This window comes from Kogia breviceps, chromosome 13 (assembly GCF_026419965.1).
Source record: "Kogia breviceps isolate mKogBre1 chromosome 13, mKogBre1 haplotype 1, whole genome shotgun sequence".
NCBI lineage: Eukaryota > Metazoa > Chordata > Mammalia > Artiodactyla > Physeteridae > Kogia > Kogia breviceps.
This window is the reverse complement of record NC_081322.1, coordinates 77,382,731-77,526,909: the sequence shown is the minus strand read 5'-3', so window position 1 is coordinate 77,526,909 and position 144,179 is coordinate 77,382,731. Positions and strand designations below refer to the sequence as shown.

The following is a 144,179-nucleotide window of genomic DNA, read 5'->3' as shown; positions in this document are numbered from 1 at the left end:
TGAATAGATAATGCAAGCCTCTGCATCCTGACTCTTTCAGATGGTGAAAAAAAAAAAAAAAATTACACTCCTTAGAAAGCATCGTAAACTCACTGATGTGCAAGGTTTTGTCACAGGGTCCAGTGGGAATGATCCCGAGGAAGTCTACTGCGATGTTGTCCAGAAGGCAAGCTCACTGTCCTCACCATCACCTTCATCAAAAGCCACCTGTTAAGTACCTGCACCTAAAACGAGCACTTTATTACACCCTGTGCAGGGAGATTCACAGGGGGATTAAGGACAGAGACGCAGCCCTGATGGAAATGAATGGGCAGGACCACTTCTCAACCAGTACGGGTAAAACATGGCTATGAATATTTTACAAAACTGTGGACGGTCTATTCAGAGCTGGGTCACTCTCATCCTTGCCTATTAATCTTTACAGCCAATCTGCAGCCATAAACCAGAGCTGTTCTCTGTTTCTGGCAAACCGAAGCCTAACTACCAGGCCCTCAGCCGCAGCAGTTGTTCTGATCAACTGGACTAAATGAATACAGACAAATACTCAAAGAAGCTATAGGAAACCTCATAAAAATGTTTAGCAGACATGCAGTGCAAATATTTATATTGTACAGAAGTTCAGAGTGGGTGTTAGGGAGAAGGAAGAAGGTAGGTAGCTCTATATCCTAAACTGAATGAAAGATACAGAGTTAACTGAAGTGAAAGATAATTGTTTGACTTTGTTCTTGCTGCAAGTTTGAGATGCATGAGCTTTATCCTTTTCCTGATTGTCACTGCGATAAAACAAAACAAATATCTCCAAGGGTCTAAGAAAAATATCCTGGTAGGAAATATGAGCCTTATATTCATATTCAAAATGTTGCTTTTTTCCCCCTCCATGTTATCTCTGATAATTACATTATTTTTATTCCTAATTTCTTTAAAATCTAACACACTGTATAGTATTACACCTAACCTCTGGAATAGTACAGCCACGTGTGTTAAAGCCTAGTGAGCAGTCTTCGTAGTATATTCACAAAATTGGAGCAAACATTTGCTTTGGAGAAATAAGAAGGGGTTGTAAGGAGTAGAAATGGGGTCTGAAGCCTAGATCTCAAAAGTGCCCACCTAATTTCATTTCTTTTGTCTCTCGGTTCATGTTAAGATAAAACTCAAATACTTCTTCTACCTCATATTCATAAGTTCATTCTCAACATTAATATACACCATATACATGATATATGTGATATATACATCGCATTCAAAACCAGATGAGTTTCCCAGCAACCTCGTGTGTGGAGTTGCCCTGCAAGCCTATTAGATCTGGCCCAGAAAGCCAATAGAAATCTGGCACCTTTGAACAGGAATCGTTGCCGTGATCCGAGTCCTGATAAAGCCCAATCCTTACATTAAGATAAAAAAAAAAAATCATGTTGGCTTCTGTGGGCATGTCTGGGAGAGCAAACACTGGTTACCCTCTTGACACAGCACAAAACTTAGAACTCAATGCGCATTTCCTGAAACGTGTGGCATTCCTCTAACCGAAATGAAAGTATGCTGCCCTGTCTTTTGTGACTGCCACATCATTACTCAAGTAGCACTCTGCTTGTGGTGGGGAGGCATTTATGTGCATACCATCCCCTGTAAAAAGCGACCGGGAGTTTTTTACAGGGGAGCAAACTGAGGCAGCAAGACCCAAAAGAACTTACCTGAAATCACAGGGCACTTTAAAGACAGGGTGGCTGACTTTTGCATTGCTAGATGGCGTAGCTTTTCAGAAAACTTGACTGCCTTCAGGAAGCAAATAATGGCTTATTCAGATTGCTTAGTTCAAACTCACATAAGTTACGGCACCAAAGATTAAGAAAACAGGTAGCGTGTTCATGCTAGTCTGTGATCAGGCCAATTAATAACTTTTGAAATTCTGCCGCATTTCAATAATCCAGAACTTCCTAGCTAGAGCTGGATCAAATAAATAGGCGTTATCTGGGACAGGCAGAGAGCCTGTCAGTGCTGTACTAAGAAAAGGGTAGTCGGGTTGCCCTCTGACTCAGCTGAATATTATTCGAAAAGTGAATTTTCACTGTACCAAGTTTAGATTTAACATTTTAACGCCATAGTAATGCTTGCCAGTAACTTTGCAAAATATCCCTGGAGCGTTAAGAGAAAAATGAACATCTTTTCATAGGAGAGGGAAGCTCTAAAGTTACATCATGCTTGTAAATAGTAGCACATATAACAAAAAGAAAAAAATATATTGAGAGGAGAAATAGGAGTACCTACTTGAGGAGAAGAATGTCACTGAAAGACTGTCTTCTTATGCTATAGAAGGGGCAAGGGAAAGGAGCATTAACCTTTCAAGCCCGTTAAGGAGCTTCTGAGCATGGAGCCTTTATTTTCAGTTTTGGTGAAAGCTGTTCTCAGGCAGTAGACAGGAGGCTGTTATGACCATGAAATTAGGAAATGTGGGAACTCAAAAATAAAGAACTAGCACCACCATTTGACTAGGAGTGGAAACATCTCCTGTACAAGAGAGAGGAGGGGGTGGCCTTTCTTTCCCCACATGAGGCCTGTTTCTAACTATCTGTGCACTTGGGTCAAGGTAGACATCTCACAGGGGTGTAAATCATCTGTTAATCTGCCTGAAATATTTATTTAATGTAATCCAGCTGATTTTTCTCTTCACTTCTAGAGAAGCTTGAAGTCTAGACAGGCATGCTGAGTTGGAAAAATAATAATAATCAAGGATTCATTCAGCACATAAATGTTGTTAATCCCAGATTAGTTAAGGAGTCGGGACACCTGTTTGGTGAGCGTTTTCGTAACTTCCTCATTCAGCATTGACTCAATGACTCTGCATGTCTGGTCACTGATGAATTAGGTTCTTGACTTCAGTATCCTGCAGAGGTTAGCTTCTCTCTGACTCTGAAGCCATTCCTCTGCCACCTGATCTTCCCATAAACATCTGGCTTTTCCTCCAGCCATTTAAGAGTTTGTGGGATGTTTTGTTTTGTTTCATTTGCATGGGTAGTATGTATTCTAAAGGATTTTTGGGGGAACATATTAGATTTTTCTGCTCAAGTCTGAAGAAAGGCTGGTTTTCTGCAAGTGAGAATGGTGGAAGAGGGGGTGAAGAGGAGGAGGCTCTCTTGCTCCTGGGCTTTCTAGAATCTCCAAGTGCAGGTTGACATCTGTAGAGCAAGTCATGCATCTCAAAATCGGCTTAGGAGAGAAAATCAAAATTCTCACAATCAATGCTTTAAAACATTTAGAAATAAAGGCTCTTAATTGTCTTCCATCATCTCTATACTTGCAAGTTAGCCTCTAAAATAATTTGAACATGCAAATTTGTCTGAGATTAATTTCCACATAGAGCAGGACATATTTTAGGTAATGTGTAAAGTATTTCATTTCCACTTAAGAAACATAGAATTTCAACAAGATTCACTTACCAAAAAACCCATCATGTATACTATTGCACTGTGGCCGTTCTGTTAGCTTTTTATTATTTTTATTATGATTTGTGGCAAAAGGTAAATTATTTACTAAAATGTTTTGAACACTTAAAACATTTTGAAAGCAAAATATTTTTTTCTAAATTAATTAAATCCTTCAATTATTTGATTTGCCAGAATGGGCGAGGTACGCTTTTCAAATAGCATTTAGCTCCCTGTTAAAATCAGTTGTGCACATCAGTGCAGAGGAGAAAATTATTTAGAGCAACATTTCTCAAAATAGAACATCCGGTGAATTCTGAAGATTATGGATTATTTTCTACTCATTAGAAAATTTAATTGTATAATATACAATTCAGATAAAATAAAAATTAGATCAATCATCCTTCAAAGACTATTACTGACATTCATTTGTATTCCAATATGTGCTTTCTCAAGTGGGAGAGTAAAAATAACAGCAAAAGCCTTCTGAGCAGGCACCAGAGGTCAATACTATTCTAAGCACTTTCACAACAACTCAATGAGGTAAGTACCATTGCAAACCCATTTTACAGATGAGGAAACCATAGGATACCAAGGTTAAGTACCTACCCCAACATTTTATAGCTGGAGTCATGGTTCAAACTCAGGTGGTCTGACTCAATCACCAACGCTTTTAACACTCCACTGCAGAATCAAAACCAGCACACGGTGGGAACACAAATGTTTTACATGTATCATTGGAAGAAACAGTTGAGAAGTTATCAGTGAATGGGTAAGAACATGTTTCTACAGATTGATATAGAAAGGTTACTATGAATCATCTTAAAGTTTATCATGCTAATGAAAACACTAAAAATAAAAATGTCTGCTTGGACTGACATTGTTTTAAAATATTCTGTGCTTTCTTCTAGGAAAAAAAATTCTCCTTTCAGGAAAAGTTCCTAATTAAATTGTGGTCACTATTGTTAGATAGACTGAATAATGAAAAAACAAGTAGGAAGAAAAGAACAATGTAAGGGAAGCAGCGTGATACCGCGTAATTGAAACAAACACGGTGCAAGTTTAACCTCATAAGTATAATTCAAAGAGAAGTATCACACCTTTATGCCTAATTCCCTCGCATGCATTTTGTAAGTGAAAAATGAAGCCTTTTATTTCATCGAAGTCAGGTTATCCACTATATCTTTATTTTTTAAAAAATCAACATACACATTCCCTTACAGTGGCATGTTGTTTGTTAAGAAATACAGAACAAGGAAGCTCTAGATCTTTCCAGGTTCCAACTTTTTTTTTTTTTTTTTTTTAAATACTTCCTCTCATTCCAGAAGTGATCACTAACAGCCTGATCTTCCCAAGCAAAGTAAAGCAGAAAATTGATGCAATCTGTCTGGGTCATTCAAGCAAAATTCTGCTGTGATCTGGGTGATTCAGGTTAAAATAAAACTCAGGTTTTTGATTTGGAGTGGTTTTGTCTGATGCCCCAGGCAATAGCAGAGTTCGTGACTCAATTACTTAGTTAATTGCCCACATTCTTTGTTTGTTCTTATTAGCAAAGATGTTTGCTTTGGGCTCGGCTCAGAGTATGATTTCATCATACTCTGAAGGCAGTCCTGCACATTCAGTTTGCCTCATGAAGAGCAATCAGAGTTGAAACTCCGCTTGCCTTGACGTACCAGTCAGCAGCCAAGCACCCACTCACTCAGCTCTCTCAGGGCAACTGCCCTGCCCTCAGCTCCTGTGGCCGAGACAGCCAAGTCACACCCATATGACCCTCAGCCCTAACCCTCAGTTAGCTCTGCTCAGAGCTAACTGGATCAGAGATAAGCCTCTAACCCAGATAGGCAGGGACCAAGGACATGGCCTAATGTGAAAAGACGAACTTGACCAATCATATTCAGCTCTCAGGATGTATGGATTTTGGAAATCTAGTCTGAGATGGCGAGACACACAGGCAGGAAGGATGTCTTGGGGTGGACTGGAGGCCACAGTTCGCAAAGGCCCTTAGCAAATGAAGTTACTTGAGGACAGAGAAACCCAATGGCCAAGACGAACAAATATGGGGCTCTGGGCCCATGAGCACGTGGCAGGGTCCGTACAGCTGCGCTGGTCACTGGCTGGGTTGTGAATGTCACACAAATTCTTCCATAACCCTTATTACCAGGTATCCAAGGGAGTCTCTGTTCCTTGCCATAAAAAAACTGTAACTAAAACACTCATCCCGGATCACAGGTGCTAGTTTATGTAGCAGAAGGCACAATATCCAGCAGTCCTGTTTTCAATGTACAGGTCCAGGGTATTTGAAAACAGAGCCTTAATAGAAACAATACCTGATGACTCAAATTGAAACTCTCTAGTTGAAGCTTATAGGGATAAAGATAGTCTCGTTCTCAAAAAAGAAAAAAAAAAAAAAAGAAGGACCAACTTCCCTCAGGTAACAAAGATGTTAAGCAGATAACAAATTCAATTAAACCTTGCCCTTCATCTATAGAAAGGCCTTTAAAATTTCCCTTCATAAATCACATGCCTCTTCTTTATATAGAAAAAGATATATAGCAAGTCACAAACATCCCATGTGAAGAAATAATTACTGAAAAAAACTTCTGGTAGAAGAATAAATGGGCTTTTATACCGATAGGGGTGACAAAGGAAATAGCATCTGAAGAATACCATGGTTTCAGGTGGAAAGGCTAGGGGCTTCCCTGGTGGCGCAGTGGTTTAGAATCCGCCTGCCGATGCAGGGGGCATAGGATTGAGCCCTGGTCCGGGAAGATCCCACGTGCCGCAGAGCAACTAAGCCCGTGCGCCACAACTACTGAGCCTGCGCTCTAGGGCCCTCGAGCCGCAACTACTGAGCAACTACTGAGCCCACGAGCCACAACTACGGAAGCCCGCACGCCTAGAGCCCTAGAGCTCCGCAACAAGAGAAGCCACCGCAATGAGAAGCCTACGCAACTCAGAGAAAGCTTGTACAACCCCACTCGCCACAACTCAGAGAAAGCCCAGCAATGAAGACCCAACGCAGCCAAAAATAAATAAAATAAATAAAAATTTTTTAGTCTTTAAAAAAAAGTGGAAAAGCTAGTCCCTCTGCTGAGCAAAGAAAATCTCTCCGTGACCGTCCTTTTACTCCCACAAGACCCTGCCCCTCCACCTTCTCTCCAAACGCAGTCCCCGACCACCGCTCAACCCCACCCGTCTCAGCTGCCAGATACACAAACACACACATGCTTCTCCTTGGTGGGAAGCAGGGTCTCAACTAGGCTTCGGAGAAGGCTGGCCCTTCCAGGAGGTTATTTTCATGGACTACTATCAGAACTTCTAAGGGGAAAAGAGAACCCCACGAATGTCATCCAAGGCCAAGGAGCCAGTGCCAGAGGAAAACGGTTTTTAAATACAGCACAGATTTGCACCAAGTTTGTCAACTGTACTGCAAGAACAGGTTGCTATAAAAAGCAGAAGAAACATCTCGGTAAGACATTGAGAGCAAAGGGAAACCTTGAGTCCTAAACCACATGACAACTAGGAGTGAGCAGCTCTCCCCACTAGAGGATCCGGCACCTAAGCAGCAAGTGAACCCCGCCCTCATTGGCGCCTCTGATTGGCCCCAGCAGCTACCGCCTTGGCTGATATTGGTGGCTTCAGCAGGTCTGCAGTGATTCTCAACACCCGGGGTAGTTCAGCAGCAACTGCTTATTCATCTGGGGACACAGGAAGGAAGAATTTGATAGGACTTCAGCTTGTAAAAAAAAAAAGAGTTGATGGAGAACAGAGTGAGAACAATATTATTTTACTATTGCTTTCATCCTATTTTTTTTTTCCTGGGCTGGTTTATTCTAGGGAAATATGGATTACAAGAACTTCAGACTCTGTCCCCAGAACATCTTCAGCCTCCATCCCTTCTATTTCCTTCTTCATGTGACTACTCAAGCCTTCTTCAGCTCTGAGCTGGACTATTGCAATAGCATCCTAATAGCATCTGACTGCCTCCAGCCTCTCCCATTTCTGGTCCACTGAACACACCTTCACCAGATTACCTTCCTGACTAATCATCGTCATCATGTTACTACACGAGCAAATTAAGTGCAAACCACTCACCACCTCCCTGAGAATCCGGTCCTAGCCCACCTCTTCAGTCTCAAGCTCCGGTCAGGCGGCCTTGTTCCCTGCCCCCAGTATCCCACACTTATGTATCGACCTCTTCCCCGTCTGGGTTAGTTATGATCCTAGCACTTCAAAGTTCGTCTCAAAGAACACGTTCTCCAGGAAGCCCTCCCTGATTGCCCACCCACCTCTGAATCCCCACTGAGCATTGCTTGCACTTCTCACCTCCAGTAACAAGCACTTAAGAAGCACCTCCTCTATGCCAGGCAAAGATGGATAGACATGGCCTTGAGGAGTTTGTGTCTAGAAGGGATAGACCCTTCAACAGAGGAATTGGATGACAACCTAATAACTGATACATCAGAACTGAAATATAGTTTTACTGAACACTTGATAACACTCTTCAGGAAACGAAAATTCTGCCTGGTACTGAGTTACCTGTGCTTCTCCCACACCTCCCACCACCAACTGATTGCAGTCAATTGCAGGTTCCCTGGGAATGTGTCATACTCCACCTAGATCCATGGCAGTAATTCACACAGTGCCGGACACACAGACTTTTTTTTTTTCTTCATTAAAATGAATTTCAACTTGAATAGAAGAGACAGAAAGTCCTGTTCAACCCAATCCCTATCCCTCTGTCACCCGCAGTGGCCTAGGAGACCTACATTTACCTTGCTCTCCAAGTAGCAGAAACAATGCAGCTGGACCATTTACAGGGGCACTGAGCGGCCTCAACCCCCAAGCACATCCCTGCCTGGGTTTGGAAAGCTTCCTCTACAACATCAAAATCTACGCTGGAAACTATTTTCCCTCAAGGCCTAATACCTTTAAGGTCCTTGAAGTAAGGACATGAAGCAAAAAAATGAAACAGAAAACAAGAAGCAAAACTAGATAATTACATCAGAGACCAGGCATAACATATTTAAATTACACAGTTTGGGCATTAAGTAAAATAAGAGGATAATAGAAAATAAAAGGCAGTCATTTAGATCACTAGATCATCGTAAGTGTAAAATGTGCTTAAAAGGGATAATAATATGAATATAATTTTGTTGCCATCACTTGGGCAGTGAATGTGTTTAATCATTTTCCCCACAATCAAATTGTGGTGGGTTACTATATCTATATTTCTCTTTTATAAAATCATCTAGCCTTTTCCGGTTTGCTTACTCCACTTTCCAAAGCAAAGATCCACATGGATGGTTCCAGGGGATTTGGAATCCCCTGAAATCGTAGCCAACCTTTTGGCTACATAAACACATGTGCATTTTTCTGAGAAGGGAGTCTAGAAACTCCATGTGATTCTTTAAGAAGCCTAAACAAGATTAAGAACTACTAAAGCCATGGGCTTATCATTATAAACGCAATGTTTAGTATGCTGTGACGTATACTATTACGTTTCTTTGAAATTTTTAACATTGCCTGTATGATTACTTTTTCTTTTCAAAGCTAACACCTTTTACCAAATTAATAAAGTTTTCCAATTTGTACCTTTCTTCTAAAATAAATTGAGATAGTCATTTCTCATTTTTAAACATTTTACTTGTAAAACTCCAAAGAGATCTTGATTTTTAAAACCTTAGGTCCAGCCAGCAATTACCAAGTAGTAACACGAAGCAGCTCCTGGAGTTCAGAATGAACCCTAGAAGATCCAGGTTGAATACCAAGTTAGCAGGTAAACATTTTTCCTGTAGAGGTGGGACAGACAGTTGATATGCATATGAGGGTTTGTAACTGGTTTTTGTAATCTTTCCGTTTTCAGTGCCTTTTGTGATGTTTCTGCAATTAAGAGATGTGTGTAAGAAGCAGTAGATTTCCAGCTGTAGACAGCGCCAGCACCTCACAGGGAGCCTGTCTTCCAGAGTCACCACAGGGGGGTCTTTGTTTGTTGAGACATTTAAAAGGTGCTTTGCTGGAATCCACACTCCAAGGAGGAGCCGTGAAAGGAGAACTGGCCCCAGCCAAGCTGTGGGTCACCACTAAACCAACCAAAGCAGCTGGAGCCCGCAGACGCTCTCGAACAGAGGAAGCAGTCTGTCCCAAAGAGTTTGTGTCCTATTTATTCAGGCAAAGAAAGGGTATTCATTTCAACCAGCAAGGGAAATGTTAGGTTATGTAACCCTGGGATGAAGAGAATAAGGATTTTTTTTTTCTTTTTCCTGGAGAAAAGTATTGTGAAATAGTCCAGAAACAACCTCCAGTTTCCATGGTCACTCCTGCCCCCTGAAGCCTCTATATCACAAGATCAACAGTCAGAGCCGTGGGCTCTCTTAGGGTTAGGTTAGGGTTAGGAGAAGCCAGAGGAGAACTGGTGGGCCCAGGACCCTCTCCCATCAGAGCCTACCCGGGCCGTGGGAACCCTTGACCACGCACCTTCATCAGTCATTTCAGAACAACCACGGTCCAATCATCCTGAAGCATTTTCCCCACCTTCTCACACTCCAATGCAACCTTAGAAAGAATCCTTATTTATGGGTCTGCTGCACAGAGCCAGCCTGAAGGATCATTAAGAATTATTGAAAAGGGATGTTTAAGTAAGCCTGAGGTTGACCAATGTATCAAAACTCCAGGCTGGTGAGGGCCAGAGTTTGCTTTTTTTAAGGGAAAAATGAGAATGTGAGCCCAAGTGAGGTGTCAGCCAGGAAGTGGGTCCGGAGAGGAAGGGACAGAGAGAGTATGGGTGCTGTGAGTGAGGAGGACCCCAGCTGGCTGACGGAGCAGGGACAGGGAAGTGACCACAACCGACCCAAGCATTGGCAGAGCCCCAGGTGGGCAGGACAGGTGCAGAAGTCACACAATAGGCCATGGAGCCTCAGGTTGTCCAAGACGTGGGAAGTTCCACTTCTGGGGAGACTGGGGCATAAGGCCAAGACTCGGCCACAGAGCAAGGCAAACCCAGTCACTTGGGAAGGCTTTTAGAGATTAGGTAGGACACCCATTCATTTCTTTCCTTCATCTAATAATCACTTACTGAGCCCCTGTAACATGCCAGGTATTGTTCCAGGTATCGGGGACATAGGAAACAAAATAGACCAAAATCCCTGACTTCGTGGAGTTTATATTCTAGTGGAGGAAGAAGGGAGGTAAACAATAACTCATAAATAAAATAGAGAGAGAAGCTCAAGGGGCGACAAGTGCGAAGGTGAAGATTAAGCAGGGAATGGGGACAAGGAGCACAAAAGCAAGGTTGACCTTTAAGTATGGCAACCAGACAGGTGACCCTAGAGATGACACTGAGTGACCACCTGAAGACGGTGAGGGAGAAGCATCCTGGGTCTGCAACAGCCCAGAGTAGTAGCAAGCACAAAGTCAGGAGTGTCCCAGGCATATCTGGGCAGCAGGGTGGGGCCAGAGGGGCTGAACTGGTGCCCACAAGGGTAGACGACGGAGAAGAGGTGGGACAGGTAACAGGAGCTCCAACCTGTATAGGACCATCCAAAGGGAACTGACTTTTACTCTCAGTGTGATGGAAAACCACTGGAGGCCTCTGGGCAGAGGAGTGGCATGATATGACTCCAGTTTGAAAAGGCCCACAATACCTGATTAGTCCAGACCTATGCGTGGGGTGGGGGGAGACAGGAGGGGCAAGGACCGGGGAGGAGGCCACTGCCCCAGCCCAGGTGAGAAGCCAGGGTGCTTATACCAGAGCAGTGGTGGTCAGTGTGGCCAAGTAGTTACATTCTAGGTGAACTTGAAAGGTAGAGCCAGCATGCTTGCTGATACACATGACGTCCGAGGAGTGAGAGAAAGAAAGGAGGCCAGAATGCCCCCAAAGCTTTTGGGGTCCCTACTCCAGAACCCTAGTATGGAGTGGTCATTGACTCAGATAAAGAAGACCCCAGTAGGCCCAGGGTGGGAGGAAGAGAGGGTTCTAGAGTCCAGCTTTAGACATGTTAAGTTTGAGATGCCAATTTAGACACCCAGACGGATATAAGTTGACAATCGAGGTCAATAGAAAGGCCTTGAATGCAAATATAAATGGGGGGTGCAGGTCATCGGTGTACAGATGGTATTTAAAACTTTGAAGACGGTGACTCCTGGTTGGTGACAGTGGACCCCGGCATCTCTTCTCTTCTGCTCAGCCTCCCAGGGTCTCTGCCTCCCTACCCTCAGGTACCTATAATCTCCCTCTTATCTGGCTTCGCCTGGGTTTGCTTTGCCCACTCCTGGCTCTTCATCCCTTCATCTCCCCCTTCATCTCAAATGCGTTTATTTACTTCTTCTGAGTCCCGTTCTCTCAGAGTGCTTTGCCTTGGATGTAACAGACTATCAGATATCTATGAAATTAATGGGTCTCAATGTCTGGAAATTGCCTTTCAAGCTAATGTGAATTCTTTTCAATAGGGAACTTCTAGGCCACGTCAAAGGTCCCATTTGGGACACGTGGCATCCTTTGAATTGCATGGGGGAAGACAGCTGGCTCCGAGGATGAAGATGTTGCCCTGGAGATACAAAATAGACATTTCGTCCACTCTCAAAAACAATCTTTCCACAACTGGATCAGGACCTTTGAAAAATATATGTATTTCCACCACAGTTTAAATAAAGGCTATCAATACCGTTTCATACCATTTCACTCAGCATTTTCATAGCCTCTTAAGTGCTCCAGAAGTTCAACTGAAAAAAAGCTTATTATTTTGAAAGTCAGGAAGAGCCAGAAAGTGTGGGAGCTGTGCTACAGGAAGAGACCTATTGACAGCTAGAAAAAATGCACAAATGTGCACTGGCCACACAGGTGTCTAGCACTAGGCTGAGATCCCTTGCCTGGAGGGACTTCTAATGAGCATTTTTCCATTGGTTACTAGCAGTTCTCAACCTTGGCTGTCAACTAATGAGTCTTTACAAATGTCTATCCCTAAACCACACCCTCAGATGTTCTCATTTCTGGGAAGAGACCAGAACATCATTTTTTTAAAAATCTCCAGGTGAATCCAATGTGCAGCAAGAGTTGCAAACCCCTGGGTTGGATTAATCTTTCGACACTGTCTTCTATGAGTCTGTCCCATTCAAGGCCATTCCTGTACCTCGTATACATACAATCAAACCAGATCATGACATCGCCAGTTGTCATGTTTCTGTATATTACTGTTTCTGTATATTTACTTCCTGTTTCTTACATTACATTTGCTTTAACATATTTTTCATTATTTTTTTTTACAGGTTTGCCATGTTGAACAGTACCGCTTAAGAGAATGTGTGAACCTTCATTAGTGGAAAAGAATAACTCCCGGGCAACAGTTCCAACGCCTGAAAAAACAAAGCTAAAACAATACAATATTCCAAATTTATGTCAAGACTTCCTCCCTTTGCAAATTCTGCTGCAGAAATTACACTGTGTACGCTGTTCCCAAAGCGATTCCCTTATTGACAATGTGGGTAAAGAGGTAAACAAAAAGAGCCATGCTCATTTCAAGCCTCTGAGAAATACAGGCCAAAAGAAAAATAAAATCAATCAACCCTTGCCAAGTGGAAAAGAACAAACCAGCAGGGGCTGAAGTTCTATATTCAGCTTTTAAGAGTATTTCAAACAGTAAAGAACAAAATACTAGGTAATCCCTCCAAAGATTTACAAACAACATGACAGAACAATGCAAACCGAATGGATACCACAGGACGCAGGTTTACTCTCGAAGGAAAAGCTTGACACCCTGAACTTCATCAATGAAATGCTCCATGTGTCTGCACTCATTCACAGCAGCCTCTCAGAGAACCACTGGGCTGTCAGTAATATTCTCTATTCTTACCTTTAAAAACTTTTGGAAACACTGTCAGCAAGCACTTGAATTCCCATTTTACAGAAAGAGAGATAAAGGCAGGAAGATGTTAATTTCTCTGATCAACAAAGTAGCAGTTAAGCTGCCTCCGACACAGCTAAGAGTAAAAGGCACCATTGCTGACTGTTTTTCCGTGTCATCACGCACCAAAAAATTTCCAGCCATTTTCCCAAGAAAATCAGTGCCTATCATTTCATGTTCTAACTCAAATTTTCCTTTCTTTTTCAAGAATTCTTTCCTGTATTCTCCCCAGGTCTTTCTTTCTCCACACTCTGTCTGCATTTCCCAACTGCTTTTCCCAATGGTTCAAACTCTTATAATCAGCGCTAAGGGACTATCCGAAATCCTTCTGCTATAGGATTTTGGTGAATACACGTGTCTTGAGATAAGCAGCCATCTGCTAGGACGTGGTAATGTTCTTTACTGAATAGCGGTTTCTCTGGTGAGGCAGCGTCCATGAGTGGTAAGGAGGTAGATGGGGAGAGGGTGCAGATAAGGGACCTCCAGGAAGCCTTCCCACGAGGGCTGCTAAATGCAGTGTGCCAGGGTGCCACGTCAGGGGAGGGAATGGTGCCCATGTGTTGGCTCTGTTAATTAGCACCACTTGAAGACAATTATGACAAGACCGCACGGGGAGAGCGTGATGTTTCAAGTGGAGTAGACCATCAAGTAAACAGGAGAACTGAACTGTATTTCCTGGGTGGTTGTGAAAAATCTTCCAAAAGCTGAACAGAAGGATGCTGAGGGCTTTACTTCTCTGGAGTAACCAAAAGGAAAAGCATAAGCAAAGCCACGTCACCACACCCTGATCACTCCCAAATCGTCCCAAGTGCACTCGACTTACTTTAATGTTTGTTAATAAGGTACGAACCTTACAATTTCGGCTCCAGAGAGATACGTGGCTGGCGTCTCCCATATCTCAGTCCATTAAGAGCCACTGCCCTTGGAAGACCAAGCAGGACCAAGCAGGGACCTGTGCTGGGAAGGTGCTGGAAGTAATGATGGGGAGATAGGCTGGCTTTCCTCTGGCACCTCCCGGCTACCCACCCACACCCACCTTCTTGTTTCCCCTGCTCCCTTTGCTTTCACCACCCAGCTCTTGACTTACATCAGTTCTATTTCAACCCTCGCTTCCCTGAATTCTGACCTTTGTTGAGTTTCTAATTCTCTTGCTTTCCTCCCTTCCTCTCAGATACAGTCAAAACCTCGATTCTGTCTCCTAACCCTTTGCCACCTTCACCCGTGACCTAGGATCCTAGGACCTCAGCCTGCTCTCTGCCTCCCCGACCTGGTCCACAGCCGCATATGCAGATGGTAATCTGACAAACCGGCCCTTATCCCACGCAGCTTCACGTGATTCTGACACCAACTCGAATTTTGCTAATTTTGTTTCACCATAGCCTGACTTAATGTGTGGGTTCCAAGCAATTCTTAATATTTAATGGCCAGGTTATGCTAGTGAGTAAAGGAGTCACTTTAGGGGAAGTGTTTTGTTTTTTTTTTAAGGTAACTGCCGAATGGTGGTAGCGTGGTGAACATCCTAAAAAGTCCAGCCTAAAATGATGGCTTTTTAAAAATCACGAGGACACACTGTATAAATGCAGAGTTATTCCAAAAAGTGACCATTTATGTAACATTGGTTTTTTTTCCTTCCTTCTACTTCACATTTCCTATGACAGTAATAAAGGGGGTAGAAAGAAGAAGAAAGAGAAGGAGGAAGAGGAAAGACTTCTGGTTTGCAAAGCAGCTCAGAAACTTGTTAGAATAAGTTCCAGCATCTGAAGCCATGAGTTAACCACGCAGCCATTCACAGTCAAATAAACAGCAGGAGCATAAATGCGTGTTTACCTCCGCATCACCAGCACGTGGCTGGAATCAGGTACACAGTAGACTTCCAACAAGTATTTGTTGAACAGATCAATGAATTCACATGTAATTAACAGCACTTTGTAATCCATACATTCACTTGGTAATCTATACCTATGTATTTGTTAATTTATATAGCCTGGAAATGACAGCACTGCTCGTCATATGCACAGATACTCAATAGTTACATGCACTATACTCTCTCCTCTTATAGCCTTAGTTATTCCTACCTTCATACTCCATATTACTGGTCAAAAATGGACCTAGAATTAAAAGCTTTTGCACAGAAAAGGATACCATCGACAAAACAAAAAGACAACCTACTGAATGAGAGAAAATATTTGTAAATGATATGACCGATACAAGGGTAATATCCAACATATATAAACAGCTCATACAACACAACATTGGAAAAACAAACAACCCAATTAAAAATGGGCAGAAGACCTGAATAGACATTTTTCCAAAGAGGAAATGCAGATGGTCAACAGGCACATGAAAAGATGCTCAACATCATTAATCATCAGGGAAATGCAAATTAAAACCACTATGAGATATCACCTCACACCTGTCAGAATGGCTATCATCAAAAAGAACACAAATAACAGATGTTAGCAAGAATGTGGAAAAAAAGGGAACCCTCTTACATCATTGGTGGGAATGTAAATTGGTGCAGCCACTGTGCAAAACAGTATGGAGGTTTTTCAAAAAGCTAAAAATAGAACTACCATACGACCCATCTATTTCACTCCTGGGTGTAAATCTGGAAAAAAAACAAAAACACTAATTTGAAAATATACTTGCACCCCAGTGTTCAAAGCAGCATTATTTACAACTGCCAAGATACGGAAGGAAGCAACCTAAGTGTTCATCAACAGATGAATGGATAAAGAAGATGTGATATGTATACATACATATATATGTGTATGTGTATATATATATGTAAGCAACGGAATACTACTCAGCCTTAAAAAGAATGAAATTTTGCCCTTTGCAGCAACATGGATGGACTTGGAGGGCATTGTGCTAAGTGAAATAAGCCACACAGAGAAAGACAAATACTGTACAGTATCACTTGCATGTAAAAAATACAACAAACGAGTGAACATAACATGAAAGAAGCAGACTCACAGATACGGAGAACAAACTACTGGTTACCAGTAGAGAGAGGGAAGGGGGGAAGGGCAACACAGGGGTAGGGGAGTAAGAGGTACAAACTACTATGTATAAAATAAACTCAAGGATATATTGTACAACATGGGGAATATAGCCCATACTTTATAATAACTATAAATGGTGTATAACCTTTAAATTTGTGAATCGCTATATTATACACCTGTAATTTATATGATATTATACATCAACTATATACTTCAATTATAAAAACTGGGCCTAGAAGTAGGAAAAGTATTTATTTTTATAAATCACCAAAGCACTTCAAAGGCTGGCTCAGAAGACAGTGGTCTAAAAATACATCTCTACATTTTTCCTTCTTTAGAAAGCATAGGATTTCTGAATGGAAATCTAATGCAGTCTTACTAATATTGTCTTATAATATTGTCAGGTTCTTGCACGAATGTCTGGGGGGTATTTAGTGGGACTGGTAAGTCTGATGATCTCAGGTAGAACAGAACTGCAACTTGGGTCCAATAGAAAATTATGCACTATCTTTTGTAATAGAGAAAAACCATTTGGCCAGAATGAATGTCTAAATTAAGCACACTGAGGATAGGTAGGTTTTTAAAACAGCAGAAAGTAACATGGAATCGTTTAGTTTATTTTCATAGACTCAATGTTGAGACATACAGTCTTAGAAAGATAAACCCAAAGGCCCAGTACAACGTGATGGGAACAGAGTTGCCTATGGTACTTTGAAAAAGAGTAACTTTAATACCATGGCATTTTAATTATTTATGGAAAAACTGACCAAACAAGATAAAGAGAGATATTATGTAACATAAAAGATACACTTTTATAAAGGAAGTATAACAGTCAGTAGACTGAAGAGCCCAAACAACGTAACAGCTAAATATATAAAGCGAAAGCTCTTTAGAAGTGCAAGGACTTCATTAAAAGGCAATTATGGTGAAAGATGTCAATAGATCTCTATTAGAAGTAAATCAATATTACATTCAATTATCTACATTTGGTAGTGATATAGGGATCCTGAGATTCAACTACAGAATATTTTTCCATCAACCATTTATAAAATTTGGTTATGAATTTAGGCACAAAGCATATGCTAAAAATTTTTGCAGAGAAAGTATAGGTTTACAGAACAAATAATCTGATGATAATCCAATAAAACTGGGATAAAAAGATAAAATCTTTACTTAAAAATTAGGATATATATACTTAACTAACTTTAGAACTAAAGAAATCAAAGGAGATATTCAAACTATCTTGAAGGCAATGAAAAAGATGCTTCACACCAAAACTTATGGGTCACAAAAGAAACTGAGTTAAATGAAGTTTTTTTATATATCATATATATAATGATATATATTATATATAATTATAATATCTATATAATTGTTTCTTTATATCTGTAATTGTATGTTTACAATGTAAGTATCTGTATAATTATATCTATATTGTATAGACATCATTATAATTATACATTATATGTGATTTTATATAACTATATATAATATAAAATAATAAATATATCATGTAATATATTATATATCATTATATATGTATTATATATATTATATATAATATATTATTAATGTATAATGTATATACATTATATATGTATATATAATGTATATACATATATAATGTATAATATATACATACATATATACACATATATTATATATGTATATATGTATGTATATGTATGTATATATGTATGTATATGTATATTTATATATACTATATATATAATTTAATACTCATTTTAAGAAATCAGAAATGAGCAAAATAAGTCCAAAAAATTTAAGAGAAATCAGACCCTGAAGCTTAAGAAAGACCAAAAAATCAGAAAGAATAAGTAAATCTGAAAGCTGTTTCTTTGAAAAGACCAATAAAATAGATACATTTCTTATAAAACTGATATGGAAAAAAACAAGAGAGAGAAAGAATTAAAATATGTAAAACTGACAATGAGAAAACAGTAGTTTTTAAGATAATTACACAGGCAAACCCAAGACAGTATAGAAAACCTCCTGGCAAACCTTCCTAGAAAGATATAAATTACTAAAATTGACCCAAGAAATTGTGGGAAAGTTGAGTACGTCAATTATCACAGGGTGGGAAAGGTTTCAGAGAGCTGTCTTTGAAAATGGGTTCATGAGCTACTGGGATCACAGCTTAGTCCTATTTAACACATAAAGGAAACAGTAATTATGAGGAAACCATTCCCTAAATGGCCTGGTGGGTTCCCTACTCCTTATAGGCCAGAGGCATGGAGTTGGGGTCTGGTGGGACCAAAGCCGACAAACACTTCTCCGACGTTTGCACCTTTACTTTGTAGGGCCAAAGCAACAGTGAGACTTGAAGGAAAACCTGCCCTGAGCACCTCTTGGGAAATACAGCTAGCTGGTGGAGTGGTTAAGACAGTAGATGCTAGAGGCAGGCCTGAGGGTGGTTCCTGGCATTCCCACTGACTAGCTGTTCAACCACCCTAAGCCTCCATTTCCTCAGCTATAAAGTGAGACTAATAGTGGTGCCCACCTCAGGGGTTACTGTGTTGATGACATGAGCAGTAAACACATGAAAAGTTCTACCACCATGCCAAGCACATGTCACGCTCAGAGTGTTAATCTTGTTATTTCAATTAGGCCAGGAAAACTACAAAAAAAGATAAAAGAGAACAAAAAGCAAAAACAGAACAGCTGCCATCAAGAGCAAGAACTTCTAACTCCGAGTTACCTACCTTGTGCTGGGAATTCTCCAAGAACTTTCTCTCCATTCCCTGGGAGCATAGCTGTACCTCTCATTTCTCTATTCCACCTCCTCTTTGATTCCTTACCACATTCCTCTGAGATCCATTCTGAGCCCAATCCTACCTCACTTTCTACATAGTATTTTACTACATTTTTTTTTCTGTGAAAAAGGAAAAAGGAAAGTAATATGACCCATTTCCTCAACTCCTTCCTCTCCACTTCAATACATATCTTCTATGTATTGTATATCTTTCACCTAGACTTGCCGCCCATTTTTCTCACCTACTGAAACGTCTGTTCGTTCAACAGACACTTCATTGAGCTCCTACTGTGTGCCAGGAGCAAAGGGAACTGTGATGGCTAAGCAGAAGAGGTCTCTGCCCCAGTGAAGCTAGTACGCTAGTAATGAATAAACAAGAGAACATCAAGTGGTGAGAAATGCATTGGAGACGTGGAGACGTGGGTATGGGAATGGACACTGGCTGCTTTGGATTGGATGATCAGGGAAGGCCTTAATGATACGAAGGTTACAAAGGTGATACAAAGGAGCCAGCCATGTAAGGGTCTGAGCAAAGAGCACGGCAGGAAGATGGAACTGCTGGAACAAAGGCCCAGGCGAGAGCCATCTGGGCAGGGCTGAGAAGATGCAAGAGACATACAGCTGTCCCTCGGTATCTGTGAGGGACTGGGTCCAGGACCTCCGCGGATACCAAAATCGTCGGGTGCTCAAGTCCCTTATATAAAATGGTGAAGTATTTGCATATAACCTACACACATTTCCTTCCATATACTTTAAATCATCTCTGGATTACCTAATACAATATAAATAGTAGCCAGTGCAAGGCAAATTCAAGTTTTGCTCTTTGGAACTTTCTGGAAATTTTTTTTTTTTTTTTGCGGTATGCGGGCCTCTCACTGTTGTGGCCTCTCCCGTTGTGGAGCACGGGCTCCGGACGCGCAGGCTCAGCAGCCATGGCTCACGGGCCCAGGCGCTCCGCGGCACGTGGGATCCTCCCGGACCGGGGCACGAACCCGTGACCCCTGCATCGGCAGGCGGACTCTCAACCACTGCACCACCAGGGAAGCCCTGGAAATTTTTGAAAAATATTTTTGATATGCAGTGGGTAGAATCCGCAGATGCAGAACCCATGGATAAGGAGGGCTGACTGTAAAAGGCAGTAGGGAATACAGGAGGAATTATAGCTAGAGAGGCAGATAGGAGCCAGTTCACAGGGGCTTTTGTGGTCCAGATAAAGAGCCTAGATTTTATTCCAAGTGCAAAGCAAGGCCACTTTTCCTTCCTCAAAGACTAAGTTTCTCCCATGCACTTATTCCATAGCCTTTGGCCTGGGTCTAAGTTTACCTCCAACAAGCTCTCTTCAATATCTCCCATTTCTTCCCTCTTCCATGTGCCCTTCCCCTCAACTTGACACATGCTTCAAGATCTCCCATTAATTAAAAGAAATAAACTTCCCTTGATTCTGCTTCTCACTCCAACCAGTCCCGTTTATATTTGTTTTCACTACACTTTCTTTAAAACCTCCTAATGATGGCAAACACACATAATGCTTATTTATGCCAGGCTCTGTTCTGACAGCCTTATCCTTATTAACTCATTTAATCCTCACAACAACCTTATCAGGTGGTTATATGGTTAACAACCTTATCAGGTGGTTATGCGGTTATGCCCATTTCACAGATGAAGAAACTGAGGCCGGGGTCATTAATAACTTGCCCAAGATCATCCCACTGACAAGTGGCAATCCCGATTCCCAGGCAAACATTCTGGTGCCAGAGTCTCCCCTCTTAGTCTGGTTTGGCGCCCCGGGGCTTGCTCCTTGAATAGGACTTTTGTCTCCTCAGGTTCCTCGAGCAATTTTTTTAAGGCTGTTGTTGTCCCTTCTTCCCCCACCTTCTTAAATTTCTCTGTCGATTTCACAGTGTTGAATACCTTCTCCGTGGTGGGACTCACTCCCTGATGGTTCCTGTGCAGCTCACCTTTAACCCCCTTCTCCTTCCTCCCCGTGACACAAGCCCATTTCCAGAAACGAGCACCCGCACCCACATCTCAGCACAACAGCGTCCTCACTGGTGCCGATCCCTTTCGGCTTCCCAGCTCCTAAACAGCTTCCCCACCACTGCAGTGAATGAATATCTCTGAAGCCCAGTTGTCACCAACACCCTGCTCAGATATATGCTCTGGTTCCACGTTTCCTACAGAACTGAGAGGTCATGGCGCCAGGTCAAGAAGACGGCAGTGGGCCTGGCCAGGTCAGTGGAGACTAGATGGAGGGGACAAGTGGCCCAGGAGCTGTGGGCCCTTTTGTCATACTCATCTACTGGGAACCTGATTTCTGCTTCCACAGGAGGGGGGATCATGCAGTCTGCTTCATAGAAGTAGTTGAGCTTATCAACCAATAGATGCTCTTTAAAGGACAGTAATGACAAAAAGAAGCATCTGTCTCTCCCTCCAGACCAGCTGTGCAACTTCTTTTCCTCACTTCTAACAGCTGAAAAAGAGGGACAGTACTTGGGATCCCCTGGGAATGGGACTTTTTTCTTTCTAATATCTCCAAATCTAAGATTTAATTTTTTTCAAGGCTGTTTTTCTTCCCCACTACAGGTTTAAATCAATTTCAGAATGCCAGTTACTTATGGCGGACACATTGCAACAATTTTCTATGAAGAGCCCAAAGAAAGACACTGAAATTAGCTAATTTCTTCTCATTACTGTAGTTGTACTAGTGGAATTTCTTTTCAATAATTTCTTAGTTTTTCAATGCAATTGAAATTCTTTAGACCCTGATAAAATAAAATGTAATTTTTAAGTGTTACTAGAAAATATAGAAGGAAATAACTGTCCAAGAGATTTAGGGGAACTGAAATAAAATAACTTAAATGACTTGAGAACTAACATCGTATAAAATTCTTGTCTCTGTCTCTTTGTAGCAATCATTTGAGATAATATCTCTACATCCCTAAAACAGGATATGGATAAGAATTAAATCACTTCTTAATATGCCATTCTGTTTTTGGAAAATGTGATAAAACATTTTATGTTAGCAGTCTGAGGTGATTTGGAAATCATTTATTTTTGAAGTATCTGAAACCTTTTAAGTCTTGGCATAGGAAAAGGGAGGGTAGATCTATTTCTGAAAAGGAGAAGAAAAAGAAGGCTGTGAAGAATAGTGCTGGCCTAGTGCGATGACGGCGAGGCTACTCACCTCTCTCCCTGGGACCACCCAGCTGTCACCCCCTGCCCAGCACCCTCACCTTCAGTTAGGTCATCAAGGCACTGGTTCTATACCTGCCAAAATCAAAGTTCACCCTGAATAGAAAATAAATGGTCAACATTTACTCCCACTAAAGCTCCAAGTGGCCCGAGAGAGGAGTGGGGAGAGGAAAGAGCAGCCATGAGTAAACTTCTGTGCGCAAGACAGAGGAGGCCTTCCAGGCAGCAGTCAAAATCCTCTGTCCTGACCACGGAAGAGCTATGCTTGCTCTGGTCCCGTGGCATCCAGCTCTGGAGTCCTCTGCTTCCAAGTTCCAAGCTCACAATTCTCTACCCGCGTTGTCTCTTTAAAACAAAATCTCTCTGAGGCCAAATTTAATGATGAAATTAACAATGATTTATGTGTCATGACAGACACTTCTAAAAAACAAACCACTTTAAAACTCAGTTGCCTGTATGGCGCTTGGGTTCAAGTCCAGTTCCCTGTTACCCTGCTATTTCTCTGACCCAACCCACCTCATTTTCTTGTTTAATGGAGGAGGCTCCCAGCCAGGAAAATAAGAGCATGAAAGCGACCGCGCAGGACACAGCTGCGAGCAAAGAAGAATATTAATTCTGCTCCTTCTAAACTACACCCCTCCACAAAGAGAATTTCGGGTGCTCACAAAACTTGCTTTGATTTTTATCACTGCTATTTCTGTTCATAATAATAACAGTAATGCGACAAAAACATATTTTGAGGTCTACAAGTTTTGGGCAGTTCGATTTGGCATATTTTCTACCTATTCTACAATTGAAGGCAGTAATTTGGAAAATACTTATTACTTTGTAAACCCAAACTCATCATAATAATAAAATGATTATGAGTGTTATCTCTTTTTCTCCTGAGACCATTTTCAAGACAATTCTCCATCTTCCTTTCCTATTTCCTTCTCAGTTTAGAAGTGGAAGAGTTTTGCTGAGGAAAAGAAAGGGTCGAAGGCAGGAAAAAAAAAACAGACACATCAGATTTCTCTTAACTGACTCTCAGCAACAAGGCTGATTGGTCTCACAGATGAAAAAAAAGAGAAAATAAAACTTTACACGCGGGATAGGGAGATTTAGCTTGTTTTTCAAACCTTAAGAAAACGGTGCAGTTTGCGTTGGGAAAAGTAATTTACTATTTTTTTTGTCAGGCAGGTGCTGTGTGTATGAACTTGTTTGGGTGCTCAATCGTTGACCTTTATCAGATGGGCTAGAGAGCCGGCATTTTGGCAGGTCACGCCGTCAAAGAAATCTGTGCCTGGTATTTTTCTGCCAAAAGGAAAAGTACCTTCTCCTGTTATCTAAAGCATTATCCTTATCATAACCTGATACATTTTTAATAGTTATTTCTTTGGTAATCATTTTTTAATACGCTATAGGGTTTAATAGTAGATCACTTAGAAACTAAGTATCGGTGTTGCTTAAGTTCTCTGAATTAATTTACTTCAAAATATGGTAATGGCGTCCTTGTTTATTTGCTCTCACAGAAGGCTGACCTTCTCCCAGTAATCCATAAAAGCAGTGCTCACTTCCATCTGGTGGTAATGCGAGTTTTCAGCATGTCCTACAGTCTAAATATGGTTTTCTCCACGGGATCTGTATTTCCTCACTTCCTTCTTTGAAGCATGGTTGATTTACAATGCTGTGCTAATTTCTGCTGTATAGCAAAGTGATTCAGTTATTCATATATAGACATATTCTTTTTCATATTCTTTTCCATTATGGTTTATGGTTTATTTATATTTCCTCACTTCTAAGTCACCATTTCAAGCTTTTTCTTACTTCAAATTTCGGTTACCTTTATCCACGTACCAAGACGGTGATGTAACTGGCATGACATCAAAGGCAACCAGAGGGCAGTGGGGAAGCTGCTAAAACGCATCCAGGATCCTTCCGAGAAAGGACATCTTTGCGGAGCAGGGTCTGAGGCAGAGACAGCCAAAGCAACCACCACATAGAGAAGCCCACACCAAGCAACAGGGCTTCAGTGGACACCTACATGCTCCAAGCTCTCTTTGGAGTTAATTTCCTTCACTTTTAGGCTGCTGATTCTTTCACAGTCTTATTTCTTCACTATCTGGAAGAATAGGTGCTTTGTTTTAGACCACAGCCATAGAACACATACAATCAGAACTTCCCTTTGTATTGTTCTTGTGTGTCGGTCTCTAATTGTCCCCTGTCGTAAGGCTTTTTCTCCAACAAGATTGTCATCTCCTTGAAATCAGACAGTACTTTTTTGAGCCACCCTTAGCACCTCCCACAATCCTGGGGACACGGTGAAAGCTCTCACAGGAAATGAATGGAATTGAACAAAGAAGGAGAACAAACCTAATTCTCACATCAGTGATTGATAACCCAAAGAAACGGCACTAATGCTTCAATTACTATGGACAATTAATCTGAAAAAAAAAATTGAAACCGAAGGCACCAACCCTTTGGTGGGAACTAAGTCTGAGTCTATACTAGTCAATTCTTACTAAATGTATTGAGAGAAATGCTGACACTTAGACTACGGTCCAGAAATCTCAGTTGCAGCAGAAGAAAAGGTCTCGAAATAAAAGTGGTGAGTAGATAAATTTGAATGAGGTGTTGAAGTACCCAACCCACAGGAAGATCTACAGGCCCTTGATAATTAATTAACTAATTAATTTCTAAATCAACTCCTTCTTGTAGTGGAGACACAATCTCAGACACCATGTGTCCCAGGCGCTGTGTAAAACATGCCACATGTAATTGAATAATCACCAAAAAAGAAACTGAGGCTCAAAGAGGTGAGAAAAAGTCTCCAAGAGCATACAGCCAAATCCCACCTTACCAGCGGACTAGCCTACTCCATCTGTTTAACAATGAGAATCATGACCCTCCGGTAGTTTAAGAGACTTACCCAATGTTACATTGGGTTTAGGGCCAAACCATTCCTAGAACCAGGCCTCCTGAGTCACACTTGAGGCATGCTTTCCATTATAGAATAAACAATGACTTAATTTACTAGCTGTACAAAAGTTTAACAAGAATTTTCCAGAGAAGCATGGAACACTCCACATTTTTTTCTTATAAATAAAACTCTTCATTTTCCAAATAACATGCTAAAGACTTTTAAAACTATTCTTTGCAACTAATGTTGAACAGAAACTGAGAAGTGGTGGAGTTGGTACTCCTTTGCCTCTGGTTCCTGGAGGCTGAGGTTCCTTCACCGAAGAGGAAGCAGAATCTCCAAACCCTTCCTCGTGATCTATCTCCTCTGGTTGTTACCATTCTCTGACCTGTGGTCTTCTCTGCTTTTCATGTCGTGACCCATGGACTTGCTGACGCAGAAGTGGGGGATGAGGAGGTAGAGAAAACTGGCAGCAGGGGTCCCTGGAGATACGGCACAGAGGTCAGAGGTCGAGCTTAGCCCAAGACCCAGAGAGACCTGGGTGGGAAGCCTGCTTCTTTCATTTCCCAACTGTTGACTGAGGACAAATTATTTAACCTCTGTTTTCTCCCCTTTCACAATGTTGCTTATCCCAAGGTTGATATGAAGATGAAATGAAAATCAGTTCTCAGTAAGTATTAAACATGGTTATTATTTCCCAGAACTGGAAGTAAGTGTGTTTTGTTGCCCCTAAAAGAAATGCTGGCAGCTAAAGAAATGGGGAAGACATGGTGAAACTTTGGGTTCTGTGATGGATGGCAGGCAGAGCTAATAATCACCCTGAATATACCAGTGAGGCCATGTTGGGGGTTAAAATACTGAAGTAACTCCATACCAATTGTGTAAGAGCCACTAACTTGAGCCCCTGAAGTGACCTTTCGTGCCACCTGAACGGTCTTGGCTTCTCCCCCGGGAATGCTTCCTCCCATCTCATTTCATCCAGCTAAAGGGTTAGCACTTGGCAGCCTCGGAGATGGGTGGGAGGAGAAACCCAGGACTCTGCTGATATGCCTCTGGCTGGCATCCCTTCTGATTAATGGGTGCCCATAATTATTTTGGATATTTGCTTGCGTTTGAAAAAATATTGGGTGGCATTCAGTCTTAAGCACCAAAATGAAAGCCATGCCAAGGTAAGTGCGTTTGGAACCTTTGTGCTAATTAGGAAAAAGCACTTCTTCCACCCATTGGAAGTAACCCCTCACCAGGAGACACACCCTGGGGAGATGACTGGGCTTGAGCCTTCCCTTACGTTTCATCTGGACACCCTGCTGCAAGGCATGTATTATTACACAGCACCTCTCCACTTCCCACCCTGATCCCCAGAAGACATATTTCAAAACAGAAGCAACGGTACATTGCAAAATCTTCGTAAGGAAGTCCAACGAAGTGTGTTTTTCCCCCATGATATCTATTATATGGGTGCTTTGTTAAAAATATCAATTATCAAACTATTTCAGTTATTTTATTACTTTTTTTGCTCTCTCTGCCCCCTTTATTTTGCTTAGTACCTATTGCACTAGCTCTTAGAAACTAATCCCAGTATTGTTCAATTTTAGCTTCACTTAGAATCAACTGGACAGCTTTTAAACGAAATACTGATTCGGGGCCCAAACCCCAAATCGATTAAACCAGAATGTCTCGGAGTGGAGCCTGAGCATTAGTATATATTTTAAAGCTCCGCAGGGTTATTTAACGTACAGCCAAGAATTAAAAGCACTGTCTTACAGACCGTTAGAAATTCAGAAATGAGGCAGAGTATTAGGGCTTGCCTCTGTGTGTGTGTGTGTGTGTGTGTGTGTGTGTGTGTGTGTGTGTGTGTGGTGTGTGGGTGTGGGTGTGGGTGTGGTGTGTGTGTGTGTGTGTGTGTGTGTGTGAGAGAGAGAGAGAGAGATCCCTCTCAGTTGTACTAATAAATAATTACTGTGAGTGAAACGTACATACAAAAGAATCTATATAACACATATATATATTTAAATTACAATAGGAAAAAGAATGTCTAAAATACAGCCCACTCAACCAAAGAACTAGAACATTTCCAAAATATGCAAAGCCTACTTTTTTTGTTCTCTAATTCAGAGCCTTTTCTTTTCCCTGGCTAGGTAACCACTACCCAGAATTTTGCTTCTATATTTCCCTTCTTTTTCTTTATGTTTTTTTCCACAGATGTATATTTCTTAATGAAATATTGTTTGCTTCTGCCTATTTTCAAATTTCTATGACTGGATTCCTACTGGATACATTCTTATGAGACTTCCTACTTTTAGCTCAAATTTATGTTTTGATGAATTTTACATGCTTTTCATTTAATCATCACAACAACCCCATAAATGAGGTTTGGAAGATGAGGCAACGCTTGAAAGGGCAAATAGTTTAATCAGAGCCACATTCTAACAGTGGCTGAAGTATCTTCAGAACATAGATCTGTTCATCTCAAAGTTTAGCCACCGAGCTATACTGACCAACCATTGTACTGAACTGGCCACAAAATTATAAGGAATATGAGAAATAAAGTCACAGGATAACGAAGTTGAGAGTTTAAGAACAACACAAATTATGCTAATCCATCATCCTAAGGTATGCTCTGTTCACAGAAGTTGCCAGAGCAAGTCATAAAGTCCTTCGCAGAGTTTACTGGGAATTATACATTTTCCCCACAGAATAGATACATTCATTGCACCTACTAGGTGGATGTATAGAACTGATGTTCACCCTGATTTCTTTGAAAGTATTGAACTCCAAAGTGCTAAACTTATGACCATGCAAACACATCTATTATAAAATGGACATATTGCATATAGATAAATGCTAGTAATTCTCTTATTCTTTTTACCATTATAAATCAAGGTGCCTTTCCCACAAGTAATTATCAGTAACAATGTGTTATTTTCAGACAATTATACCTAACAGTTCCTTATGTTTCTATACCTGTTGCCACCTTAATTTGGCTTTAATGATCATCAGCCATAGTCTGCTATGAATTTTAGGGGTCAACATTGTGAGTTGATGTGTATATCACACACATTCGTTTTCTGTTCTTTCTTTTTTAACTTAGTTGAGATTCACACTATCACACTATAAACCTTTAGACTGTCATTTTGAATAGAAAGCTCTTGGTGTGGTTGGAGTGTTGGCAAGGAAGACATTTGCCTTCTTGACTTACTCCTATCAAGGGTTAGTCCCCAGACTTTGCTGACAAAAAGTGGAGCTTTTTTTCACAGGATGGCTCGCAGAGTCCTATAGAACAACCCGCCTACCAATTTATTCCTTAGTCATGAGAACTCAGTGGTAAAAAGGGTTGGGACACTTGCATCATTGGGCAAACCAAATGGGAAACCATTTTATGAATGGAAGTTTGCAGGATAAACAATGGAACCAGAAAAGGGGAGAGTTGCTGGCTGGTTCTATGTAGGAAAGACTAACCTCTGGGACTGAATGAGTCTGGGGTTCGTCACCCCCTCTGTTGGTCAATGCACTGCCATTGCCTTGGCAGTTCTCGATGCAGGCTCTTGGGGCTTCCCTTTAGTAAGCACTAGGTGGGCTGGTTTCAGGAAAACCTTTTCTAGTAGACTTATGCACATATGTACTATAGTGTTTAGATTTAGACCCAGGCTTGGCTGCTTTCCTAGCTCTGTGATCTTGGTTAGACATAAATTCTCTAAGCCTGGGTTTCCTTATCTGTAAAGCAAGAATGATGTTCCTTCCTTTTAGGATTATGTGAGGATTAAATGAGATTATAACTTGAATGCACTAAGAACAGAGTCCACCACATAGGAGGTGCTTAATATATGATATCTACTATTATTTTAAATAAAAATGTTAAAAGCACATATTAGTTATAAATATATATTTAATATTGGCATCTGAATTTTGCATGGAAGGGAAAATAATGCAAGGTTCTTGACTCACTGAAATGAACAGTCCTTAGAATAGTGCTTTGTGCATAATGGGAATCAACTACTTTTATTAGATAAGGAGTGTTAATAACCACAATTTTAATAAAATTAGCAAACAACAGCATTGATTGTGTTTATGTGTAAGTAAGGATTATGAAATACTTCTTAAATTCAGAGTTCAGAAACATAGATGGCTTATGGTTACCAAAGGGGAAAGGGGGGGGGGATAAATTAATAATTTGGGAGTAACATATACACACTACTATAAAATAGTGTATACTACTTTTAATATATACTGTATTTTATATATACTATATATAAAACAGGTAACCAACAAGGACCTACTGTATAGTACAGGGGACTATACTCAATATTTTGTAATAACCTGTATGGGAAAATTATCTGAAAAGACTAGATATGTATAACTGAATCACTTTGCTATACACCTAAAACTAACAAAACATTGTGAATCAACTAAACTTCAATTAAAAATTAATTAATTAATTTTTAAAAAAGAAATGTAGAAGGGAAAAAGGATTTCAGAATCAATAAGTACTTTTGTGGGTCATTTCATCTACATGAAAGGAAATATTTAGAGAAACCAAAAAGGTCAAACTAACCTGAAGCCCAATTTTATTGACAAAAGTTTAAGTTACCTTCAGCATATTTCATTACACTGTAATCAGAACCATCAACAAATATTTATCAAGTGCCTACCACACTCAAGGCACCACAGTGTGGGCTGCATTCATGGTTAACTGATATAAAAAATTACTAAGAATTGTACAATAAGGTACCTGTCTCGGATGATTAAAATCTAACTGTGGAGACAGAATGTAGCATAAAAATAAATCTGTAAAAAAACAGTGACAAAAAACTAGCCTACGAAATTTTCCAATGTTTTTTGGAATGTGCCTATATTACTCTAATATTGAAAAATATTTTAAAACATAAAGCTTATGATGAGTAAATAAGTCTCTAGTCATCACAAATTTTTGGTCAAAAACCTCACAAAAGAAAGATTTTAGAATGAATGGTATGAAAATGCCAATATTCAACAAATTTTTTAACATGCATAACCAGAAATTGTATATGGTTTAATTTCAGTAAGCCATTCTTTAAAGTCAGCCCTTATTTCTTCTGGGGCTTTTTCAGATCCGAAGTAAATATGTAGAGAAAAAATTACATCATGTTTAAACTCAGAGACTGAAGAACTAGCACAAAAAGTTGATCAGTGTTGAAGAAAATTTCACTCAATACATTTCATAAAGAAAAAATATTTAATGCATATGGTAGAGCCACTCCAGTAACCTGTGTCAATGCAGTGATATTAACTAACAATCAAATTTAAAAATAATTTTCCCCAGAAAAGGGCTTGTTTTGCTTAGAAGATTACGCAGTTTGCAAACATCCGTGGGCTAAATTGCTACCCAAAATATTTGACTTCACAGCAGATTGTAAGTAGTTTCAACGTAATATAATGGACAAACTTTTATTTTTAAAGGTTCATGTCTTCAGAAGTCGTGCAGTTTGACTAATGTCCCTTTTTCCATGGTGCAGTGGATCTCAAAATTTGAAATGCATCCATATGTTGCCATGTATTTTCAAAATAATTTTTAATTCCCACACAACATTTAAACTTATTTACAACCATAAATCTAAAATTTGAGTTTTTAAGAAGAAAGACATGTGATAACCTTACCTGAATACACAAAGAAACATTTAAAAAAACAAATAATTAAAATGTGTTCCCTGTAAGCAAGAGATAGACTAATTTAATGTAGTTGAAGAGTTGTTTCACTATCATTTGTTGATCTTCTAAAAACTCTTCTAATGTGAAAGATGGTCATCATAATTTAGGAGCTCTGGAAGTCTAGGAACTTTGTATCTGCAAGTCCTTGAAGACACGAAACATTGTGCCCACTTACAGCCCACATCTACATCTCGGCATCACTTCATAGGAAACAAATTCTTTCTCCCTTGAATGACTGTAACCCATTCTGAGAGGCCTTGGTCTGATTACATCTTTTCCTAGCATGTAGATAATAGATTATCTGAAATAAATTTAATCAAGGAGAAAAAAGTTAAAACGTAACCTTCTTTGAGAGCTAGAGAATATAACTCCTTATCAAATGAATCGGTTTCAGATTCTGAAGATATCTGAAACTACACATTCATTTAACTGACTGATCAGAAATTTAGACCTATCAAAATAAAATCTATTAATCAAATTTTTTTGGACAAAGCTAACAAACAGTTTGTTTAGGCATTGGTAGTATGTCTGGGAGAGTCACTTCTGCTCTCAGATAAATTTGTTTACTGAAAGAAAGCACAGAACAACTGTCTCAAAAGCCATCAATAATTTTTCCAAAAGATGACAAATATTCACAGTAAAGGGAAATCCTGACTGCCACTGGGATTCATGGTCAATACCTCACAAGTTACTGAAAAATTGGTGTATGAAGTAACCAGCTTACATTCTGAGACTTAGAGCTAAAAAAAAAAAAAAAAACAAAACTGTATTTAGAAAAGAGATCCTGCAAAATACTAATTATAATAAACAATGGGTTAATATTTGTAATACATAAAGAGCTCTTTAAAATTCTACTCAATACTCTGTAATGGCCTATATGGGAAAAGAATCTGAAAAAGAGTGGATATATGTATATGTATAACAGATTCACTTTGCTGTACACCTGAAACTAGCACAACGTTGTAAATCAACTATACTTCAATAAAAACTAAAAAAAAATTTTTAATCTATTTTCTTTATGGAACATGTGAACAGGAAAATTAGCCAAAGATTTACAAAAACCAAAACACTAAAGGCCAATAAACATACTTTTTTAAAGTTGAACCCCACTGGTAATCAAAGACTTACAAATTTTTAAAACTGCATGCTACCAGTTTTGAAATGATATTTATGGTGCTGATGATGTACAAAATAGGCCCCACGGGACAGTGCTGGGGGCAGTATAAATTGTTACAATCTTCCTAGACACCACTTTGACTTCAGTTCAAAATCTCAAAACAATCACGAGAAAGAAAAGTTTTCTTATTGTCACATCTACAGTTTTGAATTAAATAATTGAAAAAAATCCCACTCATAAAAGCAAAAAAAAAAAAAATCTTTTATATATATATAAAGGATATTAAAGGATTCATTATGTTATAGACTCAGAAACTTAATACTATAAATGTAATCTAATTTCCAAAATCAGTCCCTGCGCTGAGGCCTTCTGGAAGAATAAACACATGAGAATAGCCTAGATATATCTGAAAGAAGTAAGGAGAATAGTTAACCTGTGGGAGTTCCCTGGTGGTCCGGTGGTTAAGACACTGCGCTTCCAATGCAAGGGGCCTGGGTTTGATCCCTGGTCGGGGAACTAAGATCGCACATGCTCTGTGGTGCTGCCAAAAAAAAAGTATAAAAAAAAAAAAGTTAACCTGCAAGTTTTGTTAAGCATTATTATTGAACTAAGATTGATTCAGTAAGAAAGAGTTCATTAATACAACCAAATTACAAGTTTAAGAAGAGTACTGTTGCGTGGGGCTCTGTAGGGCAATGGATAGCACATTGGACTTCTGAAACAGTACTGTTGTGAGCTGAATTGTGTCCCTCCCCACAAAAAATTCATATCTACCCAGCACCTCAGAATGTGATTGTGTTTGGAGATAAGGTCTTTAAATAGGTAATTAAATTATAATAAAGTCATTAGGGTGGGCACTAATCCAAGATGACTGGTATCCTTATAAGAAGAAGAAATTTGGACACAGAGAAGACAATGCAAAGACACAGGGAGGCCAAGGAGGAAGGCCTCAGTAGAAACTAACCCGGCTGACACCTTGATCTTGGACTACTGGCTTCCAGAATTGTGAGAAAATAAATTTCTGTTGTTTAAACCACTCAGTCTGTGGCATTTGTTATAACAGCCCTACAGCAACCTGAAATACAACGACCAAATATATTTAATAATTTAGTATATGATGAAAATGGCATTTCAACTCAGTGGGAAAAGAACATAGGCAAAGCATTCTCTGACATAAATTGTAACAATGTTTTCTTAGGACAGTCTTCCAAGGCAGCAGAAATAAAAGCAAAAATAAACGAATGGGACCTAATCAATTCTGTGAGGAAAGGATCGATTCAATAAATTATTTTGGAATAATATTTTGGGAGAAAATGAATTATTTTGAGTTAATAATTTGTATCTATACTGTAAAGCATAAACCAAAAAACCTTGGTTGCTCTTAACTTTTAATGAAAACATTATTATAGTAATAGAAGAAAAATAAATATACCCTTGAGGGATGGGAGAGCTTTTCTAAGCAGAATCCATATAGGAAAATATTGATAAGTTTGGTCTATCATGCTACCTGTCTCATGTATCAAACTTCAATTCATGTATGGGTCTGTTTATGGGCCTACAAATGTATTAAATTCTACATAGCAAAAAATACAAAAAGCAAAACTAAATGTAAAACCACAAATGAAGGAAAATATTTACTATGTATATAGTGAGAAAGAGTTTTTTTTAATATAACTCTTTAATATAAAGAGTTTTTAATATAAAGAGTTCTGACTATTCAATGAGAAACAAATATCACAGTCAAAAAAATAGCCATGAATGGACAAAGGAAGAAATAAAAATGGCCAAAGGACATGAAAAAATATTCAACTTCACAGTAGTAACAAAAATACAAATTAATGAATGAGATATAACTTGTACTTATCAAATTAGCAAATACTTTTTAAAAATAATAGCAATGAGAATCTTTTCTTTTATATTTAGAACTTTTTTTAAAAAAATATTGTTCCCTACCCAAAGTTCAACATATAGTCACCAAATTTTCTGCAAAAAAATTAAGGTTTGGTTTTTGACATTTAAGTCCTTGAGACATCTGGAGTTGAATTTTTTATGTGTTATGACACAGGAATCCAATTTTCAGTTTTACCTTTTCCCATTATATTTAACCATTCTTACCCAGTAGAATAATCCCTCCTTGCCTCAATAATTTGGCATGCCATCTCTGTTATATGCCAAACTTCAGTTTATAGGCTCTCAAACATATTCTGTTGGTCAATTTGTTTATTTCTATGTCAAGATCACTCTGCCTTTTTTATGCTAGGTTCAGAATAAGTCCTAATGTCTAATAGAGCAAGACCCTCTCTTTATTTTTCTTCTTTAAAATGTTCTAGCTACTCTTAGCTCTCTACTTTTCCACAAAAATTTAATAATTAATTTATCAAGTATCACAAAAAACCTTGCTGGGACTTTTATTGGACTTTCATTGAAATTATAGATCACTTTGAGAACTGACATCCTCAAAATATTGTTTTCTCGTGGATGAATATAATATAAACCTACTTACTTAGTCTTTTTAATATCTCTTAATAAAGTTTTATGATGTTTTCTCCAAGAAGTCTTTTAGCATTTTATACTGTTCTCAAGTTCTTGATATTCTCTAATGTTAAAGAGTCTTTTTTTTCCTGTCATTTTTGCTAGAACATTGAAATGATATTGACTTTTATATATTAACTTTATATCCAACCATTTTGCTGCCTTCTCCTATGGTTCTGAATAATTTTTCTGAAGGTTCTTTAAGATTTTCTACATAAATAAGAATATAATTTGAAAATGATGGAATTATTTCTTCTTTCCAATCTTTATGCTTGAATCTATAGTTCTCATAATCTTTGCTTCATATATTTTGAGGCAATTTAATTAAGTGTATACATGTTTAGAATGTACTACATCTTCCTTGTGAGTTGAAACTTATGTACTGCCTGTCTCTATTACTAATAATGATATTTGTCTAAAAGTGAGTCTTGTCTGACGTTTATAGTTCCACCAGCTTTCCTTTGGTTAATATTTGTTCATTTTCTCTATCCTCTTATTTCTCTGGTTTTGTGTGTTTTTATGCTTCAGATATGGTCATATGAAAAACGTAAGTCTGGCATATTTATGATCTAATTTGATAGTTCCTTTGAATGGGCAAATTTAATCAATTGGTAGTTATTGTAATTAGTGATACATTTGTAAACCTTTCTATCATCTTATTTTATTCTTTCAATTTGATTCCGCTTTCTGTTTCTTTTTAGTCCTTTCTTATTTTTTTTCTTCCTGCAACAAGTTAAGAATTAAGCATAATCTCACGTCCCTTAATCTTTCCCCTACATCTTCATCAACTCCCTTAATGTTGAATTGATCTAGCATTTTAAGCCTGGATAATTATGAATAAACCTTCCCTTTTTTTATTCTTTGGTACTGATTATATCTTTAAGTCAACAAATTTTACCAAGATGTCTGATCATCATTACTTCACACATCTCTGTGGGTGTGAAGGTGAACAGTCTTGAGTACCAGAAATTACAATTACTTCCTGCCCCACCAAACACCTCCTTGTGTCTGCATTCATCCTCAGCTACCTACAGACAGGCAGCGTTAAGACGAGGTGGTCCTTAAATTACACCCACCCCCTCGTCTTTCCCTCAACTGCCTACTCTCCCAGACAGCTTCCTCACTGCCTGGACTTTACTTCTGAGGATACACACCCCAGCAGTCTGAGCGGCAGCTGTGGGTGCAGACCCTGAATACTCCAGGCAAAAGCAAGACTCTAAAAACACATCATCGGGGAGCGAGAAGATGGCGGAAGAGTAAGACGCGGGGATCTCCTTCCTCCCCACAGAGACATCAGAAATACATCTACACGTGGAACTGCTCCTACAGAACACCCACCGAACACTGGCAGAAGACCTCAGACCTCCCAAAAGGCAAGAAACTCCCCACGTACCTGGGTAGGGCAAAAGAAAAAAGAATAAACAGAGACAAAAGAATAGGGATGGGACCTGCACCAGTGGGAGGGAGCCGTGAAGGAGGAAAGGTTCCCACACACTAGAAGCCCCTTCGCGGGCGGAGACTGCGGGTGGCGGAGGGGGGAAGCTTCGGAGCCGCGGAGGAGAGCGCAGCAACAGGGTACGGAGGGCAAAGCAGAGAGATTCCCGCACGGAGGATCGGGGCCGATCAGCACTCACCAGCCCGAGAGGCTTGTCTGCTCAGCTGCCGGGGCGGGCGGGGCTGGGAGCTGAGCCTCGGGCTTCAGTCGGATCCCAGGGAAAGGTCTGGAGTGGGCAGAGTGAAGACAGCTTGAAGGGGTTAGTGCACCACGGCTGGCCGGGAGGGAGTCCAGTTGAAGTCTGGAGCTGCCGAAGAGGCAAGAGACCTTTTCTTCCCTCTTTGCCTCCTGGTGCGCGAGGAGAGGGGTTTAAGAGCGCTGCTTAAATGAGCTCCAGAAACGGGCGCGGAGCTACCGAAGAGACAAGAGACTTTTTCTTGCCTCTTCGCTTCCTCGGGCGCGAGGAGAGAGGATTAAGGGCACCGCGTAAAGGAGCTCCAGAAACGGGCGCGAGCTGCGGCTGTCGGCACGGACAGTAGAGACGGGTGTGGGACGCTAAGGTTGCTGCTGCCGCCACCAAGAGGCCTGTGTGTGAGCACAGGTCACTCTCCACACCGCCCCTCCCAGGAGCCTGTGCAGCCCGCCACTGCCGGGGTCCCGGGATCCAGGGACAGCTTCCCCGGGAAAACATACGGTGCGCCTCGGGCCGGTGCAGCGTCACGCCGGCCTCTGACGTCGCAGGCTCGCCCCGCCTCCGTGCCCCTCCCCCCCACACCCCACACCCCCACACCCCGGCCTGAGCCACAGCCCTCGAATCAGCTGCTCCTTTAACCCCGTCCTGTCTGAGCGAAGGGCAGACGCCCTCGGATGACCTACACTCAGAGGCGGGGCCAAGTCCAAAGCCGAACCCCAGGAGCTGTGCAAACAAAGAGGAGAGGGGGAGGTCTCTCCCAGCAGCCGCAAAAGCAGCGGTTTAAAGCTCCACAGTCAACTTGAAGTGCCCTGCACCTGTGGAAAACCTGAATAGACAGCGAAATATCCCAAGTTGAGGAGGTGGACTTTGGGAGCAAGATATACTATTATTTTCGCCTTTTTTCTTTTTCTGAGTGTGTATGTGTGTGCTGCTGTGTGAGATTTTGTCTGTATAGCTTTGTTTTCACCATTTGTCCTAGGGTTAGACCGATCTGTGTGGGGTTTTTTTGTTTTGTTTTTTTTCTTTAATAGAAATTTTTCTTCTTAATAATTATTTTTTATTTCAATAACTATATTTTATCATACTTTATTTTGTCTTCTCCCTTTCTTTCTTCCCTCCTTTCCTACTTCCCTCCTTCCTTCCTCCCTTCCTTCCTTTCTTCCTTCCTTCCTTCCTCCCTTCCTTTCTTCCTCCCTCCCTTCCTTTCTTCCTCCCTTCCCTCCCTTCCTCCTTCCTTCCTTTCTTTCCTTTCTATTTTTTTTCTCCCTTTTATTTTGAGCCATGTGGACTAAAGGCTCTTGGCACTCCAGTCAGGTGTCAAGGCTGTGTCCCTGAGGTGGGAGAACCAACCTCAGGACACTGGTCCACAAGAGACCTCCCAGCTCCACATAATATCAAATGGCGAAAATCTCCCAGAGATCTCCATCTCAACACCAAGACCCAGCTTCACTCAAGGACCAGCAACGAACAGTGCTGGACACCATATGCCCAACAAAGAGCAAGACAGGTCTACAGCCCCATCCATTAGCAGAGAGGCTGCCTAAAATCATAATAAGGCTACCAACGTCCCCATACACACCACCAGACGTGGACCTGCACACCAGAAAGACAAGATCCAGCCTCATCCACCAGAACAGAGGCACTAGTCCCCCCAACCAGGAAACCTGCTCAACCCACTGAACCAACCTCAGCCACTGGGGACAGCCACCAAAAACAGAGGGAACTACGAACCTGCAGTCTGCAAAAAGGAGACCCCAAACACAGTAAGATAAGCAAAATGAGAAGACAGAAAAACACACAGCAGATGAAGGAGCAAGAAAAAAACACACCAGACCTAACAAATGAAGAGGTAATAGCCAGTCTACCTGAAAGAGAATTCAGAATAATGATAGTAAAGATGATTCAAAATCTTGGAAATAAAATAGACAAATTGCAAGAAACAGTTAAAAAGGACCTAGAAGAAATAAAGAGGAAGCAAGTAACGATGAGCAACACAATAAATGAAATGAAAAATACTCTAGACGGGATCAGTAGCAGAATAACTGAGGCAGAAGGACGGATAAGTGACCTGGAAGATAAAATAGTGGAAATAACTACTGCAGAGTAGAAGAAAGAAAAAAGAATGAAAAGAACTGAGGACAGTCTCAGAGACCTCTGGGACAACATTAAACGCACCAACATTCGAATTATAGGGGTCCCAGAAGAAGAAGAGAAAAAGAAAGGGACTGAGAAAATATTTGAAGAGATTATAGTTGAAAACTTCCCTAATATAGGAAAGGAAACAGTCAATCAAGTCCAGGAAGCACAGAGAGGCAATCCCTATCAAATTACCACTGGCATTTTTTACAGAACTAGAACAAAAAATTTCACAATTTGTATGGAAACACAAAAGACCCCGAATAGCCAAAGCAATCTTGAGAACGAAAAATGGAGTTGGAGGAATCAGGCTCCCTGACTTCAGATTATACTACAAGGCTACAGTAATCAAGACAGTATGGTACTGGCACAAAAACAGAAATATAGATCAATGGAACAGGATAGAAAGCCCAGAGATAAACCCACACACATATGGCCACCTTATCTTTGATAAAAGAGGGAAGGATATACACTGGAGAAAAGACAGCCTCTTCAATAAGTGGTGCTGGGAAAACTGGACAGCTACATGTAAAAGAATGAAATTAGAACACTCCCTAACATCATACACAAAAATAAACTCAGAATGGATTAAATACCTAAATGTAAGGCCAGACACTATCAAACTCTTAGAGGAAAACATAGGCAGAACACTCTATGACATAAATCACAGCAAGATCCTTTTTGACCCATCTCCTAGAGAAATGGAAATAAAAACAAAAATAAACAAATGGGATCTAATGAAACTTAAAAGCTTTTGCACAGCAAAGGATACCATAAACAAGAACAAAAGACAACCCTCAGAATGGGAGAAAATATTTGCAAATGAAGCAACTGACACAGGATTAATATCCAAAATTTATAAGCAACTCATGCAGCTCAATAACAAAAAAACAAACAACCCAATCCAAAAATGGGCAGAAGAACTAAATAGCCATTTCTCCAAAGAAGATATACAGATTGCCAACAAACACATGAAAGAATGCTCAACATCATTAATCATTAGAGAAATGCAAATCAAAACTACAATGAGATATCATCTCACACTGGTCAGATTGGCCATCATCAAACACTCTAGAAACAATAAATGCTGGAGAGGGTGTGGAGAAAAGGGAACCCTCTTGCACTGCTGGTGGGAATGTAAGTTGATACAGCCACTATGGAGAACAGTATGGAGGTTCCTTAAAAAACTACAAATAGAATTACCATACGACCCAGCAATCCCACTACTGGGCATATACCCTGAGAAAACCATAATTCAAAAAGACTCATGTACCAAAACGTTTATTGCAGCTCTATTTACGATAGGCAGGACATGGAAGCAACCTAAGTGTCCATCAACATATGAGTGGATAGAGAAGATGTGGCACATATATACAATGGAATATTACTCAGCCATAAAAAGAAATGAAACTGAGTTATTTATAATGAGGTGGATAGACCTGGAGTCTGTCATACAGAGTGAAGTAAGTCAGAAGGAGAAAAACAAATACCGTATGCTAACACATATATATGGAATCTAAGAAAAGAAATGTCATGAGGAGATTAGTGGTAGGACGGGAATAAAACACAGACCTACTAGAGCATGGACTTGAGGACATGGGGAGAGGGAAGGGTAAGCTGTGATGAAGTGAGAGAGTGGCAGGGACATATACACACTACCAAATGTAAATTAGATAGCTAGTGGGAAACTGCAGCATAGCACAGGGAGTTCACCTCTGTGCTTTGTGACCACCTAGAGGGGTGGGATAGGGAGGGTGGGAGGGAGGGTGACGCAAGAGGGAAGAGATATGGGAACATAGGTATATGTATAACTGATTCACTTTGTTGTAAAGGAGAAACTAACACACTATTGTAAAACAGTTATACTCAAATAAAGATGTTAAAAATAAATAAATAAAAGGTTTTTGGCAAACTATGAAAAAAATAATAAAATAAAATAAAAAATAAAAACACATCATCTTCTATTTTATCATCCCACAGCCACACCTTGCTGCAGCCATCACCCCATCAAACACACACACACGTACACACACCTGTTCAAAACAATCCGCCGGTTTGTTCCTGAATCTTAATGTTTTCCTTCTATGATCTGTCCCGATGTGAATGAGAACCAGTGGTCACTGCTAGTGCAGCATCTTGTAAGAACTCAAATCGTAGAAAACTTTATGTACAGAAATGTGCATCACAGGATCTTTATAACACTGAAACAGTTCTTTTAATCCATAGTAAAGTTTTAAATAAATAAATTTGACATATCCATAAGATAGAATACAATATAGCCATTAAATTATGTTGTAGAAAAAACATCAAATCATGTGGGAAAATAGTTTTAATGGCTGATAAGTTTTTTAAAAATCAGTTTACAAAACTAGTTTGCAATATGATTTGAATTCTCTCTCTCTCTCTCTCTCTCTCTCTCTCTCTCTCTCTCTCTCTCTCTCTCTCTCTCTCTCTCTCTCTCTCTCTCTCTCTCTCTCTCTCTCTCTCTCTCTCTATATATATATATATATATATATATATATATATATATATACACACACACACACACAAACACATGTTCACAAATAGATATAGTAGAATGAATGTAAATAGTGGCAAAACCTGAAAAGGTCTGTAGTTCAGTTGATAGTATTTTACCAGTGTCAATTTCCTTATTTTAATAATGGTTATGTGAGATATTATCACTGGGGAAAGCTAGGTAAAGGTTATATGGGAACTCTCTGTATTGTTTTTGTAACTTCCTGTGAGTCTAAACTTATTTTAAAATAAAAGGTTTTGTAAAGTATACGTTGTAACAGAACTTTTTATGGGGGGAGGGGTCCTGCTTAGCAGCCATTCCTCCTTTCTGAGATCACTTGATTTCCCTTTGGAGAGTAAAGGTGTAAATATTACCCCACCGTGCACAGACAGTCTTGATGGAGTCCTAATCCAAGAGGCTTTCAAATTGCCAAGCCAAATGCACCCACAGAATCCATCACAGATGACTTCAACAAGAAAATTCCTGTCATAGCCAAGGCCTAGAGACACAATCCAAGCTGGTCAAATCAGACCCTCTCTCCAGGGACTTTTCTTCTTGACCAGAGTGATGCAGCAAAGGAAGATGGTCGGAGGCTCTTCATTCCCAAGTGCCCAAATAGCTCTTGTTGTCCTGGTCCTCCCATGGCTGTTACTCTATGATCTACGTGGCACCCATCCAACATAATCCCTTTTTGTTTGAGTTTACTGAAGCCAGTAAACAAAGAACTATAACTGAATAAATGGTGTCTTACTCATGCCCATTTTAAATAAACTTAAGTGAATTTGTCCTCCTGTGAACTCCCTTCAAATTAGGGACAATTGGTCAGATTCTCATTTCTTTGAATAATAGCTCTAATTAAAATTTTTCCCAACTCTGCCAAAATTTAATAGATTCTTCTCATTTCTGTCTCTGGGGTCTCCAGACTGATACTTTCACAGAACACTTTTGTCTACCAGTGCAGTTTTTTGGCCAGACAGTCTTAAGATCATTGGTTTCACCTCAGGAAAATTCTCTGTCAAAACTAGAACACTTGTGCTCACAATTCTCTGGAACATTATTTAGACAAAGGACATCAATAGATTGATCACATGTAAGGCTACAGACTTTGGAATCAAACTGAGCTGACTGGAAGTTTGTCTTCACTGTGTGCTGGTGTTCATAGCTTGTGCAACTTACCTGATCTCTTTGAACTTCTGTTTTCTCCTTCAAAAATGAAAGGTAATATCATTATCTTGTGGATTATTTAGAGTATTAAGTAAAGAGTTTCTGTAATGCCCCTGAAACTGTGTCAGGCACAAAACAGATAGTCACTAAACCTCTGGCTGTGCATCAAACAACTCAAGGAAGAAGAATTTTAAAAAGAGGAAGAAGAAGAAAAAGAAAAGGAGGAATGAAAAGGGGAGAAATGTGCCCCTTCCTCTCACATAAAGACAGAAGAATTAGAATGCTTTATGTTTTCGTATGACGTTATATACATCTTCTCTTTGTATCCTCACAGCAGACTCATGAAACAGACAAAGCAAGTATTCTTTTTCCTGCTGTAATGAGGAGAAACTAAGGTATTGTGCTGAGTTAGGGGCAGAGACAGGCCCAGAACTAAAGTTCTGACCCAGACTCTGTGATGTCCTCTGCCTGGTCCACATTTTTTAGAACATTTATAGATGACACCTACAACTGCCTAGTCCAGAAATATCTCCCTCCCATGCCAAAAATCAAAATAAGACTGTCACTGGTATTATAACCTGAACAATCTCTTAGGCTATGTGGGCAAAAGAAGAAGTTTTATACGTGCAGAAAAGTAACAGATATGAAAATTGTCCCCTAGTCAAGTCATAAAATCAGGACAGCAATCTGCAAAATAGTTCCGACTATGTTACCTAGTGTACTGCGGTGTTATTCAATAAGCACTTGATTGTGTGACAGCATCAGGCCGGGACAAAATCATATGTATATTTTATGATGTATCATTATGAGCTGCATCAGCTCTCAAATAAACACAGGCATTTGATGTGTGACAGTATCAGGCCAGGACAAAATCTGACTTCTTAGTTCTTCTCTGCTGGAGAAGAGATGGCCTTGCAAAAAATTCTCTCTCCATGTTCTGTGTTTTGTGATTTCAATAATATCCCATTTAGGGTAGAAAAAGCAAATAATTCTAGCAAATGTATCACCACAATAAAGTACAACAATGAACAGGAGACACTTACATTCTACCACAGAATAATAGCTGGCTCTCATCACAATTTCAGTAATACAATGAAGAGTCTGTAGTGAACTTATCAAAACGTTTAATCTATAAGTGGAGGTACAATTCAAGGTAGACTCATAAAATGTTTGGTTTGAAAAAGCATTAGAAATTATTACCTTAACTACCATCCCCTTTCTCCATTTTTAGATCATGAATCTGAAGATCAGAGAGGTTAAGTAACTTTCCAAGCTAACGAAGACACACCAAGTAAGATGGTAGAAAGATTTCAAGATCTGGAACCTGGAATATGACTTGTGTCTCTACATCATGCCATTTCTATCACCTTTCTTATGTCATTTAATAATCTACACATGAGCTATAATAATTTATATTTTGGAATTTTGGGGGGAAATAGTCCAATTGTTTTCTCATAGTAAAATGGTATAATGATAAAAAGTAACAAAAATAATACCTATATATTAGGTTGTAATGAGAGTTAACCGACATGCCCTTTGTATTAAAAAGCACTTTGTAAATTTCCATGCAAATGTCAGTTATTAGTAATAGGATGCTGAGTGGTAGAAATTTCTTACTGCTTTCTCAAATTGCTGGATTCCACTGAGAGTTTTTAAAAGGCCAAGATTGTCTTATTCATCATTGTATCCTCAAAATCTATCACAGTGCCTGGCATATAGAAGGCAGTCAACAAATGTGTATGTTTTTTAAAATAACTAGATAATTACATAGACAGTGTGATAAACGTTAGAATTTGTTGAAAAGGATACTAATACACTGTGAACAGGTTGGGAAGGGTGAAGGGGTAGAAACAATGGGATACCACTAAGGCACTATTTGGAGGAAAATTCAGAGCCCTTAAATGTATTCATTAGAAAACCAAAAAGACTAAAAATAAAAGAGATAAGATTTCAGCTCAAGAAATTGAAGAAAACAAAATAACATCTCCAAAAAAAAAAAAAAGTAAAATAAAGAAATAAAAATGCAGAAATCAATTAATTTGCAAATAAAACCAAATGAGAAATTTTAAATTGTTGGCCAATAATACTTACAGCTTTTCTTTGAGACAAACAAAAAAAAAAAACAGGTAAATAGGCATAATAGTATTAAGAAGTACTCTCTACAAGACTTGCTTTTTTCTAACCTCTCACTGCAATACCCTCCCCCAAATACTGTGCTCACACAAAGTGCCCCTCCCTCCACAACCCTGCAAAATTAGCATCAGAATAGCCCACTCCTTCAGCTGTCACCACTGTCTTTTTTTTTTTTTTTAACATATTTATTTGAGTATAACTGTTTTACAATAGTGTGTTAGTTTCTCCTTTACAACAAAGTGAATCAGTTATACATACACATATGTTCCCATATCTCTTCCCTCTTGCGTCTCCCTCCCTCACACCCTCCCTATCCCACCCCTCTAGGTGGTCACAAAGCACAGAGGTGATCTCCCTGTGCTATGCGGCTGCTTCCCACTAGCTATCTAATTTACATTTGGTAGTGTGTATATGTCCCTGCCACTCTCTCACATCATCACAGCTTACCCTTCCCCCTCCCCATATCCTCAAGTCCATGCTCTAGTAGGTCTGTGTTTTATTCCCGTCCTACCACTAATCTCTTCATGACTTTTTTTTTTTTTTTAGATTCCATATATGTGTGTTAGCATACGGTGTTTGTTTTTCTCCTTCTGACCACTGTCCCTTGATGCTCAGGGGAGACTAGCTCAACCAAGGTGGAAAGTTTTCTGACATCACAATATCTTGAAGGCTGTGAAAGGACAGTGCCCAGAAATAGAGGCAAAGAAGGCCAGTGGGAGGGTGGGGACCATTGAGGATTTCCTCATTGCTGAGACATCTCTGCTGAAGTTCTGAGGGTGAAGCAAAAGATATCACAGTGATCTCTGGTGTTGACATAGTAATGAACCATCCTTTGCTGAACTTCACCAGAAAAATTTCTCATAAAAAGTACATCAACCATTACATAAAATTAACCAAAGATAGATGCCAGGGGATGAAACAATGCAGAATAAAACCTTTACAAGCAGAGATGTGGAAAAAAGCAAGCACAAAAGCACGTGGGACTAATAATACTCACACTAACAATAGGTAGCACTTACCTGTACCAGACACGATTCTAAGTTCTTTACATGCATTAACTCTTTTAAATGTCACAGTATTGCATGGTAGGTACGATTAGGAACTCCATTTTACAAATAAGAAGCTGAGGCAGAACAGTTCATTTATTTTCTCTTGTTCACAATGCTCATAAATGGTGGAGGATTTGGATACATACCTTCTAGCTCCAGAATCTATGCTCTTAGCCACTATAAATAACTCCAGTAATTAAAAAACAAACAAACAAACATGAATCTAGATGGCAATAGGATACCTTGACTCAGTAAATGATTTTATTTATGGATGGTTTTAAACACTGAAAAATAATTTTATTTATGGACGGTTTTTAAAAAGAAAATATTAATGAATCTGGCTAGATTGATAAAGCATCATCATAACTAGCTATTGCTCTTCCTTATCCACAGAACATCAAGATTTAGACAAATAATTGATATCACCTTGAGTTCTATACATTTATTTGATTTCTATCTATTTGTACTAGAGGCTTTTATAAAAATTTCATGTAGTCTATCCAAAATAAAACATCAACTTTTAAAAAGTGGGATAAAAAAGGTGATAATATAGAAATTTTGAAAAGGGCAGACTACATAAAAATTAGTAGTAAGAAAATTGAAATCTACACAATGCGGCTGAACTTCTAAAAATAATATGATTTATCAATATTGATATAAGAGTAAATGAAATTAAACATACCAGTAGCCATAGAATAAATTAGAAAGTTAGTCAAAGTCTTCCTCCTAAGAAAAGCACTGGGTCCGAATAGTTTTACAGGCAAAATTTATAAATCTCTCAAGCAACAGATCTATATAAACAGGCATCTCCTAGACCAGGAGTCAGGAAACTGAGACCAGGAGTCAGGAAACTGCAAGGTTGGCCTGTCACCTGCTTTTGTAAATATAGTTTTATTGAAACACACACCCAGTCATTTGCATATAGGCTTTGGCTGCTTTACTGCTATAAAGGCAGAGTCAAGGAGGTGCAAGAGGCCTAAACTACTTACTCTGTGACCCTTTACAAAAAAACTCTTCCTAGAGGGAGGAAATCCAATGGCCAATAAATATATGTGTTAGCCATAAAAATGCACCACTCAGATCTGCTGTGGGGAGCATACCTGACAGACTTCCTGGCTGCTGAGTTCACACCGAGGCCACGATTCCCATGGGCTGCTTCAAGCCAGTGACTGAGCAAGAGGGCTGCTGGGTACAGGATTCCTGTGAGGCACGGGCACTGGACTCCTCTGACAGGTGACTTTGGTTCAAAGTCTCCACACCGGCCTGGGGGAAGCATTCTAAGAACTGCACTGTAGTCTGAGAGTCTGGTTCCCCAGCCCTCCTCTTTCCCTGCTCTCCTCCAACCTGCATGGCAGTTCGACAGCTTCTACCACATCCATTGTTCTCTCCCCTTTTTCCTTCACAGGCATTTTCCCTAATACACTTCCTGCACATCTAGTCTAGTCTTAGTGTCTGCTTCTCAGAGGACCTGAACTAGCATAACATGTAAAAATTGCTACCCTTATCTCTTCTTGCATTAGGAAAATGCAAAATAAAACAACCACACACCATTTTCACTCAGATTAGCAAACTTTCTAAATTTGACACTATCAGTTGTTGATGACTGAGGAGAAACTGATTTTCCCATAATCTACTGAAAGTGAATTGGTTCTGCCATGTAAGAAAGCCATTTGAAAAGTTAGTGCATACTTTAACCCAGCAATGCTGCATCTCCATAATCGTCCTAGAGGAGTACTTGAAATATATACAATAACACACGTATAAGGTGTTTCATTGCAAGACTGTTTATGATTGTGAAAAATTGGGAATATCCAACAGTATGATTAAATAAATTATGAAATATCTATGTTATGAAATACCACATAGGATATCATGAGAGGGAAGATAGATCTATATGTATTGAAAGATCTCTAGACATCCTGGTAAGTGATGAAAGCAAGATGTAGAGTAATATATACCATGTAATACCATTTATGTTTAAAACTCCCCCAAACCTCTCTCCCTCTCTCTCTTTACACACACACACACACACACACACACACACACACGTATATATATTTATAAACTAATTATCAGTTTATTGTATTTAGGTAGAGGAATGAAATTAGGAGTGGTGAAGGAAATTTTAGCTTTACCTGATTTTTTGTTAACATTCACATGGAGAATCTATTCATATATTATTTTCATGGGAAAAATCTATATTTTAAAAAATTCAAGTCATAGCAATTCTTTCTTTCTATGGACTGCTGGGCAATATCAGAGTCTCCCTGAACACTGCATGTAATGGCATGTATTCCTTAGAAACTCCTCCAAAGGGCAAGGTTGAAAAGAAATCACATTATCTGGAGGTTCTGTTTCTATTAATTCAACAGAAAGCACTGCATGGCTATCAGCGAAGAATCCATGAAAGACTCTACTTCCAGTAAACTTTCTAATAGATAAGAGACAACTCATTCATGATAGATGGATAGATTGATAGACAAGAAGAAATACAAACACGTATATTCAATAGCTATCTAGATGTATCAAAATATATACATCACACTATGGTTTGTCATTTGCAGTCAGTGTGACCCAGACTAAGCATCAAAGAGAAAAACCTGCTGTGTTTTCGGAGCAGGTTTTACAAAGGGAACTGACAGGTCACGAAGAGCTGTAAGAATCAAAGTGTCTTCCTTTGAACATGGTAACTACTTCTGTCCTCGAGACTCATAACTAGATAAAGCATTTTGTGGAGACCAAGCTTGGAACCAAAAAACCTCACCTAGGCCAAATGCCAGTTCTTTTTCCACTTAGCCTCACTTTCATAGGACCCATTTACTGAAGATGAGATAGTTTATTCATCTGCCCAGAGTTATGCATCTAATCCTAACATCTCTCCAGTGAAACCTTTTAACACTACATGAGCTGGACATCAATTCCTAAGAGCAGCCGGAGTGCATGTTTTGGCTTCCTCTTCGAAAAAACCAATACATCTAATCGTTCAGTTCTTGTCACCCTTAGCGCCCTTTTGCATATTAGACTGTGGAGTAAACCGTGGAATCATGTAAGCAACAATGTTTTCTTACTGCTTGGGGTTTTATGGCTGTTGATAGCAAACTAAGAGACCATTGGTTGTTATAAATCAATCTGAATCCCAGGATTGGGGACTTGGCGTTCTGTAGGAGCCTTGAGTAAGGTCTAAAAGGACTAGGGGGTTACCATCTAGCAGGCTGGCCATCTAGAAGTGAAGTTGGTCCAAAGTCTTGCCCCTTTACCCACTTCTGCCCTGTCTACAGTCAGAATGTGCCTGTAGGGATACGTAAATGTAAGTGTCCTTGGCCTAAGGCCAACAACGGTATAGAGAAAGAATGTCAACAGAAAGATGCTGTAGCCCAGGGCACCCCGTACCAAAGCAAGGCTCACTTCTACCTCCTAGAACCATAGGCTTAATCTACCTGTGCCTCTGCATTCCACGGGTTCGCCCGTCTCTGCCAGCAGGACTTGGCATCCCTCCCTTCGCTGCGCCAACACAATCTTGTTTGTGCATCGCGTTAGTTTCCTTAACGTAACAATGACTAACATCTCTGAGTCCCAATCATAGGCCAGGCACTTTCCACCGGTGTTCTTATTTAATCCTCACAACAACCCCATGAGACAAGCATTACTTTTCGTCCCATCTTACTGCTAAAGATAAGAGTGATACATTGCCCAAGATCAGCTTAAAAGTGGTGAATGAGGACTCAGCGCGCATCTCTTTGCTTTAAAGCCCAAGCTCCCAACCACTATGTAATAAGCTCTCCAATGTCTTAGTGCCACAAGTTGGTCATCAAATGACATTTAAGATTGTTTCTGACAAATCCAATTACATGGAAACCTTAGAGTATTAAATCAGTTTACATTCATTCGTCCAAGTAACTTTTACAAAAGTTCCGCTGTGTCTCACTTCAGATGCAACAAAGATTCAAGCATCAGGAAGGTAATACATCTCAGGTATTCACAGTCTAGCAGAGGAGACAGACACAAAAATAACCATAATACAATGAGATAGAAGCAAAACAATGGAAAGACACTGACAATTCCCCTCTTCTCTCCAAAATTTTCCTATTTCTCAGCCTTAATTAGGTTACCTATTCTTTGATAATTTTCATAACTACATTTTTGCAGCTCACAAAGATTTTTTTATTATAATCTCTCTTTCACATAAAATTATCAGATTTTTTAAAGAACCAACAACTTCCCAATTCTTTGCCCAAAATTTGATTATGGGGCTTCCCTGGTGGTGCAGTGGTTAAGAATCTGCCTGCCAATTTGGGGGACACAGGTTAGAGCCCTGGTCGGGGAAAATCCCACACGCTGTGGAGCAACTCAGCCCATGTGCCACAACTACTGAGCCTGTGCGCCTAGAGCCCGTGCTCCGCAACAGGAGAAGCCACCGCAATGAGAATCCCGTGCACAGCAACAAAGAGTAGCCCCCGCTTGCCACAACTAGAGAAAGCCTGCGGGCAGCAATTAAGACCCAATGCAGCCATAAATAAATAAATAAATAAATTTTTAAAAAATGAAACTAAAAAAAATTTGATTATGATAGCTAATGTCTTTCTATTTGTTCTTAAAGTTTTTAAATGTTTTTGTTTACACAATGCTAAGATTAATTTAAATCTCACAAAGGTTATTACCTTTAAAAATTGTTATGGGAAAAATATGTGCAAAATACATAGCTGATAAAGTATTGTTATCCAAAATATACAAAGAACTCTTAAAAAATCAAGAAGAAAACAAACAACCCAATTTAGAAAATGAGCAAAAGATCTGAACAGACACCTCACCAATGAAAATATACAGATAGCCAATAAACATATGGAAAGATGCTCCACGTTATTTGTCATTAGGAGACTGTAAATTAAAACAACAATGAGATACCACTACACACCTACTAGAATGACCAAAATCTGGAACACTGACAACACCAAATTCTGATAAGGATTTGGAGCAACAGGAAATCTCATTCTTTACTGGTGGGAATGCAAAATGATACAACCCCTTTGGAAGACAGTTTGGCAGTTCCTTACAAAACTAAACATTCTCTTACCATATGATCTAATAATCATGCTCCTTGGTATTCACCCACATGAGTTGAAAATGTATGTCCACACAGAAAGCTACACACAGATGTTTGTAGCATAACTGCCAAAACTTGGAAGCAACCAAAATGTCCTACAAGTAGGTGAATCAGTAAATAAACTGTGGTATATCCAGACAATGGAATATTATTCAGCACTAAAAAGAAATGAGCTGCCAAGGCAGCAAAATACATGGAGGAAACTTAAATGCATGTTACCAAGTGGAAGAAGCCAATCTGAAAAGACTATATACTGTATGATTCCAACTCTATGACATTCTGGAAAGCACAAAACTACGGAGACAGTAACAAAGATTAGCGGTTTGGGGGGGTTGAGGAGAGGGAGGGGAGGATTGAATAGGCAGACCACAGAGGACTTTTAGGTCAGTGAAACTACTCTGTATGATACTATACTGATGGATACATGTCATTACACACTTGTCAAAACCCAGAGAATGTACAACACCAGGAGTTGTAAAGCTATGGACTTTGGGTGATATGGTGTAAATGTAGGTTCATTGATTGTAACAAATGTACCTCTTAAGTATAGGATTGTCATAGTGGTGAGGCTGTGCATGTGAGGAGAAGAGGTTATGTGGGAAATCTCTGTACCTTTCACTTAGTTTTGCTGTGAACCTAAAATGGCTCTTAAAAATAAATTCTTTTTTTTTATATTCATTCAAAATTGATTGTTTTATCTATTCCATCCTAGTCATGGATTAAGTGTATTTTCCCCAGAAGATTTATAATCCTCTCCAATGTCCAAATCACTCAAGTCATTTCGTCTAAATGCAATGAATAAAAAGGGATTCAGCAAGGGAAGCTGAGTCACTGAGACACAGCAGTGTTTGGTGTATGTACTTCGGTTAGCCCATGTAGAAAGAGTAAGTCGCATGTCACATCTACGCAGCAGCCACAGTGCAAACAGGCTTTCATCCCTTCAAATACAATAACATTCAATATTATTTGGTCAACTTCTTAGAGCTCTCCAAAATAACCTGAGTCCTTACCCTACTCTTCTTACTAACCACATGTTTTGGAAAAACACCATTAGGGTGCAACTGGCTCTGACATTTTCCAAATAAAACATTTATTTCTGAAAATATAAATTGTCTTATTTTTCTGTCATAAACACTGGTTTTGCTGGCAAATGGAAATGTGGGTAGCAATTATTGTGGTGAGGCAGTTGGAGAGTCTGTGGGGTTTTTTCATATTTCACAGGCCCAAGGCCACAGTGATGGCTTTCCCATTAGGCCTGAGTCCTGGCAAGTCCCTTAGGTGGCTTCTGATGGACTTCTTGGCAACAGGACATAAGCCCACAATGTAGATGTGCGACTCTGAGCTCTTTGAAAACTCTTCTCTTTCCCCACAGCTGTCCATTTGCCATTGGGATTATAGTATTCGTGCTGCATTTTTATTACTATAGGTTTCATAAAAGGTGATGTTTCACAGTATTATGCAGACATGACAGAGGATTCTCCAATCATCTATTGCTGCATCGCAAACCAACCCCAAAAAATCAATGGCCGAAAACAATACTAATTTATTAATTTCATGGTTCTGTGGGCTCTGTTCATGACTGGAATCCCCGAGGTGGTTGCACTCAGCTGGAAAATTGGCTCAGGGTTAGGCTCACCCAGGACACTGGGATGGCTGGCCCTCTCTCCCCGTGGGGTCTTAGAAGAATCTCTCTCCAAGAAGACTAGCTGAGTCTGGTCTCTCTTGCATAGCATCTGGGTTTCAAGAGGGTAAGTCCCAATATGCAAGTGTTTATCACACCTCTGGCTATATTGCACCCACTGATGTCCCATTGTCCAAAGCAAGGCACAGAGCCAAGCCCGGAGTCATTGTAGAGTGGGGAAGGATTAGACAAGGGCATCAGTACCGAGAGGCATGATTCACTAGTGGCCATCCATGTAACAGTCCACCCAGAGGGAGGAAAAAAATCGGTCTTTGATGACAGTGATTTAATCTAGGAACAAAGGCATTCAATATGAAAACGTGATGACTGGACATAGTAAGGACTTAATAGTAATAATAATTTAATTAATATAATAATAACTAATATAGAGAGAGACAATTATGCTATAAGAGACATTGGACTAAACACTTTGTGTTATTATTTAACTTAACTCATAGCAACTGTAGAAGGTTTTGTACCATTGCGAATCGTCATTTTACACAGAGGAGAGAACCAATGCCCAAGCATGGAAGAAAACAGTAAAAGGTAGGGGTCAGATGAGAGTCCAGTGAGTACAACTCCAGGTCCATGTTCTTAATCCTCATGTTATCAGACTCCTAAGCAGACAGTACAGGAGTCCCCATGACAGTGGCAGTAGCATGTCTTTTAAAAATAACCTTTAACATTCAGTTGAAGTCAATCGTCCTAACTCCCTAACCAGTGAGTCTGAGTGAGCTCCCGTCCACACAAAGATCTCTACTGAGCAGACACCTTTCTTTCTTGGCCGCGCTCCTAGACTTCCGAGTCACCGGCTAATCCACATACACAGATAAAGTTCCCACTCTCCTTCAGGACAGGGCACAGCCTGGCCAGGCCTCCACCTCCAGGGCCTGGCAATAGGCTCCTCCTTGGAGGCGGTATAACTGCGAATAACCAGTGTTATTCCTCCGCGGAGCAACTAAGCCCCTGCACCACAACTACTGAGCCTGCGCTCTAGAGCCCGCGAGCCACAACCACTGAGCCCGCGTACCACAACTACTGAAGCTCGCGTGCCTAGAGCCCCTGCTCCGCACCAAGAGAAGCCACCGCAATGAGAAGCCTGCACACCGCAATGAAGAGTAGCCCCTGCTTTTCTCTAGTTGCAGGAGGAATAACACTGCTTAGACCACCCAGCCCCCAGGGGAGCCACCTGACACTAGTTCCTTAACCTCCTTTAGACCATTTCTTCAGCTTTAAAGTGAGGCTAGTAACAGTGTCTGCCTCAGAGAGTTTAGGAGAAGATTAAATTAGATAAAGCTTACAAAGCAGTCTCTGGTGCATAAATAAATGGTTACTATTGGTGTTAAGATTAAGTGCTTTTCAGAACTTTTTTGCAACTCATCACATATGCTGAGAGGAGCATCCAAGGGGCTCTATCATCTTTGCGGAGGACCTTCTAAGGACTATCAACAGAGCCATGTAGACCATATGTTAGCTTACTTATAAGAAACAATCAAAGAAAAATTTTAAATAAGCTACTTGACTTAGCTGGGGGAAAAAAAGAGCAATGTGATTCTCCAAAGTATGTGGCTCACGTCTCCCAAAGTCATATATTATATATCCTCTTGGTTTATATGTCAGCTCAACCTCTGTACTGAGGGTAATAAAAATTAAATTGCATCGGTGAAGAATCACATTGAAATGTGCTCTTTTTAATCTAGTATTTTACTTAATTTTATGTATTTTTGCTAAAAGAGGAAAAATTCAAAAACAAATACTGAGTTAAGAGTCCAACGTTTCAAGAGGCATAAACACTGTAGACATTCTCGCCGTGTTTTACCAGCTTAGCATTCCTCACACTGCTGCAACCAGACACAGCTAAACTCCCCTATATATGACAGGCCGTTGTATTAAGTTTACAGAATGGAGGTACCCAGAGAAGTCTTTTAGGTTACTTACAAATTCTGCCAGTTAGTTGCTTTAAACGTTATCACAAGCAAAAGGAAAGCATGAAAGATATGACACGAAAATAATGCCAGCAAATTATCTTCACAATTCTAAATTGCTTATAGATATCATTGCCCTATAAAAAGCAAAGTGTGTCTTAGAAAGCTTTTGGATAAAATGGGCAGCTCAAGCACCCATTAGAATGCATCTTTTTCTAAAACATGAAAATTTCAGTCTTCCTAATAAAGTCTGTTTTGAGTATTTTCTCACTCTTACTCACCTTGAACAAATAATGAAAGCAACAGAGACATTCTGGTACAGTAAGAAAAGCAAGAGCTATACGTCAGCCAGAATTGAGTGCAAATTCCACCTTCTTCTACTTGCTGGTCTAACGACCTTGGGTGAGCCCCTCTTAATCACTTTAACCCTCTTTCCCCTCATCTGTAAAAATGAGAATCACGGTTCCTCCTTTAAGGACTGTGGTGAGGTTTATAGGAGATCGTGTAGATGAAAATCCTTGGCACACTGTCTGGCACAGAATATGCATTTAGTAAATGTTTATTTTTTTCTGTCTTCTCAATAGACTTTTGTTTTTTCAAACCAATTACCTTCAAACCTACACTGCTTTAGAAAAAAAGTCCTTATTGAAAGCCTCAATCATTGGCAAATGTAAGCTTTGACCTAAAAGCTCTACATTAAGGGATTAAATTCTTTACAAACCTTACCAGTGAAATTAACAATCACCTTCCAAACACGGGGCAGGTGAACTACCCATACACTTCACGTTCAATACGCACTGTCACACTCTTAGAATAAATCATCAGATTTTACACCTACTTGCATAACCAGGAACCTAATTAAAACCAACTAATATTTTTTAGGCGTATAACAGTTTGATTCACAACTGCATTTGCCATCAAGACTGCCTTGTGTGCTTAATCCCTCCTCTACTAAAAATTATAAGGTACCAATCACTCTTTTGCTCTGTTTTCCCAGGCAAGTGTCAATCAGGCCATTGAGCATACAGAGCTATTACAATGCACCCATTTGCAAAAGGAGAAACTGCTGTCCCAAGGACTAGAACCTGCTCTCCTGATTCTCAATCCACTGTGCACTGTATCCGATTATTAAGTCTTTTCTGTGAGCAGCCTTAAATCCTTTTTGTTAATTCAGGGACAGGGGAGGGAACAGAGTAGAGTAGATATTGTGGATTGGCACTCAATATCCATTTCTCCCTTCTTGCGGTGCAGTATTTTTCAAACTGCCAGTTGCCATCCATTAGTCATGAAGTCAACTTGGTGGGTCAAGGCCAGCATTTCTTTCTTTATTCCTTTTGTTTATTTATTTATTTATTTTTGGCTGTGTTGGGTCTTCGCTGCTGCACATGGGCTTTTCTCTAGTTGCAGCGAGCGGGGCTACTCTTCATTGCGGTGCGCGGGCTTCTCATTGCGGTGGGTTCTCTTGTTGCAGAGCACGGGCTCTAGGCACACAGGCTTCAGTAGTCGTGGCTCGCGGGCTCTAGAGTGCAGGCTCAGTAGTTGTGGCGCACGGGCTTAGTTGCTCCGCGACATGTGAGATCTTCCTGGACCAGGGCTCAAACCCGTGTCCCCTGCATTGGCAGGCAGGTTCTTAATCTCTGCACCACCAGGGAAGTCCCAAGACCAGCATTTCTTAATGGAGTGGAGTAGCCTAGATTAGCATAGAATTGCACAGCATAGACTAGGATAGAAGCCATCGGGGGGCATCACGTTGTCTTGTGAATCTTTTATTTCAGTTAGACATGAATGTGATTGCGGGTATGTGTGAGTCAAATGAATTTTACAGTAGAGTATGTCTTAAAGTTTGAAACACATTGTTCTGGTATGCTTTTCTGTACCTCTGACATTGGGAAGCTAAGTACTCTTGTTTCCTAGATTCCCTTGAGAAAAGATTCTGGGCATAATTTGTGTTCGGCCAGTCGGAGGCCCAAGGGTGCAATTTGGAAGATGGCAGTGGTCACATCTCTACTGCCACAGCTATTTTTCTTAGCAAGCATGTCACAGACACTTTGCGTCTTCTGGGGCTTCATTAGCAGAGGTCCCACCATACGGTCATAAGATCCCTGGGTACCAAGAGGCAAGATGCAAGGCATCCATTTCCTGGCCCAGATGGCAGCAGTGGTAGTGAGGTTCTGGAGTTAGTAGCAGTAGGGGAGCCACTCTGAAAACCTGAAAACGGTGGCTTCCAGAACTTGGTGATATCGATGAGATTCTGGATCCATTGGCTTCCTGGTTGCAGAAGTAGCAGCAGCTGTCTTGGTGGTTTAGTTCTGTAATGGGCCTCTGGAAATTGCTATGGAAAGTTCAACTTCAAGTCTGTTCCTTCAGCCTTCACATGATTCTACAATCCACTTAAGACCCTGTAATAAATCCCTTCTTGCTTAAGCTACTTGGAATACCATCTATTCCGTACCCTGTTGAAACTGATAGGAAATGGAAAAAGAATAAAATTATTTTTGATATTCAGCATTATACTGGAATCTAGTTATGAGTCTCTATAGAGAGTTCTGGAAAGGAGCAGAAAAATCAAGTAATTTGTGAGTTACAGATATTTTCAGTTTTGTTTTGTTGTTCTGTGTTTTTCAGGTCTTATATCACCAAGTGATCAATAGTTGTTGATTGCTTGATTATAAAAACCACATGTTGGAAAATACCTACATGGTACTTTCATAACTTGTTGCAAGGAGAATGAACGAATCTGTCTTAGGTCAGGCTTCCTGGAAAGACTCTGAGATGGGAATGTGGATGCAGGGAGTTTGTTGAATTACATATTCAGAACAAAACCTGTAAGAAAATAAGAAAGCAGAACTGGGCAGAGGAAGCAGTTGCACTGTGATGAGGTTACAACAAAGACCTTAGCTGATCTTACTGGGGGAGGGAGGAATTCTGAATCTGAGATGATCCTTCAGAGTGGTACTGTATTGAGGGCAGAAGACCAGGTATTTGTAGTCCCTCATTGACCGGTCACTGGATTCAATGACTGGGAAGGGTCTGAGACCCAGGGTGAGGTATCCCTTCAGCCAAGGGCAAGTTCTTGCAAGGGACTCATCTGTGGGTTGTCAGGGGCTGGTAGCTCTGGGCAGCTGGAGAATGAGTGCTTCAGTCCTGAAGGGGGGACCTAGGTAGTGAACCACAGCACCTGCTCAGAAGCCAGAGAAGTTTTATCACGTCCTGCAGCTGCCTCCGTGTCTTGTAAATACATTCAGTCCGGTCCATACAGGAAAACAGGAAAGGTATGTTTTCAGTATATAAATGACTTTCAGCATGACTGTAACATAAAATCTATTTTCCACTTAGCAATACATCCAGCTAAGCATGTTTTTCAAATAGAATTTGTGAGTCTGGAGCCAGAGAGCATGAGTGTTAGCTTTGTCCCCTATCTTCTGTTTCCAGATCAATGGTGGATATGCTCGCTCCACTTTTGTTTATGGGCCATTACCACTTTAAGGAGTAGAATTTTTTTTATGCCATCCTCTACCTTACTTTCTGCTAGGTCAAGAATTAACCACTAGGCAATTTTATGAAAGGAAAACTCATGGGACCAGGATTCAGGGAACCTCCCTCTTTCTCTCTCTCTCTCTCCTTCTCTCTCCCTCTCATTTCCTAGGAATAACCATACCTGTCCCATTGTAGAGATCAAAACAAAGGAGTGTACATGAAAATAGTGCGGTAAGAATTACAATACATCTGTAAGCTCTTTTGTTTTATTGAAGTATAGTTGATGTACAATGTTTCAGGTGTATAGCAAAGTGATTCAGATATATATATATATATATGTATTCTTTTTCAGATTCTTTTTCATTGTAGGTTATTACGAGATTTTGAACATAATTCCTTGTGCTACACAATCGGTTCTTTATCTATTTTATATATAGTGATGTGTGTCTGTTCATCCCAAGCTCCCAATTTATCCCTCCCTCTACCTTTCCCCTTTGGTAGCTATGAGTTTGTTTTCTATGCATGTGAGTCTATAAGCTCTTATCATTAACAGTCATCTGCCCACTTTAAAATTACTCATACAAATCATCAGGCAGTAAGAACCAATCCAATCATCATACACTTTATGTCTGGGGACATAAAGAGAGGAAGAGCCAGCCCCCTTCAATATTCAAACTCCATTCCATTGGCTGATTCACTCACACATTCAACACATGCTCATTGAGTATTAACTATGGGTTAAACACTAGATGCACAGTGAACAGGCCTGTAGGAGGCAACATGGCTGAAAGTGAAGACTGTGGACCTAGAAGTAAGAGTAGCCCAGCTTTCAGTTCCAGCTTAGGTGGCTATAACCTTCACTTCTCTGAGTCTTGGTGTTTCTTTGCCCATAAAAAGGGTTAGAACCATAAGGGATTGTTGTAAATACCTGCTGGTAGAGTTACGCACAAGACACCATGGAAACCCATAGGTGGGTGACCTAACCTAGCCTCAGAATAGCAGGGATGGCCATTCTGACTGGTGTGAGATGATATCTCATTGTAGTTTTGATTTGCATTTCTCTAATGATTAATGATGTTGAGCATTCTTTCATGCGTTTGTTGGCAATCTGTATATCTTCTTTGGAGAAATGTCTATTCAAAAAAATCTAGAAACAATAAATGCTGGAGAAGGTGTGGAGAAAAGGGAACACTCTTGCACTGTTGATGGGAATGTAAATTGATACAGCCACTATGGAGAACAGTATGGAGGTTCCTTAAAAAACTAAAAATAGAACTACCATATGACCCAGCAAACCCACTACTGGGCATATACCCTGAGAAAACCATAATTCAAAAAAGTCATGTACCAAAATGTTCATTGCAGCTCTATATACAATAGCCAGGACATGGTAGCAACCTAAGTGTCCATCAACAGATGAATGGATAAAGAAGATGCGGCACATATATACAATGGAATATTACTCAGCCATAAAAAGAAGCGAAATTGAGATATTTGTTGTGAGGTAGATGGACCTAGAATGAAGTAAGTCAGAAAGAGAAAAACAAATACCGTATGCTAACACATATATATGGAATCTAAGAGATAAACAAAAAGGTCATGAAGAACCTAGGGGTAAGATGGGAATAAAGACACAGACCTACTAGAGAATGGACTTGAGGATATGGGGAGGGAGAAGGGTAAGCTGTGACGAAGTGAGAGAGTGGTATGGACATATATACACTACCAAAGGTAAAATAGATAGCTAGTGGGAAGCAGCCGCATAGCACAGGGAGATCAGCTCGGTGCTTTGTGACCACCTAGAGGGGTGGGATAGGGAGGGTGGGAGGGAGGGAGACGCAGGAGGGAAGAGATATGGGAACATATGTATATGTATAACTGATTCACTGTTATAAAGCAGAAACTAACACACCATTGTAAAGCAATTATACTCCAAAAAAGATGTTAAAATAAAAAAGAATAGCAGGGAAAACTCTTTGGTGAGGGTAACATCCAAACAGAGACCCTAAGAATAAGCAGGAATCAGTCAAGTGTGGGAAGAAAAGACAGACAGTCCAACAGGTCAGCAGTTGCAAAGCCTGGAAGGAAGAAAGCACTGGGGAGACTGCAAACATTGTTTTATAGGAAGTATGGCATCCATAGAGAAGAAGGGGAGGAAGACAGCCCTGTGTGCTGTGCCAGCAAGGCTGGCCACTATCCACAGAGCAGAGAGAACAATTGATGGACATAAAGCGAGGAGTCATGGGATCCTATTTGTATTTTTTTAAGAGATCACTCTGACTACAGTGGAGAAGGGAGAGGACAGTCCCTCATGCCAGGAACATTAAAGCAGAGACTGAGTGACTTAGAGATACTGGTGTGTAACCCACTGTGCTGTTAATGGTGTATAATGGATAGATGAGGGAGAAGGCGGGTGGTGGAACAGACAGGATTTAATCACATTCACTGAGCTCTTGTAACACCCACGTTCCAAGCTATGCACCTTATATACGTCATCTCACTGAATCGTTATAAGGACTCTATGAGGAAAACACTCTTGCTATTCCTGTTATAGTCCTGAAGCACCGTAGTGTTCAAAAAGCTTAATCAAGTGGCCCAAGTCACTCACAAGAGCCTGTATTTGAACCCAAGTCTATTTTGCTCATACGCTGTGTGTGCCTCCTCCACACCATACTGCTGCATAGACTGGTGTGCAGATCAGGACAAAGGTCTTACGTAGAGAGATAAAAGCTGGCATCACTACCACACAGATGATCATTAAAGCCATGAGAACAGGAGGAACTGGTTAGCAATATTTACAGGCACTGAGTATTCCCTATGTTCCAGGATATTTTCTAAAAGCTTATCATTATTTAATCCTTACAGCAACCTTATAAGAGAGTGTGCTAGTTTCCTAGGACTTCATTAACAAAGTTCCACAAACTGAGTGGCTTAAACAACAGAAATTTATCATCTCACAGTTCTGGAGGCCAGAAGTGTGAAACCAAGGTATTGGCAGGATTGGTTCTTTCATAGGGTTGTGAGAGACAAACTGTTCCATGCCTCTCTCCAAGCTTCTGGAGTTTTGCTGGCAACGTTCGGCATTCTTCAGCTTGTAGCTACATCACCCCAATCTCTGCCTTCAACTTCACAGGCTGTTTTACCTGTGTGTGTGTGTGTGTGTGTGTGTGTGTGTGTGTGTGTGTGTGTGTCTTTCCCTGCGTCCAAATTTCCCCCTTTTATAAGGACACCTAACATACTGGACTAAGGCTCACCCTAATCACCTCATCTTTACTTGATCATCTATCTGCAAAGACCCTATTTCCAAATGAGATCACATTCATAGGGTACTGAGAGTTAGGACTTTAATGTCTTGGTGGGGGGGGGGACACAATTCAAACCATAACGGGTAGATACTTTACATCTGTTTTATAGGTGAGGAACCTGAGGCACAGGGAGATAAGTAACTTGCCTGAAGTCAACGACTAATGCACTGGAGAGTGTATGAAGTATGGGAAGAAGGGACTAAGACAGACCCCCATGGAACACTTAAAACATCCAAGAGACAGACGTGAGACCCCACTTCTGTGACCACAGTAGATGGACAAGAAATGGGTGCCTGATCCAAAGAAAACCTATCTCCAGGCTTGTCGCTGCTGGCCTGCAAGGTGACATGGTGTAAAAGTGCTGTTCACACTGAAGAGTGATTGATTAAGCCGACCAAGTTCTCCCCCCGGAAGCAAAACACAGAGAGACAGAGCAAAGAGCAAGAGTGGTTAAACGGTGTGAGCAGGAAGGGGACGTATGGGACAGCCAGGAAGCACTAGAAAACCTAAAGGAGAGGAAGCCCGCCATAAGCAGAAGCAGATGCTAAAGGTGGAGAGAAGAGTGGAGAGTTGACAATGGTACCAGCAGAAGCAGTAGAAGCAGAGGCAGGGAGAAGCTGAATCATCACAGCATCAAAGGACACCAGCATTCATGGGATGGGTAAGAGAATCCCGCATGGCAGCTGCACGGTACCCTGAAACTGGCACTCTAGTTCCTGGGCTAACAACTTGTTCCAGTTTATGGCATGCGTGACTGATCTTCATTGGGTTCTGACTGTGAGGCCAAGATTCCCAATTATACCCACACTTATCCTTACACAAATCTCTCATTTCAATTTTGTGTCTGATCACCTTAAAATAATCTAACTCAAGTGCCCAGAGAGGCAGGAGAAAAAGGAGTTGAATGTCACAGTATGGGAGTTAATGGAAGAGAATATTTCAAGAAGGAAATGGTCAGTTGAATCAAATGTTACAGAAAGATCAAGTAAGACGAGCACTTTAAAAGGAACAGAGATTTGCTAACAAAAATGTGAGAGCTGGGTAAGTGGAGAGAGAAGCCAGGTTGCCATGGATGATGGCATGAATGGGAGGTAAGACCAGAAAGACAGCAATACAAACCACACTTTCAAGTGGTTCTACTGTGAAGAGAGAGAAAAATAAGGCTCTAAGTTGTGGAGTAGGAGTGATGTTTTTTAAGACGAAAGAGATTTGAACATATTTAAAGCCTGATGGAAATAAGCCACCAATGAAGGCAAGGTTGAAGACAGCTGAGAGAAGAAAACAACCAATAGGACTAAGATGCTGAAGATGCAAGAGGCCAGGTAGAGGGAATAACCCAAGACAGGAGGAGAGAAGGAGGCACACGTATGAGGCTATGTTAGGATCAGATATTAAAGGTGTTTCCTGTAATGGCTTCTATTTTCTGGGTGAAATAGAAAACGAGATTATCTGCTGACAGTGAAGAAGGAAAAGACAAGGTAAGAGCCTCGAGGGAATGGAGAATATTTGCAACAGTCGTTTTGGAGAATGGCAGTGAGATCTAACCAGGAAAACGGTGAAGGATTACAAATTAGTACAAAGGGCTCAAGTGAAATCAAAGCCTGTGGATTTGGCATACCACTTAGCTGTGCTTTCATGTGATTTCCTCCAGTCTCCTTCAGTGGAAAACATTGGTAGTTGGGATTAATTCCAAGTTGAGGACAGAAGGACAAGGAAACAAGAATTTTAAGGTGTTAGGAAGAGAATGTCTGAGGAAATATGTCGGCTGGCTCCAGAGGGAGTGAAGACTCGCAAGTCTAGTAGGGAGAAAATATGAGGACCAAGGGAGCTCAAAGAACAGTTATTTGGGAATAAGAGATAGAGTTCTGGGATAATAAGAGGCTATGGAGAATTTAAGATTTCAGAGGTGGAGAAGTTCTAGGTGATTCGAAGATCCTGAATTTGGCCATGTGTAATAGATGTGTGTTGCCTGTCCGTCCAGCTTCTCTTTCTTTGGGGAACTTTCCCTCTGTTACTACATGTAGTTCTGGTTGAACAGATAATTCTGGAGCCTCACCCCATCCCATCCTCAATGCAGGAGTTGGCATAGGATGCAAGCCAGTGAGTTCATCCTTCTGGCTAGAGTGATTGGCTCAGGGGTATGTGACCAAAAGAGATGATCAAACTATTCTGAGATTTCTTCCATGAATGTTAGAGGCAGAAAATCTCTGTTTCTCAGCTCACTTCCTCACTTGTAAAGACTCTAACTGCATATGACCATCTTTCTTAGCAACATAGAGCAACCATCTCCAGAAGGAGCAAGTGAGTCCAATATACAAAGACAAGCAAATCAAGCAGAGACAAAGATGAATAAAAGCAAAAAGGATCCAGAAAACAATGTTGAATCCCTGGATCTAGCCACGCTGAAGTTCGTCTACACTGAATCTTTCAACTGAGCATCCCCAAATCTCTTTGCTTAAGGTAGCCTACATTGGATTATTAGAAACTTCAGTCTAGGAGTTGAGTGGCTGAAACAAAAGGAGGCAAAGGTATGAGAGCTGAAAGAACAAGAAACTAAAGATTAAATGTTGCATGGGTTTGCCTTATAGGCATGAAAGTCACCTAAGATGAAGGCAGTACTTGATGAGAGTGGAGAAGACACCTCTGGACCATTTCAACAGTCTTATGTAGGAAGAATAGACAGGCTTTTAGTGAATTAACTGCAGTAAGGACCAGAAGAAAGTTATATATTAGTTAGCAAGAGCCTCAAAAGAATGATGGTTCATATACCAAGGTGAAGGAATAGCAGCATGGAAGCTGCAGAGGGGAAAGAGAAGCACACAGACCCCACTTGTTGAGAAGAAGCTAAGTGGGGTGTGCAATAAAGTGGATAAGATCACTGCTGTGTAAAGTGGGCAGAGCCTTCCCAGTCAAAGGTGACTGTGAGATGCTTCCCCAGTGAAAATTAGACTTCATTTTCTAAGTCCTAATGGTTACAATATCAATGATCTAGACATTCTTTAACAACTTTCAGCCCACAACCCCTTGACCTTGAATCACTCGCTGTTCATCCATAAGATAAAGTAAAACTGGAAATTTAGATGGACAAGTTAAATTTTTTTTTCTAATTGAGATATTCTACGCATACATTCAAGTGTCTCAGACAATGATCAGAATAACAGCCTCAGCAGCAATTATTACTCAAGTGATTTGGTAGAAGAGTTAATGTTAAATATTTTAAAACTCTATTTAGAAAATCACATCACACGAATGCATTTTATTGGACAACATGAAATATACATGGATATTACAGAAGAACAAAATCTAACACAAAAATGTGACGCTGGCCTGCCACCTCTGGAATGAAGGCCACAGAGGGAAAGCCGACAACCAACCGGCACTTCAACAAGAAGGGAAAGGGCTTTATTAAGGGATTCTCAATTTGTCCGAATGACAAATAGTTAATGCGCATATGGACATATATATACACAGACAGAATTTATTTTTCTTATCCCAAAGAGTCTTTCCACCAGAAATTCCTAAGGATTATATTCAAACACTTTAAATATTTCTATATGTATTAAAGATGATTGTATCTATGCTTGAGTTATATTTTGGAAATATTATATAAATGCATATTTAGATAAATGGAATGTAATTTGTGTAATAAGGAGAAAGTACAGTGTGGCGAGCATAGCCCTCTGAGGAAGGCGCCATTAAGACCGTCATAAGCCTCAGGGCCCGATTGTACTCTCCTTGGTCTGCATCCTGGACTTTATGGTATGAACGTAAAGAAGGAGATGGCCTTTGGCCAAATCGCTCCAGGGACCTGCTCAGTTACTGGGAGTCCCTGGTTGTTCCCTAAAGCTAGGAAAAGCAACCCTGGAGGGGAAATTGGTGCCTTTGAGGGAGAAGCCGAGAAGCCAATCAACCAGCTGATGCCGATAAGGCGTGACTAAGCAAATTCCCTGCTTTAGGGGTATATAGATGGCTATGGTTTGTTATTAAACTTGCCTTGCAACCATCAGTTGTCTGTGCCCTTCTGATCCCATACCTCGGTGCGTTCAGTTCCCTACCCCCTCTCGTCGATTGTTGCTGCACTTTGAGGACCCGCCGCGGCTGGCGGCAAGTGGCGCCCGAACAGGGACCTGACAAGAGGGACATCTGAATCTCGGTAGGTGAATCCCCGGAGTGAAGAGTGAAAGTGTGGCCACATAGTAAAGTTGATAGTAACTCGGGGCAATAGTCAGAAGTAAAAAAATATGGGACAAGAAGTATCCAAGAAGCGACCTGAGATCACTGATCAAGAGAAGGAGTTGTCCACCAGTGCTTTCCAGGCTTTCATAGCTGGAAATTATGATATCTGTCTGCAACATCTTGCCTGCCTACAAGATATAAACAAAGACGATTATAAAATAATTTTGAATACGGCAGTAGCTGAGTTTTTCAAAAGTAACCAGACAACAACAGATAGTTTAAGACAGACACTTAACCAGTTGAAGAATCAGGTGCACTCGGCTGTTGAAGAAATGGATGGACTAGATGATCTTGAAAATAGTATGTTGTATTACAATCAAGCAGTCATCCTGTATCATGTCCGACAGTATACAGAAGCCATATCCGTTGGTGAAAAACTTTATCAGTTCATAGAACCTTTTGAAGAAAAATTTGCCCAAGCAGTGTGTTTTTTGTTCGTAGACCTGTATATATTAACCTACCAAGCTGAGAAAGCTTTACATCTTCTTGCTGTTCTAGAAAAAATGATTTCACAGGGCAACAATAACAAAAATGGAAAGAATGAGACTGGTAATTACAGCAACAAAGATGGGTCTAATCATAAAGCTGAAAGTGGAGCTCTAATAGAAGCTGCAAAGTCAAAGATACTATTTTTGTGTTGAAGTATATGTAGGAGGACAAGGGACTTTACTGGCCGGCCATAGTTTAAAGGTAGTTAAAGCTGTTATAAGTTTGAAGTTTCCCTCCTTTTTTCCTTCTGATTTTCCCCAATCTGATTTTGAATTCTCAAATCTGGTGCACCTTAAATTATAATAATGGTACCATTTTAATTTCTTCAGTTTCTGTTACTAATAATAGTTTGGTTTTTTATAAGCATTGGGATTTTGGGAAGTTTGCATTGTCTTATTCTTATCAACCGGTTATTACTTGTGTTACACCTTCATATGCCTTGCTAATAGGAGATTTACTTCTGGTTCCTTAGGATATAATATAACTTGTCAGAATTGTATTTTTAGTACTTGCATTCTGCCTATGGAAGGAACTTTTTCTGTTATGATGTTAAAACAACCTTCCTATGTAATGCTGCCTGTAAATATTTCTGAACCATGGTATCATAGTACTAGCATGCAAGCTTGGCTAGAATTATCTGAAGTTTTAAAAAGACCTAAATGATTCATTGGAATATTAATATGTAGCATATTAGCCTTAGCCACTTTAACAACCACAGCCGCTACCGCCGGTTTAGCATTAAGTAAAACTGTACAACAAGCACATTATGTTAATCAATTGTCTAAAAATACCAGTATTGCATTAGCATTACAAAGTCATATTGATACTCAACCAAAACCTGAGGTTGATGAGTTAAAAAATGCTCTCATAGGTTTAGGAGACCAAATTATGGCTTTAAAATTGAAAATGCGTTTGATTTGCCATGCTAAATATACTTGGATTTGTGTGACTCAACACGCTTATAATGAAACTGACTGGGATTGGAACAAAGTAAAAATGCACTTTTTAAGTGTATGGACTGATGGACACATTAGTTTGGACATACAAAAACTTAATGCAGAAATACAAGCAATTCAAGAAGCTCATCTACAAGAAGACAGGCCCCAACAATTAATTCAAGGACTCTTGGATCAGCTTCAATGGTTAAACCCAATGCATTGGTTTCAAAATGGACTCACAGGATTGATTACCGTGGGGTCATGTGTATTGTTGATGTTAATTGCCTTACCTTGTTTATTACGCTTCATTGTTGGCCGTCTCGCTGCTCTTCGTCAGGAGGTGTATGGGTTGAAATTGCATTATCAAGCTTTAAAAAATAAAAGAGGGGGAAATGTGGCGAGCTTTGCCCTCTGAGGAAGGCGCCATTAAGACCCTCATAAGCCTCAGGGCCCGATTGTACTCTCCTTGGTCTGCATCCTGGACTTTATGGTATGAACGTAAAAAAGGAGATGGCCTTTGGCCAAATCGCTCCAGGGACCTGCTCAGTTACTGGGAGTCCCTGGTTGTTCCCTAAAGCTAGGAAAAGCAACCCTGGAGGGGAAATTGGTGCCTTTGAGGGAGAAGCCGAGAAGCCAATCAATCAGCTGATGCCGATAAGGCGTGACTAAGCCGAGAAGCCAATTAACCAGCTGATGCCGATAAGATGGTGACTAAGCAAATTCCCTGCTTTAGGGGTATATATACGGCTATGCTTTGTTATTAAACTTCCCTTGCAACCATCAGTTGCTTGTGCCCTTCTGATCTCATACCTTGGTGCGTTCAGTTCCCTACCCCCTCTCGTTGATTGTTGCTGCACTTTGAGGACCCGCCGCGGCTGGCGGCAGTACAGGACTAACCATTTTCAGTATGGACCATTTTTAATCTCTTATGAATCTGGAAATACAATTAATGATAAGTCAAAATGGAAAAATAATATTATGACAGTATATGTTTTTACAGTGATGTTGTTAAAAAGCATCTTTGAAGAGTGTCAAAAATAAATTTACAAAGAAAATAAATGAAGTTCATCAAAGACTGTATTTGGAAAATGAAAACAGAGAGAATGCACAAAAACAGTCTCCCCCACTCCTGGGCCTGCCCACCCACCCCAACCCCATCAACGACGGCTTTCTGTGGCCTGGACGGAGCAGAGTCACTCAGCAGTTCTATCCCCCAGAGACCAGAAGAGCGAAGTCGCCTCCTCCACTCCAGGTGAATGTGGGTCTGGAGCAGCAGCCACTACATCTTTGGAGCATGTGGAGGGATCTCCAGAGACCACAGACCTTCCCTGGGGAGAATACGTGGCTACCTCCCCTACTGTTGCAGATCTCGTTCATGTCGTAAGTCAGGGCTGTGCAGCAGCAAAATGCACACGACAGAGAAAGCCAGGCAGAGACGATCCACCCCGCAGCGGAGACCCTTGGTCACTCTCCCTCTACGTCAGCTGTCATCCAAACTGTGTCAAACTCACCTCCTTTCTGCTAGAGTTTTCATTTTCTCTTCATGTTTGGGTGTAATCTATTTTTTCCTTCTCCTTTAATTAGATACTAATGTTCTTTTAAGGGACTATAAAATTTTTTCTTATGGCATCAATGGAAATAAGACAATCACCCAAAAGAGAAACAGGTTTTTCTTGGGAAGTTAAGAATATGGTTTCCTGAAAAATATTTGTGAAATAGAAATTTAAAAGGGAGACAGAAAACGATAGAAATTCACTATAAAATCTCGATCCTGAAAAAGTATCCCTGCTGTCAGGACATTTGATATATTGGTGAATAAACTGTATACAATTTCTTCATCTTACCAGTATTTCATGTTAAAGCTTTCATTTTTAAAGTACTGAGCTCGGCTCTGTTCAAACATTAATGATTACCACCAAATATGACCTGGTAGCAACATTTATTTAAAAGAGGACCATTTTATAGGACCTCAGATCTATGTATGTTTCATCCACATAATTAGGTGTATGGCTTTTTAAAGAAATCATGTGGGTTACACTCATAAATCTCAGTCACTTTTGGACTCCAGTCCTTGATTGTACAGATGTTTTCCTTCCTTTGTGATGAAGGCAATTTCCACCAGAATCGCAGGAATTCAGGAGAAACAGTAGGACTGTGAAACAACAGAGAAGGTGCAGTCTTTGATACCGAGCCAACCTGGTGTTCATTCTAGTGTCACTAACTAACTACAATCATAGGTAGGTAACCAAGATCACCTCTTAAGCCCCAGAGAGGTTGTAAAATAAAAACATTAAAGTTTCTCCACATGGTTATTATGAGAATTAAACTGGGTAGTAGAACTCCTGACTCACAATAGAAACCCCATAATTGTTAATTCCCTACCGTCATTTCCCATTCTAGATACACAATCTAGTGAAAGTCATCTGTGTCCCAAAGTGCTAGCAAATAAAATAATAGGTGTTTTTAGTGCCAAACATTTACCTAAGGCTGGCACCTTTGAGATCCTTTTTTGCCCATGGTTGAGTCTTGCTCTGTCATCAAAGTATACGATATTCACACACAGATCAAACTTCAAAGGTTTGGGGAATTTGAGAAATTGAGAACTCTGTCCTATCTCTCATCTCTACCTCCCTCAAGAGATATGGTGTTCACTGAAGAAGTTGTAAGTGGCCTTGTGGGTGTCCATCTTGCCTTGTGGTCACATCTTTGAGGCAGGCACAGGTGACAAAGTGATGCTGGTGTGAATGGATCAGTCTTTCAAGATATTTGATGATTTCATAGTCAGGAAGAGTGAGACTGGTCATGTTCAAGCCCAACATTTGAGAAACAACCTCCCTGAAGTCCACCAGCTGCAATGTCAAACAGAACCACAATGATTGAGAGAACAAAATGTACCAACACAGCTAGACCAAATGCAACCCAAACATCTGTGGAAAACCCAAGTTTGCATGAGCTAGGCAATTTACTTACTCTCATTACTCTGTGATTAATTCTCTCATTTATGGAAGGAGGAGGAGGAGGAGGGGAGGGGGGAGGAGGAGGGGAGGAGGAGGGGAGGGGGGGAGGAGGAGGGGAGGGGGGAGGAGGAGGGGAGGAGGAGGGGAGGGGGGGAGGAGGAGGGGAGGGGGGGAGGAGGAGGGGAGGGGGGGAGGAGGAGGGGAGGGGGGAGGAGGGGGAGGAGGGGGAGGAGGGGGAGGAGGGGGAGGAGGGGGAGGAGGGGGAGGGGGAGAAGGAGGAGAAGAAGAGGAAGAACAAGAACAAGAAGAAGAGGAAGAGGAAGAAGAGGAAAAGGAAGAACAAGAAGAAGAGGAAGAGGAAGAAGAGCAAGAGGAAGAAGAAGAGGAAAAGAAGAAGAGGAAGAAGGAGGAGGATGGGGAGGGGGAGGAGGAGAAGGAGAAGAGGAAGAAGAGGAGGAGGAGAAGAAGGCTAGCCTGTTAAATTACCTCTAAAGTCCTTTCAGACACCAACCTTCAGCAACTGCATAACCACTTTTCTGATGAGCCAATTAATATGGTATCGGCTACCAAATCAAGAAGCCCAGTTCAGCAACTATGAATGAGATTCTGGCCTTGATAAGATTTCATTTTCCCACTTCCAGGGTGAATGACTAACCATATCTTTTTCCCAGGGCTGTTCTGAAATTTGGATCAAATGAAACAATGACTGTGTATGTGTTCTGCCTACTAGGAAATGCTCTACAATTGTTGGTGTGGTTGTGTCTCGTGTTATAAGCATTTATGCACTGGGATGTTAACTGGGCAATGAACCTCTTAAACAAAAGGAAGAACAAATGGCAAAAAAAAAAAAAAAAAGTATGAGCTGATGAAAATGGAAGACTTCTAAGTGTTGATCAAATCACATCACACAGATTACCACCTCACAATCCACAACACTGGACTCTCTGGGACAATTATTTGTCCATCACAAAAGGAAAAATGAGAGTTGTGGAGCTAGAGAAAATAGGCAAAATGTGCCTTATACCCCTTCAAATTCTCATTGACTGGTTGCTGTGATTCTAGGCAAAAGCAGAAGCAGATCAACTAGATATGGCCAGACAACCCCTCTCCATTTTAGAAAAGGTGTGATCCAATCCGAAGGCAGATGTTTCCTCCAGGAGAAGTGCCTTCCAAACATCCTCATCATGTGCTCATTCACTTACCAGCATCCTTCCTATGTTGAATCCAACTTGGGAAACAGAACACTCTTTCCAGCTTAGTCTCCCTGATGAAAATGTTTTCCGCAAACTTTTCCACCCTTTTGAGTATGGCCAATGCTCTTAATTGGTGAGAGGTTTCCTCTGAGACCACTCACTCTTAGAGTTTGGCCTTCCTCAACTCAGCCTGACACATGAGCCAAAGCAGAGGCAGCCAAAGAGAAAAACTATCCTCGGATCAGAGTCCACTCTGTGCCCTTTTGAGCTGCAGAAAGAGACTGAGATAAAAGCCAAAAGCAGGGGTCAGGCTGCCCAGGACATGTTTTTTTATGCCTGACCTCCTGATGGGCTCACCAGATAAAACTCCTCCTTGCAACCAGTGGGCGCATGAGTTCTATTTTATGGTTTACATCTGGGCTTGGTCGGCCATCAGGTCTGGGTGCCACTGTTTGAGAACTGGGATTGTTTCCTGCAATTCATCTCTGCTGGAGATAAAATTTCCCTCCTGAGGCTGCAGCCCTGGATAACGTTAGAAGATCTGGGATAACGCTAACTTCAGAGGCAATCAGCAAATATAATAAAAACCTCTTCACAACCAGAACCTGGCTTTTCACAGGCTTTGCATGGCTTTGATACAAATGTCTTTTTCTTTGCTACAGTTCGCGCCATGAAAATGTGAATTGTTTTTCTTAGTGGAGTAAATCATAATGGTTCTTTTTATGCCAAAAAGATGGAAGAAGACAGATAGATCGGTTAGAATGATATAGAAAGCTTGATAAATTGGTTATGAAGAAATGTATGAATAACTATCAAGCTTTTGAATTACCCCATCTTTCCTAAATAGGGTTCCACTGCCAGATTTCTACCCACCTGCTTTTCTCTCTTTTCTGATCTTCCAGAGATTGTTTTAATGTCTTCATTTCACTGGTTACCACTTCTAGCATGTTCCTGGCCCTCTCTTCACTCGCCTTAGTTCCATGCTCTGTAGTCTCCAATTCTGATTTGACAGACAGTAGCTTTTCCTCAGCTTTCTCCTTCATCTTTTCCAGTTTGTCTCTGGATTTATTTAGGTCTTCAATGGCTTTGGTCTGTTCCAAAGTTTTAATCTAAGCAGTCAAAGAGAATGCTGATAATTTCTTCAGCATTTATTTAGGAAAATTGTATAAACAAGATAAATCAGAAGTCAGTGGGGACTTCCTGGTGGCACAGTGGTTGGGAGTTCACCTGCCAATGCAGGGGACACAGGTTAGATCCCTGGTCTGGGAAGATCCCACATGTCGCGGAGCAACTGGGCTCGTGTGCCACAACTACTGAGCCTGCGCTCTAGAGTCCCCGAGCCACAACTACTGAAGCCCGCGCACCTAGAGCCCGTGCTCCACAACAAGAGAGGCCACCGCAGTGAGAGGCCCGCCCGTGAGCTGCAGTGAAGTGGCCCCCGCTCGCCGCAACTAGAGAAAGCCCGCACGCAGCAACGAAGACCCAACACAGCCGGAAATAATAAAATAAATAATAAAATTTTTTTAAGTCAATGAAATTCATTTAACAACTCTTTTCATGAATAAAGAATGGAATCCAACCCAGTTATACAGACTCTGCTAATCATATAGACTGGACGAACATGTCTTAAAGCAGTTATAATTTATGAGCAAATATGAGAGTATCATTATGTGGAAGATTGATGAGATGAAATGGTAGATAGCATGATTCAGGGGTTAAATGTTAAAACGAAGTCTGTGGTACTCACACATAGACTCTACCGGGCTCCACAGGTAAAGCAACTTGCACTTTTTACCCCTGCCAAGGGGTCATCCCTGGTATAAAAACATTAGAAAGAGCAAAATGTCTCCCGTTTTGGTGATTTACCACAAGGAAGCCCCACTCAAAGTCTCCTAGGCAAGTCATCAGTGCTGTGAGGGAAATGAGCAGTTTTTCTGAAAAAATGTCTTCTGACTTCACCAATGAATACGGGAACTAGGAGGCGGCCACAGCATTCACTGCAGGCAGGAGGGAAGGGTGGTACCTCTCTCTCAGAAGCTATCCCAGGACCTTAAAGCCAAAACAGAGCACCCTCAAGTATGAGGCACATTTTCTTTATTAGTTTAGTATTTAAAATTTTACCAGATCTGCCGACAAAAAGAATTTGAGTCCAAGGGATGAAGCTCTGATAACATACTATAGCATGGATGAACTGTGAAGACATCGCTATAAGTGAAATAAGCCAGACACAAAAAGACAAATATTGTATAATTCCACTTCTGTGAGTTACCTGGCATAGGCTAATTCATAGAGCTAGAATGTGGAACAGAAGTTACCAGGAGCTGAGGGAATGGGGAGCTCCTGTTTAATGGGCACAGAGTTTCAGTTTCAGATGATGACAAAGTTCTGGAAATGGATCGTGGTGACGGTTGCACAACAGTGTGAATGAACTTAATGTCACTGAATTGTACATGTAAAAAAAAAGGTAAAATTTTATGTTCTGTATATTTTACCACAATTTTAAAAAAGAATTTGAGGTAGTTTTGCATAATTAGACACAAAATTTTTTAACTGACCGTTCAAAATAAATATGAATGAGCTACCACTTATCCACTGGATGAATATAAGCAAAAAGGTAGGCAGTAACAGGTGTTGGTAAGAAGTGGGGAAACTGGAACCCTCCTACACTGCTGGTGAGAATGCAAGATGGTGTAACTGCTGTGAATAACAGTTGGCCAGTTTTCAAATTGTAAACATAGAGTTGACTTATGACCCGGCAATTCCACTCCAAGGTGCATATATCCAAGAGAACTAAAAACTTAGGTCCACACAAAGCCGTCACAAGAATGTTCGTAGCAGGACTCTTCATAATCACAGAAAAGTGAAAACAGCCTAAATATCCATCAATGGATGAGTAGATAAAAAAGCTATACTACATCCATGCAGTAGAGTATGACTCAGCAATAAAAAGGAACGTAGTACTGATACATGTTACAACGTGGATGAACCTTGAAAACATTGTGTTAGGGGAAGTAACTCAGTCACAAAAGGCCACTTATTATATGATTCCATTTATATGAGAGATGCAGAAAAGGCCAGGAGTTGGTGGGAGTCGAAAATGGGGAGTAACTGTTTCCCATTTCTTTTTCAGGTAATGAAAATGTTCTGAAATTAGATAGCAGTGATGTTTATAAAACTCTGTGAATATACTAAAAACTACTGAATTGTACACTTTTAAAGGGGTTTTATGATATGTGAATTATATCTGGATAAAGCTGTTATTGGAAAGTACATTTACAAAGAAGCCTTTAAATGCATCAGAAGAAATTCCTTTGAAATAAAGAAGTACACGTGGGATGGACAAAGTGCAAATACCAGCAGAGCTCTGAATTTAGTTCTAAGCCTCCTAACAGTTCAGACAAGGCCTACAGGCATATTCTCAAAGAAAAAGCATAAATTTGTTTTAATTTTGTTGAAAATCATTTAAAGGTTACATCTGAAAGTAATAAAAAGATACCAAATAATGAGCGTTTGCTGATTTCTCCCTTCCCCTTTCATTTTATCCCTTCTTTCCTAAGAAGGAAAGATGCTTTCTTGCTGCATCTACTCCCATCCTGTTGTTCCCAGGACAAATCTGAGTAACGGGGAGAGTGTTGGGGAAGAAGAAAGCCTGAGAGACTAAGTTGATCTACCCGATAAAAAGCTCAGAGAGGAGTGGGAAGAAAGAGTCTCTGTTAACTAGGCTGCAGGAAGTGTTTCTGGAAGAAACTTGGGATGATGGAAGAGGGACTTGTGAGGAGATATAGGTGTCATGCAGCAAGGAAACGAGAGAGAGAAAACAATGGAAAGACGCTTTAAAATACTGCTACTCTTGATGAATGAAATCCTCCCTTTGTTTTTATTTTTTCCTTTTTTTTTTGAGTAACAATAATAAAGCAACATTATCATTTCGTTTCTGGACTGCTGATTATTTATTGATGAAGGATTCTGAGATTGTTGCAATTTACCCAGGCTACATTTGGAGGCTACTGTCAGAGATTAAAATCTTGACCGAGTCTCGGGGTTAGAGCTCATCTTCATGGAGACTGAGTTCCAGAATTATGGCGTAAGGAGCACAAGCTGACCTGACCTAAACTCTGAAGGGTCCTCCAACACTTCTGGAAAGTCACAGGAATGGTAGAAGCTATTCTAAGATTGGAATTATGACATGATATGGAGGAAAGGTGCCTGCTTGGGAAATGGATGTCCAGATGGAAAATCAGATTTATACTGTCTGGGTAATGTCACTAAACTGAGAAAGGTTGAGTCAAATACCTAAACTGGAAACTTGTTTTTACCTACTATCACACACACAGATTCTTAAGAAATTAAATTCCTTTCCAGGCAGAGAGGAAGTCAATGGCAGACACTCTTGGACAAGTTCCAAACTTTTGAACTGGCTCCATGCAGGAGAGAGGAAATCTCTTGGGAAACTGACAGCTGCTTGCAATCCAGAAGGTGTAAGAACAACTGCTGTAGCTTGGGAAATATGCAGAAAATAAAATGCCAGCAACAGCTGTAGGAAGGGATTCTGAGTCAGCTTTTTCGTCAATGAACCAGCACCAGTAGGGCAAGCACTTGAGACAAGGAAATGGTGCCCACGAAGTGCAGGTCTACAGGGCTGACCTTGGAGATCATTCATGGATTCCAAGTTATCAAAACCCATATTTGAACGTGGACTGTATATTAGTACGAGTATATTAGAATATTATCTCAGTGTAGATTCCTGAGTGTAACGATTGCACTGTGGTCACACAGAAGAATTCTCTTGTTCTTAAGATATACCTGGTAAGTATTTAGCGATGAAGTGTCATGATGTCTGCAACTTACTCTCAAATGGTTCCTCTCTCTGTCTCTCTGTATCTCTCTGTCTCTCTGTCTCTCTCATTAGGCAAAATATAACAATAAGTAAAATGTTAACAATCTACATGAAAAGTAAAAGAATGTCTGTTATGCTATTCTTGCAACTATTCTATAGATTTGAAATTTTTCAAAATAAAAAATTGAGAAGGGAGCTTTCCCATGAGTGATCGATACATATATAATGCATCCTATCAGTAAAAAAATTCTGAATATACACGTACATTTATTTATAAATTATATGAACAAGTGCTCTAAATAATATATTGTGTAGATTTTCAAATATTTTACAAATAGGGAAATTAGATGGGCGAAATCAATATCAATTTTAAAACAAGGTTATCTCCCTTTAAAACATAAAAATTCCCTTCACATGCCAACTACCTCAGTGCTGCAGAGAAAACATGGGGCAAAGCAAGAAGTTTCTGGGATTGCTATGTTGCATTATAAACCTTATATTAACAGAAGAGGAGATACATTCAGCCTTTCTACTCAGATTGGAAGAACATTTACAGTGGGCCATCTACCAAAGGAGATGGAACACAGCTTGGAGAGTTAGAAGCACATAAATCAAGTCCTAATGAGAAAAATTTATAGCCAAGAATTTCTCAAAAATATGAGACTTTATCACAGTCCTGAGGGCTGCCTGAATTCTTGTTGTCAGGGAGAAAGTAATGGACTCCAAGCCAAGCCACCAGGACCGAACTGGGAGCCAGCAGTAAGAAGTAGGCCTCAGCCTCCTAAGTCAAATCCAGCAAACGAGATTGCTGGGAGGATGGGGGGTGGGGGGTGGGGGGTGGGGAAAGGGGGGCCAAAGGCAAATGGGTTTCTTAGTCCAACTAAGGGAGCTTATCAGATCCAGCCCAGAGTTCAGTGAGAGACTGTGCCCACAATTTTTTCCCAGTGGGACAGAGATGGTCATAAAAAAGATTGATGTGCCACCCAGACCCCAGAGAGGATGGACCAGCTTCTGAGGCTGCTTCCCTTCCAGTGAATACCATATCTGGCATCTGCTTCCTTGAGGGAAAGCATTTCAAATCTGGTGAACAATTCTCTCGTGTTATAAGGGCCAAAGACCCTGAAAGAGAAGGTGATTAAACGTAAAATCGGACCCGTTGAATCTGCCAGAGGATCTAAATTCTCCACCTGGAGGGTTTTTAGGAGATCGCACTGAAAATAGGACCCTGCGGGAGCCAGGCACTGCAAGAGGGCTCTCTAAAGGGGGTGGGACAGCAGCGGGGGAGGGTTGCCCAATGATGCTGTGCCCCTCCTCAAAGAACCACAGAGATTTCACTAGGAGGGAACCATAGCAGAAATCAAAGGAAGATGCTCCACCCTGCAAGCTGAGCACACCCCAGAGCCCTCCGCAGCACCTAGGAGGTTCTTTCTCACAGGTTCTGCTTGATGTACACATTCAAAGTGGGGCGAGTTCAGGGCTAGTCAAGGTCAATGGATCTACATAATCAGAGCTGAGGTCAAGATGGTAGGTTCGGGGAAAATAATATAAAGAAAGGCCACACTGGCTAGACTGAAGAAAGTTCTGGAGTGTGGGAGGAGCATGGGAAGCAGCTATCTTATGTGGGAGATTATCAAGAAAGTTAGAAAGCACAAGAGAGCTTTTCCGGTGGCTGAAGAATGTTATCCTCTTTGGGTGTTTCCTTGAGAGACTACAAGGAAGATAATAATGGCTTTCCACTAGTTTTTGGTTGTCTGACTACCAGTTTTTGGCCACAGCTCCCTACTAAGATTAAGCCACATGGTACAGGCTGAAAGCTCACCACCAAATATCTATTCTTCCTTTTTTTATTACTTCCCAGAATAAAGACCCATTTCTTAGGCTGACTTTATCTAACTGAGCCCCAGGGACTAAGTTCCAGCCAACGAAGACTAAGAAGTGTTGTATTGTTCCTGGAAAGTGGCATACAGGATATCCTTCCGCCTTTCCTTTGGCCTGCTGCCTGGAATGAGGCCAGAGCCCCAGCAGCTAGCTTGCACTAAGAGGTGACATTGAGGAGGAAAGTTATTGCTGGATGGTGAAGCAGAAAAAGAGAACAAGCCAGGCTCAGCGATGAACATGAAGCTATCCTACTAAACATGGAATGACTATGTCCATGCTTCTTTGCAGTGAGAAAGACGTAAACATCTTCCCTGACCAAGCCACTGTTACTGTCTGTTTCAATCTACTCAGCTGAAACTATTCATAACCCATGCTGGCTACACAGCAACTGGCGTCGCATGAGTTACACAAAGAACTGGAGTTCTGCCACATGACTTCAGTGCCTGCATTTGCACTTGTGCATAAGGCGATGCTTCTGCCAATTAGTAGCAACACTTTAATTATCCTATAGGTTAATGAAGAAAGAGCAAAGGTAGAGTTAATACATAACTAATGCGTTCATGCCAACTGGAGGCCAAATTATGTTACGGTGTCTGTACAAGCAAAGTAAATGCAGTAGCAAAATAAAGCACATGGTAGAATAATCAATCACTCCATCCTTAGACGACATAAACTGCAGGCATGCCAAACTAAAAGGAGCCCATGTCACAAGCAGTCAGTACTACACATTCTTACTAATGGTGATTTTAGGGAACTGAAATCTAGCATACTGAATTAATATTGCTAATTTTTAAATTCTATTTTCATACTTTGTTTTTATTTCTAAATTGGTTTGGATCTTATAATGGTAAAAATGTAATGAGATTAAGAAATTTCTAGGGACTTCCCTGGTGGTCCAGTGGTTAAGAATCCACCTTCCAATGCAGAGGACATGGGTTCGATCCCTGGTCAGGGAACTAAAATCCCACATGGCACAGGGCAACTAAGCCCGCGCGCCACAACTACTGAGCCTGCGCACCCTAGAGCACACGCGCCCCTACTAGAGAGCCCACGTGCTGAACAACTGAGCTCGGGCACTCTACAGCCCGCATGACACAGCTAGAGAGAAGCCCGCATGCCACAACGAACATCCCGTGTGCTGCAACTAAGACCCAACACAGCCAAATAAATAAATAAATAAATATTTTTTAAAAAAGAAATTTCTATATAGTGTTGTTTGTACAAATATAAGCAGTATTATAATAAAATTATTTTGATTCAACAGAGAGGGGAAATCTATGCAAGAATATTTTTCTTTCAAAAAGACACTTCTACAATATTTATGTTTTCCTGCCAAATTAAAATTTAACAGATCGTCTGGAAAGATCTGCTTCTTCCTGGTTTAGAATTTAGAAGGAAATTTAATACAAGGGTCTTAAAGAAGAAGACTTGGGTAACCTAGGAGTCAAGGTCTTCAACCATGTTTTGCAACAGTCATAGAAATGCATACAAAAACATGAACTCAAATGTTCAAGACAGCCTTATTCATCATAGACCAAAACAAAAATGGAAACAATCCAAATGCCCATCAAATACTGAATAAACAAAATGTGGTAAATCTATACAATAGAATATTATTCAACCATTAAAAAACTGTAATGGTTAACTTTATGTATCAATTTGGCTGGGCCACAATACTCAGATATTTGGTCAAAGATTATCATGAATTTTCCGAGGGTGTTTTGGCATAAGATTAACATTGCCCTTCCGTAATGTGGGTAGATTTCATCCAATCAGCTGAAGGCCTGAATAGAACAGAAGACTGACTTCCCCTGAGCAAGAGGCAACTCTGCCAGCAGGCAGCCTTTGGACTTGAACAGCAACACTAGCTCTTCCTGGGTTTCCAGCTTGCTGGCCAATCCTGCAGATTCTGAATTTGCCAGCTTCCATACTCATGTGGGTCAATTCCTTAAAATAAATCTGTGTGTGTGTGTGTGTGTGTGTGTGTGTGTGTACATCCAACTAATTGGATGTACACACACACACACACAGATTTAGAACTCTGACTAATACAGGAATGAAGGACTGATCACAATATGGGTGAAACTTGAAAACATAGTAAATGAAAGAAGCTATGGGCAAAAGGCCACATATTGTAGGACTCCATTTATTTGAAGTGTCCAGAATGGGCAAATCCATAGAAACAGAAAGTAGATTACTGGTTTCCAGAGTTTAGGGAAAGGATAAATATGGAGGTTTTTTATTTTTGTTTTTTGTTTTTGGAGATGAGGGGATGATGGACATGTTCCAGAATTAGGGAATGGTGATAGCTTCACAACCTTGTCAATATACTAAAAGCTACTGAATTTTGTACTTTGAAAGAGTGAATTTTGGGAGCTCCCTGGTGGCCTCGTGGTTAGGATTCCGGGACTTCACTGCCATAGCCTGGGTTCAACCCCTGGTTGTGGAACTGAGATCCTGCAAGCCACAGGGTGTGGCCAAAAAAAAAAGTGAATTTTATAGCATGTGAATTATATCTGTTTTTTAAACAAAACACATAAAAATGTGTCCAAATTATTACTTTGTATCGACCCTCTCTAAATGGTGAAATTAATGCCTAATTTATAAAAGTGCCCCCCCTCACCCCACAAAAGAGATGTCCACCCAGAACCTCGGAATGTAGTCTTATTTGCAATTTGCAGGTGTAATTAAGATAAGAAGCTCGGGGCTTCCCTGGTGGTGCAGAGGTTAAGAATCTTCCTGCCAATGCAGGCGACATGGGTTTGAGCCCTGGTCCAGGAAGATCCCACGTGCCGCAGATCAACTAAGCCCGTGAGCCACAACTACTGAGCCTGTGCTCTAGAGCCCACGAGCCACAGCTACTGGGCCAGCGAGCCACAACTACTGAAGCCCGTGTGCCTAGAGCCCGTGCTCCACAACAAGAGAAGCCACCACAATGAGAAGCCCGCGCACCACAACCAAGAATAGCCCCCGCTTGGCGCAACTAGAGAAAGCCCGCGCACAGCAACGAAGACCCAATGCAGCCAAAAATAAATTAATTAATTAAATAAAATTTTTTTTAAAAAGATAAGAAGCTCAAGGTGAGATCATCCTGGATTAGGGTGGGCCCCAGATCCAGTAATGGGTATTCATATAAGATACAGAAAAGGAGAGACATACAGAAGGGAAGGTCACATCAAAATGGAGACAGAGGTCAGAATTATGCAGCGGTATGCCAAGGATTGTAGGCCGAAACCGGCAGCCAGGAGAAAGGCATGGAATGGTTCCCCTTAGAAGCTCCAAAAAGAACCAACCCTAGCAACACCTTGATTTCAGACTTCTGGACTCCAGAATTATGAGAGAATAAATGTCTGTTGTATTAAGCCACTCTATTTGTGGTACTTGGTTACAGTAGCCCTAGGAAACTAACACAAGAAGGTCATTTTTGCTAACGTCAGAAATACTGCTTTATGGATAGTAAAATTAACACAGGGACAAGCATAGGTGATGTACAAAGATGGAGAATTGATACCATCAGTCTGTCTTGAATACTAATATGTCTCAAATAAAACAATAAAAAGCTGTTTTGTAGTTGAAATCTTACAAATTCATGAATTTAGCATTTACTGTATTAGTAAGTTATAGAGACCTCTATTCTCTAGTGGCAGGCAGACTTTGCACTCTACTTAAATGTTTAGGGGTCTGAGTGATTGCTGAGTCAGTCAAATCCACTCTCTTCTATACCTTACCTGTAGAAATAAGTGCATCTCTTTATGCAAAATAAAACAACAAATTAAACACACAAGCCAACTTTATTTACTTTCCTGTCTCTCCTTCCCTTTTCATCCAAGTATTCCAGAAGACTAGGCCGCCATCTTTGTTTCTACTTCTCTTTCATTTCTCAGCCTACTGAAACTTAGCTTTTTGTCAGAGCCTTCACTCACTACCACCATGATCTGCTATTATACACACTCAAGCCTTAGATGTCCCAAAGCCAAGTGTAGCAAATAGTCATTCAGTCTTCATCTTACTGCTGCACTTGATGCTGTTGATCACAGCCTTATTCTGGAGTCCCTTTACTCTCCTCATATCTCTGTTTCTTTTTAGTCTTTTCCTGACAATTTCACTCATCTTCCTGAAATTCTCCTGTGGTTCCCCAGGACCCAGATGAAAAGTCCAAGCATCCTAGCATGACACACGAGGCCCTGTGTGATCTGGCCCTGTCCTCTGCCCAGTTTCTTCTCCCACTGCTCCAACACGCAGAAATTATCACGGTGTTAGCAGCAGCCAATCAGAGTTTCTATTCACCTGCTTATTGCATTTAATTATCACTCATTTTCATTCTCTTCTCCAATCTGTCTGTATTTCAGTTATTCCCATTCTACCTCCACAATGTTTACCTGTCCACGTCACCTATATGATCCACTTTCTTCTTTAACTTAACCACCTTTTTAACTTAAAGGAATTTAATTATTTTAAAGGGAATTTTATATGATTTCAACAGAATATGCCACAAATGGGAGATAACAATAAAACAAACACTGTATTAACAATAAAACAAAACAGTATTAGTAGGTACTATTGCTGGTACTCAGCACTGAGCATAAGGCTTATTCTTTGTTTAAAAGGTAGACCAGCAAGTGTTCTAGGACATAATAATCTCTAAGATTGTCTCCTTCATGGTGAAAGAATTGAAAGAAAAACTAAAGGGAACCCATTTTTTTTAACTTCAGGGTTCAACATTATATAATACCCCATCCTGTATCTCCTAGAAGCATTCTGTATACAGAATGCTTCCGCTCTCTTCCTGGTGCCGGTCTCTTCCTGCCTCCGCTCCCTTCCTGCTTCCGCTCTCTTCCTGTGTCTGCTCTCTTCCTGCTTCCGCTCTCTTCCTGTTTCCGTTCTCTTCCTGCTTCCGCTCTCTTCCTGTGTCTGTTCTCTTCCTGCTTTTGCTCTCTTCCTGCTTCCGCTCTCTTCCTGTTCCCGCTCTCTTCCTGCTTCCACTCTCTTCCTGTGTCTGTTCTCTTCCTGCTTCTGCTCTCTTCCTGTGTCTGTCTCTTCCTGTGTCTATTCTCTTCCTGCATCCATTCTCTTCCTGCTTCCGCTCTCTTCCTGTGTCTGTTCTCTTCCTGCTTCCGCTCTCTTCCTGCTTCCGTTCTCTGCTACATGAAGTGCGGGCTCCTCTCACCCCAACACCACTTCTAGTTCACAGGGTTGTCTTGACCCAGGCCTCCTACAGCTACCCTCACTACCCTTAGCCGGGATCATGGCTTAGCGCATCTGCCTGAGAACCTCTGATGGCGAGTCACTGTGTCCCTCACTCGAGCGGGCAACCGCCACCTGCTCCCACAGTGTGCTCTCTCGAGCGCATCTTTAGCTACATTCCGTATCCCCCAAGAGCGCAAATGGAACTTCAGGCTCTGGGGCAAGAGTGCAATGTAGGCCCCCTGCGCCTGCACCTCCTGCAGCCCCTGCCAGCCAGGGAGGGAGCAACTGCATTCTGACATCAGGGATTCTCCCTGACCCACCAGACACACACCCCAAAGGTCAGTCTCAAGGTATGAGAGGGGTGTCCAGGATACTTACTTGTGATATTTTCTCCCCACCCAGGCATCCTATCAGATGCTTTCCCTAGCTTCCCCCTTCCTTTACATTCAAGTATGTTCACTCCCCTGGGTGGAGTCTGCCCTCCCCTTCTCTAGGGAAGTAAGCCTTTATCTAGTGGCCTCCTCCTGATGCCAAAGGGCTTCAGGGGGAAAAAAGCTAATGACTCAGAAAGGAGAATAGAGTGGGAAATATGACCTAAAATATTGTCCTGCTACACAGATTCAAGTGCTGGCTTCATTCCAGATTCCTTTTCCCAACTGGCCTGTTTCCAGATTCAGAAACATTCCAAAAGTCCATTTCAGAGCCCGTGTCTGCAAAGAGCAAGGACATCATTGTTGCCCGCTTTCACGACACGGATACCTGCCAGGGGTGACATGTGTACATGAAGTTATGTATTATTGCCAGTGGCACACATACGTGATATTTAAATATTTTTATTAAATCCCAAGTTCTCACTTCATTCTTCTCTGTATTCATGAGAAGCCGAACACCTCGAATCCAGGAATCACGTCACCCCAACCTGTCTGCCCTCCTCACCACTTGGTGTGACACATCGCACAGCACAACACACACCTGTTGCCTCCTCTTCTCAGTGAGCACTTCTGTTCATTTTCTCATTTTCTCTAAGCAAATTCCTATGTGAAAAATCCCTACACGAACCCTAACATTATAGTCACCCACACTTTGAAGAAATGTTTTTATTTTCTGTACATCACATCACCCCTTTTTGACTGACTTTTCACCCAGCAACTATGGCTTCATTTCAGATACTGAAGAGACACGAAATTGATCGACTATGCTGATTTGTGGAATATTTGCATTTTTCTCACAACTCCAGAAAATCAGAGGAAATTTTCAGGTTTTATTTTTCTGGTGTGCCCCTTTTAAGGCTGTCACGTTTTTGCATAAACTTTTATGGAAACACACACAGACAGTGACAAGGAAATGCAGCTGAGCACCTGCCTTAAGCTCACTGGTGTCAGCCAGTTTGGCTTTGAGCTCAGTGTTCAATTCTCGACACACACTCAGATCCTTCTGCAGCCTCTCCACCTTCTTCTGCAACTTCCTGATGGTGTCATTGGCCTCGTCCCTCTCCGCAGCCGATGCCGAATGCACCTGCTTCTCCTCCTCCAGCTGGGCTATTTTTTGCCGGAGGAGGTTCATGTGCAGCTCTTTGCTCTCCAGTCTTTCTTTCTGAGTCTTTAGCTGATTTGATACAAACAGGGATTTTTTTTAAAAATAATCCTTGAATAGTCAGTAAATATAAATGAATTACTCAGATAATGTTGATCTTTATCTACACTTCAATAAGACTAATTTGTCAACCATCAGATTTTCCTGATTGCATTTTTCTATCCCTATTTTTCCAAGAATTAATTTGGTAGCTGCAAAGTATGAGACAAAAGAGCCACAGAAAATGCACAAAGGAGTAGGCTTTCAATGTCTGATTCTCTCCAACATTATGTGCATCATAATAAAAATGTAAAATTACTTTTAAAACTACTAAAATGGGCTTATCAAGAGCAGAACATAATAAGACAGACAAAATCCTCTCCAACACCCCATGGCAACTATACTTGTACTGGTCTTTTCTGAAAGAAGATAAAGTGTAAATTAGTACCAAAAACCCAGTCTGACTACTTTCAATCACTTAGAACCAGGTTGAGTGGCACCAAACATGGGGGTTGATATATTTTTTAAGTAAGCTATAGGAAGGAGATGTTGAGGAAAGCTTTGTTTATATATTGAAAATCTTAGCAATAGAAGGGACTTCGAGAAGGCATTACTTCATTAGTGTCTTTACTATACGCCAGACCTTATACCATCCACAAACCAGGCTGAAGAGGGTCTGCAAAGAGCACTTAGCATCGACGGTCAAACTTGATGAAAGAAATTGTAATGGTTTTTAGAAAAAGATTATGAACTCTATGAGGAGAAAAAAATCCTCCTGGGCTTCACATGTCACAATTAGTGAGTAGAATATTAAGTACAAGATCCTCTTTCATCTCTTACAAACACTGGGAATTGGAATCGTGTAGAATTATAGAATGTTAGAGCTAAAGACCATCCCATTTCCCCCAATTATATATTCTGCATGAGGAAAGTGTTTGAAGGTGTGAAGGGCTTACTGAAATGCGGGCTTAAATATCTTGTCTAACAGTGACAGCAATGTCCATGCCCACATCCTTTTTTAACAAGGCACTTTCCTGAGCTTCTTCATGTCAAATTTCACTCTACTGTAAATTTACCATGGTAAGTTCTGTACACTGGTCATTTTAATAATTATATAATACTTAAGAAGGAATAATATTGGATATTGAGGAAAAAATCAATTATCTGAGAACTTCAGAAAGAACTGTAGCTCAGTTTAATGTCTCTGATGGTACTAGGGGTTGTCTGCTTTCTTTCCTTAAGATACAGTAAGTGGAGAAGAGGTCAAATATGAATAGAGCATCTTCTATGAACCAAGAGTACAAAAATGCTATTTATTAACAACCTCATGAGGTAGGTATCATCCCCATCTTAAATACGAGGAAACACAGACAGAGAAGTATATAATTTGCCCAATGTCACACAGCTTGGTTGAACCAAACTGAGAACCCAGATGTGACTCATTAAGCAGCTTTTACACGATAATTCTACCATAGAATTTTCTCCTAAGAACTATTCTAAGGACACATCTGTGCTTTCCTCTTTCTCGCCCCAATGCCAATAATTACATAATAATTATGTTTTTATGTTTCATCCATTCATTCATTTATGTAGATCCCAGGAGCTGGGAGGGTCATGGTAGCAGCAGCAAGTACCCAAACTGTTTCTAAGTCTTCCTTTGAGTGAGTGGAAAGTAAACTCTTCTCCTCTCTACTTTCTAGTGCAAGAGAGCTTATATAAAGGTGAGACTGCTAGATGTTGCCCAGCTCTCCTTCTCCCATAGTCATAGAAACAGTGACTTTTTCAGCTAGAAAAATGGCTACCCAGAGTAAAGGCTACAGTTCCCAGCCTCCCTTGCAGCTAGGTTTAGCCATCAGAACACATTCTAGCTGTGGGACATAAATACAAGTTCACATAGAAAACTCTGGGAGCCTCCTTTAAAATGCAGCTCATGCATGTTCTTTTGCATCCCTCTTCTTCATCCCTTTCTTTTGTAACCTTCTGCCCGGAACACAGATATAATGGTTCTAGGCACCACTGTGAACCATGACAATAAGGACCACCCTAGGGATGGGCAATTGCTGAGCTGAAAGGAGCCTGGGTCCTTGGAGACTTTACAGAGTAGAGCTGCCAACTCACTCTAAGCTGCTTACCTCCAGAAATGGATGTGAGGGGAAAAAAATACCCAAAAACCCACTTCTACTTGTTTAAGCTACTCACAGTCAAACATAACCTTAGACGATACAATGACTTTCCCTTCAGACTTGAAATAGAGACTTGGCTTCTAAATACATATTTGTATAATATGTTTCCTAGCCACACTGGCAAATATGGTGGAAATAAATTATTTCTCAAGATTTAAGTTTCTCAGAATTTCCTTCTCTCAACACCAGCAATATCCCCTACCTTTCTCTGTAAACTGTAGGCGACCGTCTTGTTTTCAATGACTGCGCTGCTCGAGGCGGACCAATTGCTCTGTACGGGCTAAAACTACACCCAGACGCATGTCGAAGCCAAGTTCAGCAGCCATCTGGTCCAACTTCATTTTCTCTGAAAGCTGGTCCAGAAATTTAAGATACTAAACCCAAGAACAAAAATGAAAATGGGACACAAAAGTAGAGTTAACAGGTGATCTCACAGAATCCTTGTCTTTCCCCCAAGCTTACAGGTAGTTCTCATTAAACCCAGTACAGAGCCCAGCCCCTGACTCCAGTGCTTGGTGATGAATTCTTGAACCACCTTGCCAGCTCCATGTTCTGTTCCTTGTCCAAATTCTCTTGACTCTCCTGGTCAGTGGCCTTGATGTTCAGTCTGACATTATACACTCTTCTTAACCCTGCCACCTGACAAATGTGGCATGCTCCTGACTGCATCTGCATCTCTCTGCTTTGGGTACTTGCTGCTGCTACCATGACCCTCCCAGCTCCTGGGATCTACTGGCTAATCCAGCCTCTGCGATCCACTCATCCACATACCTTCCATGGAAATTTTGTCCACCTAAGTGGGTCCTGGCCTCCAAGGGGGAAATTGACCAATTAGCCGGTTGCCATTTTACACTTCTTGGGTTCTACAAATCACGCTGAAACCAGAGCTCTCCATACAAACAAACTTGGGCAACATTTTTGGTTTTGTAAGTTTAAATTCTTTAGAAAATGTCTTTAAAAGTTTTTTTAATGTATCAAAGTTAAAGGAACAACATTCTAAAATTGAGCTGTATCAGAGGAAGTCAAGGTTCATAGTTTAACAGGTTAAAGTTACAAAACTACCCTAGGATCCTCCTCCACTTGATTTCTGTGGCTTATCTTGTCATGTCAGACATTAATCCTTGCTAAGTGCTTGATGGATAAATAAATCCATCAATGAGCTTTCTATAACATAATTTCATGATCTGGGTTCTATCTTTGAAATTTCCTTCTCATTGCAATAACTCATCCATCTGGCATTTTTAGGCAATTATATGTTTAAATAAGTATCATTTCCTGATGACTAAAGCAGCCCAGCTTAAAGCGCAGAACTATCTATATTTCAGTCTTCAGAATGAAATTATTTGTAAGTGTACATTTTCCAATCTTGTTGAAAAGCATACATAAAACTTCATCTCTCCTGTGAGTCACAGCCGTTACCCACATGGCTGCTGTATTGTGTGACAGGGCCACCACAGGCTGTTTTTGTCTCTGAATCATCAGTCTGCCACTTCTTTTCTTGGCTGTCTTGGGTCTTCGTTGCTGCGTGCGGGCTTTCTTTAGTTGCAGCGAGCGGGGGTTACTCTTCGTTGCAGCGTGTGAGCTTCTCATTGCAGTGGCTTCTCTTGTTGCAGAGCACGGGCTCTAGGCATGCTGGCTTCAGCAGCTGTGTCTTGCAGGTTCAGTAGTTGTGGCTCGGGGGCTCTAGAGCACATGCTCAGTAGCTGTGGCATACAGGCTTAGTTGCTCTGCAGCATGTGGGATCTTCCCCAACCAGGGCTCGAACCTGTGTCCCCTGCATTGGCAGGCGGATTCTCAACCACCGCGCCACCAGGGAAGCCCCAGTTTGTCACTTCTTAATGTTGGGTCAGCCCCCCTCATGGACTATTTCATTTCTAATCTATGCAGATGAAAGTGAAATAACTGCTACTGTTTGTATTTTAAATAAAATAGGGTTGGTACCTTTCATGCGAAGGGATAAAAGCCTCTCTTTCTATTCCTACATATGACGCATCCACTCAGCATTCAAGGATCTACAGCAGGCCAGAGGGGATTAAGACAGGACTGAGCCAAGACCCCGCAGAGAAAGTGCCTTTTCAAGGATCTTGGCTAAGCCTCAGAAAGTTAAGGTTGCTGACAGGATTCCTGTACATTTTGTTCATTTGAATCAGTTTAGCATGAATATATTCTATGTGGTATAAACCTCAATTACCTGTATTTAAATTTAATCTCTATACACCTTTGCTTTTCAATCTTACATGCCTACTATTTAAATTTACCTCAATCGCCTGTATTTAAATTTAATCTCTATACACCTTTGCTTTTCAATCTTACATGCCTACTAGCCTTACTAGGCAGTAAGGCTACTATTATTATTATTATTTTTTTTTTTTTTTTTGCGGTATGCGGGCCTCTCACTGTTGTGGCCTCTCCCGTTGCGGAGCCTGTGCTCCGGACACGCAGGCCTAGCGGCCATGGCTCACGGGCTTAGTCGCTCCGCGGCATGTGGGATCTTCCCGGACCAGGGCACGAACCCGTGTCTCCCGCATCGGCAGGCGGATTCTCAACCACTGCGCCACCAGGGAAGCCCTACTATTACTATTTTATAGGCAGTTATCTATGAAAGATTCACCATGGGCAGAATCAGTTTACACAACCTGATTGCATAACTGAAAGTTATTTTGGCATAACCTCAGTTAAAATTAATGAGTCATCCTAACGAAGGCGGGAAGAGACAACGATCTACCTAAAAGTCTTGCCTTTGATATGCTTCTTCTATTATTTAAATAATATTGATTGATTCTTGCTCTAAGCCCTGGAAAAATCCAGAAAAAAAGGATTTCCCCGGGCCCCAACAAGTTCTGAGCTGATTGGAAAAGATGAATTAAGACGTGGATACAAAAAGGGTGATTAATGCCGTGACAGAGCCAGGTACGTGTTGCGTGAAGAACTAAACCCCTGAGGAAAGGCTCCCAGAGGAAGTGACATTGGAGCTGAGTCTTGAAGGGATAGTTATTCCTAGAAGATGGTAAGGAGAACATTTTCTCAGAGAGACCAGCAGTGTGCAATATGGATCGCCGAGGGGGCCTTCTTTTCTTTGGGCACATTACAAATTTGCATGTGGATGTCTCTGGACTCTGACCACTCCCCGCACACCCTACCAGTGCCCTGCTGGTCTCAGGAGCCTTCTGACTTTGCCACCACTGGCTGGAGAGATTGCAGGTGAGAGAGAGCCTGGACTTGGAAACTGGCCAGGTCACAGCCACGTAGAGAAAGAATCAGGAGCCGATCCTGAGAACCATACAGAGCCCTTGACCAGTTTTAGGATGGAGGAAGATATGATTCGACACGCATTTTATAAAGAGCGCCCTGGGAGCAGTGGCGAGATCGGTTAGAGGGGTTTTTCTGCAGTCCGTGCAAAGCGCCATCATGCTCCGAACCAAAGCGCTGCTTCTAAATTAGAGATGGGGGAGCGGGTGTTTGAGCTCTGCTGAGGAGACAGAATTTACAGTGCTCAGGAATTGGCTGAAAAGAGGGAAGCATTGCAGGTGCCTCTCAGGATTTTGGCTTGGGCGACTGAGGCACATTACCTCCCCATCACTGAGGCAGGAGAGGGACAGATTTGAGGAGAGGGAATCATTTTTGTTTCGAATACGTTTAGTGCAAGGTGTTGGCGGGACATGTAGGTGTAGACGTCCGGCAGGCAGGTATCTTCCAATTTAATGTATTATACTCAGGTGCAGGATTTCCTTTCAAGCTCAACATTTCAACCAACACACCTTTTTCAGGCATCTGTTCAAGAAATTCCCGTCACCCTCCCGAATCTATCCCCATCCTTACTCACAAAACCCCTACTTGATCCAAACCCTTACTATCTTCTGATCAAAACTATCCTAAGAATCCCCCAACGGGCTCCCTCCTTTAGCCTCTAGATGCTCAGAGCCACTCTGCCCTCAGAAAAACCTTCCTTTTAGCCAGAACCCGCCTGTGGTTTTCCATTACCGGCAGGATAGAGCCTCGCATATTCCTGCCGCCTTGAGGGCTGCCTCCCGCCTTTGCCTCGGCAAGCATCACGCTCCCGTCTCCCTGTCACCCTCTATTTCTTCATCCTTCCTGCTGTCCCCTCCGCCTCAAACTCCTTCCCCACCGCTTCTGCCTGCCAAGTTCCTACTCATTCTTTCAGGCCCCTCTCACACGTGACCACTTGTGTGAAGAGGGAAGACGTAATTACCCCTCTATCTGGATTCCTGTCGCATTGTATAGCTACCTTGATTGTAGCGCTAACTGTGCTAACTGTGCCCTGATTTGCCCATCTCATCCACGACGCTAGGATTTCTCACAGACACCTCTTAGGCATCTTTGCATATCCTACCCTCAACACAGGCATGATGCGACCTCACTTAAGTACAGAGGACGAAAATGCACGGGTGTCCAGAGTACCGAGTTTTCAGCTGAGGAGTATTTTTCGTGCCGAACTCTGCACCTGTGCTCTTGAGCCCATTTGTCTCTCTTTTCCTTCCCCTACAGGTGCCCTTGCCATTCTGTCCGATAAAACCTTTCTTTGATCCTGTTGTTCACAGCTTTGGCTTCATGCTTCTTTTCTCTTTGGTCACCAGACTTGGTAGTCGTCTGAGCCTCTAGCCCTTCTCTTACTAGTCACCCCTCCTGTTCTCCAGTGCTCTACCAAAACTGCCCCTCGGATGTCACCAGTGGGTCTTCCCAGGGTCAAATCTCAAGCTTAGGCCCCATCTCTTCTCACTCTTCCTTCCTTGTCTCCTGCTGGGTTATCGCCACTCTCATCTCTGAGTCTCTCCACACTGCAATCCCAGCTCCACAGTGATGTGGTCCTTCCAAAATACTGTGATGCTCAAAGGTCACTTACTACACGTCATAGTCTACGGAAGAAAGAGAACTCAACCTTCACAGCCCAAGCCATTCCAATCTGCTCTCCTGCCAGAGCCTCAACAAGTATGCCACGTTCCAGCCACATGGGAACAGCTACGCTGCGCTCTCTCAATACACTATGCAATTGCAACTTGCATGCTTTTGTTCAAACTGTTTCCCCTACAGTATCTGCTCTTTCTCGCCACTGAAATTCTACTTATCCTTCAAAGATGAACTTGATTATCTCCTCCCCTCATCCAGAATGTATCACTCCCTTCACTGGACTCCTAGAGCACTCTGTTGACCAATACTTCTATTGTAACACTTATGGCCTTATAGGACAGCAAATTATTTGAATGTCTGTCTCCTCTACTGAATCATGACGTTTTATGGTCAAGAACTGCATGTTATACCTCACCCCCCAAACCGTCAGAGTCTCATATATAACAGACGTTCAATAAGTGAGGTAAGTCAGAAGGAGAAAAACAAATACCGTATGCTAACACATATATACGGAATCTAAGAAAAAAAAAATGTCATGAAGAGATTAGTGATTGGACAGGAATAAAACACAGACCTACTAGAGAATGGACTTGAGGATATGGGGAGGGGGAAGGGTAAGCTGTGACAAAGTGAGAGAGTGGCATGGACATATACACACTACCAAATGTAAAATAGATAGCTAGTGGGAAGCAGCCACATAGCTCAGGGAGATCAGCTCTGTGCTTTGTGACCACCTAGAGGGGTGGGAGGGAGGGTAGGAGGGAAGGTGACGCAAGAGGGAAGAGATATGGGAACATATGTATATGTATAACTGATTCACTTTGTTGTAAAGGAGAAACTAACACACTATTGTAAAACAGTTATACTCCAATAAAGTTGTTAAAAAAAAATACCTGTTGAATTTAATTGAATTAACTTGAATCTAGGAAGCTCCAAACGATAGGAAGGAACACCAAAACAATATCCACTGTTCCTTGAAATTTACTCAGAACTCAGAACTTAACCAATCTACCAAAGTACTGTAAAATTCAAAATATTTGCAGGTAAAATTTTATACTGCAGCAGATGTTTCCACCCATGGACATGCCCTCCGGTTATTACTTTTTGCTTCTCCAGATTCAAGTTGTCTCGCAAAACATCTCCAGAGACCAGCTCTCCCTCCAGGTGTGTCAGCTGACCCTGATGGGTCTCCAACTTGTTTTCTGCTTTCTGGGCTCTCTGTAGAGCTCTCTGGTGAAACCCAGACTCACTTCCCAAATGTTCAACAAGCTCAGATATGTGGGCTTCAAGCTGGGAGACCATCTGGAAACAAAGAAACAGAACAAGGATAAGCCTTGTTTCAGATGCTACAAAGTGTTAAAATCTAGTGCTTACCGGAAGGGACAAAACTATTTATAACACCAGCTTCCAGATTCTTTGTAACAATTAACTTCAAAAAAAAAACAGGTAATTGATAGCTGTATTTGCCTCTGCTTGAAAAAAATCTACATTCATTAGCTAATAAAATATTTTACTGGTATTTTTAATTTTTATATAATTCCTTAAACAGGTTCCTGGAAAAAGAATTCAGACAGAAAGTACTTTGAAAACTTATAACCATTTTCCAGAGAAACTCTTTCACCACATATACCAGATTAAGATTATACAATGAGGTAATCTTGATAGGTAACCCTGAGACATTATCAGGAATTCAAGTGCAGAAAGATATTTTTTCAAGCTTTTTTTAGAACTTTCTATTGCATATTGGTTACTCATGCACTAAAGTGCAGTGGTACTGCGTCTGTGCTGAATAGTTTTGGAGTAATGTCATCGTTTTAGCATTTGAAAGGCCAAAATTCCACTAATATAATGACTCTAAATACGGTCAATAGCAGAGTATAAGAAGGCAAGGAAATCTGATCACCACCTCCTCTCTAAAGCATAAAATCACTATTTCTCCATTAAAGGACCCAACGCTCTACACAACCCCCTACCTTGCCCCACGCTTCCATCCTTTCCTGGAGTTTCCCTCTTCGTGCTGACCTTCCCTTAAACCAAGAACTTAAATTTACCAAACACCTCAAGTACACTTTGAGATTACTCAAATTGATTCTGCCAAATACAATTTTCAGAAAATGTTGAATTCAATAAAAACACCAAGTTTGAGGTGATAAATTTGTTTGGTTTTGATGGTTTATTTTGGAAGAAGAAAGGAGAAAAGTAGTAGATATTTACATAATACTCAGTACCATTCTCACAGGAATTAAAATATCTTGACGGTCTCAGACTTACCGTCTCAGGTTTAAAAAAAAAAAAAAAATTCCTGTTTGCCTGTCTACAAACAACCAAATGTAAAGGCAAGAAGACATTCAAGCTGTCTTCAACTATTTTAAAAACCGATTATATAGAAGAATAGTAGGATTTGTTCTGAGTTGCCCTCAGAGCTCAAGTTGAGGACGAAAAGGTATAAATCAAAGAATCTTACTCTAATGTAAAGACTTTCCCCCAGCCCCAATAATTTCAAAGTGATACATACTCACTGTATAAGAAGATTCATTATGGACAAAAACAAAAGTGTAAATAAGCAAAACTAATTCCCATGATCCCACCACCCAGAGGCAACAACTATTAATATTTAATAATTTATTTGTATGTATTGCTAAAATATAATTGAGATATTATATGTGCAATTTTGTGGGTTTGTTTTTACCTCATATTTTAAGCATCTTCACATGTCAGGCAGTGGAGTTCCCAGTCACTGGAGAAGGCTAGAATTTGGCCAATCATTTGTTGAGAATGTTATGGGGGGCTGAAGTGCTACAATCAGGAAGGCTAAATTACTTAATCTCTGAACTCTCTAATTTTGTCCTTCTAAGGCTCTCAAGGTCCGAGGCCTATAATTCAATTAATTCTATACTCCTTTGGGTGTCTGAAATCAGCTATTTGATGGCAAGCTGCTCAGCATCATATCCAAAGAATTCCATTTCCAAAGGAAATTTATAATTTCATTATAGACTATGAGGCTCTAAGAACCCTCATTTCATATTTCCTACCTTTAGTGCAATAGTAGATCTGACCTTAATGCAAGAAATGCATTAAGCACCATATACAAAGTAACCTACAGAACAAGGGCTATCAAACAACGTCCTCAAGATACTGGCTCCTAAGGGGCTGTCTAATGATATTATGTTGTACAAGGGATGACACGTTTCTGTGCAACTGAAAATGTGGTTTCCCATTGGACTCCCAGTAGAAAGTAAGTCTTTCTACCTGCAGATCCTTCCACAGTTCTCCTATCTCACAGTTGACCTGGCAAAGAGAATGAAACCAAAGAGCTAACAGATGCAGAAAATCTCAGCTGGAGAGATGGAAAACTGTGTGATCACTTAGCCACAGGCAACACGCTGCAGACCTTACCAGAGGACAGCAAAGTCTTCAATGGAAATCAGTCAGTAATGACCTTGAGCAAGTGCAGTAACTAGACTCAGAGAGTGACAGTGACCCTGAAGGAGGAAGCAGACACCTGATGTAGACCAGACTGTGGAACAGGGACTTTAAGGTCAGACAGTCCTGATTTCAAGTCCTCACTCTACCACTTACCAGCGTGTTAACTGAAGCAAGAAATTAACCTCTCTGAAACTCATAGACTTTGCTATGATGAGCAGATGAGCTAAATTAGATAATTCGAGTAGCCCAGTATTCCATATCCAACTGAAGTTCAACATATTGCATCCACTTTTTTTTTTAACATCTTTACTGGAGTATAATTGCTTTACAGTGGTGTGTTAGTTTCTGCTTTATAACAAAGTGAATCACTTATACGTATACATATGTCCCCGTATCTCTTCCCTCTTGCATCTCCCTCCCTCCCACCCTCCCTATCCCACCCTCCCTATCCCACCCCTCTAGGTGGACACAAAGCACCGAGCTGATCTCCCTGTGCTATGCGGCTGCTTCCCACTAGCTATCTAGTTTACCTTTGGTAGTGTATATATGTGCATGTCACTCTCTCACTTCACCCCAGCTTACCCTTCCCCCTCCCCGTGTCCTCAAGTCCATTCTCTACGTCTGCATCTTTATTCCTATCCTTCCCCTAGGTTCTTCAGAACCTTTTTTTTTTTAGATTCCATATATATGTGTTAGCATGTGGTATTTGTTTTTCTCTTTCTGACTTACTTCACTCTGTGTGACAGTCTTTAGGTCCATCCACCTCACTACAAATAACTCAATTTCATTTCTTTTTATGGCTGAGTAATATTCCATTGTATACATGTGCCACATCTTCTTTATCCATTCATCTGTCGATGGACACTTAGGTTGCTTCCATGTCCTGGCTATTGTAAATAGAGCTGCAATGAACATTGTGGTACATGACTCTTTTTGAATTATGGTTTTCTCAGGGTATATGCCCTGTAATGGGATTGCTTGGTTGTATGGTAGTTCTATTCTTAGCTGCATCCACTTTTATCATCAGTATTACTCCTCCAGTATGTGGGTTTCACTCAGTCCTTTGCTTTTGTCATAAAGAGTTTATGGAGCTTTTCAGGAATTATGTTATATAATGTTTCTCAAACTCTTTTCAGCCCATAGAGCTTGTTTTTCAACTAGAAGTCTTTCTGGGAAAGACAAATAAGGAATAAATGTGTTGAATCAGAGGTGAGGGGGTCCCTCCTGCATCCTCACCCTGGGTAGACCTGAAAGTGTTCCATGGAACCTGCAGACTCAGCAGAGTATAACTTTTAAAAACACCAGTATGGCTGACCTGTACAGAACCTACCCAACCTCCCTGCCAAGATTCTGGCGAACAGAGAGGAGCAAACAGCTATGAACTTCCCTATATTTTATGCGCCACAGAACTTACCTTCATACGCTTACCTAGATCTCCATGAATATGATACCACCAAGTCTTTTCAAAGTTAAATTTACATATTTTTATTCAAATAAATTAACGTTCCAATCTGACTCAGTTCTTGGGAACATCAAACGCCAGTGCCCGGGTGAATATATGTGTCCCATCAAAACTGTAGAGTTGGGGCTTCCCTGGTGGCGCAGTGGTTGAGAATCTGCCTGCCGATACAGGGGACGCGGGTTCGTGCCCCGGTCCGGGAAGATCCCACATGCCGCGGAGCGGCTGGGCCCGTGAGCCATGGCCGCTGAGCCTGCGCGTCCAGAGCCTGTGCTCCGCAACGGGAGAGGCCACAACAGTGAGAGGCCCATGTACCACAAAAACAAAACAAAACTGTAAAGTTGTATTGTGTTTCTCACACCAAGAAATGTGATTTTCTTTCCTTTTTTTTTTTTCTCCTCCTTTTTCTTAGTATCATTTGTTAATTTATCCCTGATACTCTGTGGGACAAGATGTGCCAGGGATTCAACACTAGAGATACATGGAATAGGGCAGGGAAGAGGGGGTGGATTGTAATGAAGAATACATATCTCATTTTCTAAAAAACAAAAAGAAGGTCCTGAAATAAACCATACTTCAAAAACAAGCAGCTTGGATTTTGGAAGTGAAGTCATAATGCCCTAACAGAATTAATTTACTTCCCAAGGACAAGTAGTTGTTGATTTTTCCAGAGAGGCACTTTTGCCCTAAGATTAAACCCAATGGAAACCCGAGAGCTCAAAACTGAAGAAAGAGCCACTTAGGTTACTTAAGGGCCAGTGCCTTTTGGACATGAACAATTCTCTTCTGATTATTCAAACTAGATTTTCACTTAAGAAATATAAACAATAAGTTATCAGGAACCAATCCAATTATCCTTCCTTCTTGTCAGTATGTATGGCCAACTTTATTGACAGGCTAGTCCTACACCTGTCATACATAATAAAAGGATGACATACAAAATAAAAGTTGTGTATGTCAACTTTTATTATGATTTGAATTGGGTCACCCCAAAAGAGATGTGGGGAAGTCCCCTGGTGCCTCAGAATGTGACCTTATTTGGAAACAGAATCTTTACAGAGATGATCAAGTTAAAATGAGGTTTTGAGGATGGGCCCTAATCCAATATGACTGGTGTCCTTATTAAAAGAGGAAATTTGGAAAGAGAGACACACAAGTGGAAGGAAAATTATGTGAAGACACGGAGAGATTCGTGATCCATAAGCCAAGGAATACCTGAGGCTACAGAAGCTAGGTGAGAGGTGTGAAACAGATTCTCCCCTGCGGCACTCAGAAGACACCGATTCTAACACCTTAACTTTGGACTTCCAGCCTCCAGAATTGTGAGGCAATAAATTTCTGTTGTTTAAGCCTCCCAGGTAGTGGTACTTTGTCATGGCCATTCTAGGAAATTAATACACTATAGAGGCTGGGAGAGCTGAAATCTCTATCTGTGTACTTTCCCAGATGCCCTTGTAGCCAGGGGTGACTATATAACATAATACTGGACAATTAAATGTCAAAGGAAGTCTACTTGGAGCTTCTGGGCAAGCGTTTGGTTTAGGATATTGGAGGATTAAGAACAGAGCAGAATGATGAGGTCAGAAGGCGGAGTGTGGGAGTCGCAGAAACATCTCAGGTCCTTTACGGCATCGGATTGGTTCCCCAAAGCTCCCACACCAGACTGGAAAAGCTCCAGTGCAGGATGTACAGCTTTGTGTGTGCTCCAAAGCAGAACAGATGAGCTCTCTAGATACATTTTTGTAAGGTCGTACTAATTTGTCTATAATTAAGGAGACGACATGGAAATCACTCATGGTCCTGTCCTCTCTGTACAGATCCATTCTCAGCCAGGTGATCAGCCAGTTTGGAAACATCTAAAAGTTAAAAAACAAACAAATAAAAAAACTTTGCCTCAAGATTCTAAACTAAAATCTGAAAATGTCACGGCTTCCTGTCATTGTGTAAGAAATCATTATTTCAAAAACACTTGTTAAGAGTGTCCTGAAATTGCAGGCTATATAACATCGAAATACTCATTTAGAGTTCCTGGGAACCCGACAGTAGAACATTCCTCTAAGAGAGTGGTTTTCAACTAGGGGCAATTTCAACGCCCACCCCACCCCCACAGGGACATTTGGCAATGTCTAGAGACATCTTTGCTTGTCACAAATTGGCGAGAAGAGGAGGTACTATCGGTATCTAGTGGGTAGAAGCTGGAGATGCTGCTATACATCCTACAATACACAGAACGGTCTTTACAACAAAGGATTATCCAGCTCAAAATGTCAATAGCTGAGACACCCAGCTCTAAGATACAGTAAAGCATTTAAAAAGAAAATTAGATTTTGTTATAATCAGAAAAGCATGGAACAAGTAGAAATGACTTACTGAAAAAGTGTGGGTGGTGTCCTGAGTTCTACCCAGAACTGCAAATAGAGGAGAGTGAAAATGAATAGCGAAGAGGTAAACAAGAAAAGCAATGTTCAGTAAGTAGGAGTCACGGTGAAAGGGAGAATTTGCCAGGCCCGGAGCACAAGGGTATTACTCAACAGTGGACTGTGTTTATCTATGGCAGCTGGCAGGGCGTTGCAGCCTCCTCAACAAACAGATCCATCCATCTTCAAAGCCCCCATTCTTCAGAAACGTTTCTAAGACAAGATATGGAATCCATTTTCTCCTGATTTTACTTGAAGGTGAGTCACACAAGATGCCAGCTATATGCTTGATTTCAGGCTTTTAAATAGTGAGAGCGGCTATTGAAAAAAATTACAGGGTAGGAAAGGCGGACAAAGGCACTAAAAACACTGAATCATTCTCATTTTTATGAGGAGAGGGAGAAGGCATATCCAGCTTAACCAATTTACATCATTTTTCTTTAGAAAATAAACATATACTTCATGCTGACAACTTTATGCCATGTTTCACATGCTGGAATTAAAATACTTTTAGGAAAACATTTGGGAAAATAGAAGAGGGAAGCAATAAAATGAAATGGCAAAGATCCATTAGCTATTGAAGTACGTCTATTACTATTCAAGGTAAGTCACTTGAAGTTTTTCCCAGTCCTGTAAATAATTCCCTTCCCCAATCCAGGACCTATATGTGTATAGCAGCACAAGATAAACTGCACTCTCAGAGACTCACACATGTTACAGGGGTGAATATTTTATATCCACAGAGAATCCTACACTTGAACAAAGGAGTCACTAGGGCTGCTCCTGGAGTACATGTGAATTTTGCAGAGTTTTAAAGGGAATTAAAAAGGTTTTATCGGGACTTCCCTGGTGGCGCAGTGGTTAAGAATCCGCCTGCCAATGCAGGGGACACGGGTTCAACCCCTGGTCCAGGAAGATCCCACATGCCATGGAGCAACTAAGCCCGTGTACCACAACTACTGAAGCCCACGCGCTCTAGGACCCACGAGCCACAACTACTGAGCCCACGTGCTACAAATACTGAAGGCTATGTGCCTTGAGCCCGTGCTCCGCAACAAGAGAAGCCGCCGCAATGAGAAGCCTGTGCACCGCAACGAAGACCCAACGCAGCCAAAAATAAATAAATTTATTTTTTAAAAGGAGTTTTATCACTAAAGGAAATTTACAAATGCAACCCCAAACTTTGAGTTAGTGATCACTTTGAGTTTTTTAGGATCATTAAAAGGAGGAAAAGTGCATTTTCTCCTTTCAAGCAAAGAAATGAGCTCAATAGGGCTTCCCTGGTGGTGCAGTGGTTGAGAATCCGCCTGCCGATGCAGGGGACACGGGTTCGTGCCCCGGTCCGGGAAGATCCCACATGCCGCGGAGCGGCTGGGCCCGTGAGCCATGGCCGCTGAGCCTGCGCGTCCGGAGCCTGTGCTCCGCAACAGGAAAGGCCACAACAGTGAGAGGCCCGCGTACCACAAAAAAAAAAAAAAAAAAAAAAAAAAAATGAGCTCAATAGAAGAAATAGTTCCTAATGGAATTATACATAGAATTTGGATATTATTTACCTTAAAACCTCATTGATTAGGACTTCAATAATCTGGATTTGAGGATAGTTTAAACAGAGTGTGGGCTGAAATTAACTCAGCTAAGCAAAGCTTTATAGAAAATGAGAATTGTTAATAATATAAATAAGGTAACAAAATTAAGCTAGCTTCAATCATATGTGTGATTTAAACCATTTTTAAATCCACTTGTTAAATAGGTCCCCTGAAAGACTGTTCCAGGTACCAACACATCAGGAAAAGGAGGAGAGAAGGGGAGAGGAGGAGAGAGAGGAGGAGGGGCCAGGGCAGCAATAGTTAATGTTTATTGTTGCTATTTGCCAGACAGTGTGTTAAGGACTTCCTAACAATTTTTTTTTCATTTAATGCTTACAACAAACAATAACCTGAAGAGGCTGATACAGTTACAGGTCCAGGAATTCTTATCTACAATTCCAAAATCCAAAAGGATCTGAAAGCTGACGGATTTTTCCCGAAAGTTATTTGCTGGCAAAGCTTGACCTGACAGGATTTGGCAACAAACCCTGACCTGAAGCGACCGAGGCTACTCACAGTCTTGGTGGGTCCCACGCAGCAGAGCTGCTCACAGCTTTTGTCACAGAAGATGAATGTGGTGATTATGGGGTGCTGTCCTAGACCCCACTGAGGAGGGATGTGTAAGGGTGCTTTCTCCATTACCTTTCTGGGGACAATTTTACCTTCCTAAACACTGAAAATCTCTGAATTCAAAACCACAGCAAGGGCTTCCCTGGTGGCGCAGTGGTTGAGAGTCCGCCTGCCGATGCAGGGGATGCGGGTTCGTGCCCCGGTCCGGGAAGATCCCACGTGCCGCGGAGCGGCTGGGCCCGTGAGCCATGGCCGCTGAGCCTGCGTGTCCGGAGCCTGGGCTCCGCAACGAAAGAGGCCACAACAGTGAGAGGCCCGCGTACCGAAAAAAAAAAAAAAAAACACAAAAACCACAGCAAGCTCCAAGGGTTTCAGACAAGGGGTGTGGACCCTGGGCTGTTCCTGTACAGCAGGCCAGGAAACAAAATCTCAGAGGCTGTCCTCTCAGGAACCTGCCCAAGGTCACATCTGGAGCAAGTGAGTGTGCAGTAGAGACCAAGATTCAGCCCTGGTAGTTCTGAGTCCAGAACCCGCATGGTAGTATGCGGTCAGGCTTCGGGAGTACAATATATAATTGAAAGTAGTACAGCCACATTTAAATGCTACTTTTAACTAACTCAGACAACCCACTCACTTGCTGAGTATGCTAGATGAAGGAGCTGACTGTCCTTAAGAAGCTTGTACGCAGCCATCACCCACTCACACGTTTCCCGCTCTCTTCCCGGCCACCTATTTCTAGAATCCTCTCCAGTATGGCATCCTCCGTGGGCCTAAGCGTGCCCGAGCAGCTCCTCAGGAGGGCTGCAGCTTTCTCCCTAAATGAGGAGTACTGGCTCTGCGAGGCTGCGGCTGCATCCACACTGGCCTTCAAACTCTTCTCCAACTCCAGAGAGCTTCTCTTCAAGAGGCTCAGCTCAGACCCGCTGGCCAGCAAGCGGCCTTTCTTGGAGGATCTTAACTTCCCTTTCAAGAGCTTCTTTCGCCTCTACAGCACTGAGCAAGTCCTAAAATAATTTCGGAAAGTGAGGACAATAGCACCATCAGCCAAGGAGGGGAACCTGCATTTGCTTCTCATTAACCTTGCTTGCTAATGAGTTCAAGGAGTTAGGGTGAAAGGCTCATTCCATTTTTACTTTTAGGTGCCCTACCCTCTCTTCATAAAGTTGTTCAATTGTAAAGCTATGTTAGGTAAATTTAGATGTCTGAAAAAGAGAAGTGATATAAAATCAGGGCTAGAAAAAAAAAAAGGAAACTGACATATAAGCCTTTTCTATGTGGACCTCTGGAGAGAGTTCATAAAAACAAATCATTGGCTTACTAGTAGATTCGATCCATATATAGAATGTGTTTACAGGCCTATGTGTTCTTAAGTTTCATATAAATGGAAATTGATGTTGAGTAAACAGTAAACCCTCAGAGTCCTAATAAGTCACTAAAGTTATTTGAATGAAGATGTCTCCCCTTAAAACTATTTTAAATAACAGTGTAGAATTATCATAAAACATCATTGTATAAAGGAGAGTAAAATCCTTCTTTCAATATTCATTGACTGTGTATCCCCCTGTCTCATAAAAGTAAAACCAATACTGATAGAACCTGAAGAAAGGAAATAGAAAGGAGTAGCCATTTGGTGGGTGGGCAGATTAAAAGTTAGAGGGAGATAGAGTACCATACTGAGAAGAATAATTTCAAAGAATATGATATGTATGATTAGGTTTGTAAAACGAAAGGGCATTGAGAAAGTTACCAGTACACCTACTTCTATTTACTATATGTAGAATGGTCCAAAGAGGCATAAAAAGGATATCCTTAAAATTCATTTAAAAAAAAAAAAAACACTTGCGGACATCAAGTTCCAAAGTAAGTGAATTCACATCAAATAAGATTAAGCAGGGCTTCCCTGGTGGCGCAGTGGTTGAGAATCCACCTGCCGATGCAGGGGACGCGGGTTCGTGCCCTGGTCCGGGAAGATCCCACGTGCCGCAAAGCAGCTGGGCCCGTGAGCCGTGGCCGCTGAGCCTGTGCGTCCGGAGCCTGTGCTCCGCAACGGGAGAGGCCACAACAGTGAGAGGCCCGCGTACCACAAAAAAAAAAAAAAAAAAGATTAAGCAGTTGGTTAGCCAGCACTGCTATAATACTGTAGTCTAGGTAAATGGCAAGCATATTTTTGGTTTTTATTTAAAATAGTATGTTAGGGGCAAAAATAACTAAAAAGAAACAATATCTTCTAATAACAGATTCTACATCTAAACTGGCCAGTAATATTTCAGGCTGCTAGTTAAAAGGCAATAATCCCTTTTGCATTAGAGCTTGAAGACAGGAAGAATGTTACTTGAAATGCTACCTCCTACTTTTTATTTTTTAAAAAAGAAAGAGAATATCTTCCTTTTTTTTCTGGTGATTTTTTTTTTTTAATCAAGCAAGTCTTGGGCATCAATTTGAATGAAAAGTCATCGAGTGGATGTAGGTAGTTAGAGAAAGCTGCCCCTTTCAGAGATGTAATAACTAAACTAATTATAGAAATTAGTTTGTGAAATGCTTTGCTTCTCCAGATCCTGGCACCAGCTCCATTTCCCCACTCCCTTTCCAAACCAGTCGTCTGTGCAGAGAAGTCCCATTATTACTGCTAATTAAATTATGTACACTTTATCACAAATACAGTATTTTAACACTTTACAGATTTCTTTTCAGATAGTAATACAGTAGCTGCTCAATTAGAGTAACTAGTATGAGCATTGGCGATAATAAATTGGGCCCATGTATTACTTAGAAACTACCATCTAATGTATGGTTAGAAAACTGAGGTCCTAGATTCGACGATGCAGGGATGAAAATTAATCCGAATCCCCTCAGAGTTCTAAAACTCGATAGGAAATTACATATTAACTTTTACATTGAAAGAAAGTCAAAACTACAATGAGATATCATCTCACACCGGTCAGATTGGCCATCATCAAAAACTCTAGAAACAATAAATGCTGGAGAGGGTGTGGAGAAAAGGGAACACTCTTGCACTGCTGGTGGGAATGTAAATTGATACAGCCACTGTGGAGAACAGTATGGAGGTTCCTTAAAAAACTACAAATAGAACTACCATATGACCCAGCAATCCCACTACTGGGCATATACCCTGAGAAAACCATAATTCAAAAAGAGTCACATACCACAATGTTCATTGCAGCTCTATTTACAATAGCCAGGACATGGAAGCAACCTAAGTGTCCATCAACAGATGAATGGATAAAGAAGATGTGGCACATATATACAATGGAATATTCCTCAGCCATAAAAAGAAATGAAACTGAGTTATTTGTAATGAGGTGGATAGACCTGGAGTCTGTCATACAGAGTGAAGTAAGTCAGAAGGAGAAAAACAAATACCGTATGCTAACACATATATATGGAATCTAAGAAAAAAAATGTCATGAAGAGATTAGTGATAGGACGGGAATAAAACACAGACCTACTAGAGCATGGACTTGAGGATATGGGGAGGGGGAAGGGTAGGATGTGACAAAGTGAGAGAGCGGCATGGACTTATATATACTACCAAATGTAAAAGAGATAGCTAGTGGGAAGCAGCCGCATAGCACAGGGAGATCAGCTCTGTGCTTTGTGACCACCTAGAGGGGTGGGGTAGGGAGGGTGGGAGGGAGGGAGACGCAAGAGGGAAGAGGTATGGGAACATATGTGTATGTATAACTGATTCACTTTGTTGTAAATGAGAAACTAACACACTATTGTAGAACAGTTATACTTCAATAAAGATGTTAAAAAAAAAAAGAAAGAAAGAAAGTCCCTAATGCAAAAGAGGGGTGTTTCCATGACCAATGGAGAGATATTTTTAACCAGGAATTTACAAAAGATCCTAAAAATACACAAAAAATATATCAGACACTTGAGTACTATAGACTTACTGTCAGTTTGGAATAAACTAATCAATTGGCAGCTTACACCAGGAGACCAATAAACACAATTAAAATATTTCGGCTATGAGGAATTTTTTCCACCCCAATATCAGACTGTTTTCTTACTGCCTTAGAGACCAGGGTCAAAACAGTCTTCTTTAACAAATCCAAAGTACCAATGCTTATGTCTAATAAAAATCAGAAAATTGTTTTGTGGTCATAGAATATAGTGGCACATGGCAGCAGGTCAGATTTTTTTTTTTTCCTGGACACATTTCAGCCCAGTGAACTATATGCTGTTTCTTATATGAAATGCAGACTCAGGAGCCAGCGACAAGGCCTTGGGGACCTGCTCCCCCAGTGCTCTGATTAAGCGCTTCAGAATTCAGAGGCATGCGGCCGATCTGCTGGAAACAGATGTCCTCAGACTGCAAATGCAATTACTTGTAGAGCTATTGGGAGACAGCGGCTAGAGTGGAGTCTGGTTGCATGGCTACCTCAAGGATACACTGAAGTAATGTGACATTGGTGTCGCCGGCCAGGACCTCGGGACTGCTGTCAGAGCACACTGACACGCAGAACAAGAAACAAGTAGCTCCCTCAGAGCAAAATCAGGGCTGACCTCCCCAGAAGAAATCGCACTGGCAAATGAGCACAGACCCTATCGAGACAGTGATCACTTAAAAAATTTTTTTAATTAACAAATCTTTAGATTCAGTGGTACTAATGCAACAAATGTATAATGACCCCGTCACAATTACTTTTAACAAAAACATTTGTAAATAATATGATCAAGGTGTTCAATTTAACTTCCCAGTTAAATGCATTAAGTAATGAAATCATTCAAAGGTTTGTGTTTTTAAAACACAATTGATTCCTAGTACAATGTTGCTAACCATCCTATGGATTTGGATATGCCTGAGATCAAACTGCCTCTCAAAACTAAAATTACTAATTATCATCAGGGTAGAAAACCTCTGGCTTGAGCTTAATTCATCCAACCCTAGACAAATTTCATAAAATTAAAAATTCTTTGGTTATTTCTACCTACTGCAGTTAACATTAACAAATAAACTCAGAAATTCCCCCAAACATGTCCTCTCATACATTGCTGGTGGAAGTGTGAATAGGTATAATTTTGATATAAATATCTAAAACATGTAATATGCACAATATCCTTTGGCCCTGTAATTCCATGATCTATTAGAGTGGAAGCTGCAGAGTAACATTTTACTTCAAAATGAGGAAGACCTTTCCCAAATCTGAGCTGTCCCAGTGGCATTATCAACCTTGGAAAATAATAAGAATTCAACTTAAATTTGAAATTCCCATTATTGACAAACCCGATACAAGTTAACAATAAATTTAACTGTCCATGAGGCCAGTGTGTTCCTGGGCTTCACTTCAGTACTGCTCTGCCCTGAACTGGTCAGACTGTGCCTGGAGGACCATGGACAGTTCCCAGCTGAAATTTTAAGAGGGACATTGTCAAAATGGAATGAGTTCTGCATCACATGCTAGGATTAGACCCATAATAAAATTTTTATGCAATCATGTTATTTTAAATTCTGTTTTAATTTACTTTAAATGTGTTGAATGAACCTAAGGACACAGCATTGAAAACTTAATTATAGTTACAGATATTACAAACCTTGACAAGGTAAATACAATAATAAAATTAAAACTGGAATGCAGAATGATGGCAGTAAAAAGTAGGAGGCATTAAATTCATCATATATCATAGCAGAACACCTAAAAATACTATATCAGGTTGTTGAATCAGGAACAGACATGTATTGTTTTAAAGTCTTAATGGTAATATCAGAGGTTAAAACAAGAATGTAAAGTGAGGCTAGAAGTGGAAGGTGAGATGATTTTTAATTTTACTTTGGAGCCTTATGAATATTTTTAATTTTTTATAATATGAGCAGATATTATTTTAGTGTTTATTTTCATTTTAATTACTCACCATTTTAGAATGGTGAGCTCCTCTAGCTTATGAGTGCCAGGACCCAGACCTACCCACCATCCTGTTGGCACCAGTACTGGGATGCCTCAGGCCAAGTAGCTAGCTGGGAAGGGATACAGCACCACTAATAGGCTGGCTGGCTGCCTTAGGACCCCATAATCCCTTAGCCCACCCACCAGAAGGCCCAGGACCAGGCCCCACCCACCTGTGCACTTGCACTAGCCCTGGGACCCCCAAGACCCGCAGCCAGCTGATATTACATGGCCACAGCCACTAGGAGGCCAACACCAGCTCTGAGATACCTTGGGCCCCTCAGCCAGCCACCCCAGGAACCAACCCCACCCACAAGCAGGCAGACAACAGACCCAGGACCACTGCAACCCAGGAAACTGCCATGTCAGGACCCAGCCCACACATGAAGGAGCCAATACCAGCTCTGGGACACCCTGGGCCACTCAGCCAGCTCCAATTCCTAGAACCATACAATATTCCAAGACTGAATCAGGAAGAAATAGAAAATATGAACAGACCAAACACCAGTAATAAAATTGAATCAGTGATTTTTAAAACTTCCAACAAACAGAATTCCAGGATCAGATGGCTTCATAGGTGAATTCTACCAAACATTTAGAGAAGAGTTAACACCTATCCTTCTCGAATTGTTTCAGAAAATTGCAAAGGAAGGAACACTTCCAAACTCATTCCACAAGGCCATGTATTATCCTGATACCAAAACCAGACAAAGAATCACTAAAAAGAAAATTACAGGCTAATACCACCGATAAACATAGATGCAAAAATCGTCAACAATAAATTAGCAAATCAATTTTAACAATACATTAAAAGGATCATATCCATGATCAACAGGGATTTATCCCAGGGATGCAAGGATGTTTCAACATCTCCAAATCCATCAGTGTTATATACTACATTAATATATTGAAAAATAAAAATCATATGATCATCTCAATAGATGCAGAAAAGGATTTTGACAGAATTCAACATCCGTTTATGATTAAAAAAAACCTCTCCAGAGAGTGGGCATAGAGGGAACATACCTCAACATAATAAAGGCCATATATATGACAAGCCCACAGCTAACATCATACTCAATGGTGAAAATCTGAAAGCATTTCCTCTAGGATCTGGAACAAGATAAAGATGCCCACTCTTGCCACTTTTACTCAACATAGTATTGGAAGTCTTAGCCACAACAATCAGACAAGAAAAAGAAAGAAAAAGAATCCAGATTGTAAAGGAAGAAGCAAAACCGTCATGTTTGCAGATGACATAATACTACACATAGAAAATCCTAAAGATGCCACCAAAAAACTACTGGAATTCATCAATGAATTCAGTAAAGTTGTAGGATACAAAATTAATATGCAAAAATCTGTTGCATTTCTATATACTAACAATGAACTATTGGGAAGAGAAATCAAGAAAATGATCCCATTTACAATCACATCGAAAAGAATAGAATATCTAGAAATAAATCTAAGGAGGTAAAAGACCTGTATTCAGAAGATTATAAGACACTGATGAAATAAACTAAAGATGACAGAAACAGATTAAAAAATATATACCATGCTCATGGATTGGAATAATATTGTTTAAATGACCATACTACCCAAGGCACTCTACAAATTCAACACAATATCTATCAAAATACCAATGGTATTTTTCACAGAACTAGAACAAATAATTCTAAAATTTGTATGGAAACACAAAAGACCTCAAATAGTCAAAACCTTCTTCAGAAAGGAGAAAAAGCTGGAGGTATCATGCTCCCTGATTTCAAACTATTACGCAAAGCTACAGTAATCAAAACTGTGTGGTACTGGCACAAAAACAGTCATGTAGATCAATGGAATAGAATAGAGACCCCAGAAATAAACTCACATTTGTATGGGCAATTAATCTACAACAAAGGAGGCAAGAATATACTGTGGGGAAAAGACAGCCTCTTCAATAAATGGCGTTGGAAAAACTGGACAGCTACATGCAAAAGAATTAAACTGGACTACTTCCTCACACCATACACAAGAATAAATTCAAAATGGATTAAAAACCTAAATGTAAGACCTGAAACCATAAAACTTCTAGAAAAAAAACATAGGCTATATGCTCTTTGACATCAGTCTTAGTAATATTTTTTTGGACCTGTCTCCTCAAGCAAGGGAAACAAAATAAAAAAGAAACAAATGGGACTACATCAAACTAAAAAGCTGCTGCACAGCAAAGGAAACTATCCACAAAATGAAAAGGCAGCCTATTGAATGGAAGAAGATATCTGCAAACAATAAATCTTTTAACAGGTTAAAAGCCAAAATAAACAAAGAACTGACACAACTCAACATCAAAAAAAAAAAAAAAAGAGAGAACAATTAGATTGAAAAATGGGCAGAGGACCTGAATAGACATTTTTACAAAAAGACATACAGATGGCCGACAGATCCATGAAAAGATGCTCAACATCACTATTGAAAATCAAAACCACAATGAGATATTACTTCTCACCAGTCGGTACAGTTATTATCAATAAGACAACAAATAGCAAGTGTTGGTGAGGATGTGGAGAAAAGGGAACCCTTGTTCACAGTTGGTGGAATGTAAATTGGTTCAGCCTCTGTGGAAAACAATATGGAGATTCCTCAAAAAATTTAAAATTGAACAACCATATCATCCAGCAATTCCACTTCTGGATATTTATCCAACGAAAATGAAACTACTAATTAGAAAAGATATATGCACCCCTATGTTCCTTGCAGCATTTTATATATATATATATATAAACATTTTATATATATATATATATAAACATTTTATATATATATATATATATAACTCAGCTATAAACTGAGCTATAAGAAAAGAATGTATATAACTCAGCTATAAACTCAGCTATAAAAAAAAGAATGAAATCTTGCCATTTGCAACAACATGGATGGACCTACGGGGTGTTATGCTAAGTGAAGTAAGTCAGACAGAGAAAGACACAGAATCACTGTGTGATTCCATTTATATGTGCAATCTAAAAAACAAATGAACAGACATAACAAAACAGAAATGGAGTCACAGATACAGAGAACAAACAGGTGGTTGCCAGAGGGTAGGGGGATGAGAGAAGGAAAGAAGTAGGTGAGGGGGACTAAGATGTACAAACTTCCAGCTGCAAATTAAATGAGTCACGGGTATGAAATGTACATTGGGGAATATAATCAATAATTATGTAATATCCTTTTATTGTGACTGACAGCAAATAGACTTACCATGATGATCATTTTGAAATGTACAGATATATCAAATCACTATGTTGTATAACAGGAACTAACATAGTGTTGTAGGACAAATATACTTCAAAAACAAACAAACTGGGCTTCCCTGGTGGCGCAGTGGTTGAGAGTCCGCCTGCCAATGCAGGGGACACGGGTTCGTGCCCCGGTCCGGGAAGATCCCACGTGCCGCAGAGCGGCTGGGCCCGTGAGCCATGGCCGCTGAGCCTGCGCGTCCGGAGCCTGTGCCCCGCGACGGGAGAGGCCACAACAGTGAGAGGCCCGCCTAGCACACACAAAAAAATAAACTCATCGGTTACCAGGGGTGGGAGGTAGGGGAAGGGAGAATTGGATGAAGGCAGTCAAAAGGTACAAACTCCCACTTAAAAGACAAATAAATCCTAGGGATGTGATATACAACATGATAAGTATAATGAATGCTGTCGTATGTTATACGGGACAGTTGTTAAGACAGTAAATCCTAAGAGTTCTCATCACAAGGAAAAAATTTTCTATTTCTTTAATTTTGTATCTATACGAGATGATGGATGTTCACTAAACTTACTGTGTAATCATTTCACGATGTATATAAGTCAAACCATAATGCTCTACATCTTAAACTTATACAGTACTGTATAGCGAATATATCTCCATAAAACTGGAAAAAAAGAGAGAACCAGGATGAGGATGTGAATCCTGACTTGCTACAGTGAAGAACTGTCAAACAATTAAGACTGCACAGAGGAGGTGGACCTCCTGTGAGTTCCCTGCCTCTGGAGTTCCAGGGAAGGCTGGGTACTAGCCAGACAGGGACATTTTAGAGCTGATTCTTATTTCAAAGAGAGAGTTAGATGATCTAGATTCTAAAAGACCTTAGGGTCACTTCCAACATTGTGATTCTATGATTATAAAGAGATCTTTAACTTCTTTAGTAATTTATCCTGTCTGATAATTTCTCACTTCCAGGAACTCTTTCCATATGTCTGTACTCTTAAAATAACCATACATTTATTTTAATCCCTAGATAAAAGTAAATAACTATGAAAAGGAAATTAAAACACTGAGCATCAATTATGTGCTGGGCTTGTCTTGAGTACCATATGTAGATTACATCATTCAATCCTAACGATAACTGTTAAGAGGTAAATCCTTAAATTATTTTCCCATTTTACATACAAGAAACTGAAGTTCAAAGAGGTAAAGTCATATGCCTCAGATCACAGAGCCAAATGATTCTGGAGCCTATATTAAAAACCCAAGAGCCTCGCCTCTGAGCCACCCTGCTCAGTGTGTCTCTCTTAGCCTCTCCCCTCTTACACAGGCTGCTGTAGACAACAAACCACGAAAGCAGAAGGGACATCCTTCCAAACCAAGCCTGCTGACTCCAAAACCAATATTCTTTCCTAGCTTCAATTCTGGCCACTAGAATTAAGGAAAATGTGAACAGTGTGAAGGAAAATAAGCTGTTTTAAATCCATTATGTAAGTTTAATTTCTGATTCACTGACTGAAATGTCTTATCTATAGGAAACGTGTGTGGTTAATGTAGATAAAGTGACTACTTTTCTCAGCATTAGATTATTTCGAGACAACAACAACAATAAAAGGTGCCAATCTATAAAACTTTTTAAAACGTACTGCAATTTTAACTATTAAAGATTGTCAAATAATATATTATCCATATGTATAATAAATCAACTGGATTTTTATTTGGGAATTTTCATAAAGTAACTTAAAAAAAAATCATCAAGGTAATAAGAAAAGCTGAGTTTGGTAGAAATAGCACCCCAGCCCCGTGGATACTTCTACCTCTGCAGTCATTCTGGACTTCATTAATAAAGTAAGTTTCCAACCTCAAAAACAGAGTTTTAGAAAGCATTATGAAAACTCTTCTTGAAACCGTTAATGTGTGAGTAAAACCACTTGACAGTGTTTTTCAATAGTAAATCTTTGGAGTCATAATCCCATGAATGAGCACTTTATTAAAGACCTCAAGTTTTTTATTGCCCATATTTTTTTAATAATTTGTATTATTTTGGCAGAAACTTGATCCCAAAGTGAATGTGTTTCACAAGTCTGAACAACATTGCATCATCAGTCATTTACAAGTAAAGACACATATAAAAGAGTAATAAGTTCTGTATTGTTAATGTGCTCTTGCAATACATTGTCATTTCCTACTGCTCATCTCCAGAAACGTACTTTTTTTTTTTTCTTTTTTTTGCAGTACACGGGCCTCTCACTGTTGTGGCCTCTCCCGTTGTGGAGCACAGGCTCCGGACGTGCAGGCTCAGTGGTCATGGCTCATGGGCCCAGCAACTCCGCTGCACGTGGGATCCCCCGGGACCGGGGCATGAACCCGTGCCCCTGCATCGGCAGATGGACTCCCAACCACTGAGCCACCAGGGAAGCCCCCAGAAACGCACTTTTATAGACAAACTCAATTCTTCATAATTTTCAAGGCTCGATAATTTAATAACTACTATCTATAATCAAATTAAAATCATTCATTCACTGAGGAAATTTGCATAGCTACGTATTTTTATTGTTCCACTGACAAATTGTATTTGGCACCAGACTTGTATGTTGGAAGTAGCTGTGAATATACATGTAAAGGGGATTACTGATAAAAGCACAACAACAGGGCTTCCCTGGTGGCGCAGTGGTTGAGAGTCCGCCTGCCGATGCAGGGCACACGGGTTCGTGCCCCGGTCTGGGAAGATCCCACATGCCGCAGAGCGGCTGGGCCCGTGAGCCATGGCCGCTGAGCCTGCGCGTCCGGAGCCTAGCCTGTGCTCCGCAGTGGGAGAGGCCACAGCAGTGAGAGGCCCGCGTACCGCAAAAAAAAAAAAAAAAAAAAAAAGCACAACAACATAATGACCAGGGTTCAAGTCACTTTGCCAGTTAATAGCTGTGCATACTTGAGCAAAGTACATAACCTCTCTGAGCACTTAGAAAAATGACTATGCTAGTGGCAAGTGACTGATAAATGGTGACTATTATACTAATGATTGCTGATAGTATTAACATAAAAAGTCTGAGAGTCTTAAACTTCACTAAGAAGGTTTACTTATAGGTAGAATATTGGAAGTGTAATTTTGAAATAATTTTCTGTATATTGTAAGACAAAGCAAATGAGTAAATATTATTGTTAGGATCCAAAAGATACTAATATAAAGTTAAAAGATATTAATTTATTCATAAATTAATTATTTTTTAATTTTTAAATTAATTAATTTTAATTAAAAGTAATATTCTAACTAACTCTAGAATAGTACTTTTAATTTAAAATACCAGTATTAATTTATTACTAAAAAAAGTATTTCTAGCTCTGTCCACTGAAAGCAATGACACCCCAATAGCAATGAGCACACCTAAAGCCTGAATCTTGGTTTCTAAGCACCATTCCCCAGTAAAAAGAGTCAAAGCCCCATAGAGAATAGGCTGCTTTTAGTTCTGTGGTCTGAAAATTGTAAGTGAGCCTAAGATATCGTCTTCTGTCAAAAGGCAAGGAAGCATTGAAAGACTAAAGGAGTCAGGTTATAAGGTCAGGGAGAGCATCTTGTAGGGACTCATCCTAGCCAAACATGGAGGATTGGAAAGCCAAAAGGAGAATAATTGATTATAACATGGTAAGTATCAATAAATAAAAATCCATGTGTCCATAGAACTGAAAATAAAAGGTAATAAAACAAAAAGCTTTTCTTTACGTAAGAATGTCAACTAATAAGTAGAAGGAAGGATGAAATTAGAATATTACCACTTTGCCACCCCTGATGTAAGTTAATCCAGAAAAGAAACAATGGATGATAATATCACTAGGTCAACTTGATGCGGAACAGAAATAACCTGCCAATGATCACCCCACAGATATCTTACTTAACTGCAGGGGAAAAAAATGTACCTTTACACTAAAGATATGGGCAATCAAACTTAGTTTCATCAACAACAGAAAAATCTAACACTATCTGTTTCTAATGCAATGCAATATGAAGTATACAACTTTAGCTTTGAAATATTCTTCCCCAAAAGGTTTAACCTGGGGACTTCCCTGGTGGTGCAGTGGTTAAGAATCTGCCTGCCAATGCAGGGGACACAGGTTCAATCCCTGGTCCGGGAAGATTCCACATGCCACAGAGCAACTAAGCCCGTGCACCACAACTACTGAGCCTGTGCTCTAGAGCCCACGAGCCACAACTACTGAGCCCGCATGCCACAGCTACTGAAGCCCGCATGCCTAGAGCCCGTGCTCAGTGACAAGAGAAGCCACCACAGTGAGAAGCCCACACACCACAACAAAGAGTAGCCCCTGTTCGCCGCAGCTAGAGAAAGCCCATGTGCAGCAACGAAGGCCCAACACAGACAAAAATTAATTGATTCATTTTTTTTTAAAAAGGTCTAACCTGAATCCAATACAGCCCCTAGATCCAACTTTAAGTGTATAGGGCATAGATAAGCAAGTTAAATAACATCTTGAAGAAACAATCAGACCACTGCTCTGTACTCCGTACAAGTCAATAATATTTTCTGAAAAACTATAAAAGGCTAAACATAACAAATAAATGCAATGAATGAACCTAGACTGAGCCCCAATTTGGGGAAGAAAACAGCTATAAAAGACATTCTTGTAGAAAATGATGAAATGTGAATGTCAATATTAGCTAGTTATTGATTATCTATTGCTGTGTAACAAATCAGCCCAAACTGAGTGGCTTAACACAACAAACGTTTATTATCTCACAGCACTATGGGCCAGAAATCTGGGACTGACTTAGCTGGGTGCTTCTGACTCAAGGTCTCTCAGAAGGTTATAGCCAAGCTGTTGACCAGCACTCCTGTCATCTCAAGATCATCTGAAGGAGGATTCACTTCCAAGCTCACTCACATGGTAGCTGATAGGCCTCGGTTCCTGGGCACCTGGGCCATGCAACTGGCTACCCGAGTGCCCCACCCCATGACAGCTGGTGTTCCTCAAAAGCAATGATGCAAGGGAATTCAAGAGAGTGTGTCTAAGACAAAAGCCACAGTGTTTTCACAGCCCAGCCTCATAAGTGAGATCCCACCACTTCTGACATATTCCACTCACTGGAAGTGCGTCAGTTCACCCAGCCCACAAGGGGAGGGGGATTAAATTACTCCTCTTAAGGAGTACCAAACACATGTGGGTCTGATAACCTCCAAGGATGATATCGTGGCATTATTGTTGACTTTTAGATGTGATAATGGTATTGTGATTATGTACGGTAACGTCCTTATTCTTAGAATATATATGCTGCTGTAGTCAGAAACAATACATATGATGTCTAAACCTATTTTGTGTGTGTATACAAAGTAATAAAGCAAATACAGCAAAATGCTAACAACTGTTGCATTTGGGTGGGTAATAAATGGATGTTCATTGTATTCCTGTCTATACATGTTTGAAATTTTTTGTAAGAAAAATCTGGAGAAAAATAATTGAGTTATTTGAATTGTGTCTCCTCAAAATTCATATGCTGAAGCCCTAGCATCCAACGTGATGGTGTCTGGAGCTGGGACCATTGAGAGGTAATTGCATTTAGATGAGGTCACTAAATGTAATTACCTCCCAGCCTCCAGAACTACAAGAAATAAATGTCTGTTTTTTAAGCCACCCAGTGTATGGCATTTTATTATAATAGCCGAAGTAGACTAAGACAAGGTGCTCAAATGTTGAAGTGACTTGATAACAGTGATAAAATGTTTACTCATTTCACAAAGTTAATGTGACAGAAGAAGAAATCCAGTGGTAAGAAGGGCTTTTGATACAGAGAACTGGGGGAAAGAGAAATTATTATCATTACTGTGGATCACTTTCATATTCCAACTTCCCATCTCACCTCAGCTTAGCAGTGAGGTCACTGTAGACCTGGAAGACCTAAGAGATGATCCCACAAAGATGGCCCCTTCTACTGCACCCCGCCAGCTCCAGAACCCCCGTCACAGCCTGTGGGACACCACTGAAACTTCACCCTTCATGGAGCCTCTCTTTTTCAGCATTAGTCATCTCTTAATTTTAAACTCCATCTCCTTTACTCTTCCACTTTCTCCTACGTATTTTACTAACTGATTGCACTAGCTCACTTTTGCTTTTGGAAATTAATTGTTATTATTAATCCCATAATTAGTTTCCTTGACACACAATTTTAAAAATATAATTAAAGGATTATATAGCGTTCAAAAAATACAGTATTAATTCCCATGCTCAAACAGGCTCCAGCTAATTTAAATAAAAGGTAAAGCAATTCACTGGATAAATAAAAGTTTGGAATTAAGAGTCACTTCCGGGGCTTCCCTGGTGGTGCAGTGGTGGAGAGTCCGCCTGCCGATGCAAGGAACACGGGTTCGTGCCCGGGTCCTGGAAGATCCCACATGCCGCGGAGCGGCTGGGCCCGTGAGCCGTGGCCGCTGAGCCTGCACGTCCGGAGCCTGTGCTCCGCATTGGGAGAGGCCACAACAGTGAGAGGCCCGCGTACCAAAAAAAAAAAAAAAAAAAAAAGAGTCACTTCCCTTTGGCAATATCTCTCAAAATTACAAACCCCAGATCCTTTGACCAAGGAAGTCTACTTCTAGGATTTTTGTCTTGCTGATATAGTCTCACATATGAGAACTGATAGATTATTCATAGCAGCCTTGTGTATAATAGTGTGTAGTGTCTTACCAATTTTTTTAAAGGAAATAAAAAGAAAAACATAGAGGTGCAGAGTATGTTGCCATTTGTGTTAAAAATAAATAAAAAGAATAAACATATGCATATATATATGTAGACTATTTCTAGAAAGGTGTATATGATGTTGTTAACAGGTTGCCTCTAGAGAGACCAACTGGGTGGCTGGGGGGGAAGGGATTGTGGGATAACTTCTCATCACATTCCCCTGTGTCCATTTAGAATTTTGTATCTTGTGAATGCATTACCTATTTGTTCAAAAATTAATTTAAAAATTTTGAAATCCTTACAGTTTAACCAAATAAGACGTATTAGCTACAAACTTTTTACTTTTAAGTGTTTTGTATTTCTTTTTTTCTAATTAGAAAAAAACTGTATCCAATGGCCAGATCGGGTCACTGACTCCCATGGGGCCCCAGACATCCTGCTGAGAGGAGCCTTTGCAATTGCAGTCAATAACACTAGCGTGCTCATCCACATCTGGCTTTCAATTTCTGCTTCATAAACATGATCACAGATGCACACACACACACACTCTCCACATACTGTACCTGGTTCAGCTTGTCTCTCTCTTCAACACAGGAGGCAGCTTTTTTCTGCTCTCTGTTTACTTCTGAAGCCGGCCTCATGATTGTTTCTCTGCTAGCTTTTGCCTCCATCTCATGGACATTTTTAGTCTCTTCAAGAGTAACAATTTTTCCTTTCACCAATGCATTTTCCTTGCACAGCTCTCCAAGCTGAAGAGAAAGCAATTACAGCTGTCCCATAAAAATTAATAATTTCATACCACTCTAAGCAATTCTGATCTATAAACCCCAATGATTGCACTATCACATGAAAACAGGAAAAGAGCTATCCCTCCATCCACTCAAAAGATAACTTTTTCAAAGGCAGCCTCTAAATGCTCTTGTTATGTGCAGACCAGTGGTCAAATTAAAATTAATCAACAGGTAGCTACAAGGCAACAATGATGAGAGTTCAGCCAAAAGCTTCCAGACAGAACAAGCATCAACAAGTCCCTGGCTGCTAAATACTCAATGGCCGGTGATGTTCTTACAGAGAGAGTTACAGCAGGCAAGGAAGCAAGTGCGTTCTATTCAGCCCACATCCACTGGCACCAACTGCCTGCAAGGCGTTACCTGGCACAGGGTGGGGACAGACAGAGAAGAAAGCAGTACTCTCTTTTTTAAAAAGAAAATCCTTCTTATTAATATAAGCATAGAAAAATCCTGAATAACATGCGCAAACAATGTATTCGAGGGGTTAGCTGAGAGAATAAGACTTGCATGATTTACAAGGAGGGAAAATAAAACCAACCAGGCTCCTTGGCCCCAGGGAAACAGCCACACAGACAGCTCAAGGATGCCTGGAGAAAGACCCGAAACTCCTCATGACGGGGTCAGCATTTGTGTTAGGACAGTCAGGGGAAGTGACATACCTTTTAGCCTCAGCAATTTGCCAACATGGTGCCCTGCTCCTGACTCAGTGCTGTTCCCTCTCTCTTGAACACTTTTCCTCATATTCGTATGATTCCTCTCCAACATCCTTTCAAAGTCTGCATCTCAGAGGGGCACTCCTCGGCCCGTCTACCTGAAGTAGCGTCCCGTGCCTCTAGCCTGCTTCACTCTCTCTCCCCATATCCTGATTTGGCTTTCTTCTTTGCACCTTTTATTACATGGGATCATACTGGATATGTGTTCATTTCCTCAGCATCTTTAACCACAACAGTGGAAGCTCTAGGAGGGCACAGACTCAGTGTTGTCTCATTCACTGCTGTATCCCAGCACCCAGAACAGTGTCTAGCATACTGTAATCACTCACTAGATGTATGGGAAATGGATGAATGAATGTCCAATGAGGAATCCCTTCTTTTCTACTGTTTCCTTAGAGTGTGTGTGTGTACATGTGGTTATAAGGGCGATAAAAGTAAGGGAATGGCTTTGAAATTGCAGTGGTTTTGTTCACCTTCTCAGGGGAACACCTAGTGAGTGTTCAAGACAGTAGCCTTTTTGCTCTTGGCCAGTGAGATTTTTGGTTGTTTTTTTTTTTTTAAGACAGGGACCTCCTCAGGTGATTGGGATGCTAAAACTCTAAGGTCCCGGTATCTGTTTAAAAATATAGGTTGTATTATCATTCAAGTATGGTGAGGCCAATAGATCAGGAGACACTGAAACTGTGTTACTCACAGTTTCTGAGAGGAAGGTGCACACGGTGCCATGCAGGGCCACCCAGGGAGCACCTGGGCTGGTCCGGAGATGGAGAGAGCCAGGGGAAAACATGTTTTCCACAGGAGCAAATGGGTGAGGCAGGGTAAGCAAGTTTAGAAGTGCCTAATTTGAGTAATTCCAGTGGGTTCTGGAGGGTAGGAGCCATCTCTAGTTGTCTGGCACCTGACCCTGGGGTGATTAGTTGGATAGTGGTCAGAGTATAAAAGCCTGGTAGAAGAAGTGGCTGGGGTATGGGCTCTGTATTGGCTGGTTTGCATATGAAAGCTGTGCACCCAGGAGAGTCATTTACTAGGAACTGGCGAATCCTGGGACCCAGTCCTTCCTGGGCCAACAAGGCCCCAGATGTCAAAGCATTCGAAGTACAGAATACAAAAAGGCAAGATTAATACAGTATTAACACCCAGATGAGCACCTGGAGATTGTCTCTGATGAGGGAGAGGGTGCCTGAAAGAAGAAGCTTCTTAATTTCCTTTTCTTTTCCCCACCCCTTGGCTTTAAAGGTAACCCTCCAAACTACAATGTGAAGTGGACTTTTATTGCCAGGCTCCTGGTCACATTTTAGCAACAAGGAAGAGGAGGAGCTGAATCCAGCACCTTGAGGGTATCAGACAGACCCCAGGCCTGAGCAACGAAAACCCATGAGTAGGTGGAACTTCCTGAAGCAAAATGTTATCATTTCGCAGCTTTCACAGAGTTCATGGGGCATGCTTACTAATAACCCACTGAGGGGAGGCCTTTAAGAATGGCTGCATCAGGCTTCCCTGGTGGCGCAGTGGTTGAGACTCCGCCTGCCAATGCAGGGGACACGGGTTCGAGCCCTGGTCTGGGAAGATCCCACATGCCACGGAGCAACTAGGCCCATGAGCCACAACTACTGAGCCTGTGTGTGTCTGGAGCCCGTGCTCCGCAACAAGAGAGGCCGCGATAGTGAGAGGCCCGCGCACCGCGATGAAGAGTGGCCCCCGCTCTCTGCAACTCGAGAAAGCCCTCGCACAGAAACGAAGACCCAACACAGCCAAAAGAAATTAATTAATTAATTAATTAATTAAAAAAGTATGGGAGTCCTTGTATTTTAAAAAAAAAAAAAAAAAAGAATGGCTGTATCCCCAGTGGTCACTGCAGTGCTGTTTACAATAGCCAAGACACGGAAGCAAGCTAAATGTCCATCAACAGATGAATGGATAAAGAAGATGTGGTATATATACACAATGGAATACTACTCAGCCATAGAAAAGAATGAAATAATGCCATTGGCAGCAACATGGATGGACTCAGAGATTATGATACTAACTGATGTAAGCCAGACAGAGAAAGAAAAATATCATATGCTATCACTGATATGTGGAATCTAAAAAAAAATTATCCAAATGAACTTATGTACAAAATAGAAAGAGACCCACAGACATAGAGAACAAATTTATGGTAACCAAAGGGGGAGGGGGGGAGGGATAACTTAGGAGTTTGAGGCTAACATATACACACCACTATATATAAAATAGATAACCAACAAGCACCTACTGTATAGCACAGGGAACGCTACTCAATAATTTATAATAACTTATAAGGGAAAAGAATATGAAAAAGAATATATATATAATACATATATATATTACTGAATCATATGTATATGAATCACTTTGCAGTACACCTGAAACTAACACAGCATTGTAAATCAACTATACTTCCATTTAAATAGATAAATAAATATGTTTTAAAAAAAGAATGGCTGCATGGAAATCTATCAGGAAGCAAGGATATGAAAGGTTTATAAATGAGCAAAGATATGGTGTCCATTCAAATAGCTTCAGGCTCTCTAATGAATCACTACAGTCCAAGTAGTGATATAATGAATTTCCATCTCAATGGCAACCGACCATTAAAGTAGGATTTTTATTCATTTGGCTTTAGTGTAAAATTTAAAAGTACTTTAGAGATAATCTTAACCTTATGCTCAAAAAGTATCCCAAAAATGACACACAGCTGGTTTGGGTTTTGGTTGTGTGTGTGTTTGTGTTTCTATCTGTAACTAAAACAAACAAAAATCTTCCTAAAACAGATCATTAAAATGAATAATTAGTTGTGTTTGACAACCTAAATACATTTTAGACAAAACAATCAATCCCTTCTGGAGAATAATTAATCTCAAATAATGCTAGGAAGGATCTTGGAATTGAGGCTCAGAGAGGTGATATGGTTTTTCCCAGGTCACACAGCCAATTAATACTGTACTAGGGCTCCTGTCCTGTTCTCCTGCACCCCCAGACTCAACCACAGCTCTTCCTTTATGGCACACTTCAGAATGACCACTAAATGTATAGTCTTTTTAATCTTCATACAAATACCTTTGGAATTAAATCTTCATCTGATGCCTTCTCATTCTTCTTCCCTGGATCTAAGCAGTCGTGAAGTTGAGCCAGAAATTCCTCATGTTTCCTGCAATTCTGTGAGACTTGATCCTTATTCTCCTCGTTTTCCTTTAAACATTTTCTGTCGGGCAAATAACAAGTCAAGTTTTAACACCAAAGAAGATAACATTCATCAAAGTTCAGAACTCAAGCTCTCTGTCGGGAAATAACCAATAATCATTTCAACACAACACAGTTTCCCAGACACAGAGCACGATATCACCTTGCAAGCCCAGTTAAAGAGGGAGAAAAGTGGAAACAACTCTGGGGCACGTACACTTTGCAGAAATGTAGGGAGATCTTTACGGCATCTTAGCAAGGGAGACAGATTCTCTGCCTCCTGTTCCTGACATTTTAGGATCTGCAGAAGTGGAAGGTGCCTCTCTAGATCACACATGGATCCACTCAGCCATGAGTCTCTGTTGTGGCTTCGTGGGGAAGAAAGAGAGTGATGCTACATTGGGTCTAGAGACCATGCTTTCTTTGGTCACTACACAATGATCCATAAGGGTTACTTAGAGCTTTCCCTGGCTCGTGGCCAAGCATAACTATAATAAAAAATACATCATTAAAGATGTTAAAAAAAAATACATCAGAAGCAGGGGATGTGCCCACCCCTGGAAAAGAGAGGTGTTCAATCATCAGCAAAGATCACTATTAGTTTTTGCACATCCAGAATTTTTAAAGAGTATTGGAATGGGCCAGTCAAGGAAAATCAGTCAATTTATGCTCTGCTGTGAATATTTTATTTCAAATCTCAGATAGGTATGCTAAAATAGCATAGTCTATTTCTAATTCTTTAAATGTTAAAAACTAAGAGATCATAAAAAACAGACATAGTTTAAAGGCAAATTAGGATCATTTCAATAATATGGCATCATTTTTTAGTACCCTAGATAATAAACATGATTATTGCTTTCCCTTTTTACCATCTTGAGTGTTTATTGCAATTCTTTCACGCTGTTCAAAGATTAACAAAGCATGTAATTGCATATACTCAAAAGCTCATCATATTTCTATTTAGAAAAAATGTATAACAATAAAAGACCAACATCAATATATCTCTAAGTTCTTATTTTCAGCATATGAAAGGTAATATTTATTCAGTCTCTCTCACTCATTTAAGTCATAGTTAATGCTATGGCTCTGATTTATTTATGTATATGATTCTATACATTTACTCTAAGATTTCAGTCTTACTTCTCTGTTCCAGGAGTTTCTAAATTATTTCCACTTCTATTTGCATTTCACTTTGACCCAACAAAGTCCCAGGCATCTACCATAAAGACATAATCACATAAATGTGAAAATATAAATGCACATGGTTACTCACTGCATCTTGGTTTATAATAATTTTTTGAGTGGAACTGACCTAAGTGCCTAAAGGAAAGAGCAAAAAGAACTGGTTAAGTAAATTATGATATTAACAGGCAATGGAATATCACTGGCCATTAAAAACGATACAATGAAAGACTTTTTAAGTATTTACAACATATTATTCATGAAAAATAGTTCACTACATGATGCCATTTATGTACAACTCTCTGAAGATCTGTTCAACAAAATGTTAACTATAGCATTTCTGGAATCATAAGGCTGTGAGTAATTTTAATTTTGGGGGGCACTTTATTATATCTTTAAAAACGTTCTTATAATGAATATATATCATTTTATTACTCATTTGTTTAATAAATATTTATTGGGCACTAACTATGCTACTTACTATGCTTAAAGGTGCTAAAGGGCTTCCCTGGTGGCGCAGTGGTTGAGAGTCCGCCTGCCGATGCCGGGGACGCGGGTTCGTGCCCCGGTCCGGGAAGATTCCACATGCCGCGGAGCGGCTGGGCCCGTGAGCCATGGCCGCTGAGCCTGCGCGTCCGGAGCCTGTGCTCCGCTATGGGAGAGGACACAGCAGTGAGAGGCCCACGTACCACCAAAAAAAAAAAAAAAAAAAGGTGCTAAAGATACAGTAGTAAACAAAACATATAAACATCCCTAATGGGGCTTACATTCTAGTTGGGAAGATGGACAATAATCAAAAAATAAATGTATGTAAAATGTATAGTATATTATAAAAGGGCTGGAGACACAAACAAGCAGGAAAGGGAGTAAGAAACATTTGGGAGGAGTGCGGTGAAATTTAGATGTAGTCGCTACGCTCACATTAGTGGCAATGGGAAGCTGCCAAAATTTAGATTTATTTGGACGGCAGAGATAGATGATGAGATTTACTGAAGGATCAAGGAAAGAGAAACAAGGATGATCCAAAATTTTGGCCCTGATCAACTAAAAGAATGTAATTATCATTAAACGAGATTAGGAAAAGCACAGGAGGATTTTGTGGAAACACCAGGAGGTATTTTGGACATGTTCCGCTTGAGATGCCTGTTAGATATCCGCATGGAGATGCCCAGCAAGTCATAAGATATGTGGGTCTTGAGCGCTGGGAAGAGGTCCAGGCTAGATCTAGAAACTACATGCTCGTGGGGGGTCACAAGCGTGTAGATCATACTTTAAGTCATGAGACTGGATGAGAGTGAATTTAGATAGAAAGGAGAAGAGAGTCAAGGACTGAGCCCTGGGGCACTCCAGTACTTGGAAGTCAAGGAGATGAGGAGGACAAAAGCAAGAGACTGTGACAGAGCAGCTAGAAAGGAAAGATCAAAAGCAGGCACGCGCTGTGTCCTGGACGCTAAAAAAAGTGGTTCAGGGAGAAAAGCCAACTGTTGGCTCATGTACTGGAGGGTCAAGTAAGATAGGACTGATCATTGAATTTGCAATGCGCGGTCACTGGTCACCTTAACGAGTGGCTTCAGTGGAGTAGATCTGAGAAAGGAGAGGAATTGGTACAGTGAGTACATATAAACATGTTCCAGGAGTTTGGCAGTACAAGGAAGGACAGAAAGAGGACAGGAGCTAGAAGCATTGGGTTTTTGTTTTTATCTTTATAAGATGAAATAAGTAAAACAAGTATCAAGTATTTTATTAGTAAAGTGATTTAAGTTATTATACACAGAATTTTTAAAGTGTATCTTAAGAACAGGTAGCTCCCAATTTTATCTCAATAATCACCTTTTGTCAGAACTAAGGGTAGAAAACCTAGATTTCCTGAGTTCTCTGCATAAACTGGCAATAAACCCTAATGAGGAGTGTTCAGGGTGGTCTGGGTTTCCGGTGTATTTTAATAACTAGCTTCTGAATAAACCCTTCCCCCTGTGCACTATTTTACCACCTCCACTTAAACCTCTACTTAGAGGAAATCTTCCAAATTTGCAACCCTAATCAATAGGGCATAAACATGCTTAGGACAACGCCATGTTTGTTAAGATTCTTGCTGACATTTACAAATGAGCTTGGAAAAAATTTTCAAGACTCCAAAGATATGTGAGGTCAATGATTTTTTTTTTTTTCAAAAATGCAGGGGACACAGGTTCGAGCCCTAGTCCGGGAAGACTCCACATGCCGCAAAGCAACTAAGCCCATGCACCACAACTACTGAGCCTGAACTCTAGAGCCCGTGAGCCACAACTACTGAGGCTGCGTGCCACAACTACTGAAGCCCGTGCGCCTAGAGCCCGTGCTCCGCAACTAGAGAAGCCACTGCAATGAGAAGCCCGCGCACTGCAACGAAGAGCAGGTCCCGCTCACCGCGACTAGAGAAAGCCTGCATGCAGCAGCGAAGACCCAATGCAGCCAAAAATAAATTAATAAATTTATTTTTTTAAGTTAAAAAAAAAAGAAGTTAGTATTTTAACACTAGCTCCACTGAGAAGTATACTGAAATGTCCTCACTGCAATTTCTCGTCCAGTTCTACAACTTTCTTCTTTAACTCCTGGTTCTCCTTGATTGCAGACTGAGCTATGATTTTAGTTCTAATTTTAGAAGTGGAGAGTGCCGCTGATTCTTCTTCTAGCTCCTGAACTGTCTCTCAAAGAGGTGAGGAGAGACGATTTTCTGGCATTGTTTTCTCTGTAGTTCTCCATTTCAACTTTCAACTCTTGAAAGGAAACTTCTTTGGAAAGCATCTTGGATCGCAGTTCTCAAAGCTAACATGGAAAAGAAGTAAAAAGAGGGAAAAGATGTCAATGGTATAAGTTGGAAGTACCTTGAAAAAACCCCAAAATCATAATTTAAAATTTCAATCTTTTATTCATGACTTCATCCAACTTTACTTTTTTTTTCTTCATATTTGTTTCCATATTACCAGCTGGGAAATTATGCCTAAATAGTGGACTTCATAGTCTGCCTTTTTCAATAAACAATTGAGCAATGTCTTGTGGTAATTTAGTCTCACTCAAGAGACATGTGTGGTGTATTTTGCAAAAAGCAATAAAATATTTTGCAATGAGAATTCATTTTCTAAATCTGTATTACTGCTATTGCTGCTCATGATGAAACAAGGAAGCTGCAAGGTAGGCTATTTGTAATTTCATGGCCATAGCTGTTTCCCAGGTCAATACAGACTATGCGATATATCACAGCATTTCTCCCCCTGGCCTTCTGGACCCTTACTGTGGGTGATAAAGGAAAATAATACTCGGATTTCTGGAAAAAATATAGGAGAAAAGGAAAATCATTATAGGATTTATACAAAAGGAAACGTTTAAACTTTTATGAATTCTGTGGCATTAAAATGCTGAACGCAGGGGCTTCCCTGGTGGCGCAGTGGTTGAGAGTCCGCCTGACGATGCACGGGACGCGGGTTCGTGCCCCGGTCCGGGAAGATCCCACGTGCCGCGGAGCGTCTGGGCCCGTGAGCCGTGGCCGCTGAGCCTGCGCGTCCGGAGCCTGTGCTCCGCAACGGGAGAGGCCACGACAGTGAGAGGCCTGCGTACCGCAAACAACAACAACAACAAAAATGCTGAACACAGTATGTGCCTTATTAAGCTACCAGATCCACCCCCATTAGAAAACTTTATGAATGCATCTTTTTTTTTGGAACTGTAAGTATGCATGCATACATTTATTCACAAACACACACACACACACACACACACACACAATCAACTCGTCTTTCAGTGGGATCCTGGAAGCCTAGTGAGACTGCTAGTTACCTCACAGGCAAGCCTAGGATTCCTTGGGGCCATCAGGCTATAAGCACAGTGAGTCTAGAGAGAATCTCCCAGAAACTCCACAATAGACCTGATCCAGCCCAGAGGGTAGATGGATCCCAATCATCTTCCTAGAATTTCCCCCAGACAATCAGAACCACAAGAAAGGGATTCAGATTTCCATCCCCAGAGCTTCAGATTTCAAGCAATCCGCATTAAAGGCAGCTACTCCCTGGGATGCTTACAGCCATCCAAAGCCCACACAGCCCAAACCCGAAGTCCCCAGGTGCCCCCAGGTACTCTCGAGGATGTCGAGCTCCCCTGAGATCCAGAATCCAGCCCACGTCACCCTACTTTGCAGCACGGCAAATGCACAGCCTTTCAGGAGTTCTCCACAGCTAGAGGGTAGGGGCACAATAAGAGAATAAGCATAAACTTTGCCAGAAAGTTTAAAACTGTTTCCCTTTGTCCTATTTCTAATCACCTCTATACTCTGCTCGCTCCATAAGAAGCTAACAAGGCCATTTGTGAGTTATGAAGACGCAGACTCTCACCTCAGACTGAGCAGATTCAAATTTGACCAGAGTTGCTGCAAGTTCGCTCCGGGCAGCCTCGGCCACATTCCGATAGTGGTTTAACTGCTCCCGAGTAACTGCGACTTCCAAGATGATCATAAGTTTCCTGATAGGGTTTCCCAAAAGACAAAATATACAAAAGAGAGTTAAACAATTTTTTCCATGCAGCTGTGCAAAGCAAGATTAAGTACAGAAGCATTCTCTGTAGTCCAAATATGTTGGAAAGGCTGCCCAGAGATGTGTTTGGTTCAGATTATTTCATTCTCCTTCTCAAAATTCTAAGGGAAGCAGGAGGCAGCCCAGGAACGAATGATAGGCTCCCCCAGGATGGTAGTGGAGTTTGACATTTAAGAGTTGGTATGTCCCCTTGGGGGACTTCCCTGGTGGTCCAGTGGGTAAGACTCCACGCTCCCAATGTAGGGGGCCAGGGTTCGATCCCTGGTCAGGGAACTAGATCCTGCATGCTGCATCAAAGATCCCGCATGCCACAACAAACACCCGGCACAGCCAAAAATAAATAAATTAATTTAATTAAATATTAAAAAAAAAAAAAAAAGATTTGGCCTTTGACACTTTACAGAGTTTCCTTCCGCCCAACTCCAATGTTATTTGACCTCTGACCAGAACAGATAGAAACAACAAAGGACCACCAGAAGAGATGGTTAACAGGAGGCAGTTTTTATTGTTCTTCTGTTTCCAGACTACAAAGTTTATCAACTCATCTCCGGTCTGCTGAATAACTGTTTCATGTGTTTATCAAAGAGACTCTGTGATGTAAGTATAGAAGTCTGTCTCCTTCATAATTATCCACTATGCCATTTATTCTCAATCTCATAGCCTATCTTGGGTTTTTGTTTTTTTACTTATTTATTTTTGGCTGCGTTGGGTCTTCGTTGCTGCACGCCGGCTTTCTCTAGTTGTGGTGAGCGGGGGCTACTCTTGGTTGCAGTGAGTGGGCTTCTCATTGCGGTGGCTTCTCTTATTGCAGAGCACAGGCTTCGGTAGTTGTGGCTCAAGGGCTCTAGAGCTCAGGCTCAGTAGTTGTGGCGCAGGGGCTTAGTTGCTCCGCGGCACGTGGGATCTTCCCGGACCGGGGCACGAACCCGCGTCCCCTGCATTGGCAGGCGGACTCTTAACCACTGCGCCACCAGGAAAGCCCTATCTTGGGGTTTGGAAGGTTACTCAGATGAATGCCTGAGGCCAGAGATAGTGGTCATGCCTGGAGACCTTCTCCATCCAGAAGGGAACAGCTCTCAGCTCCACTGATGGCTGCCAAGCAGAAATATGGATCCCAGCATGGCCTCATTACTCTAATTTTTCAAGACAAGTCCTATATTTGGGCTTTTTGAAGTAAAAATTCCCAGTTTTTGCCTCTGGGTAACTAATTTAAATTTAAAAAAATAAAAACACCATATGATCCCAATAAACACATCTGCAGAGCAGATTTGATGGGTTTGGGCTGTGGGTCAGTATGTAACCTCTGGTTCTGTTTCTGTCCTATTCATGTCATAATACCTGCTTTCTGAAAGAATTATTCCAGAGTTTGGACAGATACCCACCTCTATGAAGTTTCCAGGGCCTGGGGTCTTTGTGAAAGACATACAAGAAAGCCATTTATTTTTGAAGGAATATGAAAGAGGTCACATAAAGGAGGGTTTCCCTGGAATATCTAGTGTCCTCGAGGGAAACACCCGTAAAAGCTGTCTGTGACTCTGCCGGGCTACTGAACTGACAAAGACTACTCTTTGGAAATACTCATGAATGCAAAAGTCATCTTAAAGCCCTGAACTTCACAACAAGCATTGTCACGACTAGTGTGTTTCAATCCACAAAATGCTAAACAAAACCTTCAGGCACTCAGTAACCACCAGTGTTTGTCAATTACAACATATGCAAGAAGATGGTAGGCCTGTCCTCCTGGGGAGAAAGCATAAAACAGTTAACTGCATCTGTTAAGAGAACCACATCCTGTTCAGCCTCACCCAGCATTCAGAAGGAACTTTTCCACCCTAACCACTCCAGCAATATTTTCCAAAATAAGCCATGTGAGGACCTAGGTCACCTACAAGAGGTTTGAGCTACAGCATGTATGACCATTTTCTAAAATTCCTTAGGGAAATAAATTTCTTAATGGCTATGATTATTTATTTCATTGACTAACATGATTTTTTAGGACATGACATAGTCATACTATAATTTTATATCTTTCTTATGAAAAAATATTGTGTCCGTTGGTTATAATATTAAGAGCCCCTGAGACAGTTCAGAAGTGGGCCTTTATTTGAGGAGGTTACAGTGTAATGCAGGACATCACCAAAAGCATTAGCATCTTCACATGCTCATGGGCGAAAGAAACCACATATTAAGATATTATGACCTTTGACACTGGAGCAGGGCCTACATGAGGAGGACTCTTGATTACTGAGTTTAGAAGACAGTTGCTAGGGTCTAAATCACCTTTCAAAGTCCAGGAGACTCGAGATTATTCATCAGCAAATGTTTATGAAAAGCCTATTCTGGGTCAGGCACTGAGCCTACAGTCTTATAAGAAAAAGAGCATTTATCAAACAACCACACTGGTGATTGTGTAATTACAAACTGAAATAAATTCAAGCAAAGAAAGAAACAGACAACAAAGGAAAGTGACTTAAAATTAGGGAGGTGGAAGGAAAGATTTCCCTAAAGAAGTGATGATTAAATAGAAATTAAATAGGCAAGGGGTACTGACACAGGAGCAACCCACATCTTTCAAACAGCCAAAAGTCTGAGCAAAGGTCCTGTGGCAGGAGTATGCCCTGTGTGATCAAGGATCAGAGAGAAGGCAGTGAGGCTGAGAGGTCAGAGCAGGTGAAGAACACTGGCAGCAGGGCTCGAAAGACAGCCCTGAGCCCATTGATATATTTCAGTACCTGATAGGGCTTCTTTTTAAAAATATTCCTCCTTGGCTATTCTTACGTGTTCATTTTACCATATGAAATTTAGAATCAGCTCATCAAATTCCAAAAAATCCTGTTGGTCTTTTTACTGGGAGCATGTTAACTTTATAAATAAACTTAAAGAGAATTAACATCTCTTAAATGTTGAGTTTTCCAAATAAAATCATCCTTTTTCCATTTGTTCAGGAATTCTCATATGTCATATATGTAGCTGTGATGGTTAATTTTATGTGACAACGTGACTGGGCCACAGGGTGTCCAGATATTTGGTTTAAACATTATTCTGGTTGTGTCTGTGAGGATTTTCTGGGTGAGATTAGCATTTGAATCAGTAGACTGAATAAAACAGATTGCCCTCCCCAATGTGGGTGGGCCTCATCCAATCCACTGAAGGCCTGTATAGAACAAAAAGCCTGGGCCTCCCTGGTGGCGCAGTGGTTGGGAGTCCGCCTGCCGATGCAGGGGACACGGGTTCGTGCCCTGGTCCGGGAGGATCCCGCATGCCGCGGAGCGGCTGGGCCCGTGAGCCATGGCCACTGAGCCTGCGCGTCCAGATCCTGTGCTCCGCAACGGGAGAGGCCACAACAGTGAGAGGCCTGCGTACCGCCAAAAAAAAAAAAAAAAAAAAGGCCTGAGTAAGGGAGAATCTGTTCTTTCTGCACGTTTTTGAGCTGGGACCTCAATCTTCCCCTGCCTTTGGATTCAGACTCAGACTAGAATTTATACCTTCAGCTCTCCTGGGCCTCCAGCTGGCCTACTGCAGATCTTGGGAATTCTCAGCCTCCATTATTACTCAAGCCAATTCCTTGTCATATATATATACATACACACACACACACACACACACACACACACACACACATATACATACATATACATCCTACTGGTTCTGCTTCTCCAAAGAACCCTGACTGAGCCCCAGAGACACCTCTGTGTTGAGCTGGGCTCTGGAGTATACCACACTGACATAAATCATACCAATGTTTTCCTTTTTTTTTTTCTGTTGCTATACCAATGTTTTCTTAAGCAAAAATAAACAAATGGGACCTAAACTTATAAGGTTTTACACAGCAAAGGAAACCATAAACAAAATGAAAGACAACCTATGGACTGGGAGAAAATATTTGCAGTGTGACTGACAAAGGCTTAATTTCCAAAATATGCAAACAGCTCCTACAACTCAATGACAAAAAATTAAACTACCCAATCAAAAAATGGGCAGAAGACCTAAACACACATTTCTCCAAAGAAGACATACAGATGGCCAATAGGCACATGGAAAGATGTTCAACACTGCTAATTATTAGAGAAATGCAAATCAAAACTACAATGAGGTACCACTTCACACCAGTCAGAATGGCCATCATCAAAAAGCCTACAAATAACAAATGTTGAAGAGGGTGTGGAGAAAAGGGAACCCTCCTACCTGTTGATGGGAATGTAAATTGGTACAGTCACTATGGAAAATACTCAGTAGTATGAAGTTTCCCTCAAAAAAAAAAAGCTAAATACAGAATTGTCATATGGAGTATACCACAGAAATCCATTCCTTCAAGACACTCTGAGGTAGCTTGAAATGAGAAGAAATGCACAGCGGTAGCATGAGAGGATTACAAGGATAAGAAAAAACAATATATGAAAACTGAAAGAAGAATACATGAATTTATTTATTTATGCCTCTGCTTTTCCTCTTAGCCCTTCCTTGGCTGTCCCATAGATCCTTATGTAGTGTTCTTCATATTTGGCTTGGATTTCTTCTTTGACCTGAGTTGCTTTAAGGGCTTGGTTGTTTTTGTGGCTCTCTGTTCTCAGAATTTGTTACGATGTCTGTTTTATTGCATTGTGCTCAGACAACCCATCTGTATTCCAGACTGACATTCATGGGTGTACACCAGTGGGGTGGACCAATGTCCATTCAGAACTGGGTCCATTCAGACTGGAAGGTTGTCCTTCTTATACCAGCCATTACACATTTTCACCATCATCCTTTTCTATATTATTTCTACTCCAGGGAATTTATCAAGGTTTTTGTAATACTCAATTTTATGAATATCCAATGGGTATTTAAGAGGAAGGTATATTCTCAATCTTCGGAGCTTGAAATTCAATATGTATCAATTAGTTCTACTTTATTCATCATTTTCATTAGGCATTTCTAGTCTTGTCTAATTTCTATGCTTTTACTCTATCATGGCTCGAAAGAGGTGAGTTAGAGCCTATTACTACTATAATTCTCTATCACCTTGTAGCACTTGTATTCTTGCTGAATGAATACTGGTACTGCTTGACTTGGTGCAAAGATTCAGAAATTTCATATATTCGTTGTGAATTGTACCACGTAGCACGATAATGTGCCATTATTTGTCTGACCCTTTTTGTTCATAATTCAACTTTTTCCAAAATTGAGATCATGACTCCTGATTTCTTTTTGTTTGCATCTGACTACATATACCTTTGTTCCAGCTTTTTACTGTCAACCTTTCGGTATCACTTTGTCTTGGGTGTCTTATATGTAAATAAAGTTGGTTAATCCTTTTGGATACCCTTCCAATTACACTGTATCTATTAAAAATTGAAATGTAAGTACTATGACCCAGCAACTCTACCTCTCAATTATCTCCCCTTGAAAAATAGTCACATATGTGCATAACGATATAACAGCAAAAAAGAGGGGGTGTGTGAAACAATATAAATTCCCATCAACAAGGCAATTACTAAAAAAGGCACTCCCAAACTATGAATACTAGGCAACAAGCAGTAGGAGATCGTGCTGTATGTTTGGGCATAAGAATATCTCCAAGACATTCCACTGAACAAAAGTAAGAAAGTACAGATCCACAGTTTGATACCTTTTTTCATAAAACACATAGGGAGGGAAAGCACGACATCTTTTCTAGAAATATATTTGGAGAAGAAAAAGAGAAAAAGGTCTGAAGGGACACACATCACCTTAATAACAGTCCTCACCTCTGGAGCCGACAATAATATTGGAGCTGGGAGGCGAAAGGCTTTGTTTTTGTCAAGAAGGATATATTTATGCATTACTTGTATAATTAAATATAATTTAAAGAAAAGAAAAATACTGGGAAGAAATGTTACTGCGATTATCTTTTAGTTATAGGACTACCTTTTATTTTCTTCTTTATTATATGTTTTTATATTTTCCAAATCCTTTATAGTGGCTGTACATTAATTTTATAATCAGAGTAAACATCCCCCCTTAAATAAAAACAAAAGGAATAAGGACAAGAATAGACAAAAATCACAAAACCTGCCATGTGGTGCCTTTATGGAAAACACAAGGACAAAGAAACAATCCCAGTAGCATAGGAATTTGAATGCATGTGAAAGCAGACATCTCAGGGGTTTTGCACTTTTAATTAAGCCCCCTAAAGTTAGTAAGATTTTTGGAAAATTCTTCAACTTTTTCTATAAATATTAAGCAATCTTCACTTTAAAGAAACTAATTTTACCCTATTCAAAATGGCAAGATTAAAAAATCATCCATTTGTCCTCGTATGAGGACACTCCAAGTTATTAGGTCTCTCTCAGCTAATACATGAAGCAATTTTACATTAATTTTAGAAAGCCAACTACCTATGATTTGATTCAGCTACTGATATTATGATAATGATTGAAATTGCCTCACAGGGTGGCTCACAGGCTTTTCAGAATAAAGGATAGTTTCAAAGCGCAAAGGCAGAAAGAAGAGATCAGCTTATTCATAATGTAGTACACAATGTGTCCAATTATCTGACCTGGGGACAATGTCTTGGGCCAGTCTTGCTTCTATGGTATTTAGTTGTCTTATTTTCCCATGGACAAAAAAATAAAAAGAAAAGAAAAGAAAATGAGAGGAAAATCACTGCCTACCTCTGACACACAAAAGCACCTAAATCCATTCCTATCTTTCTATCCCGTAACCAACCTCCCCTTTGTTCCAGCATTATTCCGTACTGCAGCGCATGACTGTGTCACCAAGGCACTTCCACTGTGGAATGCTTCCTTTAGCCTCTCTCTCTCTCTCTCTCTCTATCTCCTTCCCTCTCTCTCCCCACCCCTCTTTAAGCCTCCAGGGCTGCCCAGTGAGCAATCCCTTCTAAGACTCTCTCCCCTACTCTCCAACTTCTTCCCCCCAAGTAATTTCTTCCCTAATTTACAGCGCATAAATTAAGTCTTACAAATTGTATTTCTCCAACCAATGCCAATTTTGACTACTCATCAGTTCTTCTCCAGACTTTGAAGGATTTTCCTGGCCCTCCTGCTTTTCCTTCTTACATCTGCATTTGGTTTCCGGGATTTACTAGTGCCCGCAGGGGACAGTGTGATGGGTGTGGAATTCAGGAAATAAATCTGAGTGTCTACATTTTAGCAGTTGTGGGACAAATTTTGGAGGAAGACATTTCTGCATTAAATCAAGTTTTGTGAAGAAGCCGATCCATTATTTTTCCATTGTTCTCTAATCCCTTTTTTCTTGGGTGTCACTTAAAAACCCTTCCAACTCTATATCTTTATTGCAAAGAATGCAGTATTCCAAAATGTTCTTAATACTATGGCTCTACTAAAAGAAACTGAGTCATCTTTTCAGATGGGGAAGGGTTGCAGTTAGAAAAACTTAGATGCCAAACCTTTTGAGGGTTTGCTTCAAGTACTAATCCTGATATAACTCCAATATTAAATATGTATCTTATATATACTTATATATTAGATATGTATCTCATATATATACATATATATATGATCATAACTAATATTCACTGAGCCAGGAACTATTTCTTTTTTGGGGGGCGGGGGGAACTATTTCCATTCAATCTTCACAACAGCCCTATGACTATTCTTTTTTTAAAAATTTATTTATTTATTTATTTATGGCTGCATTGGGTCTTCGTTGCTGCACGTGGGCTTCCTCTAGTTGCTTTGAGCAGGGGCTACTCTTCGTTGCGGTGCGCGGGCTTCTTATTGCGGTGGCTCCTCTTGTTGCGGAGCACAGGCTCTAGGCGCCCAGGCTTCGGTAGTTGCAGCACTAGGGCTTCAGTAGTTGTGGCATGTGGGCTCAGTAGTTGTGGCAGGAGGACTTCAGTAGTTGTGGCTCGCAGGCTTTAGAGCGCAGGCTCAGTAGCTGTGGTGTGCATGGGCTTAGTTGCTCCGCGGCATGCGGGATCTTCCCGGACCAGGGCTCGAACCCGTGTCCCCTGCATCGGCAGGTGGATTCTTAACCACTGCGCCACCAGGGAAGTCCCCTATGACTATTCTTATCCCCCAGGGACTGTTCTTATCCTCTCATCCAAAAATGAAGCTATTAAGGACTAAAAAGGAAATTCTTTTGCCAAATAGCAAACAACTGGTAGTAGATCTGGAAGCAGCGATTGCTTTTCTGTGCTATATAATTTTAAAATTAAGTTTAAAGTAGGATTAATGAATGGGCATATAAAATGTCCCTGCCACTGCAGGAGACACTTTGGCGTATACCCCGTGACCCACAATTCTACTTATAATTCTACATGAATGTTCGTGGTTCGCAGTGTCCATCGGTACAGGAATTGGTCAACAATAGTACATCCATAAGATGGGAAACTAGAAAGCAGTTAAAAGAACAGAACTAAACCTATTTAGAGCAGCACAGACAGATCTCAAAAACATACTGTTTTTCAAATAAAGTAAATCAGAGAACAAAACTAACCGTATGATACCGTTTATGTTTTTAAAATACAAGTTAAACAAAATAACATATTTTCTAGGTTTAAGTATGAATGCAAAAAGTACTTTTTTAATGGTCTGGAGGATACTCACCAAACGTATTTAATAATTACCTCTGGAGAACAGGGGAAGGGGATCAGGATTAGTGGTGATTGACAAAAGGAACTATAGTTTATATGTAATGTTCTCATTTTTAAAGGAAAAGTGGATATAATTGTAATATTAAAATCAATTTCTTAATTAAGTGAAAGACAACTGAAAGCATGTTTAAAGAGGCCAATTTACCATGTTCTCAGCTTTCTCATCCTAATCTTCAGACTTAAGAAACTGAATACCATGTGAATTCTTTACTGGCTGCAGAGGCAGCAGGAAACCCTGAACTTGAACCTCAGCGTGCATAAGGCGGCAGAGGTAAAAAGAAGAATCACTGAATTTCCAGCAATACTTGGAATGTATTTTCTGGGCAGCAAGAAGGTTTTGACTACATTTCGGACAGGAAGTTCACCGCAAAAATGAATGGAATAATACAATATTATAGCCAAAACAGTATCTTCAAGGATTAAAACAGGAATTCAATGATTCTTAATGTTTTTATTAACTCTAAAAAGATCTCCAATTAACAAAGGACAAACCAGAGAGAGAAAACAACCTAAATAACATGTGTTGCACTAAATCCCTGCTTTCTCTTCCAAGATAACTCTTAGCTCTGCCCAAAGAAAACTCAACAAAAATGATGCTGCTTCATCATTTTTATAATATTTCTTCTGTTAAAAGGAGGCCATGACTTCCAGCATACACACTCCTGACAGCGACAGTCTCCTGAGAGACGAATTTTGTAAACAATGAGAAGACTGTGGAACGTTAGCATAGGTAATCTCTCCAGGTTTCACATTAGAAAGAAACCAAATAATTTTTAACCTCCTCATAAGAATTGTTGCAAGGTGACAAAGCAAGATGACAAGGCAAGATCCACAAGTAAGTTTTCAGAATTAATTTTTCTCTTTTGTGTCCAGAATAAAACGGGTTAAAGGCAGATTTCAAATCCCAAACCGCAGTGCTTAGCAACTCTCATTACTAATCAAGAAGAGGACAAGGATGTCCTCAGCACACTCTAGAGGACAGACTAGAGTGGGCAGACTCCTGTTTAGGAAGCCCTTCCTTTCTAAAGATAGAACCCCTAATCTCACCCTCTCTCCTCCCCAGGACCTGCATCACATCATCCCTAATAAAGAGCTCAGCAAGAGGCAGCTGGGGAAGATCTAAGGAAGGGTCAGAGGCCACAAGAAAATCAACTAATGGACACTGTGTTCACCTGAATAGTAAACCTCTCGGGACTTCCCTGGCCGTCCAGTGGTTAAGAATTCGCCTTCCAATGCAGGGGACGCAGGTTCGATCCCCGGTCGGGGAACTAAGATCCCACATGCCACGGGGCAACTAAGCCCGCGCGCCACAACTACTGAGCCTGTGCTCTCTGGAGCCCATGCGCCACAACTAGAGAGAAGCCCGTGCACCACAATGAAAGATCCCGCGTGCCGCAACTAAGACCCGATGCAGCAAAAAAAAAAAGAAGTAATCCTCTCACTCTTCTCATATTTGCAATTTCAAAGTCTTCGCGCTCCATTTTTCCCTCTGCTTAATTTTCTGAAAGACCTGACCAATCAAAATTCCCACCTGACCACACTACTATCTTTCAGTTATTCTCTCATACAGCCTGTGCTTCTCCTGCACAGCACTTACACAATGGTAAGGAATACATTTTATGTGTAATTAAGTATTTAATGTCTACCTCCCTCAAAAGACTGTGATGTTCACGAAGTCATACCTAGCACATAACCAGGACCTCACAATGTAAATGTTCAATAATTATTCGTAGAATAAGTGAATGGATGGATGGATGGATGGATGGATGGATAGATGCTCTTTTTATTAATATCCTAGTCCTCCCATTTGATTCACTCCACAATCTCATCCTGTTCTCATCTGCTATACCAAGTCCCATCAGTCTCTGGAGCTGGCTGATTTCTACTGCACACCGAGCCCCAGAGATGACGGACTAGTTTAGGAAACACACAGATTCTCCCACTATGACCTGTCGCAGCCTGTCCGTCTCCAGTAGCATTAGTATCCAGACATATCCATCCAAATATACTACTGTCATATTAGGCATATTACCAAATATACACAAAAATACAAATTAAGATGATAATAATAATAATGCAAATATTTTCTTCCTGAACCTCTCATAAATCATTTTGCACACCTCCTGTAGACACAAGCCCACTTCTGAGGAGCACAGCTCTTCTCTTCTACACTAGTTTTTATGTCTACCACTAGGACATAAGCTCCACGAGGGCAGGCCCTCGTGTCTGTTTTTTAGCACTGTATCTCCAGTGTCTACACTGCCTGGTACACTAATGAAAGACATGTTGAATATTAATAAATGAATAAATGATTCAGCTGCAAGGTTGTGGGTTTGAGGGAAGAATCTAGAAATCAGTTATATTGGTATCCCTAGCACCAAGCACATTTCCTAGCACATGATGGACACCTCTATAAATGTCTGCTGAGTGGATATACATTTGCTGTTTGATGAGTAAATGAGTGAATGGATGGATGATGGATGGATGGATGGACAGATGGACAAACAGAATGGAAAGGCTTCTTCCCCTCTGTTCACATCTCTAGGACTAGCATATCAAAGATAAAAATACCTGGCTGAACTTATTTATTTAATTTCAACAACACTTTACTACTGCTAAACAGTAGTCCTGTTGGAACAAGTATAGATGGAGTTTCACTCACCTCTTGTAAAAATAGAAAGTAACAAGGCTCATATTTTTAAAATTAGACCCGGTGGGAGATCAACCTAGAACAGAGATATGAGCTTCAGAAGAAGATGGGAGGAAGAGGAGATAGTTGACCAAGATGCATTGGGGAGGAAAGGCCATGAATTATTTATTCATCCACATCTTGCTAGATAAGAATAAAAGTTTAAAAGACTGAAAAAATACTTACCTTGAAGGAACCAAAATTATAACTCAGTCCTTGTTAGGGTGAAGGTCTCATCCTATCTAATTTGTAATTTTTCTATATCTTGTTATGAAAATATCTTGGCTAATAAAATTGCAGTTGTTTCTTTAACTCATCCTGTCTTTAGAAGATTACTGTCACTCGCTGTGTAACAGCTATTCTTAATCTCAAGGTTTTACATGTTACATGGACATAAGGGGAAATTACATGAATCCACACTCTCAGTATCTTTAGTTTGTAACCTTGCTGATACGTCACTTACATTCACTTTTTAATCAAAAAACATTAAGATGTTTTGTCTTGCCTTTTTCTTCAGTTGTGACTGTAATTTTTAAAATCATTTCTAAAATGAGCATAAATGTGGAAGCTCTTCAAACAGCTATTAGCCTCTCTTTGCTTATTTCCATTCTTGAGGTAGATATGATTACCTCACCAGAATGTAAACCCCATGAGGGCGTTATTATTTATAGACACCAGGTAGTAAATAGTAATCATGCTAGCTCTGTATTAAGCATGACTCAAATACAATGCCATTTAAACCCAAGTGCAACCATGTGAAGCTGTTACATCTATCCACATTGCATAAAAAAGAAATTTAGGTTCAGAGATGATAAGGCATTTGATCTGAATTCCACAGCTGTGTTTTCTGGCTCCTCTCTTCCCCTCTCCTCCTCGCCCCTTCCCTTTCCTCCCCCCACCCGTCTCCTTCCCTCTCCTCTCCTTTCTACCCTCAACTCTAACCTCTTACTCGGGCTCACTCTACCTAGCCACTGTGACCTGTTTTCAGTCTTTAAATCAATGTTCCCTGAGCCTCAATCTAAATTAGTTTCCTGTGTTATTCAGTCTCATGTCGCCTAATACTTATCCTTCGTGTTATCACCAAATTAACTATTATTTATTTGTATGATTATTTACTCAACATCTATGTCCCCCACTAGGCTATGAGGTCCACAGAGGCAGGAAAATGCCTGTTCTGTTCACCACCATGTCCCCAGTGACTGAGTATCAGTAAACATCACAGAGTGAATGGAGTGAGTGAAATGGCACGGCCAGAATTCAAACCAAAGCCTATCTGACTCAAAAGCCCATATTGTTAATCACTATGTTATCATCCTACATAGATATGCAATCATTTCTCCCTAGATTGAATTCTTTTCCGACCTCATTCAATATTGCTGTCTGCAAGGCAAGTAGGGCTGCTGTAGCAATGAGGTCCATTTCCATAACTAATTTTAAGTTCACAAAATTTAACTTTAATAAATTCATAAATCTCTTTCCAACCACTTTTTGGAAGATTCCTGGGGGGAGGGATACATTGGGAGATTGAGACTGACATACACACTGCTATATAGAAAACAGATAACTAATAAGAACCTACTGTATGACACAGGGAACCCTACTCAATACTCTGTAATGACCTATCTGGGAAAAGAATCTTAAAAAGAGTGGAGATACATATAAGTGATTCACTTTGCTGTACAGCAGAAGCTAACTCAACAGTGTAAATCAACTATACTCCAATAAAAATTAATTTTAAAAAACGATTCTTGGGACTTCCCTGGTGGTCCAGTGGGTAAGACTCCGCGCTCCCAATGCAGGGGGCCCGGGTTCGATCCCTGATCAGGGACCTAGATCCTGCATGCGTGCCGCAACTGAGAGTTCGCATGCCGCAACTGGAGGATCCCGCGTGCTGCAACTAAGACCCAGCGCTGCCAAAATAAATAAATAATTGATTAACAAATAAATAAATAGATTCCTTCTGCTTTCTACAAGTTCCTGAATGTTGTACGGGTCGGGTCTAGTCAACTTAGAAGCTTATATTTTCACTTAATATAAAGTCCTTTGAATTTTTTTTTAATCTGTTACCAAGTTATCTGTTACCAAGATAACTTCTTAGTTAAGAAAGTCACAGGCAAGTTAATTAATTTAAGGTCCTATTTTAAGTGACTAGCAATTTCTCAGCGTTTATATTGGATACATCTCCATGGGAGGTATCAGGTGTAGCTATCAAGGCTAATAATGAATGCAGATTTGGGAACACTGTCACATATGGAATAGCTTCTGTGAGTGGAATGGTGGAAACAAAAATCTCTGCTGACAACTAGATGGGACATTTTATTCATTGGAATCCTCTATATATCTTTTCACATATTAATGATTCTAGAACTCTTCCCAAGTGGGATTTTTTTCACTCCATCTATTATCAAACACTTGATAAATTATCTTAAAGTGAAAATTTTTCCAAGATATGATATTCCACTTCCTATGCTGAGTGGTGTGCTTGAAACTTTAATAAGTTGTCTATTCAAAGTGGCTCCTCAGGAATATTTCCCTTAGAATGAACTTGAAATATAGCTTAATCCATCTTCCAAAGGAGCAATTCTCTAGTGCAATAAAATTGCCATAGGGAGATTTAAGTCCTGTTGGACTTCATTTCAATACTCTTCATTTTATGGCAACCTTTAGGAGAAGGAACAAGCAAATTTAAGATAACATTTTCTTCAGCATTATTCACAATTCACAAGACATGGAAACAGCCTAAAAGTCCATCAATGGACGAATGGGTAAGGAAACAAATGTGACATATTTATATCTATCTATATCTAAATAATGGAGTACTACTCAACCATAAAAAAGAAGAAAATCCTGCCATTTGCAACAACATGGATGGACCTTGAGGGCATTATGCTTATTGAGATAAGTCAGACAAAGACAAATACTGTATGATCTCATATGTGGAATCTAAAACAAGCATAAAACTCATTTTTTAAAAAAAGAGGTCAGATTTATAGTTACCAGAGGTGGGGGGCTGCCAGGGGTGGGGCGGCTGGAAGAAGATAGACATGAGGTACAAACTTCCAGTTATAAGATAAATAAATGCTGGGGGTGTAATGTACAACATAATGACTATAATTAACACTGTTGTACAATATATCTGAAAGTCCTAAATATATGTGAAAGTTCTCATCACAAGGAAAAAAACATTTTCTCTTTTTGTATCTATATGAGATGATAGGTATTAAATTTAACTAAATTTATTGTGGTAATTACTTCACAATATATTTAAGTCAAGTCATTATGCTGTAAACCCTAAACTTACACAGTGCTGTATGTCAATCATATCAATAAAACTGGGAAAAAATATGTTCTATTATCTATGTCTTCGTATCATCTCTTCTGCTGCTTAACAATGCTTTCTATACAATGTTTCTACACACAGTTTCATCTCCCTACAGGGCCACATTATAAATTTTGTGGGTCCTATGCACTTTTACCGTCATGGTCTCTTTCCTCCATAAAGATATTAAAAATCATATTTTATAACTAATTGGTATAAAGATGAACATATCAAAATACTACCTATTAAAATATTTTTTCAACTTAAAAGTTATTTTTTTTCTCTCTCTCTCCTGATTTTAAAAGAAATTAAAACATTCTCATGGGTCCCTTAAAATACGGTGCTCGCCAGTGACGCTGATGGATAGATTGGTTCCGTCTCTCTAATAAAATCAGGCAGTAGATATGACAAACTCTCCCCAGTTTTCGGCTGTTGATTATCAGCTTTTGTGTTTGTGTGTTGAGCACCTGTGGGCCTTGCTGCACTGTCCTTTGTGATGGGCTGCAAACCCACTGGTTCTCACCACCTCCTCAAGCACGGAAGGACTCAGCGAAGTACCCTGTGTATTAGTTAGGGTTCTCCAGAGAAACAGAGCCAATAGAATGGAGATAGATAGATAGATAGATTTATTTTAAGGAATTGGCTCACATGATCGTAGGGGCTGACAAGTCCGAAATCTGCACAGTGAGCTGGCAGGCTGGAAACCCAGGGAAGAGTTGAAGCTGATGCGGCCATTTGAGTCCAAAGACAGTTCGGAGGCAGAATGCTCTCTTCCTTGTGGACCTCAGTCTTTTCTCTCAGGCCTTCAACAGACTAGGCGAGGCCCACCCACATTATGGAGGCTAATCTGCTTTACTCAAATCTACTGATCTAAATCTTAATCTCACCTAAAAAATACCTTCAAGAGTGAAATATAGGTCGGTTTTTGGCTATATTATCCTAGCCTAGCCGAGTTGACACATAGAAGTAATCATTACTTTGCTGTACACGTGAAACGAACACAACATTGTAACTTAACTATACTTCAAAAAAAAAAAAAAAAGTAACCATTATACCCTGTATTTTCAAAAAGTATGATCTTGAGGTTGCTACCAGGCTGTTACACAAGGTTACAAAGATCTTCATGCAAATATCACTGCCAGACTAGAGAAGAAATCAATTGTCTCAAGGTCAAAATAATGTGAAACAAAACTGTATCACCTGTGTCTTGAACAAACCTAGCCTTGTAAACTTGAATAAGTCTGAAAATCTTGATTTTGCTTTTAAGTAAATGTCAGCCTGCCCATTTGCCTTTACGAACAGAAGTGTAAGCATTCTTCTTTACCCATATAGCATGGTTTTTAAACCAGGGACCAGAAATGGCCTTACCATCAGAAAGCAACATTTAACAGCCAGTACGGACAAAACCATAATCATTGGCTTTGGCAGCTGTCCTCAAAATTCAAACTGTCAATTCTAAATAAATCCAGGGGAAGTGTGGCTCCAATGCATGGGAAAAGGAGAACTGGGGGGAGCCGTGACCCACGCTTAGATGATACCGGCCCTAGTGCAGCCTAACGCCTGCCATGAGCAGCGCAGGCTGCGGGCGCTAATGAAGACCCCTGCTAGTGCCCTTGCTTCCCAGGATGTGGCCCTGGAGTGGGAGCCTCTCACAACAGCCCTACAGGCAGGAAGCTCCCGGGCGTAGAATGAACGGCGATGACTGAGTGTTGTGCCTATTGGGAAGCCCCCCACCGGCACCCACTCCTCAGGCAAGGAGGGGAAACCATACCCTGCTTTCCCTTACATGGAGACACTATTTTTTACATTTATTTTCAAATTAATTCTTATTGGAGTCTGGCTGCTTTACAAGGTTGTGTTAGCCTCCACTGCACAACAGTATGAATCAGCCATACACATACAGATACCCCCTCCCTTTGGGATAGACAGCTGATGGGAACATATTGTATAGCCCAGGGAACTCTACCTAACGCACTGTGGTAACCTATATACATTATTGATCCTATGTATAAAATAGATAACTAATGAGAACCTACTGTAGAGCACAGGGAACTCTGCTCAATGCTCTGCGGTGACCTAAATGGGAAGGAAGTCCATTTTCCCAAGTAAAGCAAGAAGGTAGACGTAGATAAGATAACAGACTTAAGGGACTTGGGATGGAAATAAAGAGCTTACAGCATGGCTGAACCTTCAGCCCACGAGGGAAGTCGGGGCCAAAGGGAACAGAGAACGGTGCTCAGCCCATCCTTCAGTGCCAAGAAACTCATAACCAACTCCACTCCCACCTGCAGAGACTTAGTTCATCTAAGGGGAAAGGGAATGAGGAAAACAAATGGAATAAGTTTCCTTGAACTGACAAAATGGTATTTTTCTTCTAAAAGAAAGAGTGTCTTCTGAGCTAAACGGAGTTGTTATAAAAGTTACAAAATGTTTGCCCACCACCTAAGTTACATCCTCTCTAAACCTTAAACTCACTGTATATGTAGTAAGTGAACTTCAGTCACTCACCAAAGAGAGCTATCCATCACAGCTACATACATAAAGAAAACCAATACATAAGCAGAAAAGTAACAGAAACAAGTTACTAATCGCTTCAGGTTCTACAAGTTAGAGTGGCAGAAAGTTTATTTCTCTAGAGAAGTGACTTCGCTAAGGTACAGCTTAATACACGTCAGCCTTTAGGGATAAATGTTATGAGGAAACTTCATATGAAGAAAGTTGTGCAATTAAAGACAATGTCCATTATGTTCCATCAATAATAACACGTTATGTTTCTTTGAAAGGCCTCTGTGGTGTGAGTTCTGAGCACTAGT

General features: G+C 40.6%; 1 protein-coding gene across 1 annotated transcript; it reads right to left on the bottom strand.

The window, feature by feature from the left end:
• Positions 1 to 69,006: 69,006 nt before the first annotated feature.
• Positions 69,007 to 141,529, bottom strand: CCDC170 (coiled-coil domain containing 170). The gene is given in 16 exon segments (XM_059083200.2): positions 69,007 to 69,207; positions 71,382 to 71,401; positions 71,404 to 71,617; positions 83,773 to 84,015; positions 86,368 to 86,416; positions 86,418 to 86,539; positions 92,133 to 92,333; positions 101,193 to 101,406; positions 101,408 to 101,493; positions 116,877 to 117,062; positions 120,896 to 121,040; positions 124,751 to 124,882; positions 124,884 to 125,005; positions 126,565 to 126,673; positions 126,675 to 126,691; positions 141,524 to 141,529. Coding segments are annotated over 16 exon segments (2,067 nt in total).
• Between the last annotated feature and the right edge of the window lie 2,650 nt (positions 141,530 to 144,179).